At 38.8% G+C, this 144179-nt stretch overlaps 5 protein-coding genes, 1 long non-coding RNA gene and 2 pseudogenes across 10 annotated transcripts; 5 read left to right on the top strand and 3 right to left on the bottom strand.

Moving 5' to 3' along the window:
- Window positions 1–10138: 10138 nt before the first annotated feature.
- Window positions 10139–12730, bottom strand: LOC143620686 (WRKY transcription factor 55-like). Its single transcript, XM_077092324.1, has 3 exons — window positions 12387–12730; window positions 11971–12108; window positions 10139–10535 (listed from the first exon to the last, which is right to left on the bottom strand). The coding sequence occupies exons 1-3, from the start codon at window positions 12728–12730 to the stop codon at window positions 10139–10141; spliced, it is 879 nt and encodes a 292-aa protein (XP_076948439.1).
- A 4508-nt stretch (window positions 12731–17238) lies between these two features.
- Window positions 17239–29823, top strand: LOC143620744 (uncharacterized). Of its 2 annotated transcripts, none has more exons than XM_077092372.1 (21): window positions 17239–17442; window positions 19481–19579; window positions 24470–24621; window positions 25271–25343; window positions 25623–25745; window positions 25969–26077; window positions 26246–26325; window positions 26534–26615; window positions 26725–26864; window positions 26953–27063; window positions 27158–27274; window positions 27378–27467; window positions 27551–27604; window positions 27728–27802; window positions 27896–27971; window positions 28099–28198; window positions 28434–28503; window positions 28613–28686; window positions 28765–28874; window positions 28972–29235; window positions 29368–29823. In XM_077092372.1, the coding sequence occupies exons 1-21, from the start codon at window positions 17317–17319 to the stop codon at window positions 29652–29654; spliced, it is 2412 nt and encodes an 803-aa protein (XP_076948487.1). In that variant the 5' UTR covers window positions 17239–17316; the 3' UTR covers window positions 29655–29823. The 2 variants fall into 2 exon arrangements, with proteins under 2 accessions (XP_076948487.1, XP_076948486.1); XM_077092371.1 differs by having other exon boundaries at window positions 28969–29235; window positions 29368–29821.
- A 1322-nt stretch (window positions 29824–31145) lies between these two features.
- LOC143620687 (uncharacterized) lies at window positions 31146–34131 on the top strand. Its single transcript, XR_013151375.1, has 3 exons — window positions 31146–31238; window positions 32250–32907; window positions 32948–34131. It is a non-coding gene; the product is annotated as an uncharacterized LOC143620687 (long non-coding RNA).
- A 2451-nt stretch (window positions 34132–36582) lies between these two features.
- On the top strand, window positions 36583–59204 carry LOC143620655 (uncharacterized; annotated as a pseudogene). The gene is made up of 10 exons (XR_013151369.1): window positions 36583–36782; window positions 55581–55670; window positions 55783–55873; window positions 56204–56270; window positions 57658–57700; window positions 57821–57992; window positions 58311–58409; window positions 58529–58597; window positions 58693–58831; window positions 58987–59204. The product of XR_013151369.1 is annotated as an uncharacterized LOC143620655 (transcript).
- Window positions 59205–74711: 15507 nt separating this feature from the next.
- On the bottom strand, window positions 74712–76272 carry LOC143620747 (two-component response regulator ARR17-like). Its single transcript, XM_077092376.1, has 5 exons — window positions 76142–76272; window positions 75900–75982; window positions 75181–75258; window positions 75019–75089; window positions 74712–74917 (listed from the first exon to the last, which is right to left on the bottom strand). Exons 1-5 carry the CDS (start codon window positions 76248–76250, stop codon window positions 74827–74829), a joined length of 432 nt encoding a protein of 143 aa, XP_076948491.1. The 5' UTR covers window positions 76251–76272; the 3' UTR covers window positions 74712–74826.
- A 3142-nt stretch (window positions 76273–79414) lies between these two features.
- On the bottom strand, window positions 79415–85405 carry LOC143620746 (tRNA-aminoacylation cofactor ARC1-like). 2 transcript variants are annotated; one of them, XM_077092375.1, is made up of 12 exons: window positions 85274–85405; window positions 83447–83530; window positions 83156–83326; window positions 82726–82791; window positions 82519–82584; window positions 82196–82324; window positions 81664–81815; window positions 80380–80470; window positions 80223–80291; window positions 80022–80113; window positions 79866–79929; window positions 79415–79670 (listed from the first exon to the last, which is right to left on the bottom strand). In XM_077092375.1, the coding sequence occupies exons 1-12, from the start codon at window positions 85355–85357 to the stop codon at window positions 79566–79568; spliced, it is 1173 nt and encodes a 390-aa protein (XP_076948490.1). In that variant the 5' UTR covers window positions 85358–85405; the 3' UTR covers window positions 79415–79565. The 2 variants fall into 2 exon arrangements, with proteins under 2 accessions (XP_076948490.1, XP_076948489.1); XM_077092374.1 differs by having other exon boundaries at window positions 81664–81821.
- Window positions 85406–88996: 3591 nt separating this feature from the next.
- Window positions 88997–92419, top strand: LOC143620745 (putative LRR receptor-like serine/threonine-protein kinase IRK; annotated as a pseudogene). Its single transcript, XR_013151390.1, has 2 exons — window positions 88997–90438; window positions 90528–92419. The product of XR_013151390.1 is annotated as a putative LRR receptor-like serine/threonine-protein kinase IRK (transcript).
- An 18406-nt stretch (window positions 92420–110825) lies between these two features.
- Window positions 110826–115015, top strand: LOC143620748 (U-box domain-containing protein 62-like). The gene is made up of 8 exons (XM_077092377.1): window positions 110826–111185; window positions 112993–113272; window positions 113365–113446; window positions 113659–113716; window positions 113816–113901; window positions 113978–114058; window positions 114145–114215; window positions 114331–115015. Exons 1-8 carry the CDS (start codon window positions 110888–110890, stop codon window positions 114455–114457), a joined length of 1083 nt encoding a protein of 360 aa, XP_076948492.1. The 5' UTR covers window positions 110826–110887; the 3' UTR covers window positions 114458–115015.
- The last annotated feature ends 29164 nt before the right edge of the window (window positions 115016–144179 follow it).

Consider the following 144179-nt stretch of genomic DNA (forward strand, 5'->3'; position numbering starts at 1 on the left):
AACTCGAAGCTCGTTGGTTAGCCTACCTGTGACATCTGCCCGATCCGACCCGACCCAGGTACCCGTTTCTCTGACCCGATCTCTTTCTTTTATGATTTAATATTTATTTATACTTATATTTTACTTTTAATAATAATATATATTTTCCTTCCCGCCTCTTTCTCTCTCTTTCTTTCCGCCGTCCCGTCCCTCTCCTTCTCTCTTTCCGCCTTCTTTTCCCTCTTGTCGCCGTCCCGCCCTTACGCCTTGTTTCCCTCTTTTTCTTCTAACTCTTTGCTTGTCCTTTGTTCCTTCCCGCCTAAGGTTGTTTGCGCAGCTCCACGCGCCAGACCCCTTACAAGGAAGCCTGCGTGAAGACCACCTGTTCCAGCGATACGCGAGATGAATTCTTCTCGCAGCGCGCTAAGAATCGTAGTTCATCCCTCGACGCGCGAAGAATTATAGTTCTTCCCGCGGCGCGCTAGGAATTTTAGTTCCTCCCGTGGCGCGCTAAGAAATGTGATTCTTCCCGCGGCGCGCTTAGAAATGTAGTTCTTTCCGCGACGCGTTAAGGTTGGTGTTGCAAAAGCTTCGAACCGAGCAGCTCTATGCTAAGCTTTCCAAGTGTGAATTTTGGTCTGATGAAGTACAGTTTCTTGGCCATGTTGTGAACAAGATGGGTATTCATGTCGACCCATCCAAAATTGAAGCAATCAAGAACTGGATTACGCCATCCTCTCCTTCTGAGATCCGTTCCTTTCTGGGCTTAGCTGGTTATTACCGGCGTTTCATTTCGAACTTCTCGAAGATCGCTTTGCCTTTAACAGCTCTAACGCACAAAGGTAAACCGTATATTTGGGGCTCGAAGCAAGAAGAAGCCTTTCTATCGCTCAAGCGTTTGTTGTGTGAAGCTCCTGTTCTTGCGCTACCTGAGGGTAATGATGATTTTGTCGTGTACTGCGATGCCTCCAACCAAGGTCTCGGTTGTGTTCTTATGCAACGAGGCAAGGTTATCGCTTACGCATCAAGGCAACTCAAGGTTCACGAAAAGAATTATACAACTCACGATCTCGAACTTGGTGCAGTTGTTTTTGCCTTGAAGATCTGGAGACACTACCTTTATGGTACTAAGTGTATCCTTTACACTGACCATAAAAGCCTTCAGCATATCTTTGATCAAAAGGAACTTAACATGAGGCAACGCCGATGGAACGAACTCATCAGCGATTACGATTGTGAGATCCGGTATCATCCTGGTAAGGCTAATGTGGTAGCCGATGCGCTCAGCCGAAAACCCTGCCAGCTTAACTGTATCTTGCCGCGCACGCATCTTCACTTTGCGCCGATTCAAAGCAACCTTGAATCGCGTATTCGTGACGCGCAGCGCGCATCCATCAGTAATGGTAGCCTTCGCGCCGAGTTAGCGTGTGGCGCGGAAGCGCATTTTGTCCCTAATCTGAGTGGAATTCTCTGCTATCTTAATCGCATCTGGATTCCCTTTGATGAGAATCTTCGCGCTGATATCCTGTGTGAAGCGCATAAATCTCGGTATTCTATTCATCCCGGCCCTGATAAGATGTACAAGGATTTGCGCATTACTTATTGGTGGCCCGGTATGAAAAAGGATATCGCTGTGTTCGTAGCTAAATGTCTGACTTGTTCTAAAGTGAAAGCTGAACACCAACGCCCATCTGGTTTGCTCGAACAACCAGAAATTCCTACGTGGAAATGGGAATGTGTAGCGATGGACTTTATTACCAAGTTACCTTTGACAGCTAGCAAACATGATAGCATTTGGGTAATAGTGGATCGTTTGACTAAGTCTGCTCACTTTCTGCCCATTCGTGAAAACTACCGTGTTGAGCAACTCGCGCAGCTTTATGTCAAGGAAATTGTCTGCCGCCATGGTACTCCTTTGAGCATCATATCCGATCGCGATGGCCGTTTTATATCTCGCTTTTGGAAATCTCTCCAATCTGCGCTAGGAACTCGCTTGGACATGAGTACGGCATATCATCCCCAGACTGACGGTCAGTCTGAGCGAACTATTCAAACTCTTGAGGATATGCTCCGATCTTGTGTTCTTGATTTTGGAGGTAATTGGGATTCACACCTGCCTTTGATTGAGTTCTCTTATAATAACAGCTATCATTCCAGTATCGGTATGGCCCCATTTGAAGCACTTTACGGTCGTAAGTGCCGCTCCCCGATTTGTTGGAGCGAAGTGGGAGAAGCTCAAATCACAGGACCCGAACTTGTTCAAGAGACAACCGATAAAATCGCCAAGATCCGTGATCATCTGCTGACTGCCAGAAGCCGACAGAAGAGTTACGCAGATCGTAGGCGGAAGCCTCTCGAATTTCAAGTTGGTGATCTTGTTCTCCTCAAAGTGTCGCCCTGGAAGGGTGTTGTCCGCTTTGGGAAGAAGGGTAAGCTTGCTCCTCGTTATGTTGGTCCATTCAAGATTCTCGCGCGTGTGGGAAAAGTTGCCTACAGACTTGACCTGCCGCCCGCGCTCAGTAATGTGCATCCAACGTTCCATGTATCCAATCTTAAGAAGTGTTTAGCTGACGAGAACCTTCACATCCCACTTGATGAAGTTCAAGTTGATGAATCTATGCATTTCGTTGAGAAGCCTGTTGAGATTATGGATCGCGAGGTAAAGCAAACCAAGCGCAGTCGTATCCCTATTGTTAAAGTTCGCTGGGAGTCCAAGCGCGGAGCCGAGTTTACATGGGAAAGGGAAGATCAGATGAAGATCAAGTACCCGCACCTGTTCTCTGCGCAACCTACTTCGAGATAAATTTCGGGACGAAATTTCTTAAAGTAGGGGAGACTGTGACATCTGCCCGATCCGACCCGACCCAGGTACCCGTTTCTCTGACCCGATCTCTTTCTTTTATGATTTAATATTTATTTATACTTATATTTTACTTTTAATAATAATATATATTTTCCTTCCCGCCTCTTTCTCTCTCTTTCTTTCCGCCGTCCCGTCCCTCTCCTTCTCTCTTTCCGCCTTCTTTTCCCTCTTGTCGCCGTCCCGCCCTTACGCCTTGTTTCCCTCTTTTTCTTCTAACTCTTTGCTTGTCCTTTGTTCCTTCCCGCCTAAGGTTGTCTGCGCAGCTCCACGCGCCAGACCCCTTACAAGGAAGCCTGCGTGAAGACCACCTGTTCCAGCGATACGCGAGATGAATTCTTCTCGCAGCGCGCTAAGAATCGTAGTTCATCCCTCGACGCGCGAAGAATTATAGTTCTTCCCGCGGCGCGCTAGGAATTTTAGTTCCTCCCGCGGCGCGCTAAGAAATGTGATTCTTCCCGCGGCGCGCTTAGAAATGTAGTTCTTTCCGCGACGCGTTAAGGTTGGTTCTGTCTGCCTTCGCGCTCGCGCTCTCTTGACCTTCTGTGTCTGCCTTCTCGCGCTAAACCCTTTGAGTTTTCTTCTGTTTAATGTAGCCGTTGCTTTTGTGTTGTCTTATCTTTTGTGCTGTTGACCTAATCTGCTTTATGTCTGAAAAGTTACTTTCGGCGCAGCATGCGCACCAACCCCATTGGTTGGCAGAAAAAGTGACTGACATTATCTTTTGAGATCTGCTTTTTCCATGCTTGACCAGTACCTTTTTCTGATCCGCCCATGCTTTTTACTGTTCCCTGTCAGCCTTTTTCTCTTTTTCCCTGCTGCCATATCTTTTGATATCTTTTGCTTTTGGAATCTTTTACTTTTTGGAGATCTTTTCCCTTTTTTTTAGGGATTGTGTCTCCTAGGGTTTCTCTATAAATAATAATGTTTTTTTCCTAACACTACACACACAAACACTTAATCTCTCCTGTTTTCCTTGCTCTCTGCCGCCTCCCTCTCTGCCTCGTCTTCCTCCCTGTTCTGTCCTGCTTTTCCGGTAATATATATATATATATAATAATTTAATTATGCTAACTTATATCAAGACTTAAAACCAATCATTAAAACAATAATCTTGTTTATAGGTTAACTTGTGCTTGTTTAAAGTTGGTTCTTGCTTTATCTTACACCGCATCGTTTATCAAGTGAGTAATCTCGTACCTAATCCCTTTTTGCTTTTAATGTTTTGGGATGTTCATGTGTTCATACAAACTTAGAGTCTTAAACTTGTTTATGAGCTTTAGTCGCGCAGTATCCCATGTGTTGAGGACGTTTACTTGGCTGTTTATTTGTATGTGTGTATCATTAACCGCTTTGTTCGGCCTATTCCGCAGTTTTCATGGATCCATTAGATGAACACGGGAGACCTATCGTTTACGGTTTTCTTTGTTTACACTTGCACAGATGTTTTCTCGTTTTTGTGCTCAATTGGGAGCACGGATTGAACTATGAACTATGAGCTATGATCTATTTAGGCTTGATCACAATCTGATTGCACCCTTGTTAAACACCAGACATACACGTGTTGCGCGCAGATTTATTGTTATCTATGTATTGTATTAAACTTGATTTCTCACCAACACGCAAGTGTTTGACGTTTATTTTAACACATGTTCAGGTTTGCAGTAGCTGTTCTGGAGCTTGTGGACACATAGGAAGTTTTCTTTATTTTGGACCTAGATTAAAATGTATCAAGACAAGTTTTTGCTGCTCGAATATTATGATTATAATATATTGATTTATGATGTTTTATGTTATCTGTGTTTACCCTGCGCGTGCGCGAATGAATGTATTTATTAAATATTGACACCCAATAGTGTCACGAGTAATGAAACAATATGTGGCGCCCCAATGTATAACCCGCCTTTGGTCGGGGTGTTACACTACCCTCCTGGTAGCTAGCCATGGCTTCCCCCAACGCACCATGGGGAGCAGCGTGGCGAGCCCATTCCACGCACTCCACAGGGGTACGAAGGGTTGTTCCTCGGCGTATGTTCCATCGCGGAACATACACTTCATTGGAATCCGAAACTGCAGAAAACAAAAAGCAGTTAGGAAAAGATGATAAAATATATAAGTGAAAAAGGGCCAAAGGAACCCTACGCACCTGTAGGGTCAATTACAGGCCGATAGCCGCCGAACCCATCACCTGAACCCAATGGAAATCCATCCAAGAGGTCAGGCAGATGGGAAGGTGGCGGGAAGATGCGAGAAGCCCCACGCGTACCTGAGGGTCCGGCCGTCGTTGCCGGGGGCATGGTAGCAGCCGCCGTGGTCGCCGCCGCGGTCGCTGCCGCAGAATCCGCGGCAAAAGTAACCGCCGGCTCTGTGAAGGATGCTGTAAAAATTGCACTCACAGCCGGCGGTGACGTCATCTCGGCTGGAACAGTCGGCTCAGAATGAGCAACTGAACCAGCGGAAGCAGGCGCAGGCGCCTGGGTCGACGCCTCAGGTAGGCTGACCAAGCCTACCGTCATTGGCGGGGAGGTAGTACTCGGCCCCTCACCCTGGAATGCGCCAACATCCACACCTGCGTAAAGAAGAAAAGTGTTAAAAAGACTTGAAGATTAAACTACGAAGATAAAAGCTAAGAGTTGTACTTACGGGTTTTCTTGAGCTTGAACGTACGGACGGGCGGGGACGAACCCGATGGAGCCGGTCTCTTGATGCCGGTCACCGTCGTCGTCATTGGTTCTCCGGAGGTAACAGTCGTAGCCTCCGGAACAGTGGTCTTCTCACCACCGGGGTTCCCCGCCACCTCTTCACTATCTGACTCAGTGTCAGATAGAAGCACTGGATCGGCTGTGGAGGCCACCTTCGCCTTCCCCTTTCCGCCGGCACCTTTCCTCTTCCGCACCAGCGAAGGACCATCTGCGGATTCCTCAGAAGAAGAGATGTCATGAATTCTGGCAGCGGGTACAGCATTGAGGGATTGAGGGTAGAATATCGCCTTACCTGGCCGTTGGTGGCTCAGGATCTCGTGGCCCAGCGGATAGACCTCCACAAACCGATCCGCCGTTTGTTCCAGGATGGGCAACTCGCCCTCGTCTAGAGCACGAGTACCCATCCGCGCGGGACCGTCAGCTTCCCGCGGGTACAGGAGCGACTCCAAATTATTCCCCTCTGAAAGAAAAGAAACAGTTAGAAGACAAACTCGTATCAGTAAAAAAGACAAGACATACCATAAGGAATAGAGTTCAAACCGTATTCGAGAAGGATGGGAACCTGAGACGCCTCCTTCCACACCCGGCTCATCCCCAACATCACCATCCCGGACTCCGCAAACCGGTAAACCGGAGATTGGACCAGGGATATCTTCGAGAACCATTCCGCCTCCTGATAGTTGGGGGCGTGAAGGCTCGGAATTGCTTGGCCATTTTTAAACTTCATGGCAAGGGGGACGGCGCGGGCGGATATGTAGAAGAACTCCTGCTTCCACGATCGGAGACTGCGCTCGGTCGCGCAAATCTTTAAACCCTTAATACGGGTTGTCAGGGTGTACCACCCCTGGATGCACCTCCAAGTATAGAAGGTCATCAGGCGGTCCACATGGGGCTCGATGCCCAAAATCCGGCACACCCACTCGAAGTGGCGAATCTTGGCGACCGCCATAGGGTGCAGCTCGGTCAAATGAACACCGTGCCTCTCAAGGACACGGTGAACAAACTTTGTCAAGGGGAACCTAAGATTCCCATAGACAAAGAATGCTGCATAAACCCCGATCTTGCCTCTGGGGGCATCGTACACGGTCTGATGGGGTTCAGGAAACTCAGGCTCGAGAGGATCGAGCATGAACTTCCTAACAACATACCGGTACTGATCGCCGGGCAGAGCACACTGGCACTCGCCAGCAGTACTCCTGTCATCGGTGGTAGACTCGAGATCATGTGAAGACATCTTGCAGAAAGAGCGATTTCGGGAAAATGCTTGCCTGAAAAGGGGAGTATTTGCCGGAAATCGCTAAGAAGAAGAAGAGAAGGGTGAAGGTGTGAATTACAAAGGACCCTCTCCCCCTTTATATACAAATCGCAATTAATGCGGTGAATTTAATGCGGAGGAGAGAGAAATCGAGGGTGCAATGAAACTATGACGCGTGGCAAAAAGCAACCTGGCAACAGCTGTCAAAAGGACGCGTGCCAGTAATTTCACGGCCACGCGCCCGAAAAATCGCGCCCACGCGCCTGAAAAAGCGTCTGGAATGACCATGTACTGTCACGTCACCATAACTTCCTGCACGTCCTGACACAGTCAGAAGAAACCGTCGCACGACGTTTCAGATGTTTGGACTGTCCTTATCCTTACCAACCTTTCGAATTTCAAAATTCAAAATTCAAAAAGATTCAAAAGTAAGCGGGAAAATACCCCTTACCTTGGCAACCAAGTAACCATAAGACGGATGCGGGTACAGTGTTAAGGCAAAACTCTTCACATACCTAGCACCCGCAGGGAATTGAAGCCAAGAATACCCCGGCAACAAAGTAACTATAAGACGGGTGCGGGTACAGTGTTAAGGCAAAACCCTTCACATACCTAGCACCCGCAGGGAATTGACGCCAGGGGTACCTTGAAAGTAAAGTAACCATAAGACGAGCGCGGGTACAGTGTTAAGGCAAAACCCTTCACATACCTAGCGCTCCGCAGGGAATTGAAACCAAGAAGGATCTTCTGGGCAATGCTTGCGGAAACGGAAATAACATCCCCGCATAGCGGGAACGTCGAGAACTACATTGTTTGAGGCTCCAGGATGGAATTGGTGGTTTAAACATAATTGATCACTATGTTCAAAACCACTAAAACCTCAAGGAGAATCCACACAAGTGAGACTCAACGCTCCTGACTTGCGAGAAGGTTACATACCTACCCGCATCATACCCAAAGATCAAGCAAAAAAAAAAAAAATCGGGAATTTTTGCAAGTGACATTAGGAAACCCGCGGGAAGAATCCCCACGGAGAACCTTAAAACTAAAAACCCTTTTCAAAACCCCTTGCTTAAAGTCCAAAAGTTCACCTCACTTTATTAAACATTCATGAGAAGAACATTGGACTGGGGGGACTTGAAGAGGTAGGTCCCAGCAGAGCCCAGTTGGTCCCGCAAGACTCACCTTGAACAGGGACGTCTGCGCAAAGACCATCTGCTCCCGCAGGACCCACCATGCTCATAGAACCTTACGCGCAGTACGCAAGCTGTACACGCAGGGAAAGCCTCCCAATGGTGAAGTACCCCGCCTGTTCCCGCAGTTGCGGATACAAGCCATCAGGGAAGGCTACCCGCAGACAGCAGGGCTACACGCACAAGACACTAGATACTTCAGTAGTCACATGAAGGAATGAGCAAGGCGGGAACAATCCCGCCTAAATGAGCCAGTCTGTATGATTCTGAAAGATCTTTTGTACTATACCTACCAAGGTATGGATAGGACAGACGATCTGACCAGAACAGCCCATGAGTCAATCACAGGGTGACAGCTCACCGACAACAGTGCGAGGAGGAGCACCCTCTAGTACTGTTTGTCACTATTAGCCGCTGCCTACTCACCAACCCTTACTGTGGGACATGCGCAGCCTACAGTTGGTGGAATAGTGTTACTGTTGGCCATAACCTATTCACCAACCAGCATGGCCTGCGTACAATCCACAGTAGGTGGGACGTGCATAATCTACAGTTGGTGGAATAGTGCAGCCGACTTTGTCACTGTTGGACGTAACCTACCCACCAACCAGTATGGCCTGTGCATAGTCCACTGATGGTAGAACAGGAATACTATTCAGCCGGCTGTACCTTCTAGGAAACCTACCTTCGGCTATAAATACTCCAACATCTTGGAATGGTAAGATCATCTGCTATCCAGTTATCTAGCAATCTCTTAATATACACTTATATTCAGAGCAATCTAGTCTGATTCTCACGCCGGAGGGTGGTCACAAGGAGGAACCCCCCCTTCTCAGTGACGAGCTTACGGTGTTTGTTTTGCAGGTCCCCTGAAGAACAACCGTCTCTGTTGGACCTCATTCTCTTGGGAAACATTACTTAACCCCCAGATTATCTATAATCTGTACCGGGTCACTTAGTGTTTCTTCAGGATGGTATAAGAGCTTCGAAAATCACGTCATACATACCTTGGAAATTTTGACCCTAGAATTTCTTTTTGGTCATATTTTCTCCAATTTTATCCATCTTTTGGTGGAACCTCATTGTTCCTCGTTATAGGAACATCAACAGGTACTCTAAACGTTCGTCTAACCGCTTCATGTTTATGAATTAGCAAAAACATATAACCAACAAAGTAGCCTAGTCAATCACTTGTTCTTAACTTTGGATTTCGTTTGATTAGTTTTTCATACAATCTAGAAGTTTAATCTATAATAATGAACATATAAAACTTTGAAATGCTAACTGAACGTTACGTTACGTAAAACGCCTAATGGCGTAGAGCTGTGACTATATGTATAAACATAATCCAAAAGATTAGACGAATCCAACATCATTGATTCATGGGAAGCAGTCAGATAGGCCTCCCTAGTTTCTAGGCCCAAACAAACTCTTATTTAACAAACTTAGTATAAACCCAACCAGGAACACAGATTATTACACCATAGCTCATTAGCTTATAGCCTCATATAGATGCTAAATATTTTTGACATTCAAATTTTGGTTTTTCATTTAAAGCCTTTGTTTGATTTGAATTTTAAGTAACTCTTTATCATTCAAACTGTTGGACAAGTATCATAGTTGTAAATAAGAATCAGTCAATTCATTAATATACTATCTAATATAAGTAGTTTTCTTTTTCCAACAAGTCGTTTCATGTTATTTTATCATCATTAGTTATTTTCTTTAACCGACATGTATTATTAATAAGATGTATTGGTGTTCTAGCTTCTTGCTAAATTAATATTTATATATTTTTGTTGATCGTTCAAAAAAAAACCTCGACATGTTTTGAGTCTGGCCTTTTTTTAGCCTCTCACACTCTCGTATCCGCCCATGTCCAAAAGTAACAGTTAAAAAATCAACATAAAACAAAACTATTAATCAAACACCAACATGTAAAAATAAAAAAGAATAATAATAATTATAAGTTAGCAATAAAAAAATGAAATGTAGAACAAAGTTTATTATAAGTTATGGCAAAAGGGTTTACAGACCTGAGGCAATCCTAAAGATAAAAAAAACACTTGACTGATATTAATTGTTATTTTATCCGCCGTCATTTATTTCTTCACTAGAAGAAAAAATAAAACGTGTACTATTATTGTGGCTAATTGTCATGACTAGATAGCGTATCAACTAAATTTGTCACTCTTGAACGGTCAACATAGTTTGCAAGTGATGACGAACCCGACCCATTAACGATGTCGGGTTGGTTTCTATAGGGTCGCATGCAATTATGTGTAATATCATAAAGATCTCCGGATGACTCTTTGATATCCAACTCTTTGACATCTTTGAATAACAACTGAGGAAGACATTGTGAAGCTAGTGGGAAACATGAGGTCATAGCCTCCGATGGTGGAGGTGGGGCGATGGAGGACATGGTACACATATGATCACCACGATATGCTACTTCGATAGTGTAGGGATCGTTGTCGAGTCTTTGAACTTGTTTCTTGGCCGGACAGTTGTTTAATTTCTGATGGGTACATCTGTAATATCCTCTAAACAAAAAATACCAAAATTAATGTTAGAGTTGAATACTTGAATAGATTGTTACATCTAAAATGCAATGAATATTTGAATGTTTGAATATTCAAAAAACAACATTAACCTTATGTCGTGGCTAGAAGACCAGTCCACCTCATTTACAAAACCATTGAAGTTAAACAATAATAATTAATAAAAGGTCATTTTTAACGCGTTGCATTATTATAGGAACTGTGGACTTTCAAGACTTATGCCAAGAAACGTTCAATATGAGTGTAACAATTAAGTGATAAAACACATAAAAGTTTGTCACTTTCTAAACATCGTGGACAATCGTGGAATTATAATTTTTGACCGAGTGTTACCTTAAATTCTTTTATGAGTTTATTAGTCACCAATGCTTTTATTATTTTATTGGTCATTAAACCAACCAACTTACTAGTTCACAGGTTGAGTTGGTTACAAAAATTAGACGTCGTGATAAATAATTTGAAAATGAAATGTAGAAATGCATAGTGATTTAAAAAAGAGTAAAACACAACTTTATTTTTGTATGGGATTTCAATATTAATAAAGCTTTGGATGAAAATAACATGGAGTTTAAAGTAGTGAAAAATGTTGATGTCAAAGTGTATAACTAAAATTAAAATTAAAAGAAAAAAAAAAGTAAAATTTGAAATATGATTCAGTCAATCAGTCCGGTAATGAAAAATGTTGATGTCAAAGTGTATAAGTAAAGGATAAATTAATATTTTCTTTTATAACAAAACTCTTATGGTCGGTGCCAACCTAGTTCCAAAATTTGATTATACGATGAAAGAGTTTAATGCTTTGGTGTTTTTGTTTTCAAAAACTTAGTAAGCCAATCTTTAGCGCACCAGCACGTGGAGGCCCTTAATTAGTACGATGTGCAAGGAAGAGAAACGATTTGGGAGGACGTGGAAGAAAGAGAGTGGCGGTGATGATTTTTTTGGACTCGGGCTAAGGGCACCCGGGCTAGTGCGTGGTGAGGAGCCATCACGCGTGATGGCCTCACGCACACTGCCGTCGGTCCCCCATCACGCGTGATGGGGGGGTGTGCGTCATGGCTATCACGCTGTGAGGGGGAGTTTTCGAGAAAATATGAACGTTGGAAGGGGAGGGAGCCGTGGGGGGGGGGGAGTTTTCAGACACAAAAAATTCCTATCGCACCACACCACACCACACCACCACCCCTACCAAATTCCATCAAATGTGATGGATTTGGACTTGGTGACATGGCACACCACCATTGGGTGTGGTGGGTGATGAAAGTGGAACCACCCCTTCCCCCCTAAGGATGTGAGAGGGAGTGACGCCCGTGATGAGGAGAAGAGAGAAGGTCGGTTAAACGTGCATTGTCGAAGGGAAGGCATTTGTTCCAATCTGTTGTGGATGGTATAAGGGATTCGAAAATCATGTCATACATACCTTAGAAATTTTGACCCTAGAATTTCTTTTTGACCGTATTTTCTCCAAGTGTAGCCATCTTCTGGTGGAACATCAGTGTTCCTCATTCTGGAAGCATCAGTACGCACTCTAAACGTTCGTCTAACCGCTTCATGTTTTCTGCATTAAGAAAAACATATAACCAACAATCTAGAGGTTTAATCTATACTAAACAAAAGCTCTAATCATCAGTTTACTTATCTTTAGAATTGTGATTTTTAATCTTGTCAAATATTTCGATCTATCTGCATTACCTCACAAACGACTATTTCAATACAGTAGTATTTCCATCTTATATTAACTGATCATTTCACTACAGAAATAAAAACATGTTTTATGTACAAATGAATGTAACCTAATATATTCTATCATGTCTCAAAATTTTAATCTTTCGTCACCTTTTTCGCGTTTGTTTCAATGTAGAACAACGAGCTACATGATCTGTCTCCACGCTTTGTCCACCACCCAAATCTTGTCCAACAATGGCCTCCATCCCATGACCATGTTGATGGAAAGCTAGCTCATGTGGCACCATATCCGTTGCATGTGGCGCCTCATGGTGGCGTTGTCCATAGTCCTGCACGGGCACGCTCAAACGCGCACTCACATCACCAAAAGCCCTACTTATTTCATCACATGCACTCATAAGAAAATGGGGCTGGTTTGCAATGTTGGGTAGGCATTCTTCAAGGCCTTTAACTAACATACATCCATGTAAGATCAAAGAAACAACTTCCTCCATTTATTATGTCTCTCTTTTTTTATATGTATGTTTTGGTTAGGAATTTATGTATGTGTACCTTTTATAACTAAAAATATTGGTGGTGTAAAGATTTTAAAAATTGGGTAAAGGGGGTTAAGAAAAAAATAAAATTCAAAGTACTTGCAATTACTTGGATACGTTAACTTGTTGGAGAGGAAGAAACATGCATGGTTGATTTGGTCATTTGTTACCTCATTATGTTGTCTACATGACGACTTGGTATTTGGTGGAAGATTTTCTAAACTTAGAAAAATATGACTTTGGAAAATGGAAATTTGTAGTTTTTTACAACTGTAAACATTTTTTTTAAATCTTAATTATGAAGAGTGTAAACGTTTCTTTGTGTCATGAAAACGTCTCTAGCTTATGAGTTAGTTGACTTAGAGGCGGGGGCACAAAATCTAGTTTCGGATCCGACTCGGAACCAGACACGCTGGTACGAGCCAGGTATCAATTTCTTAGAGAAAGTGTACCTGGACCCGGAACCGAACTGAACCCATGGAACCGATTCCAACTCTACCTGGTCAAAACTCAGATGTACTCGACTCAGCCAACAAGGTCGTTTCCGCGAATTGTGAAAAAAAAATTTTTGCCGAAGGCGAAAAAAGATTTGGGCGTTAAATTAGTTGAGTAATTGGGTTCAAACATTAAGAATGCATATTTTTTTTTCAAAAAATATATATATAATTTAAAAAAACCGGGCCTACCGGGATGTCAGGCCGGGGTCGGTCGACCATGGTGGATCTAGGAATTTTAGTCAATGGGTGCAAAAAATGGTCAACATAGAGCGGGTCAAACCAAAATGGGTCGGGTCAAAAGAAATTACATTAATTAAACCACATATAGAAATGCAAGCAACAAATTTCATCAAATATAATAACAAAATATATGGTGCGATTAACGAAAACCTTTGCATAGTTGTCATAGCTCAAAGCTCTTACCTTACCAGTAAAAAAATCTATAAAGTTAAATAGTTTGAAATTATAAAAAAAGAAATGGTATTTTGAATACTCTCACATTTTGGTCTAATATTCATAACGATCCAATTAAACTCAAGAATTTATCACTATGTTAATAACTAACTATGAAGTAGTTAGACAATTAAACAATCTGGGCTTAATTGATATTTTGTGAAAACAAAATTGAACTTGTGTTTGTTGTAGGGGTGTGTTTTTTATCCGTACCCGAATAAGGAACCTGAACTGAAGCGGCCCGAGACCCGAATAACCCGATCCGAATTCACCCAAACCGATTAAACTCTTAACCCGAACCCGAGATAAAATATCTGGGTCGGTATTTGGGTTGAAATACCCTTATTCGGGTTGACCCGAATAACCCGAAGTATGATACATCGATGTATGTATCTTTATTCTTGTAGGGTAGTTTTATTCTTCTTCAGCTGTTCTCAATACACCAATTAATATTGGTCAATCACATTGGATCCCAATGTATTAATTACTATATAGTATGTTGAGAATGTATCTTCAATTTAAAAACTTAAATAGTATAGTATTTAAACCAATATGTATTGGGCATGTTTCTTCAATCTACACAAATATTGATCCACATACTACAACACTCCATCCCGTCTAATCCATGCTTGTATGATAAATTTCATGTTTTGCTAAATATTATAAGTTATTATTGAATATGGTTTGTATATTACGGTTTTATAACGGCTTAGAATATGTTTTTTTTATATTGTTAAAGGTGGATAATTTTTTTTTAATTTGTTAAACCCGAAACCCAACCCGAATTAACCCGAACCGTTTAACCCGAAACCGAACAAACCGAACTTATTTGGGTCGGTTCTTGGGTCAATTTGTTTGAGCTCAAACCCGAACAACCCGACCCGAATAAACCGAAACCCGAATAAATAACCCGAAGAACACCCCTAATTTGTTGGGCTCAGCCACTTGGGTTTGGGGCATTAAGGTCTTTGAACATAATATATTAGAAGTTTATAGAATAAAATACAAATACGAATTTGAGTTGGTGCCTATGCTCCTCCTTACCCAACAATGATTTTGCCACTTCATAGCTAGCCTTGTCTGTCAAGCCCGATAAAAACCTAGGCAAACTGGTCAAAACTTAATAAAAAACCCGACCATATACAAAATCTATTCCTACTCTACCTTGGTCTTAACTTTGTTGACGAAACCTGACACATATTTCTACTTGGATTTTGAATAAAGTCAAAAACCCAATGCCCACCTCACTCAATCCGGTTTCGCTTAATAAAATGTATATTTTAGTTGGACCTATTTTATATTGGGTATACATATTATCCGGGCTGTGTGTGTTTTAGTTAGGCTTTGTTTAAAATTGGGCACCCTGAGGCCTGAAGTAGTCCACCAATCAATGGGAGTCGGCCTTTGGACTACAATAGTTCCTATTTTTATTCTTTTGATGTTTGTATAGTATCCATAAATTCAATTATATTAAAAAACGTTGAATTCGTCAAGAAGCCGAAAACAAAACAAACAACTTACATCAAGAGAGAGGGTTTTTATAACTACTCGTTCCAAGAATATAAAACTTTATGGTTCCTATGAGCATACCATAAATACGAATAATGTAAAATAGAGTAAAAAATCTCTCTGTTCCTATGGTTTAAAATATGGATGTGTTCCTATATCTCCAAAGCACCCACCATGTTGAGAAAACGACGCCTCAATAAGCCTTTTCTTCTTAGCGTTAATACTCATACCATCAAGCAACTTCATCAAGGTTTTTGGTCGTACCGCCACCAGATTAGTAGTCCGAGGCCATAGACCTCCAACTCGTTCCCACATAATGAGTTACCATAGACCATCACTTTTATCACCTCATGGACCATTTATCCTTTCTCTCTTACGAGCCATTTATTGGCTATGAACTATGATAGTATGGTTTACTCTCTTTCAAATCTACTTCTCTTTCTTGTCTACATCCCTCGTGTTGAAAAACCTCGGTTCAACAGTCCCTTGGTATAATAACCAAACTATTATAAATCTAGTCTATTTAAGTCTAGAAGAATGAGATGAGGATAACAAACGTGAAAGTTATGATTATAATTTACAAGTTACCAAGGCTGACCCAACTATTTAGGACGCCTAAAATGGAACGAGAAATTGGGGCTTTTTCATATTGTTAAGAAGTAAAACAACTAACCACAAATATGTTTTTCTTTTCAAATAACTTAATGGTTATTTTCATCATTTGTTATGTTCCTTATCTAGCTTTGGTTTAAATTGGAGGCTCTATTGAAGTACTAAACAAATCATAAACCGGATAAACGGACAGTTCACAAACTCTTTACCGAACGAAAATATATGTTTGTCCGTTAAGGAATTGAGTTTACCCGTGTTCGTTTGTGCCTGTTCGTTAATATTGTAAACAGACGTTTACGGACAAACAAACACATGGACATTGATGAACATTAATGGAAAAACGAACACTAACAGACATAGGGCTGACAATTCGTGTCTTAACAGGTTTAACAGGTAAGAGGCGACGCGCGTGACACAAATATAAAACTTGAATACGACTCGTTTAACTACTTTATATGTCATGACTATAAGACAGTTTTAACTTTTGTGTACCACTAAGGGATAATGAGGGAGTCTAGCCTACTAATTTCAATTATTTAAGAAAATAGAAGAATCACATACCTCACTTTTTTGATTAACAGTTCTTATCGTGTCTTTAACAGGTACCCAATTGCCAGCCCTAAATAGACATGAATGAACATTGATGGACAAACGACTATAATGAACTAACAAATATAAAGGATTACATATTAACTTCAAAAAGTATAATCATTAGTTCACGAACACTATTGAACAAGCGCGGTCTTTGTCTGTGTTCGTCCGTTAAGCTTACCGAACCAAATTTTTTTGTTCATGTCCAGTTAGTTTATTAAACGAATGAACATAATCAGACTTCTTGCCGAACGAACATCCAGACGTCCGCTGGTTCATTTACAACCCTACTAACCATCTAACCCGTAACCAGTTTTCTAACTTTTATGACTAATAACAAGAAAACCTTGTGTAGTTATTATAAAAAAAATTAAAAGCGTCATGTCACGTCACTGTTACGTAGACTTAAGAGCTATAACTAACTTCACGTCAACTAGAGGCGGGCAAATAAACTGGTTAACTGAACTGAAACCAAAACGGTTTAAAACTGATTGAAACCGTAGGTTCGTAACCGGTTTGTAATTTTCTCCACCTGAACCGATTAACCGAATAGTCACCGGCCAAAACTAAGCAAAAACTGGTAAAAACCCGAACTCGATCAAGAAACCGGTTTCAACACGAACCGAAACAGATTATAAACCGGTTTTAACTTTTATCCCCCCTCTAACGTCATTGTCAAGTAGACATGAATGATGAAACCTAACGCGCACCGGTATAACCGAAAACTAAATTGTTATCACTACTACTATAATGATAATAATAATAATAATAATAATAATACGATTTCCGTTCCATTTCGTCTCCACTTCCTGGTGTCTGCTCTCTCTGTAACAAATCATTCTTACAGCTTCAGATCGATCTCTTCAAATCGAATCAGTGTAAATGTTTAAATTCTTGAAGGATGTGGTGTCTGGATCTGGTGCCGGAGTGAAGGATTTGCCGTACACCATCGGCGAACCCTATTCATCCGCTTGGGGCTCCTGGACGCACTCTCGTGGCACATCTAAAGTAAAATCTTACATCTATCTATTTATATTCATCTGATCTGTATATGAAATTAGTATATTCATTGCGTATCGGATGAAATCAATTATTATTCAATTCGTTCATTTGTATTGAATCTGTCTAGTATAATTTAGTAGAATTAAGGCATCGTGATTAGTTAGGGTTAGATTAGTGCAGCTGATTTTGGAGTTATTTGTATAATTTTGTTATTAAGTAATAGTATCAACGAAGCATGATAGGTAGGATGTTAAGGTTATATATGAATATTAGAATATCAATTGCAGTTCTGATTCTTGTGTGTGTGTTTGTGTTACGTAACCGAGTTAATCGTGTTGCGGAAATTGTTGAGTTGGTTGATCTGTGATGAATCAATGTAATGTTTGTTGTGGAGGTTTGTGGAGTAAGGTTATGACTTATGTTAGTGCAGTTGATTTTGGAGTTAGGTGTTGAATTAGATTGAAATTAATGATAGGAAATATGTGATTACTGATTAAAAAGTTGTTTGTATAATTTTGCTTTTTAGTAGCTCGAATAGATCGTAAGATGGTAGGTTCAAGGAATCATGATGCGTATATGAAATTTTGTATATTGATTGAAGTTCTGATTGTTGTGTGTTTGTGACGTTTAACGAATTTAATCGTGTTGCTGAAAATTATTGTTGAATTTGTTGATATGTGTTGAATCTGTATAGTGTTTAGTCTGTAGGTTTGTGGAGTGAGCTAATTAGTTGGGGTTAGGTTTTTGTTTTTATGATTTATGTTAGTGTCGTTGTTGCTGTAGTCAGGAGCTGGCTTAGATTGAATTGTGTTGCTGAAGTTATTATTGAATCTGTTGATCTGTATGTGTGTAATTGTGGATGTGTATATGGTATAATGTGTATCCGTTGCAGTACTGGTTGTTGTGTGTTTGTGTTGCGTAACGGATTTAATTGTGTTGCTTAAATTATTGTTGAATTTCTTGATTTGGATTGAAGCTGTGTAGTGTTACGTATGTAGGTTTGTGGAGTAAGGTGTTAGTTTAGTAGGATTAAGGGAGTGTGGTTAGTTAGGGACTTAGGGTTAGGTTTTTGCTTTTATGATATATGAAAGCACAGCTGTTTCTGGAGTCAGGTGCTGGCTGATAAAAAAAATATGTGATTACTGATTAGAAAGTTTTTGCATAATTATGTTTTTAAGTAGCTCGAATAGATCGTAAGATAGTAGGAACAAGGAATCATGATAGGATATTTGATTTCTATTGATATGCTACTTGTGCATTTGGATCTCCTCTTGAGCATAGATCTGGGGCAGAAGTTTCATAGATTAGCATATATTATGGACTGGATCAGAATTCTGAACATATATGTAACTCCGCTTTAAATCTAACCAACGCGTTTTGGGCTATGTTGGTTGAGGAGCATATGAAAAATTCATAGCTAAGCATGCTTAGGTAGGAGTAGTATCAGGATAGTTGACCTCCTGGGAAGTCTCCACCAGGGCAACCAATATCAAATTCGTGAGTTTTTGGATGGCAGTCTAGCGTGCCCCGGTGCAAAGCGGACAATATTGGTGGTACGAGGGACCGGATGTTACATTATAAATGTGAGATTTGAAAGTTTTTTAGGGGTTTGCTGGTAGTATATAATAAGGTATTATAATGCTGTTTAGGACATAGTGTGTAGGGTTATGGAGTAAAATTAAACATTGAGTTTATGTAAGTAACATGTGTAAGCATTCTAATGCTGTTTAAGACAAAATAGTCTACTTTTATCTTTTCAAGATAGTTCTGTCATGTCTCATTAGTTACTCGGCTTTACTAAATACCAACTGAAAAGAACATTCTACTCATCTGGCCAATCTACATATAACTGATAAGTTCACAATCACTGAAGGAGTAAACAGTAAAAGTACATTTAATTTCACTAAACTACAGGTGTTCGATTGAACTTGTCAAACATATTTATTGATTGGCAGTTGGCACACTAATATGAATGAGATTAACTAATATGGATCATAACATAAGCATGTATTCTAATGTTATTGTTTGGTGTTCGTTTCTCCAGGACGATGGATCACCGGTATCAATATTTTCTATTACAGGAAGCAGTGCCAATGACGGGCATTTAGCTGCTGCACGTAATGGTGTCAAACGTCTTCGAACAGTAAGTTACCTGTCGCAAGTTATTTTATATGAAATTTGTGTTGGGTCGTTGGGCTTGAACCTTTTTTGGGAATCATATCTGCTATGTGATAGAGTTTCATTCATTCATTAACTCTTATCACTAATGCTGTTATAATTTTGAGAAGGTCATTGAAGATAATGTTAATTAATCATTTTTGCTTGAAAATTTTTGATATTTTGGTAATTTGACACCCATGGTGCAATCATTTAGTTTTTTTTTTGTAAAGAAGAAGATGGTTGTAGTGAAAGTAATGTTTACTACTTGAATGTGTGAATAATACAAAGACAACTACATCTATTTATACACAAACAAACCCTAGCTTTCAACCCATAAAAGGCCCATGGGCTTTAACCAACTACATGGGCTAAAACCCTAATTATAACTAAATACAACTAACACTCCTCCTCAAGTTGGAGCATAGATGTTAATCATGCCCAACTTGTTACAAATAAAATCTATCTGAGCTTTCCGGAGCGGTTTAGTTAGAATCTCTGCTAGCTGAAAATTTGTCTTCACATGAACTGGTTGAATGGATGGAGGATCAGTTTGTGTGCCTACTACTCGATCTCTGATAAGGTGGCAGTCGACCTCAATATGTTTTGTCCTCTCATGAAATACTTGATTCTTGGCTATATGAATGGCTGATTGACTATCACAGTATAACCGCATCAAGTCATTAGAAACAACCCCGAGTTCTATGAGAAGACGACGTACCCATGTCATCTCTGATGTTACATCTGCCATGGCTCTATACTCCGATTCGGCACTCGACCGGGAAACCGTGTGTTACTTCTTACTCTTCCATGATACAAGATTTCCTCCAACAAACACACAAAATCCGGTGGTAGATCGTCGAGAAATCGGATAATCTGCCCAATCTGCATCTGAGAACCCTGATATCCGACCATCTCCTTCTTCCGTGAAGGCACCCACACGACAATGACCCTGATCAGAGTATAATATACCCAAACCAGGTGAGGTCTTAAGATATCTTAAGACACGAATGGCAGCATCCCAGTTACCGGTGTATGGCGCAGCCATAAATTGGCTCAGAACACTAACAGTAAAGGAGATATCCAGTCGTGTGACGGTTAAAAAATTAAGTTTACCAACCAACCGTCTGTATCGCTCAGGATCTTTCATTGGATCTCCTTCCTTTGGGAGGAGTTTCTTTGTAGGAAGCATTGGGGTATCAACAGGTTTACAACCCAGTAAGCCACATTCAGTCAACATATCAAGAACATACTTTCGTTGGGAGAGAAGTATTCCTTGTGGAGAGCGAGAAACTTCTATGCCAAGGAAATACCTCAATCGACCTAAGTCGCTGACCTGAAACTGAGACTGAAGAAGCTGCTTGAGTTCGGTGATCCCGACCTCGTCATCATTGTGATTATAATGTCATCCACATAAACAACTACGATAATCCTCTTTCCTTTCTGGTGTCTAAAGAAGACAGAGTGATCGTAGGCACTCCGAGTCATCCCAAACTGTCCCATAACACTAGAGAATCGACCAAACCATGCCTTGGGAGACTGTTTAAGACCATATAGAGAACGACGTAGTCTGCAAACTTTCGAGGCCTCCTCCTCAACAACGAACCCTGGTGGCTGCTCCATATATACCTCCTCAAGAACACCATTAAGAAAGGCGTTCTTGACATCAAGCTGGTGGAGCGGCCAATGATTAATGGCAGCAAGAGCAATACAAATACGGACAGATGGCATTTTAGCAACTGCGAGAAGGTTTCATCATAATCAATGCCATATGCCTGAGAATACCCTTTTGCGACCAACCGAGCCTTCAAGCGGTGTAAGGAGCCGTCCTGGTGTAGTTTAAACGTAAACACCCAACGACAACCAACAATACGCTTCCCTTTAGGAAGTGTTTCAAGATCCCATGTATGATTGGACTTTAGAGCCCCAATTTCATCTTCCATAGCCTTTCGCCATCCTGGGTGAGCGAGAACGCTCGTCACATTTTTGGGAATCGGGTAGGAATCAAGAGCAGTGGTGTACGCATGAGATTCAGGAGATAGGCGGGTGTAGGCAACATAGTCCTGAATTGGGTAACGAGTGCATTTCCGGGGTTCTTTGCGAAAAGAAATAGGTATATCGGGTAGTGGTGCACCAGGAGGATCATAAACGGCTGTATCAGGGGTAGCTTCTGGTAAAGGTGTCGGATCGGGTAAGGATGTATCAGTGAGAGGTGTAGATTGTTCGGATGCACACGGAGGATCTGAGGGTATTTCGGGGGTGGCCTGAATGTGAATCAAGTGTCTCTGATATTTGACCCTTACCTCGCCTAGCATATGTGAAAAGCAGTGGCGGAGGTTCTGTCGGTGGGTCAGAATCAGCAGAGATTGGATCGGTAGAGGGAATCGACACAGGAATGGTGGGGAGGAAGGGAGATGTGGGTATATCGAGGTCGGGAAACGGGTCAGAAACAGGAGTGGAACACTCGGGAAAGTAAGGAGACTCGTGAAAAGTGACATCGGCACTAGTAAAGTATCGGTAAAGTGATGGGCTATAGCATCGATACCCTTTTTGAACCTGTGAGTAACCAAGAAAGACACAACGAATGGCTCGGGAATCAAGTTTGATGGTTTTCGGACGATGGTCATGAACATAGGTGACGCAACCAAATACTTTAGGTGCGAGAGGAAATGGATCATCGTTGGGAAATAGTACAGAAAACGGTGTTTTACCATGAAGAACGGTTGAGGGTATGCGGTTAATCAGATATGTGGCAGTGAGAACGGCATCTCCCCAAAAACGATGAGGAACACGTGATTGGATCATGATTGTTCGAGCAACATCCAATATGTGACGATTTTTGCGTTCGGACACACCATTTTGTTGAGATGTATAAGCACACGATGATTCATGAATAATGCCATTGGTTTTTAAGTATGAAGAAAAGTCGCTGAAAAAATATTCTTTAGCATTATCAGATCGTAAAGTTTTAATGGTGGTGTTAAATTGGTTTTGAACATAAGCATTAAATTCTCGAAATATGGAAAATACCTCACTACGAGATTTCAACAAATAAACCCAAGTAGTGCGAGAATAGTCATCAATAAAGGTAATAAAATATTCAAAACCCAACGTAGATTTGATTGGGCAAGGACCCCATACATCAGAATGCAACAGTTCAAAACAAGAACTGACTCGATTGGGCACCCTAGGGGGATAGGGACGCCTGGTATGTTTACCAAGTTGACACGACTCACAATGAAAATTAAAAGACGAAAGTGGTAAATCTGGTCGCATTTGCCTCAGAACCGCTGTAGAGGGATGACCTAACCGACAGTGAGCCTCCCTAACAGCGGAATCACATAAGTTTGCTACATGATGCGAAATCGGGGATATACGATAGAGACCTCCTGATTCAAAACCAGTACCAATTACCCGGTTTGTTCCTAGTTCATGAAAAACGCAGTGAGTTGGGTAAAAGGTCACAGAACAGTTGTTTTGTTTGGTAATCTGACTCACTGAACAAAGACTGGTAGGAAATTTAGGAACAAATAGGATAGAAGACGGTTTTAGGTTTTCCGAGTTACTGATGGGTCCTATGTCGAGAACGGGACATGAAGATCCATCGGCAAGACGTACCGGTGCATGGGAAACATTTTGAAGACTAGAAAAAATACCCCGATTCCCAGTCATGTGATGTGTGGCTCCAGAATCAATCACCCATGATAAGTCAAGGCTAGAGGGTTTACCTGAATGTGCCGAGCTGGTTTGAGGATGAGGCAACTGGGAGGTAAGAAACCGTTGAATAAGATCATGCTCCTCTTTAGTAAATGTATACATGTATTTATTTTCGCCCATAGTGATACACGAAACTGAAATTGACTGTGAACAGTAACAAGTGCGGGGACAGATTCCGGAGTAAACAGCTACTCGTCGTGAACAGTAAATCCCGGCAGCAAACAGTAATTCCAGCAGCGAACAGTAACTTTCCGGCAGTGAACAGAAATTTCGGCAAACGAACAGTAACTTCCGGCAGTGAACAGTAATTTCCGGTCTGAACAGTAACTTCCGGTGGAACAGTGATTTCCGGCGATGAACAGTACTCCTGTGAACAGTGATTCCGGCGTGAACAGTATTCCGGTGAACAGTGCTAGTCGGTGAACAGTACTTTCACGGTCGAAAAAAAGGATTTCGTGACAGGACAGAACAACAAGGCAGGAGCTTGTTTCAGATCTGAAGGCTGCTGGTGACGGCTGGTCAGACTCGGGTTCGGGTCAGATCGCGGCTAGGGTTTGGATCGAGAGCCGTAGCTCTGATACCATGTAAAGAAGAAGATGGTTGTAGTGAAAGTAATGTTTTACTTGAATGTGTGAATAATACAAAGACAACTACATCTATTTATACACAAACAAACCCTAGCTTTCAACCCATAAAAGGCCCATGGGCTTTAACCAACTACATGGGCTAAAACCCTAATTATAACTAAGTACAACTAACATTTTTTATGTTCATTTAAACAAGAGATCTATTTTTGAGGTTCGATGGGTTATCTGATGAGTTATCATATTTTTGCTCCAACATAAAAGTCCAATATGAAGTTCCTTATATCTTCATTATTATTATGGAAGTGTATATATGAATTTCTAATCATTTCAACTGCATCAATGTTTTTTTTTCATGTATCATTATTTCAATTTGCTTTTAATCTGGAGTGTTTGGTTTGTATGTTTGGGTCAAATTATAAAAATTTTGCAATTCATAGCCGAGCTTTAATTTTTATATAATCACTGAAAATCTATTGTTGAAAATGGTGGGTGGGGGCTGAATACTTTCATTGCAACTCTTGTTATTGTTTTCTGTTTGTCTAAGCAAACATGTAAAACTTTTTATATTTCAGGTCAGGCACCCAAATATATTATCATTTCTTCATAGTACCGAGACCGAGATATCTGATGGGTCATCCACAAAGGTTGTTATTTATATTGTAACTGAACCTGTTATGCCACTGGCGGAAAAGATTAAGGAATTAGGATTAAAAGGCACACAAAGGTACAGTCTCATTTTTCGGCTGGATTCTTGGTTTTTGTGTCTTTACTCTTGCTCTTAAGTCCTAGGATTGGTACACCTCATTATAATTTTTGATAGTTCGGATAGATTACATCTTTTTTAATTTTTTTTCTTATTCTAAATCTTCTCTTTGTAAGGTGCAGTGTGGATTAGTATATGATAGTGTTGTTAACGCCCTTGTATTATTTTATTTTGCTTAATATAGACATATAATAGCTTTATAGTTATATAGCTTTAAGGCAAATTAAGGGGAGGATCGGAACAATAACATTTGAGGTCTACCACGAATATAATAATTAAGCCATCAATTCCATCTGATATGAATTGTTGCGGATGCTCACATGTCTCTTGTGTTCATATTCATGTATTCATCTATGATTCTATGTTCTGTACTTCTGTCATCTTTTGACTGTGGTTAGGTTTAATCTACTTTAAATATAGTCAGTTACTGAACTTGCTCACATGAAACCTAACCACTCAGTTGTGCTATCCAAAGCACATATCTGTCCTAGGCTAGACTCCTATTACATCTTCTTAGTCATCTTTATGCCTTTTTGTGGCCTCTGCTATTGTTGTGCATTCAGCTGTCTCTAAATTTACTGTCTCTAATTTTACTGTTTTTTTACGACAGGAATGAATATTATGCTTGGGGCCTGTATCGCATAGCAAAGGCTGTGAGCTTTCTTAATAATGATTGCAAACTTGTAAGTATGGTTATTTTTAATGCTATTTTAAACAGATTGCCAGATTGATGCTTCATGAGCTCATGATGTCAGCTTAGTGGGATTTGCGTAGTTTTTTTTTTTCGTTGTAAAGGATGGCATGCTTTTGTTTGTTTCAACATATATAGAAGTCCCTGCATAATAAAAGTTAATCAAGATATGGACATAGTCTAAGTTGTTTGGAACTTTATGGTTTCTCGCAAAAACATTGTTTAAGATACTTGAAGAATTGATGCCTCCCTCATTTTCTGTTTCATCTAGGTGCATGGTAATGTTTGTCTGGAAAGTGTGGTGGTTACTCCAACTTTAGACTGGAAGTTGCATGCTTTTGATGCTCTTTCAGAGTTTGATGGGAACAATGAAGTCTCTACAGGACCTATGTTGGTATGCCTTGACTCACATATATTCATCTTCTACATATGCATTGCTTTGTGTGATGGAATCCTTGTTTTAAAATACAACATAATACAATGTAAAATTCCTTTTAGAAGCATCCTGCTTAAAGTGGAAGTGGGTTTTTTCTCCTTATTTTTATGGGCAAATAGAGCATAGAAAAATGCATACTTTGTATTCTGATTTCTGAGCCATATTTCATTTGTGAATCCAGCAATATGAATGGATTGTTGGTTCACAATACAAACCAATGGAGTTGGCAAAATCAGATTGGGCAACAATCAGGAAATCTCCACCGTGGTCAATTGATTCTTGGGGTTTAGGTATGCTTTAATTGCCTCATTTCTTTTTAAAGATGACTTTCTTTTCCTGAACTTATTGCCACCTCTTGTTGGATCAATTGGTTATATGGGAGATATAAACTTTGTATATTATTGGAAACTGAGTTATATGTGCATATAATTTAATATTGATGTGGGTTTTGTTGCCAGGCTGTCTCATATATGAGATTTTTACGGGTTCAAAACTGAGCAAGACTGAGGAGCTGAGGAACACAGGTTCAATACCAAAGGTCAGTATGCCATCATCGTTGATGAGAGTAACTTTTAGATGCTCTCTTCTTCCTGTGAAATGGCATTTATGTTTCTAATTATGTTGAATGTATATGGAACGTGACACTGACACTATGAGTCTGTGTTTGCTTACACCTTTCATGCTTTAAGATTTTGGCAATTTGAATATTCATTTTCATCTTGGTCTCTCTATTTCCTGTCTCACAGTCTCTACTTCCAGATTATCAGCGACTCTTGAGTTCTATGCCTTCTCGCAGGTTGAATTCATCAAAGCTTGCTGAGAACTGTGGTTAGTTCTATTGCTCATCTTGAACTTCTACTTATTGTAAATGAAAAGTTTTTATTCAGCCTATAGTTAGTAAATATATAATACTTAAATTTCAAACTTGTTATGGCAGAGTATTTCCAGAACATGTTGGTGGATACGATTCATTTTATGGAAATACTTAATTTAAAGGACAGTGTAGAGAAGGATACATTCTTCCGCAAGCTTCCAACTCTAGCCGAGCAGCTACCTCGTGAAATTGTTCTTAAGAAGGTTTTTTTATAATAATTAGTGCTATAATGTTTTACTACAACACTGCAATGTCATCTCTAAATATGGTGTTTATCTTTTGGGTTGGAAGTTACTTCCTTTGCTAGCTTCTGCCTTAGAATTTGGCTCAGCTGCTGCGCCTGCTTTGACTGCATTTTTAAAATTGGGTGCTTGGCTTCCATCAGAGGACTTCAATAAAAAGGTTGTCTTCTGTTACACTTGGTGTTTGACGTTACGACATGTTTCTGTGATTGTTTTCATATATTGATTATCTTGAATTTTGGTTATTAATGTAGGTCCTACCAACAATTGTGAAGCTTTTTGCTTCCAATGATCGAGCTATACGAGTTGGTCTCCTGCAGCATATTGATCAGTATGGGGAGTCTTTTTCAGCTCAAGTTGTTGATGAGCAAGTAAGAATTAGTTCTTCTAGCTGTACATATTCACTGGCAAAAAGCTGAATGATCTCACATTCTCACCCTGTTTTCGTTATCAACTGTTAATGCCTGTGATTAGGTCTATCCACATGTCGCTACCGGTTTTTCAGATACATCTGCTTTTCTGCGTGAGTTGACTCTAAAATCCATGCTTGTTCTTGCTCCAAAGGTATTTTCATCTCTGTTTGTGTGTATCTGATCTTGTATTGTTAAGTGTCTTACTAAATGTATGTGTTTGCTATTGACTTGCAGTTATCTCAACGTACTTTGTCTGGGTCACTTTTAAAATATCTTTCAAAGCTCCAGGTAACACCCTTATTTTGCTGATATTGTCCTCATTTAAGTAATAGCATTTCTATTAGAAATTATGTCCATTTATTCAGCATGTAACTTTCCCCTGATTTTTTATATTTCTTTTGATGACTGAAGGTGGATGAGGAACCAGCAATCAGAACAAATACAACAATCCTACTTGGGAATATTGCCAGTCACCTTAATGAAGGGGTTAGTAAACCTGTTTGCATTCTTTTCCATCCTTTTTAAGCACACTTGATAAGTAAAATAACTGGAAATGAATGCTATTATGGTTCATTGCAGACGCGAAAGAGAGTTCTGATTAATGCGTTCACGGTTCGTGCCTTGCGTGATACATTTTCTTCAGCACGAGGAGCAGGTGAAATCATTAACTTCTATTTTCTGATTCTTTTGCCGAAACAGTTGACACTCTGATTTCTAGAAACTATTTTATGCTCTCATCTTTTCCTTAATGGTTGTAATGAACATAAGTTCTGTTGTGGCAGGTATAATGGCTCTTTGTGCAACCAGTTCTTATTATGATGCCCAAGAGATCGCAGCTCGTATACTGCCAAACGTTGTTGTGCTTACTATTGATCCTGACAGGTTATTATTCTTACTTTAGTATGCGAATTCGTTCATCTGCATGAACGCATGTGCAATATCTTATGATCATATAATCTTATATTACGATGGTTCTAGTTTTGGGATCTTGTTATGTAAATTTGTAGCTATAATTCTTTTATCATGGCTATTTTTGGAAAGGAAACAAACGGAAAAGCATGTATTTTTGTGTAACATCTGTTGGAAATGACTAATTTGTTTTGCTTCTGTACTGCAGTGACGTTAGAACAAAGGCCTTTCAAGCTGTTGAACAGTTTTTGCAGATAGTTAAGCAGTACCATGAAAAGGTTTGTATATGTTTTCAACATTGAATCATGTGAAGTATGTCTCTTATAAGTTCCTCATGTTTTAAAGTACTTGCATAAATAATTAAACGACGTGTCGGATATGTTGTAGGCATACGCTGGGGATGGCACCGAGGCTGCAGCTTCAGGAAGTACATCACTTCCAGGAAATGCCAGTATACTTGGGTACGCTGTACGCCTATTTTTACATAAATCAAGAATATTTGTTTAAGTTCTAAAAACATTAAATATCGCCTTACGCAGATGGGCTATGAGCTCTTTGACAATGAAAGGCAAACCTTCTGAACAAGCTGCACATGCACCCCCAAAATCCACCTCACCTCTCGTGTCTGCTGCCTCCAATGCTAGCTCAGGTAACATGTCGTGACATCGATTTCTTCATTGAATTTTTATCTTGTATTTTTTCATATAACCGATTACTGGTTTCTTTCATGATGATGATAACAGTAGTATCGGATATCCAAACTACAACACTAGTGAGTAGGGCAAGTTCAGGTATTGATACTGTTTATCAAGACATGGATGATCAACCGGCACCCGCTTCACCTACCTCAACCGACGGTTGGGGTGAACTTGAGAATGGCATTCAAGATCACGAAAGTGAAAAAGACGGGTGGGATGATATGTTGCCACTGGAAGACGAAAAGCCCACACCCGCCCTTGCCAACATTCAAGCTGCTCAAAAACGGCCCGTCATGCAGTCAAAACCACCAGGTAATGCTAATAATATGATCAAAAGTTCAAAACCATAACTGTCCATAACTTACGACCAAAAACCACAATTATTATTTTTATTGTTATTATTATAATTATTATTATTAACTAATTAATTTATTTTTGCAACAGCTTCAATTCCACGGCCAAGGTCTTCATCAAATGTCGGGAAAGATGCAGATGATGATTTATGGGGTTCAATTGCCGCCCCGCCTCCAAAAGTGGATGCAAAGCCTCTAAACGGGAACACGAGTGCTGCTACTATTGATGATGATGATCCATGGGCTGCTATTGCAGCACCTCAACCAACTACTAGGGCTAAGCCTTTATCAGCTGGTCGAGGCCGGGGGTCTAAACCTACTGGTCTGAAACTGGGAGCCCAGAGGATAAACCGGGCGTCTTCGACTCAGAAGTTTTGAGACAGGAAAGTGATACTTTTATCTATAGTTGAAATTTATTTGAACATTTAGGTTTTGCATAGTTGTATATTTGTGGAAAATAATGTGTGTATCCTTGCATTTTTTTTCGTTAACTTCACAATTTGAAACCGGAATTATTTTATGCGAGCAATTAAAAGATGTTTGCTGTGAAACCAACAAATATAAGTTGAATGGGTTAAAACCAAGCACCACAATCTTAATGTGTTATACATGTCAAAGACGACGTGATTAACACAAGTATTCAACATGAATACGAGTTATATCTCAGGCTTATAACACATTTGTATGTTTCATGTACCAAGGAGAAATGATGGGAGACTCGTCTACTAACTTCAGTTATTTAAAAAGTATATAAAGTTACATGGTGTCTTATATTATACTTATTTAATTGTCTCTTAAAAACAAATCAAGAACTGCAAGCGATACTTATTAGAATAAGTTTTTGTTATATATTTTCTGATGGTGTGACTTTGATGCTGATTTTATTATACGCCTTCAAAATACTAGATTCTTTAGACCACTTGTTGTGGGTGTTAAACCAACGTGCGACAAAGACAAATCAAATCAGCCTTTAACGTCCTTGAACACCAAAACGTTAAGTTAAAGAAGGGTGTTAAATATGGAGGCGCATTCCCTTAGACTCTCTCATTCACACCCCAAATTTTTTATTAAAAAATTAATCTCTTATCCAACTATACAACTTAACCAAACTCAAATTTTCATTCTCATGCATAACTCAACCCAACCCAACCCAACCCTAACTATCTTTTTATTAAATACATATGATTTATAGTTATCGTTTATTTTAAAAAATTTATTATAAATATTAACTTATTTTATGTCGACATTAATAAACTATTTATTTCAAATATGAAAAATAATTTTGTATTTTTAAATTATATTGAAAACGATTAGAAGTAAAGAACTGTATGAAACTATGCTAAAATAAATTATACATAGTTTCTATTATGTATTAAATAAATTTAATAAATGTGGCAATTGGTAACCAGTCATAGGAATGCTATTAAAAAAGGTAAAAAGGAAAAAAAGGAAAGAAAAACACTAGCCATAGGAATACTTAGTTTGCAATTAAAATTGGATTAAAATGAATGGTCGTAGTCGGTAGACCGATCAATTACTAGTTTTTTTTAGTTAAATCACAACAACATGATGGTTAAATTGTGTATCATAAATTCCAGTTGCAACAATAATTTAAAGTAGTATTGTAAGCCTATCTATGGTGTGACTATGAAACACAATCTGACCATAAAAGTCCATATAAATTTGTGTATTACGAAAAATAGAATTACCAAAAGAAATCACTTTTTTATATTATAAAAGTCAAACAAATAAAAGAGTAGGTACAAAAAGTTATGAGGTAACCTTTCTACATGATTAACACGTAGATTAGATTGATACTCAATCTAATCTAATCCAGACGGTCGTCTCGTGCTGATCATCCTAACATACCATTTGCTTCCCATTTTAGTTTTATTATTTATTATACCAACTCTTCATCTCTATAGATTCAAGCAACCTAAATAAAGATCTACACACTTACCAGTAAGTACTTGTTTTTGTTTATTTTTGCAATTAGGTGTTGATGATTTCGGTTATTAGTTTTAAGTAAATTTATGTTAAGTTTCTTATTAAGTTTTTTGATTTTTTTTTTTAATTTTGATGTTTTGATGTGATCAATTTGATGCTAGTTATTAAGTATAGCAATTTTGACTACTCATTTCAAAACTGTGTTAATATTAGTAGTTTTCAAAATATTTTGAGTTGACATGGTTTACCGTTGGGCTAATTGAGACAACAGGTGTCTCATGTCAACTCATTTTAACGAAACAGGTTAGAATGGGTTGGGTTGGTGTTATTTTTCAAGCGTCATGTCTCATGTCAGCCCATTCTAACCGTTTGAAAAATAACACTATCATGTTCTTACGTGCGTCCGGTAAGCCCGTAAATGCGTAACTGGTGTCGGTACACGTTTAACGTTGAATCATAGGCGTAACCAATGCTAGTTACTTTTGCGGAACCCTGGGTTAACCGCTCACCAGGCCGGGCCGGGTTACTACGTGGCACTGGACACTTCCTTCCCTGTGTAGGGTGGTCAACGGTCCTCGGCCCGATCACTTTGTAGGCCCAATCTTTTTTTTGAAAAAAAAGTTAAATATTTTTTCTGCAAAAAAATATGTACTTTTAAGGTTTAAACGCAATTAATTAAATCATTTCTATTTTTATATAACTTTTTTTTCACAACCAAAATTATAACCAAGTAAGCTATATTAAAATTTCAGTTTAAAAAAAAACATTTTTACTTAAGGCCCAAAAATTTTTCACCGCCCAAAAAAATTTAACGATTCTTAGAGACCCTTGGTGCTTTTCAGGCCCGGTACGAAAATAACTCTATTTGAGTTGACCCGTTCTGACTAAACCATTATGACTCAAACCCGTTTTGACCTGTGTCCCGAACCTATATCCGACTCGTTTGCCAGTCCTATGTTATTCCCAGTTAACGAATACTGAGTAAAATCTGATCTTCACTTATTACTTTTTGTAATTCATTTACAGTCTTGAGGTTTAACCAACACACGAGCAATTGAAGATGTACAACCACGGTCGTCCACCTCCGCCGCCACCTCCGGGTTATTATCCCCATCATCATGAAGGTCCACATGATAATATATGTACGTTTTGCTGCTGGCCTTTTATGACGGTGACGTCGATATTGGGCGGTTGCATGTCGTGTTTTTGTTACTCCGTTCTTCGTTGTTTCAGGTTGGATCGTCATTATCCTCCTCCCCCGCCACATTATCACCGTTATTGATAATCGTCAACCGATGGTGTTCATTGTTTGTGTGTTAGCAGAAGTTAAGGATGTTTTGTTTGATTTTACTTTTGAGGCAAAGGATGTTGTTGTGTTGGTAAATTGTGGAAATAATTAGACTTTTGAATCTTAATGGTTATGTTATCAAATAGTGGAAATATTTTGCTAGTTATAGAATTAGAAGATATGGTAGATAATATTCATATATATTGTATGTTGTGAGTATTATAACAAATTAACAAAAATTTAAGTGTGTCAAAATTTTGTAACAAAACATTTTGATCATACTAAATGCCAATGAACATAAAGGCAAAACTATCTACACACCCAAATCATCGTCGATTAGATTGTGTTGTGGAAGGTGTAAAATGTGACATGTTAATTTGTTATGGTGTTGCGGAGGTGTGAAATGTGACATGTGACATGTTATCGTGTTGTGGAGGTGTAAAATGTGACATGTTAATTCGTCACGTGTGTGATATTATGTAGATAACGGGTTTCATTTTTCACGTCAAGTTACATATTTTGTGGTGTGATGAAATAAAATAATTGGTTTGATATAAAAAAAAAATTAAGAATCAAAGTAAACATGGTTAGTTGTGCTAATCTTTAGTAGTTTGTCAATTATCGACACGTCTAAACCTTTCAGTCTAGATTATAGTCCTTGTAGCTTCAGTTGTAGTCTAAGTTATGCATATTTGATATTTTAAACCTTTTTTTGTTTATGTTTCCCGCTATCCAACTTTGTTAAGAGTGTTAAACTTTGTTAAGAGTATTAACAACTCTTGGATAAGCTTGATCCCAATCATATTAGTTTAGCACAAGTCAAGGGTTGTTTACAAGCTTTGGCATGGATGTATGTCCGTATGCTAGACAGAGCAGATGTATGTAATCGAATATTTTAAATTTAATGGTTGTGTTTTCAAACCAATTAATATCCTATGAATGAAATTGTCCACAATAACGACTACATAAAGATTTATTTCATTAATGTTTATTTATAAACAAAATCCTATGTCCGTATTTTAGACGGAGCAGATGTATGTAATCGAATATCTCAAATTTAATGGTTGCGTTTTCAAACCAATTAATATCCTATGAACCTGTCCACAATAACGACTATATAAAGATTTATTTCATTAAAATAAAATCCGCTCTCCAATGATAAGCTAGTTACTCGATTTTAAAAGACGATTTTATAATGAATAGAAGATTTATGTGAGAATCGCGAACATTTACACATTACTTGTACATGTGTAGGTTCTATAGATAGACGGAATTTTTTCATTTTTTTTTAATTTTAGGAGAGAGAAAAACATTGCATTTCAGCCATTTTCTTATATTTTAAAACTCGTTAAGATTGATAAAAATATATGATTTATTTTGTTCTATTCTCACATAAAAAAAGGTTTTGCCTTGAAGCCTCCCTACATAAGGGTGAGCTAATACAGAACCAACTGAAAGTAAAGAATTGCGAGAATTTTATAGGCACTTGTATGTAATGCATGGATAATCACATGTAGCGAGAGAGCGAGAAATACAGGCAGTTAGAAACTTGTCTTATTAAGCACTAGGCATATGTGTCTATGCCTATTGTCTCGCACTTTTCTACTTAAAACTGGTTTTGTACTGAATGTTCCTCCACACACGCGCGCACACACACATATATATATTAGGATCATGTGAGAACCATTTTAAAATTTAGAACTTTAAGAATCATTTTGGACCACAAAAAAACTTTTTTTTAAAAAAATTAAAAAATTTATAAAACAAAAAAAATAATAAATAAAAAAGTAAAAAATCAAAAAAATAATATTTCTCATCCCGGTTTCATAAAAATTTTTTAAAAATATATCGGTTTAGCAAAACTATACACATGTATAATACTTATTTTTTTAATTTTATACATGTTATTCTTTATACACATATGTACAATTAAGATACACATATGTACAATTAAGATAAATGATAATGTACATATGTGTACGTTATGTAAATCGAGATTAAATACAAATATACATATGTGTATAATTAGGTTTTTTTATATGAAACCGGATGAAAAATAAAAAAAAAATGTTTTTTTACTTTTTAAAAATTTTCATTTTTTTTCGTTTTAAAATATTTTTAAGAGGTTTTTTTGTGGCTGAACCGAATTTGTTTTTGTTTGCTTACTTTTCTTATCCACGTGATCGTTTAATTCAACTTTCTCTCCTTTAAATCGACTGATGTGATTTCCTGCACCGTTTCAACATATTTTAACTTTAAATGTAAATCCTAATATAATGTGGATATTTGAATAATGTATAAAAGTGTTTCATCCTGATGAAACTAATATCATTAGCTGTGACATCAAGAACATCATTCCAGCTAGAGAAAACAAGAATTTTGGCTTTTGGATTTGTTGACCCACCCGATACACAGTATTCTCCTTGTGACCGCTACAAAATCTCCAAATTCTCATTGAACAGATAAAATCTTTCTTATTTAAAGAATCTAATAGGTGCATGCATACCTTTGTGCTATATGAACCTTTGACGGTCACGAAGGCTTCTGAGCTTTCAAAACTAAAAACAGAAGCATCTGATGTTTCATCCACAACATAAGCAACGTTTCCGTATTCTGTGTGTTGTCTGCATGTGGGACACTCCGTCATCCCAAGAAAACCTTTCATTTACAGAAAAAGAATCAAATATATATAATCATTAAGTAATGCAAGACTGATGACAAAGTAACGAGGAACTTACATCCAAAGACCATCTTCTGATTGCTTAGCCTTTCTTGACAAACCGGACACGAATTGGACTGGTTTTTCATTTTCTGCCTTTTTAATAGAATTAGCATCAGAGTTTGTCATAACTTGAGCCTGCGGTGATTTGCATTCACCTTCTGAATTCGAATTACCAAGCCCTAGAAAACAGAACAAGAATATCAAAATTGGTATTAAGTATATGATAATATGATATAAATACCAGAACATTTAGTTTTAGTATGCTGTGGACTTTGACTGGTCAAAGGGAGTATCTCAGAAATATTATAATATAATGTATGTGAATGTTTAACAAAGGGTGGGTCAACTCTGAAATCTTCTGAATGCTCTTGTGCTAATTCCATAGCTTCTTTATATAGTGATATATATAGCTTGAGTTTTATTATAGCTATCCCCCCAAGTCCATTCAATGCAACAACTACCTATGAAAAACAAGAAAAATGAAGATAAATACTAACAAAGTAATGAGCATATATATAAAAGTACTTGATTCATATGCTCCTTAAAAAGAAACCAACTAGATGTGGCAATTTTTACATGAACGATTATTTCTAACGGGTAAAATAGGTAAAAAAACATTGAAAAAAACAGCTAAAAGGGGACGTCAACCAAACTGTAATATTTATGCAAAAGACCACCTACCTAAATCATTTTATTCCAAGAACTAGTTTATGTATTTTTTGCAATCAAGCTCTGTTAATAACAACTTTCTTTGAGTTAGTTACTCAAACGGTATGTCCATATTGCAAGTTTGGAAAATCACATGTATGACCCCCAACTATTTCGAAAGTGTAACACGGATGGACCTTGTTAGTTTCCTTCATTGATCAATTTAAAATGTACATCCAAATACTCCTTAAGGCTGTGTGTATCACACATTTATGACATTTTTCAGAAACGTTGCGGATATATGTAGATGCAAGCATTAAATTTAAGTTTGGAATTCAAGTATCAAAACTACGTTAAGAAAAGATATATTGACATTATACATTTTTACAGTTTTAAGAAGGGCAATGGGGGTGATAAAAGATGGGTCAATCTCGGGTGTTTTACCAAGTAACAAAGTCTTTGCAGTCAACTATCCTGGTTACCCTTCATCTATTGAACGGGCCGTCGTCACTCTTGGTGGGACACAATGTATTGCCAAGATAAGACATCCCATTTACTTGTATGTGATAAAATTAGACATTGTTTGACTTTTAGCTAACTTTATTGATTTATTTGTGTTTGACCTGTTTGTCAATAAGTTGAAAAAACGTCACCTGTAAGTTGTTAAATTGATATTGTGTCTGTACTCTGTAGGCTCGCGAATCACCATCAAACAATTTAGAACTTCATTTCCGGCCTGAAGATCCATACTCGCATCCAGTAATTGGGGATGTTATGCCTTGTAACCAGTTTTTGTTGAAAATATCAAAACCGAAAGACGAGGGACAGATATCAGAAGCAGCAGAAGATACCATTTTTGCTGATGTTGTTGCTCATGTTTCGGATGCATATAATTTTAACGGTTAGATAAAAATATCAAACATTTTTTTTTTGTATCTTAATTAGAGGGGGGTAATTTTAACCCATTAATTTGGTTAATATAAAAACTATAAACGTTTTTCTAATGTCTATTTGAATACTTATAGTATCCTGAATTGTTTTGTTTAGAAGAAATTGTTTTATATTTTAAATTAATCATAATTATTACATTTCCTATATACAAAACTAATATAAAAAGGACAGAAGTGTTGGTGGGTTGTTTTTCCTTGCCATCTCTGAATTCATTTCAAATGATTGTAAACGAATCGAATGAACACAAACGGAGCATGTTCGTGTTCGAACCTTTAACTTTAGCCGAACAAACGATCGAAATGAACAATTAAATGAATGGGGTGTTCTTGTTGGTGTTTATTTGTAAATTAAATGAACATGTTGGTGTTCATTTATGTTCGTCCGTTACCAACATGAACGAACGGTTCATGAACGTAAATGAACAAACATAACTGATTACTGATGTAGATGAACGAACATAACTGACCTAAAAGCGTAAAACTAATTAAAAGTAACGTGAAGATAACGTATAGGGCCTAAAAGTTATTAAAACCATAGTTAGTTGTAATGGACCAAAAAATCTTGTGTTGAGTATATGATAGAACTAAGGTTGAAATAGACAATAGGCCAATTCGAGATGGAAAATCTCCGATACAAGGTTCAAAAGTACAAATAATCGAAGACCAAAAAACAAAAAAGAACTGAAAAACAGTATTAAGTAAGATAGCATTCTTGGCAGTTTCTTAGCTCCCATTACTGCCCACTCATCCACTATATACGCTACACTCCTACTCAGTGTTGAAGGGTCCAAATAATTCCCAAATAATATTTTAAGCTGCTCCATTGAACAAAGCAGGTCAACCCGTTTACCCTCATAACGTAAACTTTAACTGGACTCGTATGGTTACTTCCCGCTGGGTAAAACGACCTGTCCTCAACTCGGAAAGTAGGAAACTGGGCAGAAAACAGATCGTAGTTTTCCTAGGTGGCGTCTTCTTTAGGTTGATGGGCTCGTAAAACCAGCAGCTCCAATGTCAAATTCCTAGCATCCTGAACCCAGCGATGATCCAATATTTCCTGTGGTTGGAGGTTAATATCCCAATCAAGAGTGATAGGTGGTGGTGTGGCAGGTTGAGAAGTAGCCTGTCCCCAAGCGGGTTTCAACATAGAAACGTGAAAAATGGGATGAACTTCGGAATCAGCTGGTAAATTGAGTTCATAAGCGACAGGACCAACTCGTCTGCGTAAATAATATGGACCAAAAATCCGGGGAAATAACTATTCGAACCTATGTTTAGCTAAACTCCTCTGGCGATATGGCTGAATCTTAAGAAAGACTGCCACCCACTTCAAAATTCACTTCTCTTCGTTTCAGATCTTCACTTTTCATTCGGTCTTGAGCCTTTTGCAAATTCTCACGTAACAACCTGAGCATGTCATCCCAATTGCGCAACTGTTTTTCAAATTCTGGATTGAGTGTTTCCCCGATTACATGCAGGTTGAGGGAAGGGGGTTCCTGTCCATAAACTAAAGTGAATGGAGTCATCTTAGTGGACGCATGAAATCCCATGTTGTAAGAATATTCTGCCCAAACCAAGAAGGAACTCCATTTGGATGGTTACTCATGAGCAAAGCAACGTACGAAAGCCTCCAAAAGTTAACCACCTCTGTTTGCCCGTCAGTTGGGGGGTGGACCGGTGGTAGCTGGTGCTCATCTTGAGCTTCGTCTGGCATTAGCGTAACAGCTCCTGCCAAAAATGACTTAAAAAAGACACATCACGGTCAGAAACAATTAATCGAGCGACACCGTGTAAACGGATTATCTCCCTGCAAAAATCATCGGTGCCCCCTTTTTCCGTAAAAGGATGAGAGAGGGGGATAAAATGAGCATACTTGCTCAATCTGTCAACGACCACGAAGATAGGGAAGGCCAACTACAAAATCCAACGAAATATCCTCAAAATCTGTTGTGGAATCGGTAATGGTTGGAGCAGCCCGGCGGGTGAAAGGGTATCATATTTGGTGCGTTGACAAGTTAAATACTGCTACACATAGGATCTAACATGTTGCTTTAACTTATGCCAAAAATATTGACTTTCCACCCGCTTCATTGGTTTTAAAAAACCCAATGACTTGCCGCCGGTGTGGAATGTGCCTCAAATAGAATGGAGGCACGAACTAGGATGCTAGGAACCACAAGTCGCTCTTTGTAGATTAAATACTCCCCGACAGACGAAAAACCCGGACAAGAGGAAGAGCTGGTGTGGAATGTGTCTCAAATACTCGCCCTTTGAAGCAATTTGCACGAAGGCTAAATGCAACTCGAGTGATGGCTGTAATCAATATATCATCAAAGAAAGCGAGTATAAAACGTCGGAGAACTGGACGAAATATATCATTCATAGCATCTTGGAATGTAGAGGGGGCGTTCATTAAACGGTCTTCTCCACATCTTACAAATTAACCCGAATTTGGTAGTTCCTGGAACGTAAATCCAGCTAAAAAAAGACAGTGGCTCTGTGTAACTTGTCAAGCAACTCGTCAATGTTGGGAATCCCATGGTAACTTTGTTCAAGGCCTGATAATCCACACACATCCTCCACGTGCCATCTTTCTCTTTTACCAACATAACTGGGCTGTAGAACGGGCTAGTACCGGGTTCGATGAAACCAGCTGAAAGAAGCTCATTTACTTGTCTTTCAATCTCAGTTTTCTGTGAATGTGGGTAACAATAAGGTCGTATATTGGGAGGGTAATCATTTGGGTTTAACGGTATAGAGTGAAAGTGAGATCGAAATGGGGAGAGTGATGTCGGTCCATCAAATACACTCGGGAACTCTTTAATCAGCAGCTGGACAGAAGTTGGAATTTCTGATTTTAGACTTGTATCGATGGCGAGATGTTGCTGATTTTTGTGGATCCAATGTGTCGAAGCACGAGATGAATCTGACCTGATCCATGACGATGTTTCCACGGATTTCGAGATGAACGAACCACGTCTTGATCTTCTTCTCCGGCTGGTTGGGATCTGCAATGACTTTTTGGGGGTGTGGAGGTGACCGCTAAGAAATCTCCAGGATCTCTTGTTCACAGACACAAAAATATGGTGGTGGCTCTTATTGAGAATGACCAACCCCTAATAAGGAGGTGGAGACCTCCTTATATAGGGAGCCTCATGGCCACCATCATGGTACCCTAATGGGCCTAGCCCAGTTAGGGTTACCTCCACAAAACCCCCTCAGCCCAATAACATTGTATTAGTCCATATAATAAAATAAGCCAAACATAATAAATTTAGGATCGTAAAACTGGGTTTAGTACCATACCCCTACAAGCCCCCCCAAGTCCAGTGTTGCTCCTGGGCGCGCAAGCGTTTAGGTGGAGCGCTGGACTTTATGAGGTGTTTTAGGGCGTGAGGCGGTTTTTTCCCTTTTCTTCGGTCTTATCTTTATTGTCTTTGAGTTTTGGGAGGTTTTCTTCATGATGGTGACGTGTTGTGGTTTTTATGATAATGATGGTGCACTAGCATGAATAAGATATAGCACGCCGAATAATAAAAGCCTGCGCGCGAGGCGACTTACGAGCTATGAGAATAATAAAGCTTGCGCGCGAGGCGACTTATGAGCTATGAGAATAATAAAAGCTTGCGCGCGAGGCGACTTACGAGCTATGAGAATAATAAAAGCTTGCGCGCGAGGCGACTTACGAGCTATAAGAATAATAAAGCTTGCGCGCGTGAGGCGACTTACGAGCTGTAAAAATAATGAAGCCTGCGCGCGAGGCGACTTATGGATCTATGAGAATAATGAAGCCTGCGCACGTGGTGTCTTACGAGCTATAAGAATAATAAAAGCTTGCACGCGAGGCGTCTTACGAGCTATAAGAATAATAAAAGCTTGCGCGCGAGGCGTCTTACGAGCTATAAGAATAATAAAGCTTGCGCGCGTGAGGCGACTTACGAGCTGTAAAAATAATGAAGCCTGCGCGCGAGGCGACTTACGGATCTATGAGAATAATGAAGCCTGCGCGCGTGGCGTCTTATGAGCTATAAGAATAATAAAAGCTTGCGCGCGAGGCGTCTTACGAGCTATAAGAGTAATAAAAGCTTGCGCGCGAGGCGTCTTACGAGCTATATGAATAATAAAGCTTGCGCGCGTGAGGCGACTTACGAGCTGTAAAAATAATGAAGCCTGCGCGCGAGGCGACTTACGGATCTATGAGAATAATGAAGCCTGCGCGCATGGCGTCTTACGAGCTATAAGAATAATAAAAGCTTGCGCGCGTGAGGCGACTTACGAGCTGTAAAAATAATGAAGCCTGCGCGCGAGGCGACTTACGGATCTATGAGAATAATGAAGCCTGCGCGCGTGGCGTCTTATGAGCTATAAGAATAATAAAAGCTTGCGCGCGAGGCGTCTTACGAGCTATAAGAGTAATAAAAGCTTGCGCGCGAGGCGTCTTACGAGCTATATGAATAATAAAGCTTGCGCGCGTGAGGCGACTTACGAGCTGTAAAAATAATGAAGCCTGCGCGCGAGGCGACTTACGGATCTATGAGAATAATGAAGCCTGCGCGCGTGGCGTCTTACGAGCTATAAGAATAATAAAAGCTTGCGTGCGAGGCGTCTTACGAGCCATAAGAATAATAAAAGCTTGCGCGCGAGGCGACTTACGAGCTATAAAATGATGATAATGACTGGACCACAAGGGCCTCCTCCGCGCAGGATGAATATCCCGGCCTGTTTTCAAAATAATAATGGAGGCACAAATGGCCAGATAATAATAATGATGTCATAGGTGTTTGTGCGGCTCGTAGCCGAACCTGCAAAAACATGTCAACTAAAAGTGGATGTATTGCATGGTTCCCATCCTCGGGCAAATTATGAGGTGTGCCCAACCTTTAAGCTTGGCGCGTGGCCTATGGGTTTATGAGGATTCCCAACCTTTAAGTTTGGCGCGTAGCCATATGGGATATTATGAGGATTCCCAACCTTTAAGTATGGCGCGTAGCCATATGGGATATTATGAGGATTCCCAACCTTTAAGTATGGCGCGTAGCCATATGGGATATTATGAGGATTCCCAACCTTTAAGTATGGCGCGTAGCCATATGGGATATTATGAGGATTCCCAACCTTTAAGTATGGCGCGTAGCCATATAGGATATTAAGAGGATTCCCAACCTTTAAGTATGGCGCGTAGCCATATGAGTACAATCATGGTTGTTCTTATCCTGATTTGGATTAGACTGTTCATTTGTTATGTCGCTTACGCGCGGCCTGCGCAATGTCTTCTTTATTCTCACGCGCAGATGCGGTGCGTGAGCGTGCATGATGCGTGAGCATCTAATATGCATGAGCGTACGTGAAGCCCAATAACATATGTGATGCGTGAGCATATGAGATGCGTGAGCATGTGATAAGCGTGAGCATACGTGATGCGTGAGCATACGTGATGCGTGAGCATATGTGGTATGCGTGAGCATACGTGATACGCGTGAGCATGCGTGATGCGTGAGCATGTGATATGCGCCACGAGCATAGGTTTTGGCTGTCTTCATGAGCATGTGATATACGCCACGAGCATAGGTTTTGGCTGTCTTCATGAGCATGTGATATGCGTGAGCTGTGGCGTAGAGTAATCGCCGGGAGCGCGCATGCGATCCGCTGTGGCGTAGAGTAATCGCCGGGAGCGCGCATGCAATTCGCTGTGGCGTAGAGTGATCGCCGGGGGCGCGCATGCGACCCGCTGTGGCGTAGAGTGATCGCCGGGGGCGCACATGCGACCCGCTGTGGCGTAGAGTGATCGCCGGGGGCGCGTATGCGACCCGCTGTGGCGTAGAGTGATCGCCGGGGGCGCGCATGCGACCCGCTGTGGCGTAGAGTGATCGCCGGGGGCGCGCATGCGACCCGCTGTGGCGTAGAGTGATCGCCGGGAGCGCGCATGCGACCCGCTGTGGCGTAGAGTGATCGCCGGGAGCGCGCATGCGACCCGCTGTGGCGTAGAGTGATCGCCGGGAGCGCGCATGCGGCCCGCTGTGGCGTGTAGTGATCGCCGGGAGCGCGCATGCAACCCGCTGTGGCGTAGAGTGATCGCCGGGAGCGCGCATGCGACCCGCTGTGGCGTAGAGTGATCGCCGGGAGCGCGCATGCGGAATCCGAAGTTGATCCACAGGGAGCGATTTTGATCCGCGGTGGCGCGCACGATCTAGAGATTTTGAATATCCACATCAGGTAGGTTTTATGTAAAACCAACAGATCTAATAGGATTTATAGATCTATGAATATGAAGTGTGACTGTTGCTCAAACGAACCCAGATCTGAAAAAATCATAACTAGATTTGGTATATTTCACTTAGAAAAAACACAGATCTAAGGGTTTTCCCCAAAAGTTCGGTGGTATTTCTTCCTGTGTATTTCCAGATCTGGAAGTATTTTTTAGATCTACGGATTTTTGGATTTCCATAGAACATATCTGAAAGAAGAAACCGTAGACCCGAGATATTGATGAACAGATCGGAGGGCCGAGACGAGAAGCGAAGCGTGGTTCATTGCCGTCCCACGGATGGCGCCAATGTCGAAGCACGAGATGAATCTGACCTGATCCATGACGATGTTTCCACGGATTTCGAGATGAACGAACCACGTCTTAATTCTTCTCCGGCTGGTTGGGATCTGCAATGACTTTTTAGGGGTGTGGAGGTGACCGCTAAGAAATCTCCAGGATCTCTTGTTCACAGACACAAAAATATGGTGGTGGCTCTTATTGAGAATGACCAACCCCTAATAAGGAGGTGGAGACCTCCTTATATAGGGAGCCTCATGGACACCATCATGGTACCCTAATGGGCCTAGCCCAGTTAGGGTTACCTCCACAAAACCCCCTCAGCCCAATAACATTGTATTAGTCCATATAATAAAATAAGCCAAACATAATAAATTTAGGGTCGTAAAACCGGGTTTAGTACCATACCCCTACACAATGCTATCCCTTGCACCCCATATTTACTATTCATGGTGAATATGAGGAACATTTCGTTTCAATTGGCTTGCACTGTATTAAGCGAGGATAGCCACCTAATGCCCAATACTACATCAGCCCCACCTATGGATAAAGGATAAATATCTTGGGTAATTTCCTGGTCTGAAACTTGCAAGTGAATATGTTTACACCCGATTACCAATTTGTACACCAAAGCTTACTACAAATTGATTTGTTATTTTTTAATTCACGTACGAGATTATGGGTCGACCCACACTGGAATCAACTTACACTGAATTTCATAGTGGTAGTGTGAGAAAGCTCTAATTGATCTAGTCTTTGGATACTAGGTCCTCATTAATGGTGGAATCACTAAACAAGTATGTTTGACATTGTTGACAATCAATTGATTTTCGTTAGAAGTTATATGATTGAGTGTGTATGTATGTAGTCTGGAATGAATTTGGCAGAGTAACTAGAGGAAATCGGTGATTTGGACCAAAAGTTATGCCATACTCATAACCTTAACTCGTATAAATACGCACCCCATGCGCATGGACTATGCGCAAAACACCCCATACGCACACAAGCCGTGTGTACGGGCTTATAACTAATACAAAATGACAATTTTAGCCCCTATACATTGTTTTAATGACCAAACGATTTATGCAAGACAAGACAAACATAAAAATGCACTAACAGTGTGAGACTTCCTGAGTGTAGCATGAAGATTGATTTCTGTAATTTTATCCGGTTTAATAGAACTGCCATCCTCTTTACCTTCAGGGGTTTCCTCCTTATCCTCGTTGATCTGCAGAAGATTAAATGTGACCGTTTTGCAACGGTGCCATGGCCCGTATTTCTCACCACATCGGAAACATTCTCCTTTCAAGTATCGGGTCTGCTTTTCTGCATCGGACAAACGGTTTGGGGCTGGTTTGGCAGAGTTTACCGCATTAGATGAAGTTGCGGTGCTGGAGGTTGGAATTCTTGGTAGCCCGAGTGTGATTGCTTTTGGATTCGTACTCTAATGCGAGGCTCATGGCCTTATAAACTGTTCGCGGTTCGTGAATCCTCACGTCAACCTTCAATTCCTCCTTAAGCCCGTTTAGACAAATCCCTCAACAGACAATGATCTGGCCAATTGAAAACACGGGATGATCTACATGCGAACTCCCGTCTATATTCAATCACTGATCCAGTTTGTCTAATCCTACACAAATACTCATCTGTGTTCTGGAATTTGGGTAGTCCAAAATGCTCCTGAAATGCACTAACCAGTTCTTCCTAGTCGGCTGGTGTTTGTTCAACAGATAACCAAGAATCAGGTAGAGAACCACCACTCTTTCCTGAATTGCTCCGAGTCTTTACCATCGTAATTCCCGACAATGGAATCAAAATAATAATGATGCAGTTTTGGAAGTGATCAATGGCTCAAGACACTCATGATAATCGAAGATGATAATTTGAACCGAATGTTCCAAGAACAATGTTCCTATAATAATTAACTTAATCAAAAAACTCTCCCTAAACAATACACCCTATTTATACTAAATGAAAAGAAGATAAAAATGGAAACAAAATAAATATAGTAATAAGAGATAAAACTGAAAATAAACTTATGAAATTTAAACTAGGAGATTGAAGAGGTAGGTCCCAGCAGAGGTGGTTAGGACCCGCAAGACTCCCTTAAAAGGAGACGTCTGCGCAGTTGAACACGCAAGACTCCTTAAACGGACGTCTGCGCAGTTGAACCCGCAGACTTCACCATAGGGACGTCTGCGCCGCGACCTACCAAACCCGCAGGACCCACCACGCTCAGAGTTGTGACGACCTCACATGCGGTACGCAAGCTGGTCCCGCAGGAAATGCCTCCCTATGGTTTCCAAGTATCCGCCTGTTCCCGCAGGTGCGGATACTCGCCCTTAGGGACTGGCCACCCGCGCAGCATGGCTACACGCATAAGGCTCAAACTCGTAATAATTCAGTAGTCACCTGAAGAAGGAATGAGCAAAGCCGGGAACATTCCCGCATAAAGGCGGGAGGGGGAAAACTCCCGCCTAAATGAGCCAGTCCGTATAATAATGGAGGATCTTTTGTGTGATACCTGACGAGGTATGGACAAAAGATCTGACCAACGATACGACAGCTCACTGACAGCAGCATGGCAGACAACACGCCACAGCACTGTGACCAATAGCCGCCGCCTGCTCACCAACTCCTGCCATACCACGTGCCAACTCCTGCCATACCACGTGCCTAGCCTGTAGTTGGTGGAAAAGGAAAAGTGAACAGCACGCCTGGTCACTGTCAGCCGCTGCCTATCCACCAATTACCAGCAGAGCACGTGTGTAGGCCACAGTTGGCAGAGTAGTAGGCCGGCTAAACCTCCTTGGAAACCCACATTCGGCTATAAAAGACATCAAATGGTATTATCATTTCATCATCTAATATCTTGTATAATTTACCTGATAACTGCTCTAGTATTAATAATATACTTTTATATTCAAAGAGTAATATAGACTGATTCTCACGCCGGAGGGTGGTCACAAGGAGGAACCCCCCCTTTCTTAGTGACGAGCTCACGGTGTCTGTTTTGCAGGTTATCGGAAGAACCATCTTGCCGGAATTAACCCCTCGTGGGAAACGTCGATCTAACCCTCAGGTTACTCGTAATCTGTCGTGGGTTCGACTGGTGTTTCTTCATTAGCGCCATCTGTGCATAAAGCTAGAACTTTATTTTTCTCCAGTTTTTTCAAAATTTCTGGAAAGATGGTTAAGGATACTCCGGTCCCAAAACCGAGTAACCAAGAGACTCCGGTAATTATGACCCCAGCTATAAGGGGGAATACCGAGTACACAAACTTTACGAACACTACCCCAGCTACCCAAGCCGGGGCAAGTGAAGTAAATAATCAGACACTGGGATTCACCGATACCCAGTTAGAAAATCAACAGACGAGGCTCCCCTGCCAAACACTCGATGAGGTTAAAGCGTGGGCCGAAGCACGTCAAAAAGAGTTCCAAGCTGAGTTGGATGAACGTTTACGTTCACTCCAACAAGTGGAAGAATTCGAATACGACGATGATTCGGAGGAATCCGAGGAAGACGCGAACCCTCGTCATAGGGCGAAAGGGAAGCGTAAAGAAACGGATTCCCAACCGAGAAGGCGTTTTGGAGAAGCATTCAGTCCAATAAACGTGGGCAACAGCCCACGGGACTTCTCCAAAACATTCACGCCAACTGCGGCAAGGGCGGGAACGTCCAAATTCGCAAGGGACATTGCGGAAGCAATCGTCCCAAGAAGTGCCAAACAAATGTCCAACATAGGCACGTACGACGGTATTTCTGACCCTGACGATCACTTGAACAGATTCATCGCGGGGGCGACCGTCAGTAACTGGACGGAACCCACGTGGTGTTATATGTTCCAAATGACGCTGGTCGGGGCAGCTAGAGCGTGGTTCGACCGTCTGCCGGTCCACCACATCTACGATTGGGCAGACTTCCAACAGAAGTTCAGCCAACACTTTAGTCAGCAAAGAAAGTACACTGAGGAGCAGTGGACAATCCTCAAGTGCGTCCGAGAGGAGGAAGAATCTTTGCCTGACTTCATCACTCGCTTCAACTCGAAGAAGCTAAGCCTGGGCAACGTTAGCGAAGATCTCGTTCGCGCCGCTTTCATCCAGGGCGCAAACGACCCGGAACTCATCCGCACCCTGACGGGCAAAGATGGCATGCCATCCACATGGGATGCCATCATGACCGCAGCTAAACGCTTTGCGGAAACCGAGAGGCAACTGGGTAGAGATCTTCCACAGAGCACGAACCTCTACACCCAGAAGACGAGGGAAAACAACGTCCTTACCGCCCGATTAAACAAAAAGCGGAAGCTGGGCATTTGGCAGTCAAGGGTAAACTTTGACACCCCGTCCGGTTTCCAACATCGGTTGGGCGGAAGAGATAACGTGAAACCGGAGAAGAACTCCAGGTGGACGCCACTCACAAAGAGTGTGACCGAGATATTCGCCACGGAGGAGCTCCCGTGGCCAAAGGCTCCGTTTATCCGGCATCGCCACAACGCTGATCGGAGAAAGTATTGTGATTTTCACAAAACCAAAGGCCACAACACTGAAGAATGCTTAGACGTAAAGGACTTGGTCGAAGCATTTGTCAAGGATGGGACACTCGCGCACCTTGTGGCGAAGTGAGCGTCGAGCAGGCTGATGCGTGAACCCCAGCTGGGGAAACGCACGAATAAAAATCGCAGCTTCAACGGAGACTACATACTGCGTAAACAACGAGATCCCGAACAAGATACATGTCGGCTAGATGGTGCTCCCATCCAAGCCACGCCTAATGGGAGCTCAATTACACAGTTTGTATGTAGATCAATTCCAAATTTGTAAAGAAAAGGCCTAGAGCCACTTCTAATGGAAACGATTCTCCTTCAAATTGAAGCTAATGATTTTACATTTATATTTTATGAACTTTGCACATGGAGATGCCGGTATCCGCCGCATCAAGTGAAGAATCGTTGCGCAGGGAAGGCGGCAAAACCCGCACAAACCCAAAAGCATCAAACCTTCACGCAGGTCAGTTAAAGGGGAAAGGTTCAGCCATCCCACTATGTGAAAGTGCCGGTATATCCGCATGAATCCTGGTAGAGGAAGCTGAACACTAACCTATTAACAACCACGCGTTGAACGGTCGATTCGAACACTAATGCCGGTAGTCATCGCATCAAGTGAAGAATCGTTGCGCAGGGAAGGCGGCAAAACCCGCACAAACCCAAAAGCATCAAACCTTCACGCAGGTCAGTTAAAGGGGAAAGGTTCAGCCATCCCACTATGTGAAAGTGCCGGTATATCCGCATGAATCCTGGTAGAGGAAGCTGAACACTAACCTATTAACAACCACTCGTTGAACGGTCGAGTCGAACACTAATGCCGGTATTCACCGCATCAAGTGAAGAATCGTTGCGTGGGGAAGGCGGCAAAACCCGCATAAACCCAGAAAATGACAAGACCTTCACGCAGGACAGTTAAAGGGGAAGAGTTTAGCCATCCTACCAGGTGCAAGTGCCGGTCCTATCCGCACACTCACAAAGGGGGAAGCAAAACTTCAACCTACTGTCAACCACATTCAAGGTTAACTTATTCTAAACACTTGGGAAATCGCTAATTTAAACTAAGTATGCAAGTCATATAAGGTTTATAAAGCAATGAACCCAAAGGAAATAACAGTCTTATCCACAAAAAGATTTGTATTTCACAAAAGATATATTACAAGAATGGCCGGGTAACTACCCGCCTACAAAACAAAATCTAGTCTATCCTAGCAGCGGGAAGGGATCGTCAGAATCAAGCTTCAGGACCACTTCCACTTGGACCCGCCCCATCAGTAGAGCGTGGCGGTTCAAGGAAAGCCTTGAGGATAGCAAGTCCATCATCAGCAGCAGCGACTTCCTTCACCTTCTCCACCACCGGATGCGGGAAGACGGCATACTGGTTCACCGCTTGGTCATATGCAGCTTCGGTGTCCACATCGAACAAAGGGAAGTTGGAAGGCGGGACGCCTTTCTCAACGAACCCTAGACCAAGCAGGAAGCCGGCCTTTTCCCCATCCTCATGAGAAGCGTTGAGGGCTGCGCTCATGGCATCATCGTAAGTAGTCTCTGAGAAGACCCGATGCACAACCTACAAAGAAAATACAAGTGTCAAACACCTTTTCTATGTACAAAGGAAAGCGTGAAGACGTAAAGCTAAACATACCTGAGACAACGCTTCTCGAAGAAGCCATTCCTTGGCAACCAGAGCTTCTTGAAGGGCGGCTTGAGCTTGGGTGCAGGCGCGTTCGGCTTCGCTTTTGTTAAGGTTGGCAAGTAGCACTTCCTTTGCGGCAGCCTCTTCGACGCCCTTAAGCTTCCGCTCGGTATGGTCAAGCACGCCCCTCTGGTCCAAGATCTCCTGGAGCTTCTTGGCATCTTCCATCGCCAAGGCATCATGAGCACGTTGGAGAGCCTCTAATTTGGCCTTGAGCTCCTCATTCTCCACGCGTAAAGGCTCAGCAACGGCTTCAGCCTTGGTGGCCCTCTCGGTTGCGTTCCTCGCAGTCTCCTTAGCCAGCCGAAGCTGTTCGTTAACAGCTTGGGCAGCCTTGGAGCGGGCCTCGAGTCGCGCTTGAACCTCAACCTCGAGGGCCTTGAAGGCCTTCTCCTTCTCCGCAGCAGCTGCGGACAGCTGTTGGTTCTCCTCCCGAAGAGCCCGCGCTTGAGATACTTCCTTGGCGCGAGCTGCTTTCAACTTGTCGTTTTCACGACAAAGCAGCTCGACGCGCGGCTGCATCCGGGCCTGGAGAACCCGAAGCTCATTGGTTAGCCTACCCTCCTGGTAGCTAGCCATGGCTTCCCCCAACGCACCATGGGGAGCAGCGTGGCGAGCCCATTCCACGCACTCCACAGGGGTACGAAGGGTTGTTCCTCGGCGGATGTTCCATCGCGGAACATACACTTCATTGGAATCCGACACTGCAAAAGAAATAAAGCAGTTAGGAAAAAGATGAAGAGATATGTAAGAAAGGCCAAAAGAACCCTACGCACCTGTAGGGTCGATCACAGGCCGATAGCCACCAAACCCATCGCCTGAACCTAAGGGAAATCCATCCAAAAGGTCGGGCAGATGGGAAGGTGACAAAGATTGGTGAGAAGCCCCGCGCGTACCTGATGGGCCGGCCGTCGTTGCCGGTGGCGGAGGCATAGTAGCGGCCGCCGTGGTTGCCGCCGTGGTCGCCGCCGCGGAATCCGCAGCAATTGTAACCCCGGCTCGGTGAAAGATGCTGTAAAAATCGCACTCACCGCCGGCGGTGACGTCATCTCAGCTGAAACAGTCGGCTCAAAGGAGTGAGCAACTGATCCAGCCGAAGCAGGCGCAGGCGCCTGGGTCGACGCCTCGGGTAGGTTGACCGAACCTACCGTCATTGGCGGAGAGGTACTCCTCTGCGCTCCACCCTGGAATGCGTCAACATCCACGCCTGCACAAGAAGATAAGTGTTTCAATAAATTCATGAAGTATGATAAATCTACAAAGATAAGAAGGATGTTTGTACTTACGGATTTTCTTGAGCCTGAACGTACGGACGGGCGGGGACGAACCCGATGGAGCCGGTCTCTTGATGCCGGTCACCGTCGTCGTCATTGGTTCTCCGGAGGTAACAGTCGTAGCCTCCGGAGCAGTGGTCTTCTCACCACCGGGGTTCCCCGCCACCTCTTCATTATCTGACTCAGTGTCAGATAGGAGCACTGGATCGGCTGTGGAGGCCGCCTTCTCCTTCCCTTTTCCGCCGGCAGCCTTCTTCTTCCGCACCAACGGAGGACCATCTGCGGATTCCTCAGAAGAAGACGGGATGTCAGGAATTCCAGCAGCAGGTACAGCATTGAGGGGTGGAGGATAGAATAACGCCTTACCTGGCCGCCGGTGGCTCAGGATCTCGTGGCCCAGCGGATAGACCTCCACAAACCGATCCGCCGTTTGTTCCAGGATGGGCAACTCGTTCTCGTCTAGAGCACGAGTACCCACCCGCACGGGACCGTCAGCTTCCCGCGGGTACAGGAGCGACTCCAAATCGTTCCCCTCTGAAAGAAAAGAAACAGTTAGAAGACAAACTCATATCAGCAAGAAAGACAAGACATACCATAAGGAATAGAGTTCAAACCGTATTCGAGAAGGATGGGAAACCGAGAGGCCTCCTTCCATACCCGGCTCATCCCCAGCATCACCATCCCGGACTCCGCAAACCGGTAAACCGGAGATTGGACCCGAGATATCTTCGCGAACCATTCCGCCTCCTGGTAGTTGGAAGCGTGAAGGCTCGGAAGCGCTTGCCCCTTCTTAAACTTCATGGCAATGGGGATGGCGCGGGCAGAAATGTAGAAGAACTCCCGCTTCCACGATCGGAGACTGCGCTCGGTCGCGCAAATCTTCAAACCCTTGATCCGGGTTGTCAGGGTGTACCACCCCTAGATGCACCTCCAAGTATAGAAGGTCATCAGGCGGTCCACATAGGGCTCAATGCCCAGAATTCGGCACACCCACTCGAAGTGCCGAATCTTGGCAATCGCCATCGGATGCACCTCGGTCAGGTGCACACCGTGCCTCTCCAGGACACGGTACACAAACTTTGTCAATGGGAACCTAAGGTTCCCATAAACAAAGAATGCAGCATATACCCCGATCTTGCCGCTGGGGGCATCGTACACAGTCTGCTGGGGTTCAGGAAACTCAGGCTCAAGAGACTCAAGCATGAATTTCCTGACGACGTACTGGTACAGATCGACAGGTAGAGCACACTGGCACTCGCCAGCAGTACTCCTATCGTCGGCTACAGCTTCAGCATCATGGGAAGACATATTGCAGAGGAAGAAGAAACGATTTCGGAGGAATGCTCAACTAAATAAGGGAGTATTCACCAGAAATCGCCTTAGAGATGAAGAGAAGAAGTGAAGGTGTGAATTACAAAGGACCCTCTTCCCCTTTATATAGTGATCGCAATTAATGCGATGAATTTAATGCGGAGGAGAGAGAAATTGAAGGTGCAATGAAACCGTGACATGTGGCACCAGGCAAGCTGGCAACAGCTGTTGAAAGGACGAGTGCCATTAATTTTGCGGCCACGCGCCCGAAAAATCGCGCCCACGCGCCGTAAAAAGCGTCTGGAATGACCATATAATGTCACGTCGCCATAACTTCCAGCACGTCCTGACACAGTCAGAAGAAACCGTCGCACGACGACTGTTCTTATCCTTTCACCAATTCAAATTTCAAAGATTCAAAAAGATTCGAAAAGTAAGCGGGAAAAACCCCTTACCCCGGCTATCCAGTTGACCGTAAGTCGGCTGCGGGTACAGTGTTAAGGCAAAACCCTTCACATACCTAGCACCCGCAGGGAACAGAAGCCAAGAAAACCCAACTATGAAGCCGGGTGCGGGTATAGTGTAAAGGCAAAACCCTTCACATACCTAGCACCCGCAGGGCACGGAAACCGGAAAAACCCAACTATGAAGTCGGGTGCGGGTACAGTGTTAAGGCAAAACCCTTCACATACCTAGCACCCGCAGGGCACGGAAACCGGAAAAACCCAACTATGAAGTCGGGTGCGGGTACAGTGTTGAGGCAAAACCCTTCACATACCTAGCACCAGCAGGGAACGGAAACCGGAAAAAACCCGACTATAAAGCCGGGTGCGGGTACAGTGTTAAGGCAAAACCCTTCACATACCTAGCACCCACAGGGAAGTGAAGCCGAGAAAATCTTGGCATTCCACCCAACTACAAAACGGGCACAGGTACAGTGTTAAGGCAAAACCCTTCACATACCTAGCACCCACAGGGAAGTGAAGCCGAGAAAATCTTGGCATTCCACCCAACTACAAAACGGGCACAGGTACAGTGTTAAGGCAAAACCCTCCACATACCTAACACCCGTAAAAAGTCATACCTCGGCACCCAATTGTAAGTCGGGCGCGGGTACAGTGTTAAGGCAAAACCCTTCACATACCTAGCGCCCGCAGGGGATTAAACTCCAGGAACACCTCGGCAACCATAAGTCAGGTGCGGGTACAGTGTTAAGGCAAAACCCTTCACGCACCTAGCCCTGCAGGGATTTAACGCCAGGGATACCTTGGGAGTAAAGTAACTAATAAGACGAAGTGCGGGTACAGCGTCAAGGCAAAACCCTTCGCATACCGAGCACTCCATGGGAATTGAAACCAAGAAGGATCTTCTGGGCCATGCTTGCAGAAACGGGATTAACATCCCCGCATAGCGGGAACGTCAAGAACTAGATTGTTTGAAACTTCAGGATGGAATTGGTGGTTATAACATGATTGATCACTATGTTCAAAACCACCAAGACCTCATGGAGAATCTACACAAAAGGTTCTAAACGCTCCTGACTTGCGGGGAGGTTACAGACCTATCCGCATCATCCCAGAGATCAAGCAGAACATTGGGAAATTCTGCGTGACATTGGGAAACCCGTGGGTAAGACTTCCCGCGGAAAACCCATAAAACTAAACCCTTTTCAAAAACCCCTTGCTTAAGTCCAAAAGTTCACCTCACTTTATTAAACATTCATGAGAAGAACATTGGACTGGGGGGACTTGAAGAGGTAGGTCCCAGCAGAGGTGGTTAGGACCCGCAAGACTCCCTTAAAAGGAGACGTCTGCGCAGTTGAACACGCAAGACTCCTTAAACGGACGTCTGCGCAGTTGAACCCGCAGACTTCACCATAGGGACGTCTGCGCCGCGACCTACCAAACCCGCAGGACCCACCACGCTCAGAGTTGTGACGACCTCACATGCGGTACGCAAGCTAGTCCCGCAGGAAATGCCTCCCTATGGTTTCCAAGTATCCGCCTGTTCCCGCAGGTGCGGATACCCGCCATTAGGGACTGGCCACCCGCGCAGCATGGCTACACGCATAAGGCTCAAACTCGTAATAATTCAGTAGTCACCTGAAGAAGGAATGAGCAAAGCCGGGAACATTCCCGCATAAAGGCGGGAGGGGGAAAACTCCCGCCTAAATGAGCCAGTCCGTATAATAATGGAGGATCTTTTGTGTGATACCTGACGAGGTATGGACAAAAGATCTGACCAACGATACGACAGCTCACTGACAGCAGCATGGCAGACAACACGCCACAGCACTGTGACCAATAGCCGCCGCCTGCTCACCAACTCCTGCCATACCACGTGCCTAGCCTGTAGTTGGTGGAAAAGGAAAAGTGAACAGCACGCCTGGTCACTATCAGCCGCTGCCTATCCACCAATTACCAGCAGAGCACGTGTGTAGGCCACAGTTGGCAGAGTAGTAGGCCGGCTAAACCTCCTTGGAAACCCACCTTCGGCTATAAAAGACATCAAATGGTATTATCATTTCATCATCTAATATCTTGTATAATTTACCTGATAACTGCTCTAGTATTAATAATATACTTTTATATTCAAAGAGTAATATAGACTGATTCTCACGCCGGAGGGTGGTCACAAGGAGGAACCCCCCCCCCCTTTCTTAGTGACGAGCTCACGGTGTCTGTTTTGCAGGTTATCGGAAGAACCATCTTGCCGGAATTAACCCCTCGTGGGAAACGTCGATCTAACCCTCAGGTTACTCGTAATCTGTCGTGGGTTCGACTGGTGTTTCTTCAGAGATAATTCTGCATCAAATAAAACTAGGATTGAAATAAGGATATATTGAAATAGATAGTAGGCCAATTCTAGATGGCAAATCTCCGATACAAGGTTCAAGAGAACAAATAATCCAAGACAAAAAACAAAAAAATTGAAAAGCAGGATTAAGATAGCATTTTCGGCCCATAACCGGCCACTCATCCACTAGATGCACTACTCTCCTATTCCACGGGTCAAAAGAATTCCCAAATAACATGTTGAGCTGCTCCATTAAACAATCCTGGTCAACTCGTTTACCCCTCCTAATGTAAACTTTAATTAGAAATATATAAATAATTGGACTCGTATCAGTATATTAATGAACGAACTTAAACAAGCATAAACTAGCGAGCATAAATGAACGCAAAATATCCAAAGTAAACGAATTTAAATGAACGGACACTAATTACGGAACACGACATGCATTCATGTTCATTCGTTGAAGTATATGAACAGTTTTTTTGTTCATGTTTCTTTCATTTGTTTAATAAACGAACTTCGCCTAACGGTTCACTAACTATTTATTGAACGTTTGGTATATTTGTGCTTGAATTATACAGGAATGGCAGACTACCAACACGTTCTAGCTGTTCATGCTGACGTGACACGTAAAAAGAAGCGGAATCGGGCTGACGTGGAACCACAATTTGGTTTGGTCCGACCCCATTGTTTTTGTTTTATTTATCTTTTTTTATTATATATCTTATTGTTTGTGAAAATTTGTTAAAATTGGTTGCTTTTTGTGTGTATGCAACACTGCAGAAAAACACGGGCTTATTGATGCAGATCAAGAGGATTTAATGATTTTGTTACCACCTCTTTTCTCAATTAAAAATACACAGGAGAATTTGGTGTAAGAATCGTTTAATATATATATATATATTGTTTCCTATATATATATATATAAGGATTCAAATAAAAATAAGGAGTTTCCTAGGATGGTAAGAACCATAGATTTTTTACATGTGGCATTACCATATGGTGAAAAAAGAATTATAGGAAACTATGGTGAAAGTATATTTCTAGGAAACTATGTCGGTTTTGGTAATTTTAAATCTCAACCATTGATGAACATGATCCAATGACTATGATTTATTCATAATTTTTAGTTGAACCCTTTTCTATATATATAATATTAATTAAAAGATTTCATTTAAAATATTTTTTATATATTTATTTTTAGGTTGAAACCATCTATATATGCCAGCCTTAAAAAGAAACAAGAGGCAACTGTGCAACACAGTTGGGAGGTATTTTGTATTTGTATTATCATGTATCTGGGAGGTATTTTGTATTTGTATTATTATGTATTTATCTTAACTAAAAAACTTAAATGGGTTTGATTTTCTGTTAAACACATGTGAATTTACTCTTTTCTGTAAAAATAAAAGATCTAAAATAAAATTTTGGATTTAAAATATTCTCTTGGACCCACCTCTTTTTTAATGAATATATAAAATATATGGGACTCACCATTCTTCTTCAACGCTGCCTAACGTGTAAAGAAGATTAAGTGGGTGGATGGTGATCAGGCCCGACTTAGTTTTTAAGAAGATTAAAGTGTCATTTTCGTTTTTATGGTTTGGCAAATAATACGAATTTAATCCAAAAGGTTTATTTTTTGTATATGGACCCTCCACGTTTCCCAGTTCTTGCCAATTACATCCAAATTACTAACCCCGTTAAATTTAATCGTTAAGTTAGAGGTAGACATGTCTTTTCACCCTTTCTTTATTATAATACTTATTTTAGTGAACTGCGGTTTTCGTCCCTCTAGTTTGTCCAAATATGCAGTTTTAGTCCAGTAGTTTTAAATTTGCAATTTTCCTCCCTATGGTTTCATTTCACTTGCAATTAAACCCGAATTCCCTAATATCGTTAAGTCTGGTCGTTAAACCCATCAGTGTGCCCTTCACGTGAGGGGCAGTTTTGTTCCTATTTTTTCTTGTTCCCCAAATACACCCCAACCCCTCACGTGAGGGGGCTTGCGAATTAGGACTAAAGTTTATTTAGTGAGAGAAACAACAAAACTGGTCGTCACGTGAGGGGCGCGCAAATGGATTAACGACCAAAATTAATGAGGTTAATAAATTCGGGTTTTATTGCAAGTGAAATGAAACTATAAATACGAAAATTGCAAACTTGAAACTATTAGACTAAAACCGCAGATTTGGACAAACCACAAGGACGAAAATCGCAGTTCACTAAAATAAGTATTATAATAAAGAAATAGTGAAAAAACATGTCTATCACTGCCTTAACGATTAAATTTAACGAAGTTAGTGATTTGGATGTAATTGGCAAGAACTGGGAAACGTGGAGGGTCCATATGCAAAAAATAAAATTTTTGGACTAAATTCGTATTATTTGTCAAACCACGAAGATGAAAATGGCACTTTACTCTTTTAAGAATAAGGGTTGAAGGGTAATTTTTCTTGGTTTTAATAGAAAAGCTAAACCTAGATTTAGTTTTTGGACCATTGATGAAAGAGATATTGGTTGGTTTGGTTGGGACCAAATCTATAACTTTTAACTTTAGGGACAAAATCCAAAATTTGAACCAAAAGTCCAAACAGGACCATTCGTGTAATTTACTCAATCTAGAGGGTATAATCATTTTCAATTTTTGTAATGCAGATGGATACAGAGCCTAGCCTTGCAATTGAATTCAACATCAAAGATATCCTTATTTTTAATGTTTTATATGCGCATATTCATTAATATCTAGTTACCTATTATCATTCTTTGCTTTATATAATACTGTAAAATAGAAATTTATTCTTTGCCTTAACATTCATACATGTTCCTAAGAAGGTGAACTGGGAAATGTTCATAGCTGAAGGTTCAGAAGATTGGAAATGCCAGGTGGCAGTATGTGATTTGTTCAATGAGCGTCCCATATGGATCAGACAATCTTTGTCTGAGCATTTGTCTAATAAAGGTTTGAAACTTGGTAGCAACATTATAAAAAGGTATGTTAGGGTAATTCCATATATACCCCTGAGAAGTAAAACTTACAAGGCAACCGAAAAATTAATATCATTCATATATACCTATTTAAGATAAATAAAACATATTTATAAATACAGTTTATAATATGACCATTGTGCCTTCTCTTTTTCTTTATTACCATATCCTAATGCAAGTTAAGTGAAGGGTATAAATGTAATAAATTTGTTGGGTAAATATGATATTTTACCAAGTTTTGAGGGGATATATGACAATTTTTGCTAAATTAAATTAGAATAAAACTTTAGTTTTATCTTTAATACAATATAATTGGTTTACAGGTTTCTCTTCAGGGCAGCTTATTATTTTGCAAACGGGCCGTTTCAGCGGTTTTGGATCAAAAAAGGATATGATCCACGTAAAGATCCTGAATCCCGCATGTAAGAACTCAATGATATTAAATTGCTTTTTTATACTGTATAAAGTGATTATCTTTTTGTCTTTGGTATTTAAATCTTTTATGATATCTTAATACTGTTTTAACACATTTTGACCACAGATATCAGAGGACTGATTTCAGAGTACCACCAGCTTTGAGAAGCTACTGTGATAATGGCATAGCATCCAGGTAGCACATTGCTTAGTTTTATTTTTCAAAATCTTTAATTTATATATTTCAAATCTCAACCCGACCGAACCATCAATTGCTTGATTCTTTTGCAGGTTAAAGCATAAATGGGACGATTTATGTAACTTTCGCGTTTTCCCATACAAATGTCACACCTCGTTACAACTTTTCGAACTTGTTGATGATTACATTCAACAAGAGATTAAAAAGCCTTTGACTCAAACATCTTGCGATGTAAGTTATATTATACTTGGCTTCATTTTCCATACATAAATGTATACATATATATATATACATACATGCATATATACACATGTTTATACATTTCTACATACGTATGTATATATGTATGTATGTGTGTATATATTGTAAAATCATTTACTTTGCAGTTAGTAACGGGTTGGTTCACTGCACACATGCTCGATATCTTGCGGTTACGAGTTGCTGTGAGGTTTTTTTCAGTATATCCGATGGAGAGTCCTTTCTGAAATCGGCTTCTTTACGTTTTGAAAAATCAAAAAGAGCTATAAATGTGATAAAAGAAAAGATAGTCAGTAGAGGTGCAGGTTGTTTATCAACTGTTGTATACCTCTTTACGTTTATATGAATTTATTTTCATGCAAATATGGTGCATGAAAACCGTGGTGGTGGTGGTAATGAATTACATGATTCTGAAAACAGTGATGGAGAATATCATATATATGATGGAAGCAACTCTGAAGAAGATGATGAGTACTAACATTCTTTTCTTATGTAGTTTGGGGAATCCATTTTGAAAAAAAAAAAAACTTAATGAAAATAGGTTTTGTATTGATGAAGAAGTATGAAATGGTGAAAATGGTTGAATTGGTTTGAAATTTATATTTGAGTTTGTATATGAAATGGTGAAAATGGTTGAATTGGTTTGGTATTCAACGATCAATTTATTTTTCTATTATTATTATTATTGGTTTGAACGGTGACAAATAGTAATCCCCCCCATCGCCCCTATTGTAGCTGCCGGGGGGGGGGGGGTGGTGCTCACCTCAAAACTCGCCATCATCACCCCTCACAATTCTCCCCACAATAAATAGCCTAAGGGCAATGCCATTGTCTCTCACTTTGTTGCGGAACTTCAAGGGCAATGCCATTGTCTCGCTCCGGTTCCAGAGCATCACAAAGTTATTAATGTTATTGTTGAAACAAGTTGGATACATAAAGCTTCATCGTCATTTACTTCATGTCTAGTATCGTCTAACTATCCACTGACTCATTTTAACACACAATGTATTGACTTTGTGTGTTTGTACATATATATGTGTGTGTTTGTTTACATGTAAACAAATTCATAAAATAAACCATTTCTACTTGTAAAAAAGGTCATTTTTACATAATCATTTTCGAAGATTTTGCACATATAAATAGTCGAAGCCATTTTGAGACCCGGACTGGTACGAGCGGACCCGGTAGGCATTCCTGTTCGGTTGGCACAGTATAACCTGTTTTCAAATAACCCGGCTTGGTTTGACGATTTGCGGTCCGATCAGAATGAGTGAACCGCTGGCTCGACTGGTAAATTCTTTGTTTTTTATTAAATAAAAATGATGTAAATTAAGGGAAACAAACCCAGGCACTAACCCGAGATGACAACTTAACAAATGTTACAATAGCCAACCAATCAGGCGCTACTGTTGTTCTATTAATTCAAACATAAATCATATATATTGAATGATCCATTGTAACGGGAAGGTTTTTGAAAGCATGACAATGATTGAATTTCTCAACTGTGATATAAGTAATGTGTCCATGTGAGACTCCTCGTCTAAAATAGAATATACTATTATAATAAACAAAAATGTTGATTGTGCCACGTGACACTTAATTAGACCTCTTATTCATAAAAACATCCACGTGGCATCTAATTGGAGCCTTGATTTCAAAAAAATCGCCTCTCTATTTCCTCAATTATATAACTAGCTTGTTTACCCGCACTACGCGGCGGGGTCTTGAAGTCGACAATTTGGTTTATTAGTTGTTACGTCAAGTTTGCGTCGGGTATAAATTATTGTATTTTACATGATGTAAGCTATTATTTGAAGTAAGCTATTATTAGAATCATAAGATAGTATAAAACCCCAAAGTAACAAAATAAGCAAGATAGACCCAAACCAAACAAAATTGAGCATATACTAAATAAAACATGGCGTTACAAAATGCAATATCCTAATGGCCATTTATAAAAAATGTGCACTTCCACCAAATGTCAAACTTGAATATCAATCCTATAGGCTTTAGATTTTGAGGATATAATTCAATGTTTATGTCAATCTATACCATCTAATCCGGTAAAAGCATATATCATACAAGATATGTAAAATTGCAGAAAAATAACGCAAAAGTTATGAAATCGTTGTAAATTCACAGAAAAATCAACAAATCGCATAAATCGGAGGCTCGGACAAGTTTAGAAGTATCATCATAGCCTTCAACATACAAAAGTTATCATCCTCAACACAGACAACCGCCGCCGCATAGACAGCTGGAGCCGCCGGCAACTGCAAGGCAACGCCAAGCCAAATTAATACCATCGTTGACTTAAAACCAAAAAAGGTTCTAATTTGGAAACAAACGGCATCACCATTTAATTCCACCTTAGCCATAAATAGCCGTCTCAGTCGGCAACGAATGCTGCAGAAATGACAGAAGAAGGAAACGTATAAACAGCTGGTAACATCATAAAAATGGTAAAACAATAACAAAATGTGAGACAACAACCTGTCAACCTCCCAAGCCGCCATAGATGGCCGGCAACCACCAACCAAAACTACGTCAAATTCTCACCATCATGAGTGAAAGCAAAAGGTTCAAAGCAAGAAACGGAGAATAACAAAAAGCTCCACACTTTCCACCGCCGCCATAGACAGCCGGAATCATTTTGTCTAACGAAAAGCAACTTTGGATTATTCACAACATACCTGGATAATTGTTGCATCCGAACATAAATGGTTGTCAGTTGCAACACACAAATAAACAATTTAGAGAATGAACAAAGAACAATAAAAGAACCAATACAGATTTGAAGATATAGAGCAACACACATAAATAAATTATTACAACTAATAACAATAATAAGCACAACAAAGAATGTAAGAAAAGATAAAAACACCTAATGAAAATGAAAAACAATTAGGTAGTAATGCTGAAGAACATGGTTACCTTAATCGCTAGAAGATACAGATGGTGATGCGTTGGCGGTTAACCAAGGGCCGGCATAACTTAAACTTGGAGTGATGTTTGATTTCGGTAATGAAAATGGTTTCATCAGAATCGTGATTATCTGAAATGTGGTGACAACGGAAACAGTTGGTTAACAGATGGCCAGATGACAAATGTTGGTTAAGACAATGATGCATAAGATGTTTGTACCATATGCATTAAAACCTGTAGCACTACAACAGAAACTTCATAATTAATATATACTAGACGGGTTCCCGCGCGATGCAGCGGGGCGCGTGAACAAACATAATCGAACGCGTAACCGCTTGTGCTACGCTCGTTACGTGGCACAATACACGCGTTGATCAGTCGTAGTACATGTACAATGTCATCCGCGTAACTAATGCCTGAATGCACGCACTCAGTGCCGAAAATCAAGAAGCAAAATTGAAATATACAACTATTTCAATTAAATTATTTCTTAAACCAACCTATTTTAAGCTAAATCCCGTTTCAACATGACATCGTTCTAACTCGAACTTGTTATGACTTGACCACTTTCAACCTGAAACCTCTACCAACTTGAACGAAATTAACTTTTTTTTGTATCGACACGTTCTGACCCTAATTCGGTTCGACACATGACCCGAGCTCACATGACTCGATCTATTGTTGGTCATTACAGGTATCACGTAATATGTTAACATTATAAAATAAAAAAGTACAACAATATCATACTCAAATTAAAGAGAATAAAATGCTTGTTTTTAAGGTATATTTTTTTAAAAAAATATTAACGTGTGAAAAAATGACGACTGTTAAAAAATCGTGGAGGTAGTTGATTTTGAAGAAGGGGTAAGTTTGTAACAATATAATAAGTTTACAAAAGTTAGTTAAAGTTAAAGGACTATTATTGTAAGATTCTTTTGAAACTAAATTGGTTAACGTATTTTATGTTTGCAAAGAGTTGTACTATATGCTTTATGAGTTGTAAAACTCTTAAAATGATGCTCTTAATTTTGCCAATCACTCACTCTTTATATACAGTAGAGATATAATTTCACACTAAACCATTTAGTGACTTCCAAACTCACATTCTCTAAATCCCTAAGAATAATAAATTGCACGCTTTCAATTATGGTCATCGACAATCTCAAAATCTCTCGTCGATCAGTTCAATTCAACTTTTGTCGTGGGTTGCTCTTCTTCACTGGCTGCCGATCAAACGATAATCCAGTTTATCGTCACACTGTTCTTCCAGTGATAGGGTTCTTTGATTCCAAGTCGTTTTCATCTTATTAGAGGTATATGATTGTCTGATTTAAGCTATAAATCTTACTAATTAATCGTTAATTCTACCCATTAAAGATTTATTGATTCAAAGATTTAACGATTAATAGTTCTTTCAGAAGTCACTGTTAGGTAACAATTCAAAGATCACCATGAGTAGTCTTAAAGCTTCATCCCCAGACATTATGCGTCACGTGACGCCCAGTCACTTTTACACTTTTTGTTTTTTTTTTTATTTTTTATTAAGAATAATCAAATAATAATAATATTTTATTAAATAAATATTACATTAAAATAAAAAAACTTTCGTTGACTACATTTTGAAGCATGCTAATTTATTAAATTGACTAGTTTTATAATATACGTCCGATAGTGTAATTTCAAACTTTCGTTACATACATGATACCAACACAAACAAGTGGAGGGTAAAAAAAATACAAATATATTAAACATATTCCAAAATAGATATATATTGTTGAAGAATTGAATACGTTACTTTAAAACTTGGGGCTTAAATAAAATACATGAACCTATAGAGAACAGAATGGAGAAAAAAATACATTTTATGCCAGTTTAAAAGTTTTGGGGACTAAATGGAAACAAGTGAAAGATAAAGGGGTTAATTTTTTTTAAAAAAAAAACTAAACTTATTTTAACCCTAAAAACTTAAAAAGCATCTTCAACTGCTTACTTACTTGATATCTATCTATCTTCTTCTTTCTTCTACTTCCTGGTTTTCCGGTAGAAAAGGCCGCTCCGGCGCCGGAGTTCACTACATGGTCGCTGTGCTTCACCATCACCACCATCCCTAAAAGTATTAACCTTCACACCATCACCATGATAGTTGGTAATTTAATATTTGTTTTTTTTAATTTCCGTGCCTTCTCCACGTTATCTACAAAACGCTCAAAAAACAAAAAACCCATAACGCAGGAGGGGGGCGGTGTTCCCCGGTGTTTTGGGCTAAAACGCGCCCCCAAAACGCTGCAGTACGCTTGGTCTTAGTGTTTGTGTTAAATAATTGTGAACGAGATGCCAATTGGAATTTATCAATCCATTTTAATTGAATATGGTGGTAAAGGTTAAACTAATTATTGGGTTAATTTGGGTTATATCTATTCTCTATTCATCTAGAAGGTTAAACGTATAAAAATATATATTTACAACACAAAGGGTTAAAACGAGTTGAACATATATGATGGTTTCACGAATGCTAATTTTTATTTGTATTTTTGTTTACTCATTTATTGCGGTAAATACAAAATTGAATAACTTAGAAAAAAATAAGTTGCATATTGGTTTTTAATTTCAAATTTCTATATGGTAGTCCGATTTTTTTGTGTAAATTTGTTTCTTTGGTGTTTAGACTGTGTTATAAAACTTAAAAAATGAGGGTTGTGTCAAGAAAATATTGGAGTGTACTCAAAAGTCAAAAGAGTTTGCAGTTGAGTAAGCAAATGTATCTTTCAATATATTTAACTAAATGTATAATTAATTGCTTCTAAAATACCTACCATATTTTAACGTTCTCTTTAGGGTGTTTTCACAAGGAAGTTAAGTGCATGTTCTTTTGATTGTTTTAAAGTTAAAGACTTAAAGTGTATTAAATCATGATTAATTTGATGCCAAGCAAGGTTGATCAAATAGATTACAAGGCATAAGAAGGTGACAGACGATGTGGACAAAGAAGAAAACAGTGGTGGAGATCAAATTTCTTGATGATTATGATTTGGTCAGTTTAATATCATTATTTGTTAGTTGTTAAATTAAATAGTAAAATATGTTCCATTTTCAAGGTTCTAATGTTTAAAATTTGACTTTTCACCTGTTAGCAAAGGTAATGGTAATATTTGGCTTTTCACCTATTAGCATAGTTAAATCATTAAACTAAGTTTGATTTTCTTTAATTTGTTTGGTGCAGTGGTAAATCTGTTTGGATATTACACATCATAACCTTTTGTAACTGATTTATTTGGTGATTTAACAATGCAGGTGGATTTAGTAGCTAGGTAGTATAACGCCAAGTTCTAGTTTCTGATGCGTTCACCAGCACAATGTTGTCATGGAGTGTGTTTGAATTTGGTGGCATGTTGAAAACGAGTTAGGAAATGCCAAACCATCATTTGCTAGGTCACTGATTATCTTCTCTAACCCACTGCATAACCCGATACCATTTATGTAATTATGTTCAGATATGTTGGCACATACTATAGAATAATCAAAATCATGTAAGATATATATTATGCATAATTAATCATCTATTTAAAGAATCTAATAAGAATAATAATAAAAAAAAACCCAATTAATTTTTTTTCTCTTATCTATGTTAATATAATTATATTCACAAAATAAGTTTGTCTTAAAGTTTCATTGACAATTTATAAGTTTAATATTTTTTTAGGGATAACTTCATAGAATAGTAACTAAGTTTCAATTTTGTTCCAATTAGGTCAGTCATTCTTTTTCTTGTTTCAATTAGGTCACTTAACTTCAAATGATGTTCTGATCCTAGGTTTTTTTTTACCTATTTAACAGGTGAAATGTTTGACATGTCATTTTTGTTTATATTTTCTTTAATTATTTTATGTTTGATGCTGATGTGTTAAATAACCATAAGGTTTTATAACTAAAATAATAAAAATTGTGTTTTGATAGTCGTTCACCCTCCGCACTAACTCCGGACTCCGGCTACCATCTCCGACAACTCCGGCCAGCCCTTTTATTCTCGGGTTTTGTAAAAGGTCCGTGCTCTAACCCTTCAAGATGTCGATCCGTGTAACAGATTGACGTGGGAAAAGAAAGTTTGGCGCTTTCGGGATCTTGGGTTCCAACACTGTAACTCAAATCTTTTTCAAAACCCCAATCTATTCTTTATAAACATGATATATTTTACATAGTTTCTTAAACAAATGGCACCAAGTAGGAAGCAAGCTAACGGCGGTGGTCGGAGCACAGTGGTGTTCTTGGTAGAGTACAATAGTAGTTATTATGCATAGAGAGAGTATAAGTGCGGTGGGGCTAAGATGATTGTGACTGCAACGGATTGAAATCAGACTGGTACGGGTCATCGGAGGGGACGGTTTGGTTGCCGGAGAGAATGATATGAGTTTGGGTTATGGTATACAGAGAGCCGTGTGATAAGAGGAGAAGAATAAATTTTAATTTTTGTTTATTTAATTTTCTTAAAAGAGGGCCAAATTACACATAAGTATTTAACATAAAAGAAAAAATAAACAAAAATGACATGTCAATATATTATCTGTTAAACAGGTAAAAAACCTATGATTAGAACATCATTTGAACTTAAGTGAACTAGTTGGAACAAGAAAAAGAATGAGTGATCTAATTGGAACAAAGTTGAAACTTGATTACCATTCTATGGAATTATCCCACTTTTTATATTTCAATTCAATCATCATGTTAGTTTATTTATTTTTTATAATAAATTTGATATTTTTTACCCTTATCTTTCTCTAATTATAATAAATTTGTATTTTTACTTGAAATCAAACACCCTTTTACTTTTTAAGTCATAACAATTTTAGCACCAGTGATAACAAAGACATGTATGGAAAAATAGAAGTTAACAGAAAGTAGAAGTGATACTTATTTCATTGTGTTTTTATTTTTTATATTTTTTATTTCAGGTATAAGAGGTATACACAGATCTATTATTTTTATTGGTATACTCACCCCGTATAATACACGGGTTCTTAACCTAATATAACAATAAAATACATGATCAACTATTATTTGAAATATGGACTGTTAACCATCATTAGTTATTATATATATATATATATATATATATATATATGGGATAGATCATACGAGAAGTGTTATTACAATGAGAAGTGCGAGAAACGAATATGAACCATTGATTGTATGTGCTATGGATTATTACACCCAAAATTATAAGGTATGTATTGTGTAAATATATTAATCAAGCCGTTGCCTTTTCTATTTATTATTATTCTCAAATAAATCGGCATCATGTTTGATAAAATACACAAATAAACCTCTGTTGAATTTTATGTAGCAGCAGCAGCAACAACAACAACAAGAACAATAACAATAAAAATAATAATAATAATAATAATAATAATAATTTGTAACTACCATTAGTTAGTAACTTATCATTAACTAGACCATTAATGAGTATTAGTTACAAAACAAAAAAAATTAAATTTACTAATGAATAATAAGAAATTAAAAAGAAATTATGTGATTGGTTAGAATTACTTATCACACTAGAAAACACTTCTTGTTTCAGAAGTGTGTTTACTGCGAGAAGTCATTACAATCAATCAAATTTTTTTTTGTTTCTATTTTTTATTTAAATTATGTATAAAGGGCATCAATGTAATCTACCCATATTTTATTTTGGGTAACTAATAATTGTTGGAGGTTTCAAAATATGTTATTTCTTTATTTATTTACTAGGTTTAGAGCCCGTGTAACTCATGAGATGATATAAACAACTAAGTTATAAATAAAGCAACACATAATGTATATAGAAAAATGTATTACATCTATGTTTGTATCAATATACAAAAATTGATTGGTTTTACTTAATAAAAAAAATGCAAATTGGATTTTAATAATCTCAACTTAATGTAGTTGGCCGATAATAATCCCAACTTTATAAATAGTTGTCACTAGTCCGAACTTTTACACTATTTGTTTTAATTGGACCTCCGTTAAAAAAAACTTAATGACGTTAAGTTTTTTTCAAATTTCAAACTAATATTTTAGGGCTTTTGATTGGAATGAGGATACAAGTCGATTGATTTAAAAATTTAACTCCAAATGGTGGTCCAAACGACTAAAGGATGCTTTTTTTCTGGTGTTTGAACTTTTAATTAACAAAAGATAAGTTGTTTTAAGCGTCGTTTCGAGTTAAGTTTTACATGAATCGATTCGTATTCTCATTCCGATCAAAAGCCCTAAGACATCAATTTGAATTTTGGAAAAAAACTTAACGTCGTGAATTTTTTTAACAGAGGTCCAATGAAAACAAATAGTGTGAAAGTTGGGACCAGTGACAGCTATTTTCAAAGTTGGGATTATTATCATCTAACAACATTAAGTTGGGATTATCAAAATTCATTTTTCCTAAAAAAATAATACATGTGAAAAACATACCCAAGAACACTCCATCTATTAAAAATTTATTCTCAATATCATATATTTCAAGTCAGAACTTTGAACCCGTAACAAGTTTTACGATAAATCTATTTGCATTTTCAAAATTTTAAAAATATTCATATTACCATTTTTTCACCCGTAATAGATTTGAGTCAAATGTAGTTAATTTATACCAAACGATATATTTACCAACTTTTAACCCGTAACAATCAAATTTAAGTTTCATAAATATCCGAAGCAATCTTTGATAAAACCCAATAAACTAAATATGATAAACTTTATTTGAAAGTGATTACTATCCTTACAATTTAACACATATATGTATAGTTTACTAAATTAATCTAAAAATAAATAGATAGTTTTAAATAATATATTTATAATTTATAATTTATATGACAATGTACAAAAAAAAAACCAATAAATAAATAGATTTATTTAAATAAATGAATCAACTTTTAAGCACATATTTATAATTTAATGTTAAAAAATTACTTCGTAAATTGAAAGCATACAATATACATAATATAATATGTTAGGTAATAACATTTAAAATTATATTCTTTTTAATATTTAACAAACACAGTTTGTTGTTGATTTTTAGATTTCACCAAATATGTTGTGAAATATATGCTAACAATGTATAATAGTATAATATATAAATATTTATTTTTATAAAAGTGCACATATATAATATAAATAGAGTTTAAAGAAAATCAAATAATTTAATCATGTTATAAATATAATATAAATAGAGTTAAAAGTGATGCAGGAGGCATCCGATCCATTAAGCCGGCCCGGCCCGACCCAAATACTTATTTTTATCTATAAATATGATTGTTAGGTCTTTTGTTTACTCAGTTGTTTATTTAATAAAAGTTAATTGTAAGCGTGAAGCTTGTCACCGAATATTTCGGTTCGGGTTATTTTGATTATGATCAATTGTTTTTGAGTCATTTGAGTAAAGCCGTGGAATCGGCATCATTTGGTATCAGATCTTTGGTTGTTCAAATGGCTCTACGTGAAGGCGAGTGTTTTCTTGTTCGAAGAGTCGCCGACCGAGGCATCAACAAGAACATTGGTGGTTCACGTGCTCGTGGTGAAGATCGACATCCTACTCGCAGAGTCGCCGATCGAGGCAGCGACGGAGTCTATTATGACCCACGGGATCGTAAGATGATCAAACGGCTCCGAAAACGAGTCCGAGATCTTGAAATACAACAAGAGATCAAGCGGCTCCGACAGAGGATTCGAGATCTTGAGTTGATTGGGGAGATGTGCAAAGTGGAAACCGAGTCGAGCATCGTCGTCCGTGACGATGGTGACGACGGAGATGAGCATTCGTTTTTCTGTCACCCACCTCGGTTCTTTGAATCGAGTTATAAGGATGAAGATGTGATTTCTTCTAATGGTGACTTTATCTATGATTCGCCACGCGTGTTTGATGACTATGGGGACAAGGAAGATGATATGAAGCGGGGTAAATTGTTTGTCGGGATTGATTTATTGTCTAGCTCTGATTGTGGTTTCATGGAGGAAATTAGGCGGGTGAATGTTAAATCCTTGGATCGGGAGATGACGGAATACACGATAAAGTCTCCTGGCATGTTTTTTGATTTCTTGAAGGAGGCAACTGTGGTTATTGGTGGTGATACGGTGGTCTCCGGTGTCGAGACTATGGCTAAGAATGGTGGTTCAGTAGACCGAGGAGATGAACAGATTGTGGAGTCACCAGCCGTGGATCATGGGAGATTTGCAAGTTGAAACCCAGAATAAGGGATTGGGATATAAATGGAATTCAAATTTTCAAATTGATAGAAAGATGGAGGTTGCTAAATTTGTGGATATATATATTGGAAATAAGTTCACGTATTCATCATTTCTAAATATGGAGGTAAATCAAAATAATTATATAACTTCACATATTATGATGGGACCCAATGTGGAAAATACTTGCATGTGAATGACGGGTGAGGGTTCTTTACAACCTAGCACTAAATTGAATTTGGTTAATAAACAAAATGAATATGGTGGGTCAAAAGAAATTATGCCACATGTTACCGCCTACGTTGAGTCCAATGTTTCCTTCGACCCAGGTGGTAAAAGTTTAGAGCTGGATGAGTTGAAACCTGAAGTTGAACCGTTTAGGTGGGTCGTGATAACACTGCATAAGTATCAGGTTGTCAATTATTTTTTCGACGTTCTCAAGACTCGAGGACGAGTCTTTTTCGAAGACGGGGAGAGGGTGGTGAAGAGACCCGGGAACCCAATAGATCCAGGTGGATTTGATCCAGAGACAAAACTCGATGACGAGTTTTTTTTTCAAGAGTGGGAGTATGATGCAGGAGGCATCAGATCCATTAAGCCGGCCCGACCCAAATACTTATTTTTATCTATAAATATGATTGTTAGGTCTTTTGTTTACTCAGTTGTTTATGTTTAATAAAAGTTAATTGTAAGCGTGAAGCTTGTCACCGAATATTTCGGTTCGGGTTATTTTGATTATGATCAATTGTTCTTGAGCCATTTTAGTAAAGTCGTGGAATCGGCATCAAAAAGAAAAGTGAATAATTATTGATATATGGCATATATTAATTTTGAAGGGAAAAAATTATGAGGATTAACAAAAATCTAACATGTATCTACAATTATTTTACTTTATTATAATATGTAGATGTAGATGTTTAAATTAATTAAAAGACGATCATAATTTTTAAAGGTCTATAATATTATATATTTTAATTCAAATTATAGTATCATATTTATTTTTTAAAATGTCTTTATTGCCAAACCCAAATTCCAATAATTTGAAACTCATATTTCTATAACAAAAGCAATTATACTATATATTATGAAAACTGGATGCTACAGTATAAGTTTTATACATGCATACTTAGCCCATATAAATGTGTATGTTAACACTTTTAGTCCTGCCATGTGTTGTCATCCAGTTGTTTAGTCAGAGAACTTTCTTTTGGTTTTTGCCACTGGTTCCTTTAACTTTACTATATTTGACTTGCCAATGTTTTTTATGTTTGCATTTGACAAAGATTATGGACAGGAAATGACGGCAAAGGTTCTAACACTTGAATATACTTTCTGATTATGTTGTCAAATTTAGGCCTTTGGTTTACTGGGTTGTGGGAAACTTTATTAGTCCCTGAATTTAACTAAACTGTAAGTGTTAATACTTTGTATAAGTTGAGGAGTTAATAAATTAAGCTAATAAATATGTATTGACGTCACATGACTAAGAGACAACTTCAAATTAATTACATAGCACGTATAGCATAACTACATTTAAAACATTCAGAGAGGATCATAACCCTTGATTACTTTTATCTAAGGTTTTAATAGTATTAAAAATGCTTTGGCTTTCATTAATTTCTCTTTATATTTGTTTACAAAAAATTGATTGTTTAACTTGGCTGCATAGGCATATGTAAATGAATAACTCTATGCTTAACTGAAAAACAATATAACCATCTTATGTAAACATACATGAAAAATGTTGGCCTACAATCTATCGTTGAAGCTAACTTTTAATAGTACAAGCCTAAATAAACAACGGCGCAACGCGCCCGGGTAACACCTAGTTATTATTACACCAACTCTTCCTCTCTATAGATTCAAGCAACCTAAAAAAAATCTACACAATTTCCAGTAAGTACTTTTAATTTGTGCTTATTTTTGGCAATTTGGTGTTAATGATTTTGGTAATTAGGTTTATGTAATTTTATGTTAAGTTTTTGTGTTTTTTTACTTATGTTAATTTTGATATTTTTATTTGATCAATTTGATGCTAGTTATTAAGTCTAGCAATTTTGACTAGTCATTCAAAAACTGTGTTATATTAGCAGTTTGCAAAATATTTTGGGTTGATATGGGTTACCGTTGGGTTAATTGAGACACCGGTCTCCCATATCAACCCATTCTAATGGAACCCGTTAGAATGGGTTGGGTTGGTGTTATTTTTCCAACGGCGTGTCCCATGTCAGCCCATTCTGTCCGTTTGAAAAATAACACCAACCTATTCTAATTGTTATACGCTTACGTGTGTCGGGCAAGCACGTAATTCACCAATGCCAGTAATTTGGCTTCGGTACACGATCAAACAATGCTGGTTACTTTTGCAGAACGCTGGGTTAACCGAGCACCAGGGCCAGGTTATTACGTGGCACTGGACACGTCCTTCCCACCCAGTGTCGGCTTTGAAGGAGGATAGGGTGGTCCACGGTCCTGGGCCGACCACTCTGTAGGCCCAAAAATGTTTTTAATTTTTTAAACCATATATTTTATATGTAAAAAAGATATGTATTTTTAATGTTTAAACGCAATTACTCAAATAATTTAAGCCTGCTTTTAGATAAAAAAAATTGCACTATCCAAATCATAACCAGATAAGCCAATTAAAAATTTAATTGTTTAAACCCAACATAAAAACCCTTTTACTTAAGACAAAAAAAAAATTCACCGCCCAAAACAATTTCAAGATTCTCAGACGGCTTTGGCGCTTTTTAGGCCCGGTACCAAAATTATAACTGTTTTTAAGTTGACCAATTTTGACTACACCATCCTGACCCAAACCCATCGTGACTTGCGACCAAACCTATCCGACTTGTTTGCCAGTCCTTGTACATTATTCTCAGTTAACGAATAGTGAGTAAAATCTGATATTCACTTATTAATTTTTGTAATTCATATACAGTCTTGAGTTTTAACCAACACAAGAGAGAATTGAAGATGTACAACCACGGCCGTCCACCTCCGGGTTATTATCCCCATCATCATGAAGGTCCACATGATAATATATGCACGTTTTGCTGCTGGCCTTTAATGACGGTGACGTCGATATTGGGCGGTTGCATTTCGTGTTTTTGTTACCCCGTTCTTCGTTGTTTCGGGTTGGATCGTCATTATCCTCCTCCACCGCCACATTATCACCGTTACTGATAACCATGTATGTTCATTGTTTGTGTGTTAGCGGAAGTTAAGGATGTTTTGTTTGATTTTACTTTTAAGGCAAAGGATGTTGTTGTGCTGGTAAATGTGGAAATAAATTATTAGACTTTTGAATCTTAATGGTTATGTTATCAAATAGTGAGAATCATGAAGATTTGGGTGACCAAATGAAATCAAATAGAGCTAAGTTTTTGTTTTAGTTTTTACAGATTTACATAGCTATGTTTAGATAATATTCATATATATTGTATGTTGTGAGTATTATAACAAATTAACAAAAATTTAAGTGTGTCAAAAATTTGTAACAAAACATTTTGATCATACTAAATGCCAACGAACATAAAGGCAAAACTATCTACACACCCAAATTATCATCGATTAGGTTATGCTGTGGAAGGTGTGAAATGCGACATGTTAATTTGTTACGTTGATGCGGACATGTGAAATGTGGCATGTTATGTTATGGTGTTGTGGACTTGTGGAGGTGTAAAATGTGACATGTTAATTCGTCACGTGTGTGATATTATGTAGACAACGGGTTTCATATTTCACGTCAAGTTACATACTTTGTGGTGTGATGAAATAAAATAATTAGTTTGATATATAAAAAAACATGGTTAGTTGTGCTGATATTATCGACACGTCTAAACCTTTCTGCCTAGATCATAGTCCTTGTAGCTTCAGTTGTAGTCTAAGTTATGCATATTTGAAATTTTAGACCTTTTTTTGTTCATGTTTTCCGCTATCCAACTTTGTAAAGAGTGTTAAACTTTGTTAAGAGTATTAACAACTCTTAGGATAAGCTTGATCCCAATCATATTAGTTTAGCACAAGTCAAGGGTTGTTTACAAGCTTTGGCATGGATGTATGTTAGACGGAGCAGATGTATGTAATCGAATATCTCAAATTTAATGATTGTGTTTTCAAACCAATTAATATCCTATGAACCTGTCCACAATAACGACTATATAAAGATTTATTTCATTAATGTTTATTTAGAAACAAAATCCTATGTCCGTATTTTAGACCGAACAGATTTATGTAATCGAATATCTCAAATTTAATGGTTGCATTTTCAAACCAATTAATATCCTATGAACCTGACCACAATAACGACTACATAAAGATTTATTTCATTAATGTTTATTTATAAACAAAATCTGCACTCCAATGATAAGCTAATTTCTCAATTTTAAAAGACGATTTTATAATGAATAGAAGATTTATGTGAGAATCGCGAATATTTGAGCAGAACAATGAACGTGATATTTGTTTAAACTTCAAGGATAATGTCCCGATATGGGTCTAAAATTGTTTACACTTCAAACATCATAATCGTATCATATTCCAAATAAAAATAGGATTTTATAAAAATACAGCATGCTGTTTTGTGATTTACATACTAATTATAAATATAAAAGATATGATAAATACAATTCATATTTATCAAAACTTGAGGGGGCAAAAATTGTAAAAAAAAAATAATAAATGATAATAATAACAACTAAATAACTATTTAAAATAATAGTCTTACAAAATGCTAAACAAAGATCTAGTTTAAATAAATATAAAAATAAAACCCAACCAAAATAAACCGAAAAATATTTACACCCAAATCATCACATCTTTTATAAACTTTAGCATTTTGTTAATTGGCATCTCAACATCTTCACATCTGCCAACTTTAATGGCTTCAAAATGAACCTTTCTGCTCCTTTTTCTAAACATCTAAATCATTCAAAAACAAATAGATCATATTATTAATACTATCATCATTATTGTTACTATCATATCACATTTCATAAAAATAATGAAAACAAGAAACCTACTCGTTTATTCGATCCGGGATGTTCTCCGACGACATTATCACCACCGGAACATCCTTCAACATGGATGATTCCTGTTTTTAGTTGTCAAATAAATTTATTTAAAAACATATTTGTTTCATATATTTTATAAATAAAAAAGAAGTTACAAATATAAAATACTACCTTGATTTTCTGAAGAAGTTCACATCCTGTCATTCCTGGCATGCAGTAATCTGTAATTATCATATTTACTTTTGCACCCTGCCACAATTCAACAATACATTTTTTATCCTTCTGGTTTCCAATACAAATTCAAAACAAACATGTTGGAGAGATGTTAAGGTCAGCGGCTCGCTCTGAAAAAGTTTGTATTTAAACGACGGAGCCTGAGCCAAGATCGGCCAAGTCTCGGCTCGTTGCATTAAAAATTTTATGAAAGACAAAAATAATAGACATATTGTTATAAATTCTCTTAAATATAAATTTTGTATTAGATATATATTAAGAATTACATCTGTGTTATTAATATATATCAATATTTGTAAAAAAAAATATAAAAAATAATATCGAACTGGCTTGAGCTTATAATGAGTCATGCTTGGGCTTTATTTTTCAGCTCGATAAAGCAAATGAGTCGAGCTCAAGCCAAGCTTGGTCATGGCTCGCCTAGTTGGATTTTAAAAATTATAAAAGAAAAAAACAACAAAAGTAAAACACGTTCTTATAAATTCTATTGTTTATAAATTTTGCATGCTAAAATTCATTTTTTTCTCTTTGATATAACAATATTTGTAAAAAGAAAAAAGTAAAGCTCGGGCTCAATTTTTCATCTCAATAAATTAAGCGAGCCGAACCTGATCCGGCTCACTTAAGCTCGCTTTGGCTCGTAACTTTGTGCTTACCTTGCCATTGAACTGACTCTGTTGCTGATTTTCCTTCAACCCTAAATACTCCAAAGCTCTTATTGCATTTTCTGCTACTGTCACTACAATCAATTTCAACAACAAAACATATTCAACACCAGCCATATGCAATATATGATCTAATCAAACTATATAAGTACTATAAATCTATAATATAACATAATCACATAAATATTAACAAAAAAAACACAAAACTAATACGTGCATACACATCACATTACCTCGACACGATGACGTCTTAAGCAACCTCTCAACGAGCTTACGATCGATGATGTTATCATCGACCGCTAGCACATGAGGCACATCTTCTTCGCAATACTCCATTGACATAATAAAAGAATACACAAAATGATCAATTATAGTACAAATTTTAAATGAATGATGTTATAATGTGAGAATATATACTATATATAGAGGATCAAATACAAAGTCACAAATATTTCGTGATATCTTCTTTTGGTTTATCTTGATTCGATCCACTGGCCCACACATATCCAATTCATATTATTCTTTATATGTTATTATTATTCTCTCTCTAGGATTTTATTTTTAACATATATTCGTGCATACATATCGATTCTAGAGCAAAAGATTTTGTTGGATTCCTTTGGAATCTGTTTAATTTCCAATGAGATTTTAGCTTATCTCAAATTGTAAATGAATTTATTTTGGGATCTCTCTTAATTATGTTTTAAATTTTAGAATATATATATATATATATATATATATATTGTAAGAATGGATATACAACGTATTGTTATCCAGCTGTATTGGAGTGGTGACACGGGTGTAAACGAGATAAGCTGCTTGAGATCGGACTGTAAAACAACTTTAATCAAGTCGAGTTTAAACTAGATCAAGCTTAAAAATAAACTTGTTTAGTAAAGAAGCATGGGCTTTACTTATGATACAAATTTATATATTATATAATTTCTATTTAATTATCAATGTTATGTATAAAATTAAACATATAATATAATAAACTTTTTGTATCGCTAACGCTAACAATTATCTCATAAAAATAAATTAACCATTTAATTTATTGTGGTGGGTCATGCGATAAACAAGGCAGCACGTGTTCGTACCGTTTGCTTTTGACACCTTTGGCGCTCTCTGCCCTGACGCAGTTCAGTTCCTTAAGCGGGTTCAGCAGGTGGTCATCAGTAACCCCGCTCATGCTAAGGGGAATGTTGTGTTTAGTAGGGTAGGGTTTGCTATTCAGAAGGGGTAGCGGCGCAACTTGTTGCCCGTCTATTTGCCGTTAGTCTGTAATTGTCTATGCTATTTATAATTTGATAATAAAAAATAAAAATAAAAAAATAACCAATTAACCATAAAAAAAAACCATTTAATTTATTCTCTAATCTTAATCTTCTTTTATCTCTAAACTTTTTATTCGATCCACCCATTCTACTTCTCGGTTATTCATAGTTAACCTCGTTCATTTGTTAAATCAGGGTTATATCCTTCACAACCAATAGTGGTTCTTTTATATTAAAAAAAATAAATAATAATAATAACAATAATAATGAAAAAAACTCACATATATTATATATACATTCATTCAATACTTTTCACATTTACTCTCTCATTCATTGCTTATGCCTTATTACATTGAAGTCAAAGTCAGGTTATACCCGTGAAGACTCCGGCATTGATTTGTATTGTACGAATGAATGAATTACTTTAAACATTCAAAAGGACCAAAACACAACAATATTACAACACATGTACATACAAATATACAATGTCGGTAATTTGTTTTTATGTACATTATGGAAAATTATTATTGTTATCACTAACTAGACTTGTCATAATAAATATTCACTAAAAAGATTGATGCCTGGTATTGATTAGAAGTAGAGAGAAGTATAACTAAACCATTTAGCATTTTTTAATTTATGTATAAAGCAATTTACTTTTAGAATGATGAGAAATGGTCATTTATAAATATATGAAACATGATTTATTTAGTTCTATCGGTTATTTACTTATTTTATTATAGTTAGTGCACTTTAGTTTATCAGGATTTACTTAAGACCAAAGAAGAAACTTAAATATACATTAATTCGAGTTTAGAATGTGTATTACAGTTTAACGGGGCAAAGTACCTAGACCATAAGGGCTCCAAGGGGCCCAATCTTCTTGTTCGGAGCAAGGAACAATGCCCTAACAAGTCCAAAATTGCATGGAAATAATCATTAGTGATCATCAGACATCAATAGTAAGTTGCTATTGGTCATCAGTGGTAACTGAAATGAACTTAAATTTGTTCCATTTGTTGCAAGTTAGATAAGTGGTAACTTAAGTGAAAAATGGACATCAACAACTTATGCATCAATGACAAGTTTGGTAATCAATAGTTGCTGATTGATGACATTTTAAATATAGTGTCTTGATAATGTTAAATACATAGATGCATGAAATAAAAAGGAATGGGTTAAAATTTAAACACATTTAATGTATTTTTCTTTGTTAACATTATGATTTGATGTGTTATAAATAAACACGAACCAATCTATTTATTTGTAATAAAAAAAAACTCACACCTCAAATCATTACAAAAAAGAAATGATACGTGGAAGAGAGAAGACTGATATGAAAGAGAGAGGTAAATGAGATGAGAGAGCAAGAGAGTGGTCCGCTGACGAAGCTTTGAAAACTGTAACCAATGTGTAAAATATGTCACAAACAAAGGCCTTTTTTTTCTTTGAAAACAAGGACAAAATCTGAAAATCTCATATGCAGACATACATGACACAAAATCTAAAATCTAGAATACACAAAATCTTTCAAATCTTTGAAATAATGGGAAAATAATTGTGCACTCATGGGTAACAAAACTCTTGGATAGAGATCAAGATTGAATGATTGACAAAGTGGTGGGCTTTCATGTAACATGTAGATGGATAGTCTCACATTTCTTTAAACATTACATTAGAGATTTGATTTCATACTATCTACTTCTCACATGGGTATTGTCTCCACAACCAGGTACAACCCCATTATGCACAATCTATAACATATGGTTTAAAACATCTTACGCATTCTAGCCCGTACCAATGTACCATTATTTGAGTGTCTAAATATGTGCTAGTGAAAAGTTTTTAACAGCACTATGGGTGTCTAGACTTGAGCATAAAACCCAGACCTGAACCGGCCAAAAACCGATAAACCCGGCCAAACAGGTCAAAAACCCAATCATACCCGTAATTGGTTCTTACCCAACCAAGTTCTTGACATTTTGACCAAACCCGGAACCAGTTAAAAAAATTTATATAATAACATTTTGTGCACTTCTATGGGTGTCTAGCTGTCTACTACTTAGACCGGAGGCGGCAACCAATCAAACTAAACCCTAACTAGTGAAAGAAAAACACAATCTGTCGGGCCGAAACCAGAATGTAAACCTAATTAAATAGTTTAGTTTTGTTAATCTAGACTCGGTTTTGCACACAAAATTGAATTGTTTTCCACGGGTACCCCACATCAAGTTCAACAAAAGTATGCATGTTTGTTTGTCTTTGATATGAAAGAAAAGTAAGAATTACACATACAAAACCGCCAACGATCATCATCATACATTAATGTTTGACATTGTTAAAAGGATGCGAATCTCAATGGGCATCACCATCATCACGCGCATCATTTGATGCCCGCATTCGGTATGGTAGATGTGCATGGACCAGCAGATGACATAAATGGGACACCCTTGAATGTAGCCACACCTTTATCATCTGTGAAAAGATTCTGCACCCATCAACAACTTGAGTTAGATTCATGCACCATTGTATTTGTATCACAAAACATGACATTCACACATAATAAATCAATGTAACAAAACAAAATAACATGGCATGCATGCCATGGCCCCGTTATCAGTCTGATGCAACTTTAAATGCTTGAAAACTAAGGATCAATATATGTTTCGTTAAAGATTATTACCGGTGTTATCTTGTCAAGTTGTTTCTTTTTCGGGTTCAAAACGTCTTCTGGCTTTCCTTCATGCCTGCATATGAAAAGTTGTGTGGTCGTTATCGTGATTAAAATATTATTGACCATAAACAGACAGATATATGTTATTAGATACAATATAAATACCCAGCAAATGTAATAATTTCACCAAATTTGGCCCCTTCGGGAACGATCAATGGCTCTACAACTGTATGATCTGCATTTGAAGCACATAGCACCTGAAAGATAACAAAAGGTAAAAACATTAAAAAAAATGTACACATACATAACGAACACTAAGTTAATAAAACATAGAATATATCCCCAAATTAATTGGTTATCACTTACCAGTCCTTCTGAAACAACGTCTCTTAACTTTCCAGGTTTCACATTTGTGATTAATGCTACAAGGCGGTTCTGCAAGATCAAAGAGAGCTTAAAAACAAGTCTTACATATTTGTAAAAATATGAATGAAAAGGTATAAAAGTTATAAAATGTCCATACCGTTAACTCTTCTGGACTGCAAAACTTTGCTAAACCACTGACCACCTGTCTGCATTTGCCCTCCCCAACATCTATTTCCTCAACCAATAAACTGAAACATTAAAGTGAAGATTGTTATTGCAATGATATTGTTTTTGTCAATGAGCCGGTTTTGGGTTGTGTTTCATCTCAAGCGGATTATATACAAAATTTAGCTAAAAGGAGAACAAGTCAGCCTCCTAAATCACTTACGAGGTTTAGATCATTACAACATAATATTGTTTTTGTAATCATATTAACACATAAAATATTTATGAAATCTCAAATGGAAATAACAATAAGGTGTCTAAGGGGGCGTTTGGTTGACAATTTTTTTGAATGGAATTCGAATTGAAATTAGAAGAAAAAGGATTAATTCCATCAAAAATTCATCTGGTGTTTGGTTTATAAAATTATTAATGGAATTGGAATATGAAAATGTTTATATTACTAAATTACCCCTCTATTATATCTAAACACGTTTCTTCTTTGTGATAGCTTGGCCCTATCATCTTTCTGTCGATCTTCTAGTCATTTTTATTTTTAAGCTATGGAGTTAGAATCGAGTTATCGAGGATAGATTTGAAGGAGAATATTAAGATTGCTGAATAAAGATTTGAATGGAATGCTTTTGGTTTATGGACACGTGAAAAATTTTGGTGTGTACACAGAATATTTTTTCCAGTTCATTGATTTAAAGAAAGCATTTATTGATAATGTACACAATGACAGGTCCAATCAATGTTTAAATGGAAGCTTTCTAGTTTTTTTTAAATGAAATCTTTCTAGTAAGTTAAGGTTTTTTTGTTCACGAAAGATACGAGGGCTTTTTGGTAAACTTGAAACATTCCACTGGAAAGTTTTAAATTCCATCACAGAATTGAAGGAATGTTAAAATCTAACGGTGGAATTAATTCCAAACTTAATTCCATCCATGCCAACCAAACACAATTTCTAATGGAATGAATCCCAATTCCGGTCGAAATTCCTAAGAATTCCATCAACCAAACGGAGCCTAAGGGCCAACACAATTCCTGCCCAGCCCGTATTGATCGTACCCACAAACCACATTACCACCTTTAATATACAAATTTGAAAGTGTTAACACAAACGAGAAGTGATTTGTACACCACTAAAGATACCTGGTAAACCACCAACTATGTTTAGTTGGTGTTGTACCATGTGTTATGTAAGTTGTACTTTTTGGTGTAATAAGTAAGTTTGGACCGAATAGAGAAGATGGAATGAAAGAAGTTAGTTAGTTACCTATCAGCTGAAGGATGTTTGGAAGCCTTACGAATGAGTCCAACCTGAATTTTTAATAAACTGACACTTAATTCTTTTTCTTTGTCATCTGGTACCTTTTCAGGCACCTTCTTCTTCTCTGTGGCAGCTTCTGGTTTTCCTGATGCTTGTTTCTTCGACTTCAACAAAAAGTTTTATGTAAGTTTACTACAGTAAAAAGCTTAATAATTTCTAGTACTGTAATCAAATTTTGTTACTACACGTGTCAATTTGCAATACTCCTAACAAAGTTCTTATTTGATTATTAAAGTACTTTTTAGAGGTTTAAAGAGCAAAACAAATAGTAACTATCAAAATAGGTTACATGCATCAAAATGCAACAAAAACATGAAACCGGACATTGGTTATCAAAAATTACATAATTACCAATTTAACCTATAAAAAAAGAAGTGTATAATTACGAACACAGAACATTAAGAAGTATAATTACCAAAATGGATCACCAACCAAACTATGTTGCTATGCTATGCATCAGAACCTAAAGATATCATACCGAGTCAGTTTTTTTCTCTGAGTCAGCTCCTGAATTGGCTGCTTTTCCATTCGGGGCAGCTTTTTTTGCGCTTGACTCAGCCTTTTTTGTACTTGACTCAGCGTCCACCTTTGCTGTCTGTTTGGCCAACTAAAAGAGGAAGAAAAATAATTCAGAAGCAGACAATATAGTAAACTGTAAAAGTGCTTTGCACAAGTAAAACACCGTTCTAAGGGCTTAGAAACTTTTGCACTTTGGTTATGTGCAATGATTGAGTGATTCTATGTGGACAACAAGATAACAAAAATATGAGACACGTCACGGAAGATGCAGATTCTACTCACTGGAGGATCAAAAGGGGCCTTCTCTAGCACAATCCTTTCAAATAGCTCTCCAAAGTCATGGGTACTCTGCAATGAATAAGGATAAATTAGTAAGAAAGAAAAGGATGCTAACTTAAGTCATCTTATTAAGCTAGTTTCTTAATTTTAATTGGGTTAAAAACAAAAGTTAAAAGAACATGGCATCACAAAAAAAATAGAATCCATTACCTGGATGTAATCCACCCATCTCAACAGATGTGGCAGTTTATTCCTGTCTGTGTTTGGAAGACTAACCTGCGATCAGCAAACATCATGTACTAGATATGATATTAATAAAGCATAAGAGAAGAATAACTTTACAAAGTTCATAGTGAAAAAGACAATAAAACTACGCAAATCAAAGATAACAGAAGATCATCATGATAAACAATCTTAACTAGGAAACATGTGTTGAAGCGCGTGTATATACAGATAAAAATCCATTCAAACGCACCAAACTTATGCCACAAATTAATTATATCACCATTAGATAATATGAATAATTTCGGTCCATGCTCTAAATGCATTGCATATACATAGTGATATAGAGATAAAGCAAAAAATTGACCATTGTGGCATGGTGAAAACTGAACTATCACGAAAGATGAGTAGCGCATACCAGATATGGATGAACAGTTGAAAAAACAATAATATCAGCATCAGAAGGTTTGGATCCACCACCCACGAGAACAGAATAATCAGTCAAATATTCATTTAATTGGCTTAGACTCTTTAAGCATGCCTCAGAATCTGATGGGAATTTCTCTGCAAACGCCACCCACTTGTTGAACTGCCAAAAAGTGAGCATTAACCATTGAGAATTAAGATCGACAAAATGCTCTTTTATTTCGCCATGCAGATTACAGTGAAACCAGTCATACAATATGACATTCTAAAAACTGATACCCACCTCCTCATTGTTCTCATAAGCAGTCTTCATGATGTTAACACTCAAGCTTTTAATGTCACTCCCCGCATCATCCAAGAACTTTGTCTGAGTACAAGAAGTAGAACAAGTCAACAAGGGTTCAGAAGACACTTAATATATGACGGGTCAAGAAGGAACAGTTCATAAGCTATTTTTATATGAAAAAAACACACGCGCACACACACACACAAAAGTCCAGGACACCAAATTCGCATAAGCCTTTAGCACACTCAACATTATGTATTACATATAAAGCATAAATCAGGAAATGAAAATCAAAAGAAAAAGACTCTTAACGTCATACTATGACATAAAACAAGGTTATGAAGAAACTAAAGTTGTACAGAATAACACACAATTGCTGAAGTGAATATCACAATAACGCAGGTCAACAAGCAAAATTGTTGATGATTACTTATACATGCTGACGCAACTACTCGTCATAGTAAAAACTGTAGGTAACAAATGCAGACAGTTAAATTTACATATGCACCAAGTATATGTGCGCGTTTGCTGAAAATAGGAAATATTAAACAGTACCAACAGCACTTACTTCCTCAAGAATACATAAGTTCATAAACCATATACATTGTACAAGATGCAAAGCAAATACTTAAAAGGACAAACACCAGAATCAATAGCAAGATCAAGCAACAAAAATTTTAATCAGATAATCATCAGAACCAATAGCAAGATCAAGCAACCCCAGTTTGGTTTGATTATTATCCTAAACCGAAACCGAAGTCAACGGTTAAACTATTTAATTAACCAATCAGTTTTTGATCAATCGTTTCGATTTAATTGGTTAGTTTGTCGGTTTTCGGTTCAGTTGATATTGGTTAATAACCAAACCAAACTTTGGCTAAAATATTTGCCTAGGATTACATGAAATGGAGGTATAATTGTACAAATACATAAAATGGAGGTATACTACATGAAATGGGGACTATGCAGTTAATGCAAAAAAAACATCGGGTATCTGTCAAGGACTGATATTTGAGATATCGGTTATCGCGGTGGGATATCGGCGGGATTTCAGTAATTTTAATATCATGCAGAATTTATATATATATATATATAGCAATTTAACACTAACAATTCACTATTCTGCATAGAATGGAGATGTAAAAGCTAAAAAAATATATGAAAATATGAATGACTCGGTTCAACCGGAGGGTAAAAGAAACACAGTAACTGATTTTCGGCTAATTCGGTTAATTTCATTTCAGTTTCAGTTAACGGTTCGGTTATTGCTCGCCCCTAGCTGAATGCATGTAGAAGGTACTTATTAGGTCACAAGTTATTAAAAAAAACTAAAAATATCAATTGAACATAAAACTGTTTATGCAACTGATCAAAGTTGAAATAAAATGCACACTGTTTACAATCACTATAGTAAACAATTGATTATAGGAACAGGTAATCAGTCAAATGGAGGTATAAACACATGAAAAGGAGATATAAAAGCTACAAACACATGAAAATATGAACAAATCGGTTCAGTTCATTTCGGTTAACCTAGGGTACCAAAAATAGATAACCGATTTTTTCGGCTAATTTGGTTAATATCAGTTCAGTTTCAGTTAACGATTCGGTTATTGCTCAACCTTAGCTGAATGCATGTAGAAGGTACTACTTAGGTCACAAGTTATATAACAAAAACTAAAAATACTAATTGATGCTAATATTAATAATCTGTAGACACTACAGTGAACAACTGAGTATACGGACAAGTAATCAATCAATAGCTATAAAATCCTAATTAATTAATTAATTGATTTGAAATGAAACTAATTGAAGGTTGCTTACAGCGTCGAGAGATCGTGATTTGCACAGAGCAGATACGATTGCTTGTTTACGTTCCAAAGGCACGCCTCCATTAGCAGACGCCATTGATTGTAGTTCAGACTTGAGAGATGAAAGTTTAGTTCCTTTGATAGTCAGTTAGCTCGAGATTTATTTACTAGGGCTTAGATTTATTCATTTATTTCTTTCATGGGCCTGGGTTGATTATAAGGCCAGTGTTATGAAATTTTAAACTAGGACCATAGTCCATCGGTCCATAGGTAATCATAGATATAGGGGCACACAGAAACCGGTTTGTACCCGATATTGTAACCGGTTACTAACTTATCCAATTTTAACCGGTTACTAACTGATCCTAACCACCGGTTAGTAACCGCTTTATATTATTGATTTCAAAACCGGTTTTTTTATTATTATTTTATTAAAAATCGAGTTTTTTTCCGGTTATTAACCGGTCCGGTCAAAACCAATTACTTGACCCGAAAACCAGGTCTAATCGGTTAATTCCCTCAAATATAAAACCAGTTAGCATATTAACCGATTTTTGCACCTCTAATCGTAGAGCCGTAGAGGTGTATAAACCGGGTATTTTCAGGAACCGGTTCCGGGTATAGTCAGCAAAAGTCAATATCAGTTCGGGTAGAAATCGGTTCCAGGTATAGCCGGGTATTTGGCCAGGTTTTTTCAGGTTTCTTGTATGGTCGGGTTTTGACAGGGTATTAACAGTTCCGGTTCCAGCGGGTCCGGGTAGGAACCAAATCCGAGTCGGGTTCGGAACCGGGTATTTTGTGTACCTCTATGTACTCGTCTCGTTTCCCCTACATAACTAGGTGAAACCCCCCCCCCCCCCCCCCCTCTAAAAACTGGTAACTAACTACCCATGCTCGAAAAGTGATCCCAATTCCTGCATGGAACCACAAAACCAAACGCTTAGTGAGTAATAGGTACTTGCATGGGGTGAGGTCGTGATTGGAATACTATCATGGACAATGGTGAAAATACCAAGAACTTGTTTTATAACCAACCCATTACCATTTTGTTTTAACCAATTTAACATCCTATTATTATTTTACGGTTATCAGGCTACCTCCTTTCTAGAAAACTAATTAATATGTTAGTTTGGGTAAAGATATATATACCATTTGCATTGTTGGTTAACCATAAAGAGGTATGCTTCCTGCATTATACAAGCACACCTCTTTCCAATGCATCAATACAAACAAGCAAGAATCTAAAGCACCTGTTACACTGTCACACCGGATTGGGAAGTAAGACAATTAATCTCAATTATTGATCAAAAGATTGTTTCTTTCAAGTGAACATGATTTTTTTTGCCTTAGTTTTATATGTCAGTTTATGACGTATCGTCTTATCTAGGTTCGAGACATTTGTTATAAACTTATAATAAGATGTCAATCACATACTCGTGTAGCACGTTTCTAGAAAGATTCATAGTTTGAGATAATAAAAAGTTATAAAGATTTATAGTTTGAGATGTCTTGGTCTTTGTTATGTAGGATCCATGGTCTATGATTTAAGGTTAAGAGTTCATGTTTTTTGTTTAGTGTAGGGTTTAGAACTTTAGATACAACATATTACTAACATGTTACAATGTTTATACATCACTACCCACATAGCTTATTGTCAAAACTAAATATTTTTGACGTTTCAGGCCTGACTCACTCATAAACACTATTGAGGAGAAAACATACCACAGTAAGAAAACCCGTTAAATCAGGTTTCGAATCCGAGACCTCAAAGATCTCAAGTGTTAGCTTATTTGTGATAACATACATTTCTCCATTATGTTTATGCTCTTTTTGTATCCTATTGTTCATCTACAGTTTTTCATTTATGAAATTGACTCATCTCGTTGTTCTATGCTTACAAATAGATTGAAGTAGCTTTCACGTTTAACTACTTAGGTGGTCTTCCCGAACAACATGAGGGGTGAGATGCCGCCGGTGGTGAAACTTTGGTGGCGTCAAGCCAGCATAAAGAAATGTGTGGGTGTTTTTGTCTTATCTTATAATAAACATGTTATTTTGATAAGTTTATAAAAATGTGAATAATAAAATGTAACGAAATTAGTGTCACAGACAAGGTAACGAGAAATGAAAACCACATAGAATCATAAGCAAAATATAAGTTTGTGAACTAACACTGGGATTTTGACAATACAATGAAGTCACATGATGATAATACCGTGTTTGGTATATTGACAAAAAGTTTGTATATATTTGATAAAAGTATATATTTTCATTTAAAAAAAAACATGATAAAATACAACAAGAAAGGTTTAAAAGCACAGAGAGGAAGAATGTAGGGACCACTGACTGCAAATATTGAAGAATATAAAGGGTTAAAAGGCAAAATACCAAAAAGTCTTTGTCTCTCTGAATCTGAATGCTTATCATATACCTTTTTATTAAATTACTACCTACCCCCTCCATCTTCCCATCTTATCTCATTTAATGATCTTATTTCACTTGCCACAAATCATATTATGAAAACAAATAGGGAAAATCCAGAAAATACCAACTCCTTTCAAATGACTTCAAAGAAATATCCAAGATCATCAACACTTCCAAAAATGTCTATGAAATTACCATCGGCCCACCTTTAACATAGAGCACAATATAAAAGATAGGTCGACTTTATAAAAAAAAGGGGAGGCTTTATAAAAAAGTAAACAACTTTATATATATAAAAAAATGATAACTTTCAAAGACAAAACATATATATATATATATATATATATTAGAAATAAAATTTATACTCAAACTCGTTAAAAAACAAACAAATATACCATTTTAAAGATTTTTCCCTAACAACTAATAAATAATATATTTATTATGTTATATGTGATTATCAGTGCTTGCGTTCTCGACCACATCACACGGACACACTTCTATTTCACTAAACAAAACATCAGCTCATTAATTAAAAGTTTAAAACCTAAAAATAACTGCTTTCAAACATGGTAGTTTACTTTAGAGGTGCATAAACCAGTTTAAAACTCAAAACCGTTTTGGGTTGAAACCGGTTTAGTCAACACCGGTTTATGAATAGTTTCGGTTCGGGTTGAACCTGATTTTAACTAGGTTACGATCGGTTTCGGTTCGGAGTCTGATCTGTTTCGGTTCAGCTTTTAACCAGTTTTGGTGAAAAAACTACAAACCGTTTCCAAACATACAGTTTCAAACCAATTTCTATATAACTGATTTCAAAGATTTCGATTCGGTTTTTAATTAATTTGATTAACCAGTTTATTACCCACCACTAATTTGTTCAAACAACTTACCTTTTTCTAAAAGTTGTCAAAAACCACCAACTTTTACTCCCAAATTGCAACAATCCAGTCCCTCATCTTTCTAAACTTACCAAACCACCCCCTCAAAACTTGACACCACGAAACACCGTTTATTCCAACGTGTACGACAATTAACATCCACCCACTAACCTACATCCACGTGTCACCTATAAACACGTGGGCCCAAACCCAACCTCCTTAACCTTCTCCCCAAATAAAGCCTGTATATATTATCTCTGTCCAAGACAACACCAACACAAAAAAGTTACAAAACACATAATAATACTCTCTCACAGCCACCGGAACCCTCACTTCCTCCGTCACTGGTCACTTTTCCGGTAACCCAAAAACACACTTCAATTTTATACTTGCTACATTTTAGTTGACTCGTACTAGAATGCGTGTGCGTGAGTTTGTTACAACTAACTTTTATTCAAATATTAAACAATGAGAAAGGCTTATAATATTATCTCATTTACCACCTGTTTGTTATTATTAATCGTTAATGCCACGATAATAAACTCATTAAACCCGACACTAGATGATGATGTGTTGGGTTTAATAGTGTTTAAAGCAGACTTATTGGATCCATATGGTAAGTTATCTTCATGGAATGAAGATGATGACACCCCTTGTAATTGGACTGGTGTTAGGTGTAACCCAAGATCCAATAGAGTTAGTGAACTTGTGCTTGATGGGTTCGGGTTATCGGGTAAGATGGGCCGCGGGTTGATGCAGTTGAAGTTGTTAAGGAAGTTGTCTTTGGCTAGGAATAATATTAGTGGGAGTATTGGGGTTAATGTTGGTGAGTTTAGTAACCTTAGGGTTATTGATTTGAATGATAATGGGTTTACTGGGGTCATTCCGGATAGCTTTTCGACCAATGTGGGTCGTCGTTAAGGTCGGTTTCGTTAGCTAGGAATAAGTTCACGGGTCGGATTCCGGATGGGTTGGTGTCGTGTTCGTCGCTTGGTGTTGTGAACTTTTCGTCGAATAGGTTTTCGGGCGTGTTGCCTTCGGGTGTCTGGTCTTTGAATGGACTTAGATTGTTTGATGTGTCGGATAACCTTTTGGAAGGTGAGATCCCGAAGGAAATTGAAGGTTTGTTTAATTTGAGAGAGATTAATTTGAGTAAGAATAAGTTTACGGGCTTGGTTCCCGAAGAGATTGGAGCGTGTGCGTTGTTGAGGTCGGTTGATTTGAGTGAGAATTCGTTTACCGGAAGGTTGCCTACCGCGTTGCAGAAGCTTTCGTTATGTAACGAGTTAAATTTTCGCGGTAATTTGTTTACTGGCGAGGTAACCGAATGGATTGGAGAATTGGGAAGACTTGAAACCGTTGATTTTTCGAAGAATATGTTCTCTGGTGCGGTACCATACACGCTTGGTAATATCCAATCGTTGAAAATGTTGGATATTTCCGATAATGGCTTCACCGGGAGCTTACCAGCATCTATTATTAACTGCAAAAATATTCAGAAACTGGATGCGAGTCGAAACTCGTTAACAGGGTTTGTTCCTACTTGGGTGTTCCAGTTAGGGCTGCAGACCGTTCGGTTTGCAGAAAACAAGCTGACTGGAAGTGTTAATGATGCTGTTACTTCTGCCATCGATGTGTCATATCAAAATCTTCAAGTTCTTGATGTGTCGCACAACAAGTTAACGGGTCAAATCCCGTCTGATATTGCAAAATTTAGCAGCTTGAGATTGTTAAACATGTCTGGGAACTCGCTAACCGGTGAAATTCCGGAATCTGTTGGAAAGTTAAACGCTTTAACGAGTCTTGACTTGAGTGAAAACCGGTTAAACGGAAGCATTCCAAGCTCAATCGGAACGTGTTCGTCTTTAACGTCTATGTAAGATTGTTAATCATGTTTCAAGTTTCAATCTTTATATATTTTCTTGTTGTTTCTTGATCTGATTTACTCGTTTACTCGTTTTGCAGGATATTATCGTTAAACAATCTGTCGGGTCAAGTTCCCGCAACAATGTCAAAACTCGCAGATCTTGAATATGTAGATTTGTCATATAACAAACTCACCGGAACCTTACCAAAACCCTTATCAAACCTTGTGCATCTTAAAACATTTAATGTGTCACATAATCAACTACAAGGTGAACTGCCTGCAGGTGCATTCTTTAACACCATATCACCATATTCTGTATCCAACAACCGCGCTCTCTGCGGTGCAGCCGTTAACAACAGCTGTGCAGCCGTCCTACCCAAACCGATTGTCCTAAACCCGAACTCAACCGGGTCAGACCCTGACTCGGTCCCACAAACCATAATTCATAAAAAGATCCTTCTCAGCATTTCAGCTCTTATCGCCATCTGCAGTGATCGTTATCGGTATAATATTCATCACGGTTCTGAACATTTGGGTCCGGTCCACCATGTCCAGGTCAGCAGCCGGAGTAGCGTTATCTGCAGGTGACTTCAGCAGCTCGCATACCACTGACACGAATTCTGGCAAGCTCGTTATGTTTTCGGGTGAGCCCGATTTCAGTACTGGCGCACACGCTTTGTTAAACAAGGATTGTGAGCTCGGTCGTGGGGGGTTCGGGGCGGTGTACAGGACTGTTCTTGGTGACGGTCGGTCTGTAGCGATTAAGAAGCTTACGGTCTCGAGTTTGGTTAAGTCTCAAGAAGATTTTGAACGCGAGGTTAAGAAACTGGGCAAGATTCATCACCCGAATTTGGTGGCTCTTGAAGGGTATTATTGGACTCCATCTTTGCAGTTATTAATATATGAATATGTTTCTGGTGGTAATCTTTATAAGCATTTGCATGATACTCAAGGCTCACTCACTTGGAATGAAAGGTTTAATATTATTATTGACATAGCTAAAAGTTTAGCTCATTTGCATAGTCTTGGAGTCATACATTACAATCTGAAGTCTAGCAACATATTAATCGACGGTTTGGGCGAGCCGAAGGTAGCGGATTTCGGGCTAGCTAGGCTTTTACCAATGCTGGATCGGTACGTTCTCAGCAGCAAAATACAAAGTGCACTCGGTTACATGGCGCCAGAGTTTGCGTGCAAGACGGTTAAGATAACCGAAAAATGTGATGTGTATGGGTTTGGTGTTTTGGTTCTAGAGATTGTGACCGGTAGACGGCCTGTGGAGTAATGGAAGACGACGTGGTGATACTTTGCGACATGGTTCGTGGCGCGTTAGAAGAAGGGCGGGTGGATGAATGTATCGATGAGCGGCTGCAAGGGAAGTTTGCGGCCGAGGAAGTGATTCCGGTGATGAAACTCGGGTTAGTATGCACGTCGCAGGTGCCATCGAACCGGCCTGATATGGCCGAGGTGATAAATATTTTGAGTCTTATCAAATGCCCATCGTCGAAAGCCAAGAGGAATCGGATAATATTTAGGCATTGGTTTTCAGGGCCGTCTCCGAGATTTCTGGTGAAGATGAATCCGGTTAGTGTTTTGTCTCTCAGGCGGAGAGAATATTCTTTTGCTCGTGTTGGTTTTGACTATTATTTTTGCCTGTAGTGTTAAGTTACCGGATTCGTTTTCACCGGGTCCAATTCGGTTCGGGTTGACCCGTTATTATTAACTGAAAAAACCTATCTTTCTTCCTTTTGTTATGTTTATGTTTGTTTTAGAATTATTAGTATAGTAATTTTAGCGAGGGACTAGCATTATGAACGTAGTTTTTAAAGACTGTATTTATTCAGTTAAAAAGAGTTGCGCAATTTATTGCTCGTTTGTCTTTTATTTAGACATAAAACACTAATTTTGATCAAGTTTTAGTAAAGAAATATCAGTGACGGTATAAAATATTTAATTGTTTATATTTATTTTTGGAAAAGTAAATAATTGTTACAGTAAATAGTAAAAAGTGAATGCTAATTTTGAGAGTGAAAACAATAAAATATTAAAAATGAGAACTGAATTTTATTAAATTAAGATTAGAAGTCAAAAAGTGAAATTGATAGATGTCGAGGGGTCTAAGATTCCTGGCACCCACTTTGAAGCAAAATATGATCCAAGTGGGTTGTATAAAGTAATAAAGTGATCAACACATGAAAAAAAAAGTGGAAACTCGAGTACATAAAAAGCTGATTATTTTTCTTAAATCTATGTTTTTTCTAATAAGTCAGTCATTTTAGATAGAATGTAAATCGTCCATTGATATTTTAGATCTGATTTACTCAGAAATATTATTGAAAAAAATCCGACACTATAAAAAAATCCCATTTCGTTAGATTTCGAGCTTGAGATTTTAAGATTCTAAGCCTTAACTATTAGTCCATGCCATTTCAAGTTAGTGTTTTAAAATTTATAATTAACAATTTATATATCATTCATTAAATATTAACAATATGATTGGCCAAGGAAAAAAAACTAAAATAATAGTGTTTGCACTAGTATGGCAAATAAATGGTATTATTATTATTATTATTATTATTATTATTATTATTATTAATCCATGTGAGAAGCTAGTTAAAATGAGTTGTCCTTGACTCCATATCTTGTTTGGCCATGAATTAATATACACTTTACTAAAGGATGAAGAAGAAGGTGTGTGTTGCCATTTTCATTATCACCCACCACATGTGTGCTTCATAAATTTGTATTATCTTTTTGGTGACCAGATGTGAGCCACCCTAGAGTCTCACTATCATTAGATAGACAACCCAACACAACATCTATGCACGAAACCCTCCAAAATTACAAATTAAAATATGTTGTTAATATAATAACTTTATTGCACTTATTGTGGGGAAAGATTTGAATTACAACACATATAATATAATAGATAATGTTGAGTTGAATGTATAATTTTCATTTCTTTTAATGTTAATTAAAATGCATGAATCAGTTTACCTTATAGAATCAATAGTGGATACAAATATACAATCCATCCAAGTTTAGTGAACAGTTATCTGTCATTTAATCTTTTTAGTTTTTATATTATACAACTTTAGTTTTGTCATAATAATTTACTTAACAGATTTAATTTCACCTGATCTTGTTTTGTATACTATTATTAATTCACTTGATCATTAAACATTGCTTTAACTTAGGGGTGTCAAACGTGTCGGGTTGGCAGGTTGACGGGTTAATGGGTTGCGGGTTGGCAGGTTGACGGGTTGAAATGTGCAACCCGAACCCGACCCATATTATTATTCGTGTCAAATGTGTCAACCCTAACCCGCACACACATAAATTCGGGTCGACCCGAACACGACCCGTTTAACCCATATTTTTTAAACAAGTTAATTTATATAATCAGACATACAAATTATAATAAAATCAAAACCATATATTGTAAAATTCAAATGAAATTTAAGCATGAGTCGATTTAGATATAGATGGATTTGACGATATGTTCATGCATATTGGTGAATGGACAGAAGAAATGCATTTGGGTAATGAAATTTTGATTGAGAATTTAAAAGTGTCGTTCACGAAAAATAGAATTTTAGAGGAGACCTAAAAAGGTAATATGGGGAATGAAAAATAATTAAATTCTTCAACACATTTTAAAACTAAAGAGGAAATATAAAATTATTTTTAAAATATCTAAAATTAAACGGGTTAACGGGTCAACCCGTTTTTATACAGGTCAACCCAAACCCGACCTGTTTAGAAAACAGGTCAACCCGAACCCGACCCGTTTTTTAAACGGGTCATGTTAGTCGACCCAAAACCTGTTTTTTTTCGTGTCGGTTTCGGGTCGTGTCAAGAATTGACACCCCTACTTTAACTACACTTGCTATAAAATGACAAATAAAAACTACAACAAACATTTTGTAAACTAACTAGTTAAAGTTCTTAATAGACAGAATTGCAAATTTTGTCCTTTAAATATATGCAATTTATGGATTAAGTTATTTAAAAAGTTTATTTGCGGGCGGTGTCTATTATACGACAAAATGCATTTGCTTTTTGTCTTTTACACTAACTGTCATCCAAAAACTCAGTTAAATCCAAACATGCCACGACTTAACGGGGTTTTTGTTTAACACATTTTATTTAGTTTTTTTTAATAATATATTTAATTCGATTCTTAATTATAAATACTTAAATGGTATGCGTAAAAAGACTTAAATGCCCTCACATGCCAAGACTTAACGGGGTTTTTGGATGCCAGTTAGTCAAAAGGACGAAAATCAAATAAACATGTCATGTAAAGGACACCGTCTGCAAATAAACATTTTAAAGGACCTTATCCATAAGTTTGTTTAAAGGACAAAATTTGTAATTATGTCTTCTTAATATATAAACAAACATTTATCGTTATTGAAATAATAAAACAAAATTTTAAAACCGATAAAAGTTTATAATTTATTAAACAATTTCATCATAAAACTAATACAAAGTTTTAGAAATGAAAGCATGCAAATGAATAGTATAACTTAACAATGAAACCCCATATTTGAAAACTAATGAGTTATTTAAAAAAAATTGAGTTATTTCAGAAAAAAAAAAGTGATGAAAAGTTGATTACTAAAAGTGAGGTATCAGGTATGCAGGTCCCATTAATATTTTATCATCATTTATAATTGGAAGGTACATGGATGCAATGTCACATCATCAGCTTTAAATCCTAGTGAAACTACCACTACCAAGTCTCTTATCAATTAAGACTCAATCAAAAACTGAATAACAAAGAAACCCTTCCATCCTATTTATACTAAAATAAAAGAAGATAAAATTAGAAACCAAATAAACTTAAACTAATAAAAGATATTCAAATTCAAATAAATAATAAAATATTTGATCTTCACATCTCTTCCCGCATCACTATACTATATTTATGTTCTGTTGATGTAAAAAACTAAACGAATTACTTGATATCTGAAGAGGTATGTACCCGCCTCAACACCGAGCGAGGCGGGTCAACCCACAAGATATAGACAAGAGGCTTGAAATCAAGACATTATGAAGGCACAAAGCCAAAACCTATGCGCATGGCGCATATCACATATGCTCACGCATATCACATATGCTCATGCATCACATGCTCATGCATCACATGCTCAGGCATCACATATGCTCACGCATCACATATGCTCACGCATATCACATCTGCGCGTGGCGCATCCGCGCGTGGCGCATATCACATGCTTGTGCATATCACATCTGCGCATGAAACATCTGCGCGTGAGAATAAAGAGAAGACCTCGCGCATCCTCAGGATAGGCGCATATCACACATGCACATAATCAACCTCGTCCTTATCCAAATCAGGATTAGGGCAACCTTGATTGTGCACGTCAGACAACCTTCCAGAAGGTATCTTTTTAAGGAATAAGAATATGCTGATGTTGACAGCTGCCAATGAAAGGTGGACAACTCAGCATAACCCATGTGCTACCACGTGATTATAACCAATGAAAAAGCACCAGGTGTCCCCAAGGACACGTGGCGCAAAGCAATTGGAGGAGGCCAACAAGGCCCTAATTGGGTCTGAGCCCAATCATTGGAAACCCTAGCACTATAAATACCACATCAACTCCACAAGGAAAAGAACACACAATTACACAGTATTCAGCTATATTAAGCAATACACTCCATTTTCCTTACTCTCATATTATTATCTTCTCCTACAAACTCTTATTCTCACACCGGAGGGTTACCCCAAAGAGGAACCCTCTGTCCCTTTCTGAGGGGTAAGTTTACGGTGCTGTTCATTTTGTAGGTGGAAGAATCCAGATCCAAGAGAACCATCGGTGAAATAGCATAATCACACCCGAGGAAAGTAGATCGTCTACCAGTGAGTCGATCCACGTCTCTTCATTGGCGCCATCACCTGTTACAACGGCAACAAGATCTCATCAGATCTCTAAAAAAAACAAATTTTCACCATGGTTTCTGGCGTTCGTAACGTTGATCAAGTTCTGGAGGATATTGAACGTGAGGATGTTAATGAGGGACAGCAGTTTCTGAGGGTGCCGCGTGATTCTACGCGCGCCACCAGTAACCGTCCCTTCATCACAACTCTTCATGGCCAGACTGAAACTCCTCCAGACGATCTCACGTTACAAAATCTTGCCGGCGCGAAACAAAAAGGACCAATGGGTCCAAAAGATGAAACCAATGACCCCAAAGAATGGCTCATAAACGAGCAACGACGTCTAATGGACAAGTACAATGAGCTGGTCAAACACAAAAAGTCAGCCGACTTAACACAAAGGCTAGCGTTTGACAAGCAAAACGTTCATGGAACAAAAAGGGCGCGCGCGCCGGAAGATGGTCATTCTGTTCACACTGCACACACTGAGTTTAGTGATGAAGAAGTGCACAGCATGAGGAAGACGCGAGATACTCATGCAGGAGGCTCACAGCTCCGCGCGCACGTAAACATGGCGCCTGGAGCCAAAGCCGATCTGGATCTGCACACGCCGTACAGCCCACCAGTTAGAGGGCAAGTGGACGTAACCACACCGTACAGGCCAGCCATCTTGGTGAAACATTCAAAATTCACTGAGCGCATCGCGAAGGCCCCCATTCAGCACAAAACCAAGATGCCAAGTGGTTTGGGCAAATATGACGGCACAACAGATCCAGACGATTTCTTACAAGGTTTTTACAACACTGGAAACCTAGAAAGCTGGACGATGCCAACATGGTGTCACATGTTTGCTCGCTGCCTCACGAGCGCGGCGCGTGTCTGGTTCGAGAGCTTGCCGACTGGGCAGATCGATGGGTTCGAGGAACTATTGGAAAAGTTCCAAGCCCACTTCGTACAGCAGCGCAGACACATGCGCGACCCTGATGACATCATGCACTGCGTGCGCAAGAATGATGAAACGATTGAAGACTACATAACTCGTTTCAATCAGGAGTCTCTGGCAATCGGAGGTATCACTGAGCAACTCTTGCGCGTGGCCTTTATACAAGGCGCGCGTAGTGATCAACTCCGTCGAGCTCTCGTAAGCAGAGATGGCATGCCAACCACTTGGGCCAAGCTAATGGAAGCATCGCGAGTCTTCGCGAGAAATGAAAAACAAATTGCCCAAGATAGGGCAAGAGAAAGAGGGCATCAAGCTGAGACACCGCGCAGCAATGAAAGAAGGGGCAAACAGAACTCTGTATGGTCCAGGTTGCAACCAACCAGTTTTTCTTCCGCAGAAAAGCAGGCGCAACCAAGCTCACCCCAGCCCCAAAAAGACGTTCGTAATCGCGGGGAGGGTGACAAGAGGGAAGGCGGCAGAGATCCTAACAGACCTCTGCCAAGAATATGGACTCCCCTCACTAAGACACCTTCACAAGTGTTAAGCACTGAGAATGTCCAGTTCAAAAGCCCCAAGCCACTACACTACAAGGGACCATCAAGCAGTGGCAAGTACTGTGAGTTTCACAAGTCCACAGGACACAACACTGATGCATGCCACCACTTGAAGGATGCAATTGAAAAAGATGTGAAATCAGGCAAGCTGGCTCACCTGGTGAAAAACTCAAGACCAGAAAATGAACAACCAGAAGGAGCCTCCGCCAGCAAAAAGTACAAAAGAATCTGTGTAGCCGAGGGAGGAAGGCAAGGGCAAATATCAAGAAAGAGAAGCGCGCAAATCCAAGGAGATTGGCACGAGCAACAAGTAATCTTCCCAAGAATCAGGGGAGGCCCTTCCATCAGCAGTCCTCTTGTCATCACTACACACATTGCTCATTATGAAGTGTCAAAAGTCCTGGTGGACACTGGCAGCGAATCAGACATAATGTATGAGCAATGTTTCAGGAAACTGGATCCGGCAGACCAAGCAAGGCTTGAAATTGTGAATGCACCAATCTCTGGTGTTTCAAATGAAATCATTCATCCCCTAGGTCAAATACAATTTGAACTAACCATGGGGGATGAAAAACACAAGCGAGCCGAAGTTGTCAACTTCTTGGTCTTGCCCACCACTTCATGCCACAATATGATCTTGGGTAGGGGAACGATTGCCCAATTCAACGCCATACCGTCGCCAGCGCACGGCGCATTGGGGTTCCCAACACCAACAGGTGTAACTTTTGTATACCGAGATCATTTGTGTGCAGTGACAAGTACTCCGCGGGAAGGGAGAATGAAACTTCCAATGGCAGACAACGCGCCAGAGGAATGGATTCTCAACCCAAAATTCCCGGAGCAGACAATCACAATGGCAGACAACGCGCCAGAGGAATGGATTCTCAACCCAAAATTCCCGGAGCAGACAATCACAATTGGCGTTACGATATCAGACGACACGAGGTTGAGAATGAAAAGATTGCTCACAGCATATATGTCGGTCTTCGCGTGGCAACACTCTGATATGACTGGGGTTCCGCTAGACCTGGCGCAACATTCTCTCAACACGTTCAAGTCTGTAGAGCCAATTGCTCAAAAGAAGAGAGTCATGGGGGATGAGAAGGCGAGGGCCATGAATGAGCAGGTTGAGGATCTATTGCGCGCAAACATCATCCGCCCGATACGATACCAGACATGGGTAGCCAATCCTGTGATGGTAAAGAAAAGTAACGGGTCGTGGAGGATGTGCATTGACTTCAAGGACCTCAACAAAGCGTGCCCAAAAGATTGTTACCCCCTCCCAAACATCGACGCAAAGGTGGACTCCGTGGCGCCATTCAAGCTCAAATGTTTCCTGGATGCCTACAAGGGCTATCACCAGATTCAAATGGCACCACAAGACGAGGACAAGACCGCCTTCAGAACCGACAAGGGTGTTTTTTGTTACACAAAAATGCCCTTTGGTTTGAAGAATGCGGGAGCCACCTACCAAAGACTTATGGATGCCGTTTTCAGCGAGCAAATTGGAAGAAACCTAGAAGTCTATGTGGATGATTTGGTGATCAAAAGCAGGGAGGAAAAACAAATGCTCAAAGACATCGAAGAAACCCTTGGGCGCCTAAAGGAAGTTAACATGAAGCTCAATCCGAGCAAATGCACTTTCGGCGTACAAGAGGGAAAATTTCTAGGTGTAATGGTCACCAAGGATGGTTTCAAGGTGAACCCTGAGAAGGTGGAGGCCATCCTTGACATGCCCTCGCCATCCACCATGAAAGAAGTCCAGAAGCTGAATGGTAGATTGGTTTCAATCAACAGGTTCCTAGCGAACCATGCAAGCAAATCTACCCCATTTGTCAACACATTGAGGAATTGCTTAAAGAAAAGCCAATTCAAATGGACTCCTGAGGCCGAGCAAGCTTTCAGTGAGATAAAAGAATGTTTGATAAATCTGCCCGCGCTCACAGCTCCACTTCCTGGTGAAACTTTGACATTGTACTTATCAGCAGGAGAGCGCGCCATCGGCGCAGTATTGTTGGTGGATCGCAAGGGAATCCAAACGCCAATATACTATGTGAGTCGGGTGCTGACAGATCCTGAGACGCGCTACTCCATCATGGAAAAGTTAGTTTTGTCACTAACACACGCGTCGCGCAAGCTTCATAGATATTTCAATGGTCATCCCATTGAAGTTCTGACTGGCTACAACATCCAGCAAATCTTGCGGCGTCCCGCGCTCTCAGGAAGGCTGACAAAATGGGCGCTGGAATTAGGAGAGCACACGATCGCCTATAAGCCCCGTCCAGCAATAAAGGGACAAGTCTTGGCTGATTTCATTGCCGAAGTCCCCGAAGGAAAAATTGAAGAGGCTCAGCGCGAGGTAGACCCTCCGCGAGCCAATGATGAAGAAAATGTGTGGAGATTATTCACCGACGGAGCTTCAAACAACGAAGGATCCGGCGCAGGCCTCAAGCTGGTGGATCCAGAGAATCAGGAATATACTTACGCCATCAGGTTGGACTTCAAGAGCACCAACATTGAAGCTGAGTATGAAGCCCTGCTGGCTGGCCTGCGCATCGCGCACAAATTCAGAGTTAAAAAGCTAGAGGCCCATGTTGATTCATACTTGGTAGCAGCACAGGTCAATGGCCTTTATGATGCCAAGGAGAACACCATGCCTCTGTATCTAGAGCAGGCGAAAAAGCTCATCGAGCAATTTGACTGCTTCAGAATCATTCATATTCCACGCAGTGAAAACAAATCTGCTGACGCGCTGAGCAAGATGGCATCAACCAGCTTCGATCACTTTGGCAAAGATGTCAGGGTAGAAGTAATGAGCAACCCGTCGGTGGGAGCGAAGTCTGTCCTTGTAACTCATACAACCCCTTCATCATGGATAACTCCAGTAATGGAATTCTTGAAGGAGGGAAAAGTACCGGACGATCGCGCACAGGCGAGGAAGATAAGACACAAGTCGCAGAACTATGAACTGCTTGATGGTACATTATATCGACGCTCTTATCTTGGACCGCTCATGAAATGCCTAGATGCTGAGGAAGCAAGCTATGTGATCAGAGAGATACACGAAGGAATTTGTGGAATACATGCTGGCCCGCGCATGGTGGTTGCCAAGGCAATGAGCGCAGGTTACTATTGGCCAGGCATGTACTTGGACGCTTTAAAAGAAATCCAAAAATGCAAAGCATGTCAGAGCTATGCGCCAAACACCATGCGACCAAAGAACAACTTGATTCCGGTGACCTCCGCATGGCCTTTCCACAAATGGGCAATCGATATTGTGGGTCCCCTACCGCAAGCGCAAGGGCGAGTAAAATTTTTGGTAGTGGCAGTAGACTATTTTACAAAATGGGTTGAAGCCAAGCCACTAGCAAAAATCACAGCCGAAGCGATGAAGCAGTTTATCTGGAGCCACATCATATGCCGTTTTGGCTTGCCCATGGAAATTGTGAGCGATAATGGCAAACAATTCACTGACAAGAAGATATCCAGCTGGCTCAAGGAATTGCGCATCAACCAAATTTTCACTTCAGTATACCACCCTCAGGGGAATGGCCAAGTGGAGCGCGCGAACCAAAGCTTGCTGAATGGGCTGAAGAAAAGGTTAGAGGGAGAATCCCATTCTTGGGTTGACGAGCTACCTAATGTCCTGTGGGCGCACAGGACATTAAGCAAAACCAGCAATGGCGAATCCCCGTTCAGCCTAACCTATGGAACGGAGGCAATGATTCCAGCAGAAATTGGATGCCCATCCCATAGAGTGCTCATGATGAGCAAGATTGATAACGAGCGCGAAAGAAGGTTGGATCTCAACTTACTTAAAGGGCGCAGAGAGGCGGCTATCATCAGTGAAGCCAAATACAAGAAAAAACTGGAAAAATATTACAACCAGCGTGTGAAAGAATGCCACTTCAAGAAAAATGATTTTGTCCTTCGAAACAATGAAGCTAGCCGCGCGATACCCCCGGGAAAAATGTCCCCCAATTGGGAGGGACCTTATCAAGTCTCGGAAGAATTGGGAAAAGGCGCATACGCTTTAAAAGATTTGAATGGAAAGAAGATCCCACGCGCATGGAACGCGGCACAGCTTAGAAAATGTTTCATGTAAAAAATGTCAAGTTTGTAATCAAGGCTTTTTAAGCCATTATGAATAATGATACGCGCTATCTTCTCTTAATGTGGATTCTATTACCTTTTGCATACATGTTTCACACTTCCCTTTATTAATTTTGAGCAATATGACAACATTGTATTGACATCAAAACGAAATAAAAACGAAGTAAAACATACATGCGCGAGCTTCAAGCTCAAACGCGTTAACGAGTCTTAACTCTAAAACGTCAGGGCCTTAGCCCAATTCTATTACCTTTTGCATACATGTTTCACACTTCCCTTTATTAATTTTGAGCAATATGACAACATTGTATTGATATCAAAACGAAATAAAACGAAGTAAAACATACATGCGCGAGCTTCAAGCTCAAACGCGTTAACGAGTCTTAACTCTAAAACGTCAGGGCCTTAGCCCAATAATGTGAGCCTTAGCTCAGGGCCTTAGCCCAATAATGTGAGCCTTAGCTCAAATCACTCACAACATCCATCCTACATACTGCGCAGCCTGACCATAAAAATACCTAAACACAACTAAGGCAAAACAAATGCCAAAACATAGTTGTTAAGGTCTCAGGTCGAGGTCGCGCATGCAATTGTAATGGATATCTGAGCAACACATATTGATACGTAAAGGCTAAAAAACTCATAATTCCATATAATAAATGCGCGATAACGTCGCGCAAAAGAGGAATAATGAAAACGCCTAGGCACGTGTCAACATAATCAAGATATGGCAAAATCACTTACAATATGACAAGGATTAAGTATAATAATTTCCTTACAACCTTGTTCTTATTTCAACGTGCAAGCATATCTTATATTCAACAAGCAAACATGCAATATAAAGAGATGAATGGGGAATGCGCAAGATGCGAAGAAAGGAAAAACAAAATTTCATTCCAAAGCATTGAAATTTACAAGTTTACAAGATGATAAGATACAAACTAAAAATAAAAATAAAAAACATGAAGGGCTTCTCAAGTCTCCACGTCGACGTCAACCTCTTCATAGTCCTCATCACCGCCCTCAGCATCTGGCGCAGCCCGCTCTTCGTCATCTCCAAACTGACCATAGTCAAGTTGTTCATCCTGAATGGAGTCTTCTATCACAATAGTGTCAGGAGCGGATCCTTTGGCCACGCCAGAGCCGCTAACAGGAGCAGCATTCCCCGTGCCATCATCGCCGCCACCAGCCCATTCGCACTCGTCAAGTAATTTCTTTAGCGCGCCGAGATCGGGCTGGTCAGCAAGCGCGGATATCTGCAAATCATAAGGAAAAATATGAGTACAAAAAGACTTGGAAAATAAGTCAAGGTTATCTCATTAAGGTTAAAATACCTGCGCAAGGATGGGAATGGGAGTATTCAAATATTTCTCCCCCATCGCGGCCATGTCCGCGCAGGCAACGTCGCTCTGATAAGGGTACTCGGATGGGTTCTTCTTCAACATGCCATATTCATAGCCATCCGTAAACCCTTCAGCTCGACCCACCAAGCGCGCGGCAGCGTTGCAATCCATCACAAGGGCCTGAAACTCGTCTGAGTATTTCATCGCGTAAGCGCAACGAGTCATACCCTGTGAGATTAGCCATTGGCGATCCTGCGCGAGGGAAGCAACAGACGTCTCAAGAGCAGGAATCTGAGAGTTTAACAACTCAACAGTTTCCTTAGTCTGTTTCAGCTCCTCTTTGTCGGACGCTGCTGCCGCCAGGACTTCTTCTTTTTCCGCTCGCGCAAGCTCGAGTGCTTCCTGGCTAGACGCTGCCGTCGCCAAGGCTTCATCTTTCTCGGCCTGCGCGGCCGCCAGCTCCTTCTTCAAGCGCGCAACCTCACTCTCCAGTGATGATTTGTCAGTTATAGACTGGACGAGAGCTTGGTCACGCGCCTCCGCATCAAGCTCCAAGTCGCGCACTCTACGCGCGTACTTGGCCGCGTCCGCCTCGGCCGCCTGCAGCTTCTCCCGCGCAGCCTGTAGCTCATGCCCGCGCTTCACGAAGGCGGTGTTGGCACTTGCCCTGTTCTCACTGAGCTCTGCTTGGAGCTTCTCAGCTCTCTCTCGAGCATCAGAAAGATGCCAAGCAGATACTTTAGCCTCTTGCTTGGCTTTCGCAAGAGCATCACGTACCTTTACGTAATCATAGCGAAGCTCTTGGGAGGCAGCAAAGAAAGCCGACCCAGCAAACAGATGATCGTTGAGCAAGTCATCGCGAGCGCGGCCCTCCTGAAACCTCCTTTCAGCTGGAGGCACAGAATGAGCCCAGAAGTCCTCACACACACCCATGGACTGAAATGAGCTGTCCTCAGTAATGTTCCATCTTGGGCGGTAAATGTGATCGGCTTCCTGCAAACACAAAGTAATGATCTAAGTCATCAAAACACTAATATGGAAGTCCGCGCAGCGGAGCAAAAACGAACCTATACCTGCGGGGATGAAGCAGAAAAGTCAGCGCCAGCCCCACGAGAAGGCTGCGCCGGAAAATCTCGTGGCGCTGCAGGGCTGGCGCGGCCGCCGTCGGAGTCTTCAACTTCAAACTCCTCATCCTCCTCTGAAACAGGCCTTTTCTCCTGCGACCTAGAACCAAAATCAGTCTCGCGAGGAGGGCTGTGCGCAGGAGGAGGTGAGGGAGGTCTCGACGCCGCCAGGTCGGCGCGTAAAACGGCCTCCTGCTCCTTAGTAATCCCGATGAGGGGAGATTCAGTGCTTGCAGGAGCAGGAGCAGAACCAACGGCGCTGGCACCGGCGCCAGGAGTGCCGCCAGCAGCTTGTACGCCAGCAATGACTCCTATGAAAAAATCAACAAAAAGAAATGGTTCATGACTTGATCTAAAAGAAAAAAGTCAGAAAATAAAAGCGCAATACATACCTTGGCGCAACTCCGTTCGCGAGGTAAACATCGCCATGAAGTCCATTCTCCCCTTTTTTGAGGGTAAAACAGGGGACTTCGAAGCGACCTCCGGCGCAGGCTCGGCACCTTGTTCCGCCTGAGGTTGGTCCACCAAGGTCGCCGGCTCTACAAACATTTAAGTGAGCAAGGATTCATTAGTAATTCTATCAGAATCGCGCTCATAGAACCATAAAGGATAAGCAAAGTATACCTGTCGAAGGCGCAACGCCGCTTCCCTTTTCCGCCGCGCGAAGGGAGGAAGTAGTGGCACCATACCTCGTGTGGACAGGAGGTCTGCCCACTTTTTGAGGCAGGGAAGACAAGGAAAACTTGGTGGTAAACACCTGGGTTTTCTCAAGTCCCTTCGCCTGAGTAGGAGGATCCTGAACAACAGGGGCATCATCTTTCTTCTGTTTCTTACTGGCCCCTGCGCCAGTTTTCCCCTTAGCTTTACGCTTTAGTTGGGGCGCCTCCTCCTCCTCCTCCTCTTCCGCGAGCTCCAGCTCATAGTTCTCAAGCGCGTCTACAATACACGCAACAGAAGTGTTAGCAAAATTTGGTATTATAAAGGAAAATGCATAAGTACAAAGGCTTACCAGGCGCATCGCTGTCAAAGAGAAATCCCAGATCAACAAGGATGAACATGTCATCGAAACGATCGGGGAAGCCAACCTCCCCAGCGCCCAGCGCGACGGAGCCACCCTCCATATGCTCATCATAGGCGGCGTGGACATACTCCTTGCTGACTGCACAAAACAAGCCAAATGATATCAGCAAAACGAATTATATTCGCGCAGAAGTAAGGCAATGAGATTAACTTACACAAGCCGTCAACTTGGATAACGGGCTCAGTCGCGCTGTCAGCCCACCTCCTGCTCATACCGACCCCCACCAGCGCCTCCTCACAAATTTTCTTGGCGGGGGATGGTTCGGCAGTCAACTTTTTAACCCAGGCGCCAGTTGGGTTCTTGAAGACACCCACATCCGCAGGCGCAGAAGAGATCGCGCGCATGGTCATGCGGATGGGGATCACACCAGCCCTGATATAGAAAAATCTCTCGGACCAGTCATGAAGGCTTTTGAATGAAACAGTGCAGCACTTGACCTTCTGAATGCGAGGAATAAATGAGAACCAAGAATCTTGGATCTTGGGCTTATAAAAAAACTGAAAGCACCGAGGGGTGGGCTCCTCGCGCTGAGATTTGCACATGAACTCAAAGTGAGTCATGCGCACGAGTCTAAACGGATGGACTTGGGATATATGAATCCCATAAAACCTAAGCAGCGCACCCACAAACCTTGTCATCGGGAGACGAAGGTTGCAGTGGGTGAAAAAATGGCAATAAAGGGAAATATAGCCGGTAGGCGGGTCCGCCGCCGTTTGCCCGGCCGCCGGCAACATGCAGCCATACTCAGGGAGAAAACCCTGAGTATCGATAAGGCTGTCAAGATCGGCCTGCCTCAGTTTGCAGGGGATCTCATCCCACTTCTTCACTGCCTTGGTCCTCCCTACCTCCTCCGATGAGGCCTCAGCAGCCCTCTTCCCCTTGCCGGTTTTCTTCAACGTAGACATCACTAACGATTTCACACGGCAATGGATGGGGGAGATTGTGTTGTCTGAGCTATCAGACATACAACTGTAAAAACGGACAAAGGATGCTTCTGAAGAACAGAGATCTGGAAGCAGAAAGGTAATCGGAATAGAATGAAAGAAAGGAAAGCTTTGAATAAAACAGCAAAGAAGATGAAGAATAAAAACTCTAAGGGCTGGCTTTTATAGGCCCAGGAGAGAGAAAAATTGGTGCTGATCGGACTTCACGCGCCCCCACTCGCAGGTGTAAGCCAACGCGAGCGCGACACGTGTCCCTGACACTGTGTGAGGGGACACGAAAAGAAACTATACAGCTGCTGCCAGAGTTCACGCGCCACCACTCGCACGAACGGACCAACGCGAGCGCGACACGTGTCCCTGACACTATGTGAGGGGACACGAAAGGCAACTGTAGCACCTCGAGCACACGAAAGGTCTGACACGTCTCCATCACTGACGCATGTCAGCAACAACCAACCACAGACAGGGACGATTCGTTTTCAACCAAAAGGATAGAATTTCGCGCAACGATGAATAATAAGAAGATAAAGACAAACCCCTACTAAAAGAGCAAACTATTAAGTCTAATATCTATCTTATCTCGCTCGCGCGAGACAAGACACACATTAGACTGGGGGGCTTGAAGAGGTATGTACCCGCCTCAACACCGAGCGAGGCGGGTCAACCCACAAGATATACACAAGAGGCTTGAAATCAAGACATTATGAAGGCACAAAGCCAAAACCTATGCGCATGGCGCATATCACATATGCTCACGCATATCACATATGCTCATGCATCACATGCTCAGGCATCACATATGCTCAGGCATCACATATGCTCACGCATCACATATGCTCACGCATATCACATCTGCGCGTGGCGCATCCGCGCGTGGCGCATATCACATGCTTGTGCATATCACATCTGCGCATGAAACATCTGCGCGTGAGAATAAAGAGAAGACCTCGCGCATCCTCAGGATAGGCGCATATCACACATGCACATAATCAACCTCGTCCTTATCCAAATCAGGATTAGGGCAACCTTGATTGTGCACGTCAGACAACCTTCCAGAAGGTATCTTTTTAAGGAATAAGAATATGCTGATGTTGACAGCTGCCAATGAAAGGTGGACAACTCAGCATAACCCATGTGCTACCACGTGATTATAACCAATGAAAAAGCACCAGGTGTCCCCAAGGACACGTGGCGCAAAGCAATTGGAGGAGGCCAACAAGGCCCTAATTGGGTCTGAGCCCAATCATTGGAAACCCTAGCACTATAAATACCACATCAACTCCACAAGGAAAAGAACACACAATTACACAGTATTCAGCTATATTAAGCAATACACTCCATTTTCCTTACTCTCATATTATTATCTTCTCCTACAAACTCTTATTCTCACACCGGAGGGTTACCCCAAAGAGGACCCCTCTGTCCCTTTCTGAGGGGTAAGTTTACGGTGCTGTTCATTTTGTAGGTGGAAGAATCCAGATCCAAGAGAACCATCGGTGAAATAGCATAATCACACCCGAGGAAAGTAGATCGTCTACCAGTGAGTCGATCCACGTCTCTTCAATATCTAAGAATATATATATATGGTTAATATCATCGGTTTGCATCGATAAATAAAAAGATCTTTACAACATAAAAAAGATAATATAAGATGACTTCGAGCTAGATGGCATGGCAAAAACAATGAATCGAAACTGGCCAAAAACAAGGAGGGGTTTAGAGATGGAATGGCGATGGAGCAGGTCTGGGACGAGGATCTATGCATACAAGTATGCTCACTTATAAAAAAATGGTTAAAATGTTGCACTCTAGTAAGTGTTAAAATCGTTAAGCGTTAGTCGGGCGGTGGGGCAACGGCTAACTATTAATCGGGATTGGAAATGGGGATTAAATTTCTCAATTTTGACCGATTTTGAACAAATGGGGATTAATCAGCGAAAAATCGTTGGGGTGGTGACTAGCGATTAATTAAGAATTAATTGGCGCCTAGCTAGTCAGGATTTTTACAACCCTGGCTCTAGTTATCTAAAATTGATTTGTAAATTTTTTTCTCTATAAAGTATCAACTAGTTATCTTGTTACATGAATCAAAATCTAACTGTTATAAAAAGAAACAAAAGCTGGATTTTATGGAATATATATATATATAAAAGGTACAAGAAAAGAATATAAAATGCATGAAATGTGATGTAATGAAGAGAAAGGGTGTAAAGAAACATGATCTCTTCACCTTCATGCTTGCTTTTACTTTTTTCTTTTATAAAGACAATTATGGACACCACCATTTTCTTTCACTTTTTGGGGTGGAATCTGGATTGCTTTGTTCTTGGAAGGACAATTTTTATTTCATTACATAAAACCCCCCCACTTCAGGATTATGGATACAACCAAAGACAGAGTATCCAAGGGTAATTATGGTATTGTTTATCCTCTTAACCATTTTTTTAACACAAACCTTACTTTCTGTCAATCATGAATTACTAGCAAGAATTGTAATTATCTAATAGTTGAAGGGGATCATGTGAAAGATTGTGGCTGGTTTCTAGCAGCACCAATATTAACTATTTAGGGATTTACCACCTTAATCATATAGATTCAAATATGTCATGATATATTTATTTTTATCTATTTATTGACATAATTTAATTTTGAGTCATGTTTAATAAAAATTTAGAAACTAAATATTATTAAATTTATTTTACAAATTTACATCGTAGTATAGATAAAATAAACACATTGCAATGATGTATTTAGATGCTTATGAAACAATATATATTCAAAGTTAGTCAAGAAAATAAAAGTATATTTTAAATAAGAGCCTAAATAATAACTTAAAACTTAAATGTTCACATCAATTAGGGTAAATGGTAATTCTAATGTGCAAATAGGTTAACCCATAAAAAAGTCATTAAAAAGTAGAATATAAATACTGCATGTTACAACCTTGTATAATAAATAGTTTGGTAGTAGCTTTGATGGTTTAACGAAATAGAAACAATGTTTTTAAAAATGCTTCAACCTTTATTCTATACACACATCATATTCTAGGGTTCCCCAAATCTTTGTTAATTAGTGAGATCAAATGTAAGTTAAACTTTACGCTACACATGTATCACTCGGTCAAGGGTTAAGCTAGGAAATTAGCGAAAGGTAGATTCAAATATTAGGTCTATGCCACGTGCGTTAAAAATGTTTTAACTTACAACATACATAGATTAAATATTAACCAGCTAGAAAAGGGGGGCTGAAAGAATATGTTTTTTTTTATTATTTTTTTTAAATAACAAAAATAATTTAAGTTTTGTCAAACAACAGACTATGTGGGTAGTGTCACTAGTCGTGTTTGAATAATTAAGTGCCATATTTTTTTTTGTCATAAGACTCCTCATGTTTGAATGGGTTGGTTCGGACCCAGCGCTATATTTATTGGGCCTGGACACTTTATCCCATTATGTTTATTGGGCTTGAATATTAGACCCACTGACCTCATCAGTAAACCAGTAGCAATAGTGATGTATGCATGCTGTGAGTGTAAGCTGCAGGCTTGTAGCTAGCCTACCCACCAGAAAACGCCAAAATGCTTAGCAAGATATATAAATTTCTTTTTAAGGTTTGTAAATTTGAAGGAAGTTGTATGCTAGTCTACCAGTTGTGTTTGGTCAGACATTTTTGTTCCCAATTTTAACGAATGATATTTTATTCATGATATAGATTGATCATTAATGAGCTAAGTGCATGAGGTATAATTCGTGAAAAGATACCCGTGAGTATATATGTGACTCACGCTCATGGGGATGACGACTCCCCCCATCTAGAGCGGGTCAGGAGTGGCTCACAAACATCAGTGAACACATTGATATATTGATACATGTATACATACATATAGGTATATTTGTGCATGCACTCTCACATTCACTCACTAGCACACCACTCTCCTTATCCGTGTGTAATTTCACTTTTACCCACCTAATGGTTCACACATATATACATTATATGTGTGCATCGCAAATCATACATTATATGCAATTTCACTTATGACAAATCATATGAATTATTTTATAAAACTAAAATGACATAACTTTCACTCTCCGTTTATTTTCATTAAAACAACGGTTGGAACTACCAAAATATTTAGTACTTGAGTGATTTCTTAAGACAATATATAACCGTCAATACTAATTTTGACAACCCTGACCCACACAAAAACACTCAAAAACGTCATCATAGAGAAAGCTAACTACTGTAAGAAAAACTCATTAAGTCAGATTTCGAACACCAAAACCGTAAGATCAAAGATTCAAGACTCAAGTACTTGACCATCTCCCCACGTCATCCAAAAAGAATCTCAATAACAAGTCAAACCACATTCGAACTCAAAACAAACTCGTAACCCCCCAAATCACACACAATTAGCCCAAATTAGGGTTTTACCGTAGTCCACCACCATGTCTTCCGACGACATATCTCTAGTCCTCTCACACCATCCCAATAACCACCTACCATTCCGCTGCACTCCACTACAACACCACCATCCTTCCGATCACACATTCACTCACAATAACAAAACTACTCGTGAACTCACCGGCTTTATCGAAGAACACCAAAACCACCGCCACTATCAACACCAAACTACTAGCGATGATGATGACGTCACCGATGGAAACGATGACGTCATGGATGGTGATGAGTTGGATGTTAGTGAGAAGAATTGTAATGGCAAGAGGAATCATCCGGCATCCATTGGTCAGTTTTTGAAGCAGTTATTCATTAATTATACAGATACCGAAAACTAGAGTAGGCTCGACCTCGGCTCATTTCGAGCTCTTCTTTTAGCGCTGGGCTCGTGAGTCATTTTTAAATGTTTAGGGCCTAGCTCGTTTATTATTTATTAATTAGCTTATATACGGTTTTAATATATAGAAGTCTACAAGAGTAAAAGCTTAATAATACACTAGGCTCATTAAGGCTTGACGATCCTAAACAATCTTCCCATACAAGGTTGTATGAGCTTGGGTTCAATAACTAATAAATATACCGATAACGAAAACTAGGGGTGTAGATGAGCCGAGCTTGACTAGGCTTGAGCTCGGAAAATTTTGACTTACCGAGTTACCGGAGCTTGAGCTCGGCTCATTTCGAGCTCTTTTTCTAAAGCTCGGCTCGTGAGTCATTTTTTTAAGTTTGGGTTCTGCTCGGGCTTAGCTCGTTTATTATTTATTAATTAATTTATATACGGTTCAATTATTTTTAATTTAGGGGTGGCGAACATAGCAGACAAGATAAGAGAGTGGAGATTGAGATGGTTTGGACATGTAAAGAGAAGACAGACGACGAATCCTGTTAGATCCGTAGAAAACATTACTATAGAGGGGAGGAGGGGTAGAGGACGACCGAAATTGACTTGGGATGAGAGGATTAGGCATGATTTGATAGACCTAAACCTCTCCGAGGACATGGTTGAGGATAGGAATTCGTGGAGAAGTAGAATTAAAGTTAAGGATTTTTAGAGAGAATTGAATACCTTAGGGCTTAGACTTAACTTATTTAGTCCACATACCATAATGGTATTTCCCTTGCATATATTATTATTATTATTATTATTATTATTATTAGCTTTTATATAGCTGTTAAACTGTGATCTTATTATTAATATTATATAATAATATTAATATTAATATTAATATTATTATAATTAGTAGTAGTTTTTATATAACTGTTAAAATTTGATTTCCTTTATTTTGCTTTATTTTCCTTTATTTTGCTTCATACGCATGTTCTTAGAGCCGAGGGTCTCTCTGGAAGCCACCTCTTTATTCTTTTGGATAGAGGTACGGTGTGCCTACATCCCACCCTCCCCAGACCCTACTTATAGCTTTGCTGTCGGTGGGATTTTACTGGGCATGATTGATTGATTGATTGATCAATTATTTTTAATTTATTTTGAGAAAAATCTTAAAGAGCCTAAGCACGACTTGAGCTCGCTGTGTAGTGTGAAACTAATATATAGAAGTCCACAAGAGGAAAAACTCAATGATATTGCAGGCTCATTAAGGCTTGACGAGCCTAAACAATCTTCCAATGCAACGCTCAAGCTCGGGTTCGATAGCAATTACCTTTTATTTGAGGCTGGGCTCTGGCTTGTTAAGTCCCTGTTCGTTTCGTATCTCGAGTGGCTCACAAGCAGCTCGGCTCGGCTCGGGCTTGTCAAGTCCTTGTTCGTTTCGAGCTTTTTATAGATTTTATCTCGAGTAGCTCGGCTCGGGCTTGTCAAGTCCCTGTTAATTTCAAGCTTTTTATCGATCATATCTCGAGTGGCTGGCAAGCAGCTCAGTTCGTTTGCACTCATAAAAAAGCGAGTGAAACCATATACCGAATAACGTACTGATTTTTTCGGTTCGGTACCGATCGGTATTAGTACCATTAAAAATTCCAGTACCGAAAACATGAGATCGAGTACCAGTACCGATTGTGTTTGGTTGGTACCGGTTTTCATTAAAAAATGCTTATTCCTATTTCCATGTGTGATTGAATATTATTTGTTGGATTATAGGTTCAGTTATGATATCAGTAAATGACTTGAATGATGTAAGATCGAGTCCAGTTGAGAATCATCAGCAAGGGCAATTATGCCAGTACCAGAATGCTCTCACCATTGCAGACCCTAACAGTGAATTATACTACTCTCAATACCGTAACAGGGCGGAGGGTACGGGTGCAGGGTTCAAAGATATGTTGGTTGACAATGGCTGCGGGTTCAGTGGAAGAAAGGATATTTCAAATGCAGGTGGTTTAGGGGAGTCGTTAAGGAGGATACTATCGGATCCTTTGACGTGAGTTATTGCATATTTGTTATATTTCCATGACAATTTAGTGTAGTTTATGCGCGATTAAACATCAATTTGTTATTTTTATGTTTATACAGAGGAGCTCTGATGGACGATGCTATGATATTGCCTTGTGGGCATTCGTTTGGTAGCAATGGAATGCAGCATGTTATGAGGATGGTAAGTAGCTCTTATAATTAGCTATGACAGTTTACATTCAGTTATATTAGCTGGTTGAGCTTGTTAGATGCCACTTGGATCCTATCGTTGTATATATATATATAGAACTCAACATTTATGTATTCATCAATTAAAGAGAATACAACTTTATACATATTTTTTTTCTGATTTTACGGGTGATAATGCATATTGTAATGGTAACTGTTTTCTAGAAAGCATGCTACACTTGTTCACACCCTGTATCAGAGGGCTCGGCTGCTCCAAATTTATGTAAGTTTTGTTTTCTATATTTTGATGCTTTATGTGATCTTTTCAAGTCTGTTAACTTTTTATATCTGTAATTTGTTTTATTATTGTCTACTTGTGTAGCTCTGCAGTCTGCTGTTCAGGCATTCCTTAGAGAAGAAGAGTCACGAACGCACTGTGCATCCAAAAGAAGAAATAGACTAGATCAGGTCTTTTTTTTTCTTTTCATTTATGGATTTATTCAAAGATCGTTTTCTTAAAAACAAGTTGTCAATTTTTCTGCAGGATAAAAGTACTTATGGCGATTCAGCACTCGGCAGGGGGGTTCAGTTTCCATTTTGTGTGGCCGAACGCGTTATTATCAAGGTTATTGGTTAATCTGCTTTCTACCTTTTTATAGTGTAGTTCCTGATTGCCTGCATATAGTTTCTAACTAATAATATTTTTCTTAGGGAAATAAAAGGACACCTCCACGGTTTGTTGGTCGAGAAGCTGTTGTAACAACTCAGTGCTTAAACGGATGGTCAGTCACATACTAACATATCATTATGTTTTCTTTTATTATTCCATATGTTGCATGATAACCGTGCTTTGATACATCGTTCAAGTAAAACATATAAAAAGCATTTAAAACGCAGGTATGTTGTGAAGACACTTGATAACGCAGAGAGTGTTAAGTTGCAGTACCGGTCTCTATCCAAGATTCCTGATTCTCGAGCCTCGAACTTAGCTTCAAGTAAGATTACGCCACCCAACTGGCTCTAGCACGTAAAGGAACCCAACCCTTGGCGTGCATATCAGTGTTTTGTATATATGTTTAGAGATGAATATGTAGGTTCTGAAATATCAAAATTTGATATTGTGAGAGGTTATGTTAGTGTGTGTTTGTCAATCAATCGATCATTATGTGTTGCGGTGTGTGAAGTGTATAAATGTATGGAAAGTGAATACGATTCGTATGTAGTAATTTGATTGATTTGTATTAATACGAGGGGTTGACCCGGCGCGTTGTGTCGGGCTTGGTTTTGCAGCAATTGTAGATAATGACAACGTATTATTATTAGGATAACATTAAGTTGGTTTAAGAAACATTCAACTATTTTTGGAGCATACATATTAGTACAAACTTGCAGGCTTGTGATGCAGTCAACTATAAAGATGCATTAGTTGTACTGCTGGATAATTTGCTATGATTCGGTTGCCAAAAGGTGATGATTTGTCAAAACAACAACATTTCTTGGTCGGGTAGCCTTCATCTGTTGATTTTGCTCCTGGAAACTGTTATGATTATCTGATTTCAAGGATTGTGTTAGTACTGTTGTATTTTGTATTATGTAGAAATTTTAAATTATTGTACTCCCTCCGTCTCTTTGAAAGTGTCAGCATTTCTTTTTTAGTTTGTCTTATTACAAATGTTCACTTTCAAACTTTATTAATTAATTTCCAAATTTACCCTTAAAATGCAATCATTCAAACTTTTTTAAATTTTATCTTTTTATACATGTCAAGGGCATTATAGTAATTTGTTAAGAAAAAAGTGTAATTATTCAAACTTTCTTAAATTTTGTGTTTTTCAAACTATGATACTTGTAGAGGGATGGATGGAGTATATAATTTATGAAAACAGTGTATGTAACATGCAGTTTCCCAAAAATGAAAGGTTTATTGTATTCCTGCTAATTCTTGTCCTCCTTCATTGGAGGTGTGTCAGTACATGTGTTTATTGGAATAGGTATAAGTTAGTATAAGTTAATGATTGGTGGATACAATATATGCAATAGCTTAGTACGAGTAAATGATATACATGTGCCATCGGGGTATTGCCTTTTGTTCAACTGTTTGTCCGGGTGTATGGAATTTTTAACATAAATAAGTGTTCGTTTTCGCATCATCACCTCAAAATGTATCTGTTAACCACTTCGTGAGCTCCACACATGTAAAAGTCTTTCAATGTTGCTATCTCCTTTCCTTTGGCTGATGTTGTAGCTTCTATCTTGAAGGCTTTGTTTTTGCATAAATTGCAGGATTTGTAGTACCTTGCCTTGTTTTCGCCTGAAACGATACTATAATTTCATTATCTTGCAATAGTGTATTCCAAGATCTTTTGGTTAATGAATTTAAAATGTCATAACCTATTGGGGGTAGTCATGTGTAGCTAGAGTACCGCTGGTTGTCAGCGTTGAGAAACTTAACCGGAATCCGTCCAAGTGGAGACTGTTGGAAATATGGACCGGTCCGCTTAAGTCAACGCGGCTGACCCTGTTATGACCCGTAAGAGTTACACCGTGGGTAACGAACTTTGACCGCTTACTCTAGTTAACTGGTAACGACTAACGAACGAGATATGAACATTTAAAAGGATTGAGCTTGAGATGGTCTTGGAGGCCCGACATGATTAACTAGTTAATGTGTCATTAGGTTTTGATTAAGTGAAAACAATAAAACCCTAGCCACCACTCCCTCTCCCTCTCCCTCTCGGCTCCTACCTGCAGCCGCCGCCCAGCCACCGCAGCCAACAGCGACCGGCCGCAACATGCCGCAGCCAAGCCGCAACTAGCTGCAGTCAGCCACCGCCACTGTTGAACTGTCCCACCACCACTGCCGGTCCATTCGTGCACCGCCACCGTTGGTCATTTATCTCGTTTTGTCACCTAGTGTCGTCCGTTAGCCCTCGGTGTCTCAACCAGTTATTTTTTATTTACTTTGGTAGTTTTGACTCGTACTCGTATTGTTTGTAACCTGATCCTGTACGGTACCGGATCCTGTACGGTTCCGTTAAATGGTGATTACTCGTTTTTGTATTCTGCTGCGTATTCTATCATTAATGTGATTAATAATTATGAAACCAATTTTATTAAACCGGGTTTAAAAGTTAAAGCCGTTGACTGATCACCACTGGAACCCAACATGATTGATATACCAGAATAAATCATTTCTTAAGAAAATTCAATCATCAAATGAAATGTCAATGTCCGTCGTTTTTTTAGCGCTTGTAACAAACCCCAAAATCATAACACATGAACCACACCCAAGCATGACATGTAGTGGGTAGATACAAACAAAAATGCCAAGTTATATTTAAGTTTTGTTGTAAAAACATCCAACCTGTCTCAAGTTGGTACATGATACACATTCAAAATAAATATGTAGAACAATGGATCAAAGAGGCTGCCACAACTATTGCTTTCGGCAGCTGGAAACTGTTCAGACTGCACTCAAAATAATATTCAAAGCTTAGCAGTCATTTTTCACATAATACTTTCAGCATGCATGCATTCTGTTGTAAAAGAAATTGAAAAAGACGCAATGTCTAAAAAACACAACGAACTAACAATTACCAGTAACTTTTATTTAAAAAAAAACTTTTTTTTGGAAGGGCTTTAATAACTTTATATAAACTAAATCACCAAAATACTCCTTTAACTAATTGCGCTTCATAAATATGTTCCATGCGCCATTTCCAACTTACAACTAATTTGCCCAACATGGATTTCTCCTAAACTGTGTCGCAAACTGTAACTACGGTTTTAAAAATGGCAAACCGAACCAATCAGTTGTACATTAAGTTCGGTTATATAGGGAATAGATTTACTCAAAAAATAGTAACCAAATCAGTTTTGAGTACCACGATTTGGTTCATCTACCCTACAGATCTCTAGCACCACCACCACCCATGACAACCCCTTCTTCGGTGGTTAGGCCGCCGACACTTGTAGTAGAGATGCTAATCCACCCAGCACCTTCATAAAATGCAAACACGGTATTGCGAATTACTCAAAAAAACTGTATTCTATTTCAAACTTGACATAACACAAAATATAGCGAGGAAAAAAGGTCATTTAAATCTCTTTAAACGGATTAATGGATTGTGATTATGACTATTAGGGCTGTAAACGAACCAAACGAGGAAGTTCGTTTATGTTCGTTCTTTAGATGAACGAAACGAACATGAACAACTAGTTTAAGTCGGCTAACTAAATCAACAAACGAGATCAGAGGCATGTTCGGTCAATTGTATTCATTGACGCTCGATTATGCGTTCCTTTACGTCCGTTAGTGTTTGTTTATTAAAGATTTTCTAATGCTTTTATTGGATTTAATAGAGTTAAGAGTATTATTAACTATAAAGAAAAAAACCATAACAAATCATTTATATGTAAATTTAACATAAAAAAATTAAATGTTAATAAAAACTAACACAAAGTTGGTAGCGGATCAAACCACTAATAAAATGAACATAAAAAATTAAATGTTAACAAAAACTACGGTTTGATAAATCAAATATAACATTAAAGAAAACATTGTGTGTGTTCGTTCGCTTGTCCAATAAAACGGACGAACTTGAACAATGCCTTGTTCGATTCGTTTACAGCCCTAATTATATTATTGTTCTTGAGATAATTGCTGTTTTGTAATGGCTTAGGTCATCTCAACCTTTAAAATAATAATTCTAAATCTGAAATACTTACACATTGAGGTTGCAATCCAATGACTCACACGTGCAAAAGTCTCTTTTATAGTTAGCACGTGTGAGGGAGGTTTTCAATAAGCGAGATTTCTTACAAGCAGGGCAAAACGATGGTGAACCACCTCCAAATAACAAACTAAAGACACATATGCCCCAAATTAGAAACATATGTCAAAAACCCTAATTTATATATTATTACTATATATATTATGCAACTCATACTCAAAATCAAACAGTAGAATTCAAAATATAAATTAAAACTCACTTCGCTTATTGTTCTGCCAACTGCTGAGAATATCTCCCCAGCAATTTCAATTTCAACTCTAGTTTCGGTTGCAAAAGTGGGGGGGTTAAAGACATGCTAAAAAGTGACGAGCAACCAGATCATATAACCCCTGTAGAACTATATGTTTAATTTTGATTAAAATTTGAATATTGCAATACAATCCACAACACAGAATAAAATAACACATTCATTTTATTAAATGAAATATAATAAATAAAGAACAAAAGTTAGATGCCTTTGTGGATTTGCTAAAACAGAAAGTCTGGATCTCTAAAACAGTATTTATTTAGTGCATCAACTAGAAGATAACTAATGTAAAATATAAAACAAGAATTGTATATGTACACAAAGGTAAAAGGGTATATATCCAAGGACATAATTGGTTTTAGTTATTCTATAGTCATGTGGTACTTATTTGTAAAGTTAATCACTAAACGCTAAAATAAGATGGTAACTGTAGACTAATTGCAAAGAATGAGTGAAAAACATACCCACTAGTAAATCTGGAACCTTTTTTACAAAGTAATCGGTATTTGTTTGTGGGTTACTAATACAAAGGTCCACGACTGTAAATTAAACTGAGTTAAATAAAAGACATACAAATAAAAAAAAAAACCCAAGAAAAGACTCACCTCCAACAAAAATTAGTATTTTATACACATACGAAATAATCGGATCAATAATTATGCCCTAACGCCATCTCGAGACCTGTTCGAAATTTTGCCAGTATTGCCAAAGAAGTATGTTCACCGAGCCGGAGAAAAAACTGAGTATGAATCGAACCACTAAATCGAATCAGAAATTCGGTCTTGTAGACTTTCATACAATAGTTTATAAACATACAAAAGAATCGGATCAATAATTATGTCATGACACTATCCGGGGCCCGTTCGAAATTTTGCCAATATTGCCAAATGAGTATGTTCACCGAGCCGGTAGAAAAAACTGAGTATGGGTCGAACCACTGAATCGGATCAGAAATTCGGTCATGGAGACTTCCATACAATATTTTATACACATACGAAAGAATCAGATCAATAATTATGCCTTGACGCCACCCCGGGGCCCTTTCGAAATTTTGCCAGTTTTGCCAAAAGGCTATGTGAGAAAAAACTGAGTATGGGTCGAACCACTGAATCAGATCAGAAATTCGGTCTTGGAGACTTCCATACAATATTTTATAAACATACGAAAGAATCGGATCAATAATTATGCCCTGACGCCACCCCGGGGCATGTTCGAAATTTTGCCAGTATTGCCAAAGAGGTATGTTCACCGAGCAGGAGAAAAAAAAGACTATGGGTCGAACCACTGAATCGGATCAGAAATTCGGTCTTCGAGACTTCCATACAATATTTTATAAACATACCATACAATCGGACCAATAATTATGCCCTGACGCCACCCCGGGGTCGTTCGAATTTTGCCAGTATTGCTAAAGAGGTATGTTCACCGAGTCAGAGAAAAAACTGACTATGGGTCGAACCACTAAATTGGATCAGAAATTAGGTCTTTGAAACTTCCATACAATATTTTGTAAACATACGAAAGAATCGGATCAATAATTATGCACTGACGCCATCCCGGGGCCCGCTCGAAATTTTGCCAGTATTGCCAAAGGGGTATGTTCACCGAGCGGGAGAAAAAACTGAATATGGCTCGAACCACTAAATCGGATCAGAAATTTGGTCATGGAGACTTCCATACAATATTTTATAAACATACGAAAGAACCGAATCAATAATTATGCCCTAACGCCAATCCGGGGCCCGTTCGAAATTTTGCTAGTATTGCCAAAGAGGTATGTTCACCGAGCAGGAGAAAAAAAAGACTATGGGTCGAACCACTGAATCAGATCAGAAATTCGGTCTTAGAGACTTCCATACAATATTTTATAAACATACGAAAGAACCGGATCAATAATTATGCCGTGACGCCACCACAGGGCCCGTTTGAAAATTCTCTAGTATTGAAAAGTGGTATGTTCACCGAGCCGGAGAAAAAACTGACTACGGGTCGAACTACTGAATCGGATCAGAAATTCGATCTTGGAGACTTCCAAACAATATTTCATAAATATACGAAAGAATCAGATCAATAATTATGCCCTGACGCCACCCCGGGTCCCGTTTGAAAATTTTCCAGTATTGCCAAAGGGATATGTTCACCGAGCCAGAGAAAAAATTGACTATGGGTCGAACCACTGAATCGAATTAGAAATTCGGTTTTGGAGACTTCCATACAATATTTATAAACATACGAATGAATCGGATCAATAATTATGCCCTGACGCCAACCCGGGGCCCGTCCGAAATTTTGCCAGCATTGCCAAACGGGTATGTTCACCGAGCCGGAGAAAAATCTGACCATGGGTCGAACCACTGAATCGGATCAAAAATTCGGTCTTGGAGACTTCCATACAATATTTTATAAACATACGATAGAATCGAACCAATAATTATGCCCTGACGCCACCCCGGGGATTATTCGAAATTTTGCCGGGTATGTTCCCCGAGCCGGAGAAAACACTGAGTATGGGTTGAACCACAGAATCAGATCAGAAATTAGGTTTTGGAGACTTTCATACAATATTTTATAAACATACGAAAGAATCAGATCAATAATTATGCCCTGACACCACCCCGGGGCCAGTTCGAAATTTTGCTAGTATTGCCGAAAGGGTATGTACAGCGAGCCGAAGAAAAAACTAAGTATGGCTCGAACCACTAAATCAGATCAGAAATTCGGTCTTGGAGATTTCCATACAATATTTTATAAACATACGAAAGAATCGGATCAATAATTATGACCTGATGCCAACCCGGGGCCCGTTTGAAATTTTGTCAGTATTGCCAAAGGGGTATTGATGTATATAAAAATATACATCTTTTTAGCATCAAATAATCTCTAAAAACTGCAACTTCTATCGTATAATATAGTTAAAATAACTACTTATCATGTTAAAATGTATATTCAGGTGAATCCAAGCCTCAAACGAAGAAATGAATGAAAAAAACAAAGAAAAACAAAAGAAAACAGCAAAACATGGGGCTGTGCTTCAGGAAACATGGGGCTGTGCTTTCAGGAAACATGGGGCTGTGCTTTTGGAAACACATGGCTGTGCTTTTGGAAACACGGGGCTGTGATTTTAGGAAACACGGGGTTGTGATTTTGGGAAACACGGGGTTGTGCTTTTGGAAGCACGGGGCCGTGCTTCTAGTCACTTTTCAGAAAAGAAAAAAAAAATCTACAAGAAAAACAAAATAGTGAACAGCTGGACACGGGGCCGTGCTTTTGGAAGCACAGGGCCGTGCTTACCTCTCAGAAACGACAAAAAAATTAGCACATGTCACTAAAAAGCACGAGGGCGTGCCTCAGGAAGCACGGAGCCGTGCTTACCTCTCAGAAACGACAAAAAGAATTAGCACATGTCACTAAAAAGCACGGGGGCGTGCCTCAGGAAGCACAAGGCCGTGCCTACCTTCCAGAAATGACAAAATAAATCTGGCACATGTCATAAAAATACACGGGGGCGTGCTCATCAAGCACGGGGCCGTGCCTCACTATCTAGATTGCCTATAAATAGTGGCTTATGTTGCACTCATTTGGTGTGCCTTGAAAAGATTTCTATCCGATTCTCTCCTATAAAAACACACACTAACACTCACATAGAAGGTTTAGTGAAGAGTTTGAAGGCTTGGAGGTCATCACCATCAACCATCATCATCAACCATCACCAACATCATTATGAAGGAAGATTCATCTACATTTGGTTAGATCATTCCAAGTTTAATCATGTGTTTGTTATTATCATCCATCCTAATGTTCATAATAATGCTCATTATGAGCTAAACTCCTTTTACCATCTAAAATCTATGAAGAAACTTTGTTTTACTTGATAATTATATAAAACATGTGGTGTAGTCTAGTAAAGTACATGGTTATATTACAATTATCTTTTGATGAGAAATGTTTCACCATCTTAAAACACTAATTCAAAGTTGGTGGTTGCCATCTAAAATCTATGAAGAAGCTTTGTTTTACTTGATAATTATATAAAACATGTGGTGTAATCTAGTAAGTACATGGTTATATTACAATTATCTTTTGATGAGAAATGTTTCACCATCTTAAACCACTAATTCAAAGTTGGTGGTTGCCAATTCTATTGGCAATCGTTCATGATCGATTCATGTTCTTGAAAGATAGAAATACTTTGATACATTATCGAAACACGGATCCTTATATTGTACTTAGAAATGATGAGATATAAGTTATGATGTATTTCTCTAAGTCTCGGTAATCCGAAAATGGCTTTGCCTAGGATATCATGCTAGTTAAAGAAATCATATGTTAATGGAATGTGTAATTATAACCTACATAAATCAACCAATGGGTGGTTGTATGAGTTAACTACAACCACCCGAAGTTGTTAGAATTGATATTTGAGAAATCGAAGTCAATCCTAATCTTTCTACTTTACGAAACTACTTGCCAACTTAAATTGACATCATTGAGATGGCATGACATTAGGAAAGGATGGACTTTAAAATGCGCATGTTATCTCCTTAGTGCCAAAGATGCTCACTTAAGGTTTAAGGAGCTATCTATCATATATTGCTACGACAAGTTTACCACATGTTTAAATATTAATTATCAATGCTAAAATGGAGTGGATTCTTGATCTTAGATGGTAACCTTCGCATAATTCCACAAATCGTTTAGAATTTCTTATCTTGATCACCTATATATTATATATAAGTATTTACATTTTATAAAAAGTACAAAAATTAACCTCAAAATGATTAAAACCTCCGATTAAAGTAAAACAACAATTTATTATTAGAAACATTTGTGTCCACGGATCGATACTTGGTTCTTACCAATATTATTCTACATATACGATAGATACACCTGCCTATTTTGTGTGTGTTTAGTATTTGTAAAAATCACTTTTATAAATTTAAAACACGATCTTGTGCAAAAGCAAATCATTCCATCCTTTTATATTTTATACCACACGCACGCACGCATCAAAGTTTTTGGCGCCGTTGCCGGGGACACGGTACGTTTCTAAGAACGATCCAAGTTTTAATTTAATCATTGTCTATAATTGTACAAAGTTTTAACTTCTATTTTATTTTGTTTTACCTTTATTTTTTTTAAATACTACAATATATATAATATTACGGCTAGCCTACTTTTTACCTTTATTTACCTAACATTATTTTAAGCTTAATTAATTTAGACCTTAGTTTAGTTTTAAAATAGCTTAGCCTAACTTATAGTTTAACTTAGACTAACTTTAGCTAACTTTTATTTAGTGTTTAATTTTGATTTAGTCTCATGTGTGTCCTCTACTTTTGAGCCTGAGCTTGTTTCTCCAATTTCTGAACCGGAACGACTCTTTCGTCGACGAGCACGTAAACGGACTGCGGAAACCGTCGAAGCAATCAAAGACGAATCAGTAGACGCCACCACATCAGGAGAAAATCAAACAGAAGAAATGATGGCGGCCTAGAACAATGAGCTGAACATGAGCCAGTATGCTAAGCCATCTCTCGAAGGCTACGACAATGGAGTGGCTCCACCCGAAATCACCGAAAATTTCGAAATCAAATCAAGCACCATTCATATGGTGGAAAATTCAGTTCAATTTCATGGTCTCCTCGACGAAGATCCTCTTTCTCACATATCTCGATTCTTACGAATCTGCGGAACCTTTAAAATCCAAAACTGTTCAGACGATCAAATCAAGCTTAAACTCTTTCCTTTCTCTCTAAGGGGTCAAGCCCTAGAATGGATAGAATCTATTTTCTCTGGTTCCATCACCACTTGGGACCAGATGGTTGAACAGTTTCTCCTCAAATATTTTCCGCCCGATAAAACTGCCAAATACCGAGCCAGCATTACCGGATTCCGGACCGATGATGATGAATCGTTACACGCAGCATGGGAAAGATACAAAAAGTCTTCTAAGAAGATGCCCACATCATGGACTGAGCGTATGGTTACAAGTTCAAACTTTCTTTGATGCACAATCCAGTCAAAACAAACAGGCTATCGACCAGATCGCTGGTGGAGACCTGGGATCCAAATTACCTAACGAAGCATTTGAAGTCCTGGAGAAGGCCGCAAAGAAGAGTTTCGCTTACAACCCACCAAGATCTACACCTACCCATAAAGAAATACACCACGTCGATTCCAACACTCATGTCACAGCACAGCTTGAAGCCCTTTCTAAAAAATTCGAACAACTTCAAGCCGAGCTATCAAAAACCAGACTCACCTGTGACATTTGTGGAGGAAATCATAAGACGAGTGACTGCAAACAAGTCATCATGGCCATGGAAGAAGTCGATTTCATCGCTCGACAAAACAACGCTTTCAGCAACAACTACAATCCAGGATGGAGAAACCACCCGAATTTCAGCTGGAAAGACGGAGGCAACACTCAACCCTTACCCGAATTCGAAAAAAGACCGATGAATCAATCCTTCCAGCCTAAACCTCAATTCCAAGATCAAAGTTCCAGTAACCATCAAAACCCGAGCTACTCAAATATCGAAGAGATGTTAATCCAACTCATAACCAAAACAAATAAAGCAGAGAAGAAGGCCGACTCAAGAGTTGTTGATATCAGCCGAGTATTGTTAAAACATGAAGCTTACCTCAAAAGTCAACAAGCATCATTGCGGTATCTAGAAACTCAGAACGAACAGATTGCCCGACAATTTTCAGAAAGATCACCCGACGCTCTTCTAGGCGACACTAAAACAGACCCAAATGCAGCAGCCAACGCTGTTACATTAAGAAGTGGCACAACCACTGTTGTCTCACCAACTTCAGAACCAGTTATGGAAAAGGAATCCCCTGAGAAAATGTAGGAAAGACTGATCCCGACAGGCACCGTACAACCTAAGGAACCAGTCCGAACTTATGTTCCACCTATTCCATACCCTGTACGGCTGAAACAGGAGAGATTGGAAGCTCAGTACGGGAAGTTTTTAGAACTCTTCAAACAACTCCACATCAACATCCCTTTCGTCGAAGCCATTGCTCAAATGCGAACTATGCAAAGTTTCTCAAAGAAGTGCTGACCAACAAAAGGAAGCTGGAGGAGCTCTCGCATGTCACCTTGAGTAAAGAATGTTTAGCTGTCCTCCAAAGCAAGCTGCCACTAAAAATGACCGATCCAGGGAGTTTTACTATCCTTTGTCTCATAGGAAATTTGTCTGTTAGCAATGCCCTGGCTGACCTAGGAGCTATTATTAATCAATGCCTTATGCGGTTTTTGCAAAACTAGGGATATGAGAACCAAAGCCCACCCGCATGTGCATTCAGTTAGCTGACCGATCTGTTAAATATCCTCGGGGCATTGTTGAAAACATGCTTGTCAAAATTGACAAGTTTGTTTTCCCAGTAGATTTTATGATTCCAGACATGGAGGAAGACAAAAGTGTACCTCTGATTTTAGGTAGACCCTTTTTAGCCACCGCAAAGGCTATTATTGATGTTTGCACCGGCAAACTCACTCTCAGGATCAATGACGAGGCAGTCACTTTTGACATAGGAAAATCCATGCAATATCCGCAACATCACGATGACACATTATACTGTGTCGACATCATCGATTCTATCGTGAGTTGCTATGTGCGGAAATCTTCCATTAATACCTCATTAGAAACGCAAATCTTAACTGACATTATTACCAAACCCAATTTAGAAAACGATAATCTCAATACTATCAATAACTATCAGGAAGCATCAGAAGTAGTATATGAGATCACTGAATGTAATGAAAAATCAAAACCTTTAATTGAAGAACCACCAGCCTTAGAGTTAAAAGAACTACCAAAACATATCGAATACGCCTTTCTAGAAAGAGATTCTCAACTCCCAGTAATTATTTCATCTCACCTTTTTAAAGAAGAGAAAGACGAACTTCTTAAGGTTCTTAAAAACCATAAGAAGGCTATCGCATGGAAGATCATGGATATCAAGGGCATCAGTCCTTCTTTCTGTACTCACAAAATCCTCATGGAAGAAGAATACAAACCCGTGGTCCAACATCAAAGACGTCTCAACCCCAACATGCAAGATGTGGTCAAGAAGGAAGTAATCAAACTGCTTGATGCCGGATTAATCTACCCAATCTTAGATTCACCTTGGGTGAGTCCTGTTCAAGTAGTTCCTAAGAAGGGAGGAATGACTGTCGTAATAAACGAGAAGGACGAGCTAATACCAATGAGAACCATCACAGGCTGGCGGGTTTGTATTGATTACCGGAAGCTTAATGACGCCACAAGAAAAGATCATTTTCCACTTCCTTTCATCGACCAAATGCTTGAGCGATTATCTGGAAAAATGTTCTACTGTATTCTTAATGGATTTTCCAGATATTTCCAAATTCCCATTACTCCTGAAGATCAGGAGAAAACCACCTTTACATGTCCATATGGAACCTTCGCCTACCGAAGAATGCCATTTGGATTATGTAATGCTCCAGCCGCCTTCCAACGTTGCATGGTGGCCATCTTTCATGAAATGATTTAAAACTCTATGGAAGTTTTCATGGACGACTTCTCAGTCTTTGGAGACTCCTTCGATCATTGTCTGAAAAACTTAGACAAAATGTTAGCTAGGTGTGAAGAAGTGAATCTAATACTGAACTGGGAAAAATGCCACTTTATGGTAAAGGAAGACATTGTTCTCGGTCACAAGATTTCTCGAGAAGGACTAGAAGTTGATAGAGCCAAAATAGAAACCATATCCAAACTTCCACCACCAGCTTCAGTCAGAGCCATTAGAAGTTTTCTAGGTCACGCAGGCTTCTACCGCCGCTTCATAAAATACTTCTCCAAAATTGCTAGACCTATGACCAAACTTCTGGAGAAAGACGCACCATTCGTCTTCTCTGAAGAATGTGTTGAATCATTCAACATATTAAAAGACAAACTTGTCAACGCACCAATCATGACTACACCCGATTGGACCCTTCCATTCGAGATCATGTGCGATGCAAGTGACTTTGCAGTTGGAGCCGTACTTGGACAACGCAAAGAAAAACACTTCCACCCAATCTTCTATGCTAGTAAAACTCTTAATGATGCACAAGAAAACTACACCACAACAGAAAAAGAATTATTAGCAGTAGTTTTCGCCTTTGAAAAATTTAGATTCTACCTAGTTCTTTCCAAAACCATAGTTTACACCGACCATGCCGCCATACGATACCTCTTCAGCAAGCAGGATGCCAAACCTAGACTTATCCGATGGATTCTACTACTCCAAGAATTCGACATTGAAGTTAAGGACAAAAAAGGAGCAGAAAATGTAGCCGCAGACCATCTTTCGCGCTTAGAATGCCCAGCTTCAAATGGACACCACGAGGAAATTATCAATGATAATTTTCCACATGATGTTCTCATGTATATTCAAGCAGTCATGCAGGAGGAAGATGAAAGTCCTTGGTTTTCCGATTTCGCGAACTATTTAGCATGTAGAATCTTAAGGAAAGGGGCTCACTCATCAACAGCGGAAGAAATTCTTCTCCGACCTTAAGTTCTACTTCTAGGAAGACCCTTACATGTTTAGGATAGGTGCCGATCAGGTAGTTCGTAGGTGTGCATCAGGAAAGGAAGCCTTAGATATCCTTAAACACTGCCATGAAGGACCTACTGGGGGACACCACAGTACAGCCACCACGGTCAGAAAAGTGTTTGATGCAGGATTTTTCTGGCCCACCATATATAAAGACACACATGCTTTGATCCAAGCATGCGATGCTTGTCAAAGAGCCGGAAACATCTCAGCCAAAAATTAGATGGCACAAAAAGGCATTCAATTTTGTGAGGTCTTTGATGTATGGGGAATAGATTTCATGGGCCCATTTCCTAAATTATTCGGAAATAAGTACATCCTTGTAGCAGTCGATTACGTGTCTAAATGGCTAGAAGCACAAGCTCTTCCCACCAACGATGCTCGAGTAGTTGTACGATTTCTGAAAAAGTTATTTTCACGATTCGGTACTCCAAAAGCCCTAATCAGCGCAGAGGTACCCACTTCTGTAACGCTCTAATGGACAAAGTCTTAGCACGATATTGGGTTCATCACCGACTGGCAACACCATATCACCCTCAGACTAGTGGGCAAATAGAAGTCTCGAATCGAGGAATTAAAAGGATTTAGAAAGAACTATAGGAATGAATTGTAAAAATTGGGCAGAAAAGTTAGATGACGCTTTGTGGGCCCTCAGGACGGCTTACAAAACCCCCATAGGAACAATACCATTCAAACTTGTTTATGGGAAGGCATGTCATCTACCCGTAGAACTAAAACACAAAAGCGTATTGGGCTCTGAAAGCAGTGAATTTTGATCTAATGTCCGCCAGTAAAAACCGAGAAGATCAAATTCACGAGCTCGAAGAACTAAGAGCTCTGGCATATGAAAATTCCTGGTCTTATAAAGAAAAGACTAAACGTTTACACGACGCCCATTTAAAAGGAAACAAGAAATTTCAAGTTGGCGACCATGTACTGTTATATAACACACGTTTACGTCTTTTTCCAGGAAAGTTGAAATCTCGTTGGACAGGTCCACACATAGTAGAATTAGTTTTTGACTATGGGACAGTTGAGATTTCAAATTCTGACGGCCACAAGTTCAAAGTTAATGGACATCGATTAAAACCATACATCGATGGACCATTCGAGACCGTCTCGGAGGTACTAATCCTCCACTAAAACCGATGAACATATTGGAAATAGGGTCTGGCCAAGACCCTGATTAAACTAGGCATTGTAAATAGAAATAAAAATAAATAATAATAATAAATTTCAGTATTATTATGCCTTGGATGTTTGTTTATAGTTTTATTATTCAGGTACACTACTAGAAAACGGACGAAAAACAGGGGACGCTCTGTCGAAATTTCGTTAGCCCGTAGGGAAGTTCCTTTCCATTTTACCCTCCATACTTCATATGAATCTTATTATTAATCTTTTTATGAATCTTTTCACATTGAGGACAATGTGAGATTCAAGTGTGGGAAGAGGAATTACTTGACCAATTGTTTGCTCAACTAATTATACGTTTCTCTAATAACAAAATTTTTATAGCAAACAAAGATTAGCTTTATAACAAAACCTAAAGAAAAATCCAAGAAATTTTTTTGCAAATAACCAACTAAAAAATTCTACTATAAACTAAAAGTGAAAAAAGTAAAAAGAAGTTTTGTAATACTGAGAAGAAATTTATGCAAAATACGGCGTTTATACCCAATTCCTCCGTTACTGTGAGATAAACCTCATGCCATACAAATATTTTTTCGGAAGCTTTGAGTGAGTCACATGTTTCGTGTGATTTAGAACTTGTCGCAATTTTTCATTTCAAGACCGCACGAAGCGTTGTATAAGGAAGAAGATAATATTGTCACAATCCCATCAAACCATTCTTCAAATCACAAAACCAAAAACCTTACAAAACCTTACCATACCACTTTATCCCTCTCACCGGTAAAATACAACACTTGTCTTTTACCGGCAGACCCTAAAGAACTGGAAATGCATTCTTTCGATTTCAATTTCCTTTGTTGCATACATTTCGCAAAAAACCTAGGTTGCCTCCAGAACTTAGGGAGAGAATCTTTCTCTTTAGCAATGAGGTAAGGAAAAAGTGACGCCAAGATGAACAAAGGCCACCATTATGTGGAATTTCCAAAAACGCAATGAAGAGAAGAGCAAAAAGATATGAACAATGTTTAGGTTGCGGAAACTGGTCCCACGAAGGAAGATGTAGAAAAAGTCAAACTCAGTCTCGGCATGAATATACCGAACTAATGAAGGTGGGAGCTATTAGGCTCAAAGCCGAACGATCCATTAAAGTTGGGAGTTATATTCAGAGCAGGATTGAAGGAGAACTGATCCACATCCTCGACAAAATTGGTCTTGACGATCTGACCTTAAAAGAGTCACTAGTTAAAAAAAAAGAAATAGAAATCGGGAGAAAGTAGCTAACCGTTGAAGACATCTTAAGACTCCCGACAATCAGCAGAAGTTGTATTTACCATCCTCATTAACCTAAAACCCTTGAACCACCACCAAATACCCAAAACCAACCCATATTACCTTCTAATCTATGCAACCCTTCACAAAGGTGGAGATTTGAACTTGTTACAAGCTTATTTTCATAGGTTACATCTTGACTAAGAGTGTTCACATACATACATTACAGGTATGATCAGATATAAAACCGAGAGTGAGTGAACATTGTGAGAACGTGACGTTTTGCATAAACGGAAACTCATAAAAACAAAATCACTTTTTTATATATCACTACATATATTCCTATGATTTAAGGTTGGTTATTTTGTTCCCATTTTCTTGGAACTTTTTTGGGGATGTTTAAGCTATGGTCATAACTTGCTATTTTTAGAGAATATTTATAAGTAGCTTGCTTGAGGACAAGCAAGGTTCAAGTGTGGGGATGTTTGATGTATATAAAAATATACATCTTTTTAGCATCAAATAATCTCTAAAAACTGCAACTTCTATCGTATAATATAGTTAAAATAACTATTTATCATGTTAAAATGTATTTTCAGGTGAATCCAAGCCTCAAACGAAGAAACGAATGAAAAAAACAAAGAAAAACCAAAGAAAACAACAAAACATGGGGCTGTGCTTCAGGAAACATGGGGCTGTGCTTCAGGAAACACGGGGCTGTGCTTTTGGAAACACGGGGATGTGCTTTTGGGAAACACGGGGCTGTGCTTTTGGAAGCACGAGGCCGTGCTTCTGGTCACTTTTCAGAAAAGACAAAAAAAATCTACAAGAAAAGACAAAATAGTGAACAGCTGGACACGGGGCCGTGCTTTTGGAAGCACGGGGCCGTGCTTACCTCTCAGAAACGACAAAAAAATTAGCACATGTCACTAAAAAGCACGGGGGCGTGCCTCAGGAAGCACGGGGCCGTGCTTACCTCTCAGAAACGACAAAAAGAATTAGCACATGTCACTAAAATGCACGGGGGCGTGCCTCAGGAAGCACGGGGCCGTGTCTACCTTCCAGAAATGACAAAATAAATCTGGCACATGTCATAAAAATACACGGGGGCATGCTCATCAAGCACGGGGCCGTGCCTCACTATCCAGATTGCCTATAAATAGTGGCTTATGTTGCACTCATTTGGTTTGCCTTGAAAAGATTTCTATCCGATTATCTCTTATAAAAACACACACTAACACTCACATAGAAGGTTTAGTGAAGAGTTTGAAGGCTTGGAGGTCATCACCATCAACCATCATCATCAACCATCATCAACATCATTAAGAAGGAAGATTCATCTACATTTGGTTAGATCATTCCAAGTTTAATCATGTGTTTGTTATTATCATCCATCCTAATGTTTATAATAATGCTCATTATGAGCTAAACTCCTTTTACCATGTAACAACCCAACTACCACCGCACCATAATATTGTCCGCTTTGGCCCGGACGTACCACCATAGCCTCACGGATTTGCTTTTGGTTGCCCAGGTGGTCACCCATCCTCTTACTTCTCCCACCTGAGCACGCTTAACTGTGGAATTCTCCTCTCATCCACTACCGTTAAGCGCCCAAAACACGTTATGATGGGGAAGGTATCCACTTCCTTATAAAGAAGGCTTAGTTCTCCTTCCCAACTGATGTGGGATGTCACAATCCACCCCCCTTAGGGGTCCAGCGTCCTCGCTGGCACCATCGGTCCGGCCCTGGCTCTGATACCAACTTGTAAGGCCCCGTTCCTGGTAGCCCTACTTTAGCGTCGGATTTACTCATAAACACAGTTCTACAAATAAGAGTTTATTAAAACTTTTGCGGAAACGTTAACTGAAATCATTTGTTACAAAACATTAAAGCTTTTCTTTAAAACCATCTTAAAACATCATATTTTAAACACCATTTCTTCCATCTTCAGATGCCAGCCGTTCAATCCATGCCATGTGTCCTCATGCTCTCTCAATAAACATGTATACCTGCGTGCATACTAAAAGTCAGCTACGCTGAGTGAGTTCTAGTTAATCAGGCGACAGACAATACATACACATATCTTACATACATACATATCTTAACCTTGTAAAAATATCCATAAGAGGACGTCACATAATATCTATTAAAAGAACTATTACTATTACCCTACTATCTATATTCTCCATAGAAGGACACTCTATATATATATTCTCCATAGAAGGAACACCCTATATACTTCCATAGAAGGAACACTATGCTTTCCATTAAAGGAACACTATGCTTTCCATCAAAGGAGCACTGGGCTTTCCATTAAAGGAACACTATGCTTTCCATCAAAGGAACACTATGCTTTCCATCAAAGGAACACTCTATATATTATCCGTAGAGGGAACTCTATATATAAGTTATCATTTAATATCTATATAAGGAGACGATCATCACTATTCTTGGCAATACGTGCAATATCTGAAGATCGTTCACGTATCGACAAGCAATCATCCTTACACTACATGCAATATTCATATACTTATTATTAACTTGACAATACGCGCAATATCCGAAGATCGTTCGCGTACCGACAAACAATCATTCATATCTATCACATATCATATATAGCATACACTTACCACTTAAGGTAAGTGTATTAACTAATCACATCGAGTATGCACACAGCCCCGAAAAACATAACAAGGAATGGGGCTAGAAACTCACCTGAAAGCGATTACTTCTTCTTTTAGTGGTTATTCCTTCTTGAGCTGTGCGTGACTAACTGTATAATAATTACATGCGTCAATTAACTACCACTAATCATACCGTCTTTCTAGTCTCAATTATTACCCACAACGAACGGGGGTCCGGGGGCAGCGCCCCTGGCAGCGGGGTCTAGGGGCGGCAACCCCTAGAAGGGTCCAAGGGGCAGAGCCCTTGGTTGGGGTCGAGCTGCCAGGTCAGCTTGGAAATATTTTATTTCTATTAATTGTCTTAACACATTTTCCATTAGAAAATTATTATTTAATTCACTAACTAAATCTTTATAACGAATTAAGCCGGATTCGTGGTCCAATTCGCTATTCTGGTTCGTTATCTCTTCATAGCTTGATTCGTCATCTGGTTCGTCATCCTCACATAACGAATTGGCAAGTAACGAATCGCCTGATTCGTTACTTGATTCGTTATGCTAATTCGTTGTCTGAACATCATTCGATTCGTTACCTTATCTTCATCTGCTTCGTTACCCAGACACCACTTAATTCGTTATCTTGCAAGATCTGGTTCGTTGGTTGATTCGCTGACTAATTAGGTAGTAACGAATCACTTGATTCGTTACCTGATCTTAACGAACTGGAGGGCTGATTCGTTAATTGCACATAACGAATTGGTGAACAAATTCATTATCTTGCTATGACGAATTGGTTTACTAATTCGTTATCTCTTTATAACAAATTGTTCAATCTTATCCAGACTTTGACTCATGGGGTCAAAGTCAAAATCGTCAAGAACACCCACAGTCAACCTAAGCCAGATCTGCAATTAAACCCTCAAATCTTAACGAAAAATCACGATTTAGGTATCAACGGATTCGCCTAACCAGCGCCTACAAACCCTAACCATTCAATCGTTCAAAACATCGGGTTTACAGGGTGCGATTTATGCTTCTAGGTTACGGGTTATTTTAGGTTAACAATTAACCTATCAAATGCTAATCAATTCCAGTAATATTTGTTTGGTTAGATTCGTTTTCAACATACTAAAATAGATCTATGTTTTCCCAAATCAAACCGAACCTATATGAACGATTTCTAGCTATAAACGTACCTTAAACGAGTCGAGATACGAACACGGTTAAGCCTTGATGTTGTTTTGGTTCTTTACGACGATCTAGCACCAACAAGCTCGGGTTTTCAACTTTGAATCTAGGCTTGGGTTAAAGGATGGTGTGTGTGTTTCTCAAGGTGTAGGCTATGGAGTAGTGATAAATAATAATGGAAAGGATTAGGGTTTAAGGGGGTATTTATACTCCCTTAAGCCCATGGACCTAAGGCCCATATTTCCTTATTGGTCCATAATTAACTCCATCTAATTAGCCTACTTGAACCGTCTTTATTATTTTATTACTTCTCTACTAATTCTCGTAAACTTTCCCTTCATAATTAAATAATATATAAAATTATTCTTGGAAATTTCGGGATGTTACAAGTCTTCCCTCCTTAAAGAGGTTTCATCCCCGAAACTTATTCCTTGAAAAGGAACATTTCCTAATCGTCTTTGCATTCTGGGTTAGCCTCCTTACTCCTGAATTGAGGTCATCGAGTGATGATCATGTGTTTTAGCTATTAAGGTAGCTTGTCCATGAGGCCCTCGATGCACCCAGTCTCGTCTCGATCTTCAAGGGGATTTGTCTTGTATCATATTAATGCTAATGCCTAAGACGACACTTTATCACAACACAAAAATTCATCATGACTAATATGCATTCAAGACAATTCATACCATAATTAATAAACACCAGTCTAAACTTCAACATAAAACAACACGCATTGAGTCATAAATAAGTTACACATAGATTTATTACTTATGGCTAGCATCTAGCCTTCTTGAACGGTCTTTTCTAAGCGTACGGAGGAAACTGTTAAACCTCAAGCACTCTTCTTTGCTTCACGTCCTTCCTTCGGCTTCTTGCAATCCCTAGCTAGGTGCCCACGTCCTCCACAGTTGTGACACCTATGGTAATCCTTACACTCCCAAGAGGAATGTCCTGCTCTCCCACACCTGTAGCAAACACCTAATCCCATTCTGCACTCTCCCGGGTGTCTCTTCCCACATTCCTCACAAGCGGTGAACTCCTCCTGCCTTGCCTTCTTCTTACGTGGATCCACTTCATTGGCTTCATTTGGTTATAGGGTTGGGTTATTTTTCTTCGGTTCAGTCTTCTCCTCTTCACAGATGGCAAGGTCCGCATAAACCATCTCGGCCAATTCCACGGCCGAGTCAAATGTTGCGGGTTTACTAGCCTTAACCAAAGTGCGAACATTCCGCGGAAGTCCCCTTACATAACACTTGATCCTCTTAGCTTCGGTGTTCACAATGTCAGGTACCAACCTAGACATGCGGTTGAATTCAGTAGTATACTCCCGTTGTGTCATCTTTCCCGCTTTCAAGTTCAGAAACTTCATCTCCACCCTTTCAATTTCGGCATCCGCACAGAACCTCTTCATCACCAACTCTTTCAGATCATCCCATCTCATTGCCTTAATCTCTCCTCGGGTCTTCCTTTGTTCCACAGTTTCCCACCAGTACATAGCTTCATCTTCAAATGACTGAGTGGCATAACCCACTGCTTGGTCGAGACGGCACTCGCTAATTCGGATAATCTTGTCCATTTTGGTTACCCATTGGAGAGTAGCGATTGCGCCTCCCAAACCATTTAGTTTCGGCGGGCCACATCCCTTGAAAGACTTATAGTTACACCCACCTCGGCCTCTTTTCCTGTCATCAACTCTCACAGACTTAACCACACTCGAAGCCTCCCTTTCTCCTTCATCATCTTTCCTACCACCTCCTCCCGCTCCTTCAGCTGTTCTTTCACGGCCTCCAGCAGACCACTCTGGGTTCATGTTCTTCACTGCAGTGGCTACGGCTTGCACAATTGCTGCTTGGATTAAGGGATCGAGTTGAACCCCTTCATGGTTTTCAGGGTCTCTTCCAGCTGCGCTTCCTTCAGCTCCGGTGTTGGAAGCTGTTTCTACCGAAGGTCGTTGGACACGACGAGGCCTGCCACGACGTCCAGTGCGGCCTCCTGCTCCAATAACTTCCCTAGATCTAGCCATCGTATTCTGGAAAGGAAAACACAACCGGTTTCTGTTACGACGCTCATCCTACCGTTTAACACCATTGTCTGGTACGTCATTTTATCATAACATAAATATAATTCATAACCAAACTCAATATATTACATGTCATAGATAAGCATAAGTTTTAAACCTTAACACAAATCAAGTTCTTAGGCAATCATACTTAAAACGAAATTAAACTATTGTCTAAGCAATTATTTCTTCCTCAAGCGCTCCTCTCTGCAGTTTTCCTTCGGCCGATGCTCATATCCCTTTCGCACATCTCGCCTCCGTTCCTTTGCACTCTCTTGCCATGTGACCAGTTTTACCGCATTTGTAACACGCGGGCCTTGTAGTGCATTCTGAAGCATAATGCCCCACCTCTCCACACTTGTAACATGCATTCGATCCAAGCCTGCACTCTCCACCATGAGCTTTACCACACTTAAGACAAGCGATGGTACCCTTACCCCATCTGCACTCACCACCGTGCATCTTTCCGCACACTTTGCATGTTTCCTTGTTTGCCCCCTTATGTGCCTTCCTCCCTGCATGCTCCCCGACATATGCTGATCGTTTGGTTCCTTTCGCTCCTCCCTTATTACCATCAACTTTCTTACTGTCTTCCCTTGTCCTCTCAGTGGCCCTTGCATAGCTTTCCACAGACTTGTCAGGACGGAATTTCTTCGCTGCAGCAGCTACAGCGTAGGAAATGGCAAATTGAACAACATGATCCAGCTGATACCCTTCATCGCTGCTTGGTCCTTGCAGAGTTTCACTTTTCTCCCTCCTCGTGGTAGTAGCTGGTTTCTTAGAAGGTTCCCGGACATCACGTGGCCCACAAGGACGTCCAGTGTGACCTCCCTTACCAACAAACCTTCTTGCTCCCGCCATTCGTATTCTATAAGGAAACGCAAACGTTATCACTCTAGGAATTATTTAGCACATAATTCGTAAGGTAAGTAGTTAATGACGTTGATCAAGTGTAATTAACTATTTGCATTACTCCTCAGGTTCTACATACTTCCCTTTATGATTTCACTTGTGCTAGTTTCTACTTTCAAACAGTTAATCAATCAAAATCAATTAATCCTATCCCTAACATACACATATCCATCTTACACATTATTTAACCCTATAATTTACCGTTACTGAGCTTGATTGAGTGGCACATGGCTATCTTGAACTGGCATCTTCTTTCTTTTCTTACTTAAACCCCATTCTCTGTTCGAGTCTAAGCATGTAGGATGCTTAAATCTCTCGAACTTTTCTCTGATACCACTTGTAACAACCCAGCTACCACCGCACCATAATATTGTCCGCTTTGGCCGGGACGTACCACCATCGCCTCAAGGATTTGCTTTTGGTTGCCCAGGTGGTCACCCATCCTCTTACTTCTCCCACCTGAGCACGCTTAAATGTGGAGTTCTCCTCTCATCCACTACCATTAAGCGCCCAAAACGCGTTATGATGGGGAAGGTATCCATCTCCTTATAAAGAAGGCTTAGTTCTCCTTCCCAACTGATGTGGGATGTCACATATAGATGTATATATATATATGTGTGTGTGTGTGTATAAATATTCTTTGTTATAATTATTATTTAAATAATAATGAGTATTCTTAAATAATAAAGAAAAGAATACGTTTCTTATTCTTTAAGAAACGTAGGGTTTATAAATAAACTAAAGATTTATAATATTACTTTTTAGCTAAAGGTTTTAAAGTAAATGAGATTTTGAACTAAAGGTTCGTCGAGCTAAAGTTTATAAAATAAGACTAAAGGTCTTAAGCCGAATTGTATATCCGACTAACGAAAAGTTATACTCGTACTATAGGTGCGAGATAGCAAGGGAAAGACCCGGTGTTGAAGCCGATCCAAAGTAAAAAGGTGAATACGCCCCAACTTTTACAAACTTGTTTTCAAACGGGTCAAACGTGTTATGTGAAAAGTTTTACATGAGATTAAGTGTCTCTAAAAACATTGTAAATAAGAGTATAAGCCTAGCCCTCATGCTGTAGTATACGTTTGTCTGGATCCTTACATATGTGGTAATAACGCGGTGGGCACATCGCACCACACTTGGTTATAGTCACGCTTGCCTGCGGGGAGTAATGACCATGTGTATACATACGGGTACTTAACTAAGTCGAACGCTGCGGTGTTTGCTGAGGTGACCTAGTGTAGAGGCTCGAGTTTATAATGATATTGTTTTAACTTAATTATTCCTAAGCCAAGATGGGCCGAGACTTACGTGGCCTCGAGGGGTAATTAAGTAAAGAAAATATTTTAGCGTCGGCATATTCACCAGCATTCATTGCTGATGTATTTTCTTAACATTTTGCAGGTAATCAAGAATAGGGCTTGTGAAGACGAAGGGCTCAAGAATCCGATGGCTTCAATATTTTGTTAAACTTAAAAATATATAAATGGTGGTTTTGTAAATCATAAACAAGTAAACTCGAAAGAGACTATCGTCTCATCTTTTGTAATATAAATATTTACAACTTTGATCCTTATGTTTTTATAAGACTTCTGCAAATAACCATAACTCTGATTTATTTACAAACATGGTACCAACTGTTGGTCGCACTCCTAGGCCTAAGATGGGGGTGTGACAGTAACCGACCTCCCGTCTAACTAATGTTGCCAAGTTCCATTTGGAATCCCTCGGTGGCGTTACGGCTGGGGTACGATTGCCGGTGGTGTGGTTCTGGCATTACGGGGTTTTGCAAATGTCTAGGTGGTGTGCTGGTGTGGGTCCCTGTCATCAATCCTTCTTCTTCATGTTTGGTTGGAGCTTGATTACGGTTGTTGTCGGGTTCCATTTTGGAACCCTAGGCAGCGGCGGTAAGACGGTGATAACCCTCTATGGTGACTTTGAGTTTTGATCTGATCTTTTTAACCTTTGGTTGCTTTGATTTTGGGTGAGTGAATATGTTTGCTACTGTTTACTTATTGTGACCTCAAATGTGGTGCACATAAGGTGTTCGATGAAATGCATGTTTGCCCGTTTGGGTTTTAGAAAGGCTATGATGTTTTTCCAAGTCTCTATTGTGAACATTTGTCACATTAGGTACGGTGCACATAAGCTTTTTGACGGAATGGTTTGATGATCCTGCTTTTTGGTGACGCAAGTGTTGTGCTTGGAAACGAGCAACGACCTTTGCAACCATGAGTTTCATCTGAGCCTACATTCAACTGTTTAGAAACCTTCAAACGTTGTGATGATGAACAAAAATGTTTCAATTGTTATTTGGTGAAACAAGTTAATGTGTTAGGTTCATCTGACCACAACACTTTTTGATAATCAAGTTTTATAAGCGATATTGCATTGTACTTGGAACAACATAATTGTTGTTATGGTTGCTTAAAGTTTTGAAGAAGGAAGTGTGGCTGTTATGGTTTTGAGACCACACCAAGCTATGACCATTTTAGTGTTATGTGATGAATAGTGCTTACGCCACTTTTTGAAAATTAGAACATGACATTTGAATGCTATTGACAGTATGTGCTGATTTGCTACATAAAGATTAATAGTCTTTCCGTAGTTGTGGTGGCTAGCACTGTGTTATTTATCGTTTGTCTTTGAATTCTCTATTTGGGCTATAATGACGCTCCGATATTAGGAATGGCGGCATAAGTTGCAACCAAAACGGAAATCTGAACCATAATTAATATAATCCACATTTCGAGATTTTTTTATAGTTTTGTTCCGATTTTTTTTAGTTTTGTTATATATTTGTTATTTTCATTTATGTGAAACAACCAACATTGAAAACCTTTGAATTACTTTGTCATTTTTCAAAGCCATGATGATCAAATTCGAGAAGATGCAATTGACTCTCGATCACCATGACCTAACTTCGACTGTGGTTTCACAGCCCCCGCAACACGGGGGTGTAGAAATACTAGTATACATATATATATATATATATATATATATATATATATATATATATATGTCACACAACGGACAAATTAAGAGTCCACCTTTTCTGAACACACACACACACATTTAATTATATATATAAATACTAGGTTAGTATCCCATGTGATACACGTGTTGGATAAATTATATTTTAATTTTAATAAATGAATATCAGGATTTATAAAGACGAATAAATCATACAAGAAAAAAAATCATGATAAAGTTATCAAAAATCTTAAAAAAAATTGTTTAGATATAATTGTGCATGCCTAGCTGGTAACACCTGAATTATATAAGAAAATTATATCATTAATCAAATATTTGATTCATAAATAGTATAAAAAACAAATGTATTAACATGTTTTTCATATAAAGTCTTTCGGGATACATCACTACCGAAAAGAAACTTGGTCATATTGAAAAAGTTTATTGTGGTGTGTATGCTTATGCTAGTAACATTAAATTATACATGCTTGATTTACAAACAAAATATAAGAAACTACCAAAAAGATAATCAAATAATTATAATAAATGGCAACCCAATATAATCTTAACAAAAAAGTTACTCATGATAGACTATGAAATACATATGATTATCCATAAATGGATGCATATATTTATTTTACTTATATACTCTTTACAAGAAATAATGTACGTTAACTTTTCGGATAAGTTAGTTACACAAATAAGAAATAATATATAGATATGTAACACGGTTTCGTTTATGATATAAAAAAGACAAATCATTAAACAGTTCATCAGTTATATCAACAAAGTAGACATGTTTTATAGATGCATCATTACCGGTTCTCAAAATAAGTCATAAGCGTAACATTTACATCGAATTTATTAAGTTTGAAAGTCCCATCAACATTTTCCCCAATTTGAAAATTACATGGGAACGTATCCTATGGGTTCAAAGATCCATCGATATGAGCAGATTTAACATAATCATCAATAAAAACACATATATAGTGATAGAAATTAGAAAATACTGTTTCACAAATTCAATAGTATTGTAAAAAATTTAAGACGTTAACCTAGATTATCATATATTCAACCAAAATCAAACAATTAAACAAATCGTAAACCTTAGAGGTTTATTATCGAGTTTTGGAGAAATCAAGAAGTATTTACCAGTAAATCGACGTAACTGAGATTTGATATATAGAATAGCTTGAGATTATGTGATTGATTTCTGATTCTCTAGATAAGATTTCAAACTGTAATTTTTTGTGTCTGATAGGAAGAAAGTCAATTACGCCATATATGATTTAGGGAGGCAAGAAAAGTTAGCATGTGTTATAAATTATATGGAAATTAATATAATTTTTTTATAACAAAGGGTTGGTTACGGGATACCCATTTATCAATTTTGATTATTTTTAGTAATGAAAAAAAGTTTATAATTGAAATAAAAACTTACAAAATGACACAAATGTAGACATATATACTCTCTTTCACTACATTATCAAAAAAATTTAATGCATGATGTATAATTGTTTATGTGATTCTCACAATTTTTTACTTCAAATTAGTTTTGAACTGGACACTTGTATATATAATATAATTAATTATAGAGATTACCGTCATATTGAAATGATAAAAACTGAGCACTTAAGCTAAGTCCTTTAAATCTTTAATATTGTTTTTTAAATAATAATTATGATGATGATTCATGGAAGAATAATATGCACTTATGTGAGTCATGCCCGGTGAAAATACTTTCATTCTTGTAGTCTTAAAAATTACAATAATATTATCTTACAATGTTACACAATTATTATTAGTTATTTTTTTTGAACGACCAACTAAGTAACGCAGGGTACTCCGTACGCGGCACCCATTGGCTAAATGTATAATTCATAATATAAGGGACATATTTAAAGAAAGAATCGGTTACAAAATTATTTACCAATTTTGATTATCATTTATTTAATAATTGAACAAAAACTTGTCAAAAGTGACATAAATATGGTATAATTAGGTGCCAAATAACACAAATTGATTTTTATTTATTATAATAGTAGATGTTACCCAACTAACAAATTCACATTTTCTGTTAATTATTTTATGAAAAGACAAAAACAAAACAGAATGTCCTTGTTATTAAAAAAATAACAACCACAATACTTTTCACTCTCTATTTTATAGCTATACCCCTAACTTTTAAGTTATATTAACAACCAGCGTGATACCTTCGTTCATTTAGACGGTTCAAATTTATGTGGAAACATGAATATATAGTTAAGAACAGCGTAACAACGGTAACTATATTGCTGCTTAAATGAGCCTAATTAATAGGCTAAATTTTAGATAATGGTTGGTCTATGTGATTTACAGATACGGTACGCTTGATTCCCAAACTTAACTAATTATGTACAAACCTGATTATATAATAGTTGAATACTTGTCAAGATTTATACTTTTTTTAACTACGATGGTTCTTATCCGCTAATGCCGTTAAAATATTCATATAATTCATTGTAAAATGACCAAACTACCCAACTACTAGGATCAAATTTGTAATTATATAGTCACCTTTAGTCACTTGTCATATGTAAAAGTTAGAACAATCTGAATGGTTTGGGTCGTCTTGGTTAATTTTTATTGATTGTGGGTAGAAAAAATAACTGATAACCGTTTTTCGGTTAATTCAGTTTTTGAACAATTTGGTTCCGTTTCTTTTGTATATTAACTTCTTCAGGCTCTTCAAGTCGGGGTATCTAAAGGAAAATATGTATTTTAACAATGATTAAATATGTAATGTTTAAAAATGAGAGCACATTTACAAAGATAAATACCCATAGGTGATCGATCGATGTATGCTCATCTCTGTGAAACATATTCAATGTTGCGTCGTTAAGTATTAGCAACACGCTACAACAAAACACAAACATGAGATAAAAGCTTCATTATGGCCTCACTTACATTCATATTAGTTCAGTTCACGTCAAACATCAATTAGATTATGGTCTAAGTTACTAAAACACACTTTAAACGGGTGAAAACAACACGTGCATACTTTATATTACCTAATTGACCAATACACACTTTAAACCAATGAAAACTACCCCCACACACTTTATATGACCTAGATGACCCAAAGACATTTTAATACTTCAAATCATTTACTATTTGAAACCTAAATTTGGCCAAACAAAAGAAAATTTTTATAAAAAATTAGGGGGTTAGTTTTTAATTTTTTATTCTAAAATCAGTGGTCATAACAGCAACAATGTAACCGTACCTGAAAGCTAGTCCAGAGATATGGACAACACACAGAATTGCAGTCCTTTTTCAAGCTGAAGAAAAGCAAAAAACAGGCTATAAATGCGCAAAATTTGTACCTGAAATGCAGTCTGATATGGACCATTCAACTGCTCCATTTGTACCAATCTACAAACAAAAACAAAATTGTTGCAGCCCAATAAACATACAATCATTAATATTCAATTATCCAACTCTTACTATATATTTAGTTTCATTACCAATATCATAATAGTTAGAGCATTCACATCACATCCCTATCCCTATCCCCATCCTCATCTCTATAATTACACTAAAAAACACTACATTTCTCTCTTCTGTTCAATTAAATAATATATTTTATACGTTTATCATTACAGTTTTCTCTCTCCTCTACTCACAACCAATCTAACAAATATTAAAAAATAAATAGGTGTAAACAAAGTTCCCCAAATATTTCCCAAAATTTACAAAAAATCACTACATTTCTATCTCCACCCTATAATTTACACTCACAATCATTCAAAACTCCACCCTATAATTTACCAATCCCCCTCACATAATTATGGGGGATGGGATGAGAATGCTCTTATAACTTATAAACACAAGATGAAATCACATGATGGTAGGCAGCTTACGACTGGATGAAGTAGTTTTAAGCTAATAATTGTGTTCTATTATCTTTTTTAATTAAATTACAGTATATTTAT

Source organism: Bidens hawaiensis, unplaced genomic scaffold (genome assembly GCF_021521415.1).
Source record: "Bidens hawaiensis isolate Kalapana, Puna unplaced genomic scaffold, B.hawaiensis_p1.1 tig00002631_1, whole genome shotgun sequence".
Lineage (NCBI taxonomy): Eukaryota > Viridiplantae > Streptophyta > Magnoliopsida > Asterales > Asteraceae > Bidens > Bidens hawaiensis.

Bases quoted from the DNA above. Each gene is read 5' to 3' on its own strand.
- LOC143620686 (XM_077092324.1), bottom strand. From the start codon at position 12,730: ATGGAGGAAGTTGTTTCTTTGATCTTACATGGATGTATGTTAGTTAAA. The intron at 12,109-12,386 runs GTGACGAAAGAT...TTCTTAATGCAG, and splicing joins TTGAAACAAACGCGAAAAAG to AAAACATGAAGCGGTTAGAC. The intron at 10,536-11,970 runs GTATGTATGACA...TTTTTTGTTTAG, and splicing joins CTAGGGTCAAAATTTCTAAG to AGGATATTACAGATGTACCC.
- LOC143620746 (XM_077092374.1), bottom strand. From the start codon at position 85,357: ATGGCGTCTGCTAATGGAGGCGTGCCTTTGGAACGTAAACAAGCAATC. The intron at 83,531-85,273 runs GTAAGCAACCTT...TCTTGTACTCAG, and splicing joins AATCACGATCTCTCGACGCT to ACAAAGTTCTTGGATGATGC. The intron at 80,292-80,379 runs GTATGGACATTT...TTGATCTTGCAG, and splicing joins GCAGTCCAGAAGAGTTAACG to AACCGCCTTGTAGCATTAAT.
- LOC143620744 (XM_077092371.1), top strand. From the start codon at position 17,317: ATGTTTAAATTCTTGAAGGATGTGGTGTCTGGATCTGGTGCCGGAGTG. The intron at 28,199-28,433 runs GTTATTATTCTT...TCTGTACTGCAG, and splicing joins CTTACTATTGATCCTGACAG to TGACGTTAGAACAAAGGCCT. The intron at 28,687-28,764 runs GTACGCTGTACG...CGCCTTACGCAG, and splicing joins GGAAATGCCAGTATACTTGG to ATGGGCTATGAGCTCTTTGA.
- LOC143620747 (XM_077092376.1), bottom strand. From the start codon at position 76,250: ATGTCAATGGAGTATTGCGAAGAAGATGTGCCTCATGTGCTAGCGGTC. The intron at 75,983-76,141 runs GTAATGTGATGT...AATTGATTGTAG, and splicing joins TAAGACGTCATCGTGTCGAG to TGACAGTAGCAGAAAATGCA. The intron at 75,259-75,899 runs GTAAGCACAAAG...GAATTGTGGCAG, and splicing joins AGAGTCAGTTCAATGGCAAG to GGTGCAAAAGTAAATATGAT.
- LOC143620748 (XM_077092377.1), top strand. From the start codon at position 110,888: ATGTCTTCCGACGACATATCTCTAGTCCTCTCACACCATCCCAATAAC. The intron at 113,902-113,977 runs GTCTTTTTTTTT...ATTTTTCTGCAG, and splicing joins GAAGAAATAGACTAGATCAG to GATAAAAGTACTTATGGCGA. The intron at 114,216-114,330 runs GTCAGTCACATA...TTTAAAACGCAG, and splicing joins ACTCAGTGCTTAAACGGATG to GTATGTTGTGAAGACACTTG.